Source organism: Malania oleifera, chromosome 11 (genome assembly GCF_029873635.1).
Source record: "Malania oleifera isolate guangnan ecotype guangnan chromosome 11, ASM2987363v1, whole genome shotgun sequence".
Taxonomy (NCBI): domain Eukaryota; kingdom Viridiplantae; phylum Streptophyta; class Magnoliopsida; order Santalales; family Ximeniaceae; genus Malania; species Malania oleifera.
The window spans coordinates 66549523-66693701 of record NC_080427.1 but is presented as its reverse complement, the minus strand read 5'-3'; the positions used below and the strand labels follow the sequence as shown (position 1 = coordinate 66693701).

The 144179-nt window shown below is 35.5% G+C and overlaps 2 protein-coding genes across 2 annotated transcripts; both read right to left on the bottom strand.

Annotated features, from left to right (window-relative positions):
* Positions 1 to 68150: 68150 nt before the first annotated feature.
* Positions 68151 to 68621, bottom strand: LOC131167581 (scarecrow-like protein 14). The gene has a single exon (XM_058126379.1). It carries the CDS (start codon positions 68619 to 68621, stop codon positions 68151 to 68153), a length of 471 nt encoding a protein of 156 aa, XP_057982362.1.
* Positions 68622 to 68663: 42 nt separating this feature from the next.
* Positions 68664 to 70133, bottom strand: LOC131167580 (scarecrow-like protein 14). Its single transcript, XM_058126378.1, has one exon. The coding sequence runs from the start codon at positions 70131 to 70133 to the stop codon at positions 68664 to 68666; it is 1470 nt and encodes a 489-aa protein (XP_057982361.1).
* Between the last annotated feature and the right edge of the window lie 74046 nt (positions 70134 to 144179).

Genomic DNA, 144179 nt, shown 5'->3' with positions numbered 1-144179 from the left:
GATGAATCAATCACTAGTATGTATACTGGGTTCACCCACATAATAAATTCTCTTAATGCTTTAGGGAAAACATACTTTTCCTATGAAATGATCCGCAAGATTCTTAGAGGTCCTCCACCCATATGGAAACCAAAGGCTACGACCATAACTGAAGGAAGAAATCTTAAAAATGCATCTCTAGATGAACTTATAGGATTACTACTCACTTACAAAATGGCTTTAAAAGAAAGAAATCCTAAAAATAAGAATAAGAAATTCATAGCTCTAAAAGCATCAAAAGAAAGCTTAAATAATAAAGATAGTGAATCAAGTGACTTAGATCAAGATGAACTAGCCTTTATTACTAAAAGACTCAGAAAATTCTATAAAAGAAACAAAAAGTTCTCTAGAAAACTTAGAGGAGAAAAAGCTGAAAAAGGAAACAAGTAAGGAGAACAAAAACAAAAATGATCCACCGATGTGTTATTATTGCAAAAAGGTAGGACACATCAAGCTGGATTGTCCTCATCTCAAGAAGGAGGAGGAGGAGGAGGAGGAGAAGGAGAAGAAGAAGAAGAAGAAGAAGAAGAAGAAGAAAATAGCAATGAAAGCCACATGGGATGACACGAGCTTGAGTGAATCTAAAAGCGAAACCAGCGAACAAGAGATAGCAAACCAGTGCTTTATGGCACACAACGAAGAGGTAAATTCCTATTACTCCTCCTCAGAATAGTCAAGTAATGAATCATGCAATGACTTTTGTGATAGTATGCCAATTTACAAGGAACTTCAAAGTCAGTTATTTGCTTTTCACAATAGATTTATAAAAGTTTCTAAAAGGAATATAGCCTTGAAGGAACAAAATGAAGATCTTAAAAAGCCAACTAGAATCATCTAAATCTATTGAAAAAGAAAAAGAAACCCATATTGATAATCTAATGGAGAAAATAAATGATATGTCACAAGAATTAGGTAAGCTACAAGTAAATGATCAAAACAAGAAAGATTTAGAAATAATTGATCTTAAAAAGACAATTGAAGATAAAGAGAAGATTATTTACAACTTCACTAAAGGAAAAGAAAATTTCAAAAAATGGTTGGACAACACAGAATGAATGGTAATAAAGACGGAATCGGTTTTAATAGAATCACAAATAAAAGAAAGAAGAAATTGTTCATGGGGTATTTTGTAAAAGAGGCAAAACACTATGCTAACACATCCTCAACTAATATACATGAACATACCACATGCTACTTGTGTAAAAACAAAGGACACAACATGTTTAATTGTCCTCTTAAAAAGAAGTGTGTTAAAGTTAAAAATGAATGGAAAGAAAACAACGGAACTAGATATGATTTAAAGAAAATTAAGAAAGTTTGGATTCCAAAAAGTAACACCTTGAATCCTTCATTGTAGGTATGCTTTAGACAACACCAACAAAGGAAAAGTGGTACTTGGACAACGGGTGTTCAAGACATATGACCGAAGATAGATCCAAATTCACTACATTAGTACAAAAAGATGGGGGATGTCACCTTTGGCGACGATACTAAAGGTAAAAGTATTGAAATCGGTAAAATAGGCAAAGAACCCTCACTCACTATTGATGATGTGTTATTAGTAGATGACCTAAAACATAATCTTTTAAGTATAAGTCAACTTAGTGATAAAGAATTTGACATAATTTTTAAGAAAGATAAATGTTTAGTTCAAAATCCTAATTATAGGGTAAATAATGTGTATTGCATAAACCTTGATAATCTAGTTTATCAAAGTGTAACATGTTTGGCTGCCATAAATGAAGCCAGTTGGCTTTGGCATAGAAGGCTAGGAGATACAAGCATGGACTTACTATCAAAATTATCTAAAAATAATTTTGTTAAGGGACTAACTAATTCAAAATTTATAAAGGATAAAATTTGTGACGCATGTCAACTAGGTAAACAAATTAAAACAAGCTTTAAAAGAAGAAACATATCTCTTCTAGTAGACCCTTAGAACTCATTCATCTAGACTTGTTTGGTCCTACTAGAACCCAAAGCTTAGGAGGTAAGCAATATGCCTTTGTAATAGTAGATGACTATTCTAGGTTCACTTGGGTATTATTTTTAGCCTCGAAAGATGAAGCTTGTGACTTACTAATAAATTTATGTAAGAAACTCCAAAATGAAAAAGGATATAATGTGTCAAACATAAGGAGTGATCAAGGTAGAGAATTCAACAATAAGGATGTCAAAAACTTTTGTAATGAACATGGTATTAGCCATGATTTTTCAGCACCTAGAACTCCCCAAAAAAAATGGAGTTACAGAAAGAAAGAACTGAACACTAGAAGAAATGGCTAGAACTATGTTAAACGAACATAATCTACCTAAATATTTTTGGGTTGAAGTGGTAAATACCGCATGCAGCCCATAAGGAATTCAAGTTATATCAAAGGGACGTGAAAAGTGCTTTCTTAAATGGGTATATAAATGAAGTATTTGTAACAACCTCCGGGTTTTTAAGATATAAAATATCCCGATCATGTATTTAAATTAACTAAAGCTTTGTGTGGTTTAAAACAAGTTCCTAGAGCTTGGTATGAAAGATTAAGTAAATTCTTACTTAACAATGATTTTGCAAGAGGAAAAGTAGATAGCACTCTATTCATTAAGACTAAAAACAAAGATATGCTAACAGTTCAAATATATGTGGATGATATCATATTTGGTGCTACAAATGAAGATCTATGTAAAGAATTTACAAAATGTATGCAAAAAGAGTTTGAAATGAGTATAATGGGAGAGCTAAATTACTTCCTAGGATTACAAATCAAGTAAGCTAAAAATAGAACATTCATAAATAAAACCAAATACATTAGAGATATGCTGCAAAAATTTGATATGAAAGGAAGTAAACATATAGGAACTCCTATGAGCACCTCCACAAGAATTGATAAGGATGAAAAGGAAAACTAGTTGACACAAAACATTATCGAAGAATGATAGGAAGCTTATTGTATTTAACATCTAGTAGACCTGATATTATGTTCAGTGTGTGCATGTGTGCTAGATTTCAATCAGCAACTAAGGAATCTCATCAAGTTGCTATAAAAATATTTCTAAGATACTTATTAGGCATAATTGAACTAGGACTATGGTATCCAAAAGACACCGGTTTTGAAATAATTAGCTATTCGGATGCAGATTATGCCGGATGCAAAATGGATAGAAAGAGTACAAGTGGCATATGTCACTTCTTAGAAAGATCATTAGTATCTTTGTTTTCAAAGAAACAAAACTTTGTGGCCTTGTCAACTTCTGAGGCTGAATATGTAGCAGCCGAGAGTTTTTGTGCACAAACACTATATATGAAATAGCAAGAGATTTTAACTTAGAATACACAACTATACCAATTAAGTGTGATAACACGAGTGCAATAAATATATCTAAAAATCCTATTTTACACTCAAGAACCAAGCACATTGACATAAGACATCATTTTCTAAGAGATCATGTTCAAAAAGAAGAAATAACTTTTGAATTTATCAATACAAATGATCAATGAGCTGATATCTTCACTAAACCTCTCTTAGAAGATAGATTCATAATTATTAGAAGAGAGTTTGGTCTATTATACAGTAGATAAATTGAGTAAAAAGTAAAAATTTAAGAAAGATCAATAGTTAGCCGACTAACCACAGGCCCAGCCCACTAACTGAACAAATGCATGAGAAAAGTGATACAGTCAGCTGCCTGACCCAAGACCCAGCCGACTGACTGAGCTATTTTTTCTAAAACAAAGACCAATTAGCCAACTGACCCTGAAGTTAGCCGACTGGGTAACACAAAAACTCTAGAATCATTTATAAAAATCCAAGCCATTTGAGTGGTCAGCCAACTAACCTAGGGTTTGATTTCACATGTGCTCTCTTTCACTCCCTTTCCTCAGTTCCTCGTCTTCCAAAAATCACCAAAATCTTATCTTCCATTTCCAAAATCTAACACTGCCTTAGGAAATCCACCTTTGATTTTCCATAGAAAAGTTTCAAAATGCCAAGAATCAAGTCCGTAGGAAGTAAGAAACCCTCCACCTCATCTCAATCCACTGAAGATTCTTCGATCAAGCAATGGCTCGTAGCCCCGCATGCCAAGAGCTTTTATCAAAATCATCTAAGCACGATGGATCCAATCCTAGGTAAAATCCTTGATGCTTCATTTTTCACATCTGATTTCCCAGATATAATTTCCTTATTTGAGGTCCTAGGATGGAAAATTTTCATTCTCTATCAAGCCAAGGGACACTTCCCAAACTTTGTTAAAATTTTCTACGCAAATTTTGTTAAGGAACAAAACGGACTTTCTACCAAGGTGATGGGAAAATCTATCTCTCTCACTTCCGAATCCCTTGCAAAAATTTTTAAAATCACCCAAGGAGATTTTGAATGTCCTCTTTTTGGTACTTCTTAGATTTTAGAATAGGGCTTCACTCCAGAAGAATTCTTTCCCTTGATATCGGACACCAAGCCTTTTTCTTTTGACAATCCTTTGCTATACAAACATTTGAATCTTCAAGCTCAAATTTTACAAAAAATCGTCACATATAATATACTTCCTTAAGCTATATCACACGCGTATATCTCCTATGTAGATTGCTTTGTCCTCTCGTGCTTGCTCAAGGGCAAGAAACTATACTTATCGAGTCTTATGCTTCAATGGATGATATCTCCTGTGGAAGCATGGCGAGTAACCCTTCCCTATGGAGGAATCCTAAACATAATTTTTGCAAAACCCTAAGCATCCTCCTCTTCTGATTTCTTTGTGAAACTCATCCATTATGGAATTTTCAATTCCACAACTCTCAAATTAATGGGTTATCAAAAGTATGAGGATGGATGGATTCTACAGGGAAGTGGAGGTCAAGTACGTCAACCCCCTATTACCATTACTCTTGCATGGTTTAATCCATTTTATTAGCAATTCACGACCTTCAGGCAAACCATGCAAATAGGGCTCCAATCCCTTAAAACCAACTTTTCTTCCCTTCAAGCTAATTTCTCTTCACTTGATGAATGCTTGAGTCACATTGAGAAACACTTATTCAGCTCCTCTCGTACCACTGATCCTATGGATATCAGTTCAGCTCATGTCAGTGATGATGGGAGTGATGATGAGGACCCCAAAGATGGGAGTGATGATGAGGACTCCAAATATGGGAGTGATGATGATGATAAGGAAGACATGGAAGAATAGCGTAAGAAGAAGAATAAGAAAGGAATGCAGCAGAAGAAGAACGTCATTCTAATAATGAAAGCTGATGTTGTTTCTTAAAAATCTGAAACTTGTAACTTTTTGATTGTATTTTGGCACTTTGTATGACAAAACACTTAGCTTGGTTGCTCTGCTTTGTTTATTTCTTATAACCTGATTCTTTCCTTTTATTTTGAATGATGTCCAAAGGGGGAGAAATTGTGAAAAACAAATATGTTATGTTGAATATATGGATTATTTATGATGAACAATGGTTAAGCCTTATGATGAGCTATGATGAGCTATGATTGAGTCCATTATTTGTGTAACGACCCAACCCTTGAAACGGACCCAGATTGCTACCATACCCACAGAAAACCTGTAGATAATAACCATACATAACTGGAATGTAAATGTTGTGGAAAAACATAAACATCCATAGGGATTCTATTAGACATATACCAGAGCTCACTAACTGTATTCTCAAAAACATTCATCCATACTTAAAACATAACGAGTTATTACATCCTCCCAAAAAGGGTATTCCAACTAATTTTAATTCACAAAAGAACATGTACGTAAGCTAAAACCAAAAACAACCTCCCAAGCCCCTCTAGCAACTAGGACCGATGTCCTAATGAACCTGAAAATAAAGGTTGGATAATGGGGCGAGACACTTCTCAGTAAGGTAGAAGATATTACAATCAGTGTGTGACCACATATGCTTATTTCAATTAAAAACTGATATGTACAACTAACATTTTCAATAATGTAATGCATCAGGTATATCGACATAAATACTATAAATTTACTCCATACAAGCTTTTAAATCATGTATATGAATATTAGAACACCGACCAACTTGGTATGACATATTATGCCTATTTATCCCGCGGCACGGGTTGTGCACTGATAACTATAACAATGCCCTATTCGTGCAGGCACTGCCAAGTATCTATTATATAGTCCGACTGCCCCAACCTGGTCCATTATTTCACCAGTCGTTTCATTACTCCTGCAAGCCGACTATCTCTGTACCCACACTGATTCACATGTGTGGTTGCACTGTACTTACTAACTATGGAACCGAGCCCTTTGTAACGGGAGTATCTTTCAACCCCTATACTGAAGTATGTTTCAACTCATTTACTGAAGTATCTTTCAACTCCATTGGTAGCAAGTTGTGGTTCCATTTATCATATATACAATTTACAATAAACATAATAATCTGTGCAATTCCAATATATTCACAAACTCATGCAATCACATCGGGTATAAACCAGCACACATCCTCTCGTTTACCCTTTTAACGTACATAGCACGGTATAAAATCGGCACCTGGTTCACATATTTTATGTATAGCAAAGTGGAACTGCAGTTCCCATAATTCATACAAGTAGTATAAAAGATTCTCATATTCCATTTCAATGCACATGTCACACTAGTTATTCAAAATTCCGCTTATTAAAACATAATACAATAAATATCATTTAAATGAGAAATAAGGGATTCAAGCATCTCCTTTAAAAATATTAATGCAAATAAAGGAGTTTTGTAAGGTTGGAGATCATACGCCAAAATCCTCATTTTTACCAAAAACCGTAAAATAGCAAAATCGACATTTTTATCCTGCAAAAATTAGCAAATAATCAGTCAAATCATACATATAAACATAAACTAACTTTTTAGTGGTTTAGTTTTACATAAAGACTGTTGTAAAAAAATTCCCCTTACCTAAAACGCAAAACTAGAACCAAAAATAGAATGGTCCAAAACAGCAACCCTAGATCCCTGAAACCTAAAAACCATAGAACATTACTTCTTTATAATCTTGACTACTATAAAACTACCTAATCGAAATCAAAATCATATCCTTACCTCAATTTTTGGGAAAACCCAAAAATGTTCAAAACAACGATCCGATCCGCTATATTTGTAGAGTTTCCTCCTCTGATCTACGTAGGAACCTTCGATTTTCGAAATAGACGACGAATGGCGAAAGATCGTAGAGAGAGAGAGAGAGAGAGAGAGAGAGAGAGAGAGAGAGAGAGAGAGAGAGAGAACTCACTGGTTCTAGAGAAAGAGAGAGAACTTTTGGGAGTATCATAGCCCCTAAGAAACCAAATAGGATATTTATAGGCCCTTGACCGAGTCAAACTTGTCGACGAGGTGGCGCCTTCGTCGACAAGCCAACCACGCAGTTTGTCGACGAAGCCATACCTTCGTCGACAAGCCCACCTAGATATTTTCTTTGGCTCGCTCGGTATTCCCTCATTGACGATGCTTTGAATTTCGTCAATGAAGCATTGAAGGGACCTCATCGATGAACACACTACCTTCGTCGATGAACCCTGCTAAAATACCCCTTATTCCCTTTTTCTGATTTATTTTCCTTATTTACGGGTTTGGATCTCTACAATCTCCCCCCCCCCCTTATAAGAATTTCATCCTCGAAATTCATTAAACGTTGCTACGCATAATCTTATCACTCCATTCTACTGAAGAGTCAGCAACCACCTATAAAGCAGCTTTGGCCCAAATTTATTACATACCCTCACATATGGCGGAGGAATACCATGGTTACAATATAATGTTTTGGAAGATTATATACACATACAAAACTCTCCCAAAATTTGAACCACCTATACTACTATATATACTTACGTACTATAAAATAATTGCAGGTACTTCTGGCATATTTCTGACTCTATTCCCATGAAGCTTCCACTACATGGTTACGCCATAATACCTTTACTAACGGTTTCTCCTTAGTCCGTAACTATTGAACTTTCTGATCTAATACCTGTACCAGTACCTCCTCATATGACAAAGCATCACTGATCTCTAGAGGTTTGTAACACAGTGCATGTGATGGATCAGGTACGTACTTCCTCAGCATCGAGACGTGAAACACGTCATGGACTCTAGATAATGCTAGAGGTAAAGCCACTCGATAAGCAACTGAACCTATCCTTTCCAAGATTTTGAAAGGCTCGATATACTGAGGACTTAGCTTCCCCTTCTTTCCGAACCTTATCACCCTTTTCATCAGAGCGATCCTTAGAAATATCATATCTCCTACCTCAAATTCCAACTCTCGTTTATGAGTATCGGCATAACTCTTCTGTTGACTCTGAGCTGTCTTGATTCTTTCCCTGATCAACTTGACCTTTGCAGAGGCCTGATGAACCAGTTCTGGACGTAATATCTGCCGCTCGTTTACCTGATCTCAGAACAACGGAGATCGACATCGACGACCATAAAGTGCTTCGTAAGGTGCCATCTTTATGCTAGCCTGGTAACTCTTGTTATATGCAAACTCAATAAGCGGTAGATATCGTATCTAACTATCCCCAAAGTCTAGTACACAAGCCCATAACATATCCTTTAAGATCTGAATAGTCCTCTTTGATTGTCAATCCGTCTGTGGGTGATCTTGATCTGAAACAATAGAAATAGGGGTACCATGAAGTTGTACCACTTCCTACATATAAAGCTCAGCCAACCTATTCACAGAGTAGTTGACTCTGATTGGAATGAAATGTGCAGTCTTCGTTAGTGGATCCACTATAATTCATATAGCATTCTGCCCATGCACCGCCTCAGGTAATCCCGTCACAAAATCCATAGAGATGTGCTCCCACTTCCACTCGGGGATACCAAGTGGCTGAAGTGGTCCTACTAGCCTCTAGTGCTCTTCTTTGACCTGCTGACATGTATGGCATTGCTTTATAAAACGGGCGATCTCTCTTTTCATGTTGAACCACTAGAAAGATTCCCTCAAATTTCGGCACATCTTAGTACTACTAGGATATACGGTGTAAAGTGAATGGTGTGCCTTTTCCAGAATGACCCATTTAATCTCAGCATCATTCGGTACACAAACCCTACTATGAAATCTCACTATCCCATCGCTAGAGATATTGAAATCCGATTTTAACCCATTTTGAACTCCTTTCCTCACCTCAACTAGCTCTGGATCCTTCTCCTATGCTACACGGATCCTCTCCTGTAAGGTAGGTTGTACCATCAAGCTGGCAAGAACAGCTTGATGATTTCCTTCCACTATTTCCAAGCCCAACCTTTCAAGGTCCATACAGATCAGGTGTTGAAGTCCCACTGCTGAGACTAACGCATCAACGAACTTTCGACTTAGAGCATCAGCTACCACATTAGCCCTTCCTAGGTGATAGCTAATAGTACAAACATAATCTTTTATCAACTCAAGCCACCTGTGCTGTCTCATATTTAGCTATTTCTGGGTGAAACAGTATTTAAGACTTTTATGATCAGTAAAAATCTCACACCTTTCACCATATAGGTAGTGCCTCTAAATTTTCAGTGCAAACACTACCGCTGCCAATTCTATATCATGTGTCGGGTAGTTCTTCTCGTACTCTTTGAGTTGACGCAAAGCATAAGCAACTACTCTACCCTGCCATATTAGAACACATCCAAGACCCTTTTTAGAGGTGTCACTGTAGATAACAAAGCTGCCATCCCCAGATGGAATAGTCAGAACTGGAGCAGTAACTAGTCGTCGTTTCAGCTCCTAGAAACTTAGCTCGCACTCATTAGTCCAATCATACCTCACATTCTTCCTCGTTAGTCGCATTAAAGGACTTGCTAAACTGGAGAACCCTTCTACAAAATGATGGTAGTAATCTGCAAGACCCCGAAAACTTCTAACTTCCTGAACATTCTTCGTTCTTGCCTAGTTCACTACTGCCTCGATCTTACTCGGGTCCACTGATACTCCTTCTTTGGACACCACGTGCCCTAGAAATGCAATCTGTTCTAGCCATAACTCGCACTTCTTTAGTTTAGCATATAACCTTTTATCCCTAAGCATTTTCAATACCAGCCTATAATGAATTTCATGCTCTGCAGCACTCCTGGAATACACTAGGATGTCATCGATAAATACGATGACTAGATATTCATGAAAGACCCTATTCATCAAATCCATAGATGTTGCAGGTGCATTAGTCAAACCAAAAGGCATAACCATAAATTTGTAATGGCCATACAGGTTCGAAATGCTGTTTTCGGAACATCCCCCGCTTCTACCTTTAGTTGGTGATACCCAGATTGTAGGTTAATCTTTGAGAAGACCTGCGTGCCCTGTGTTAGCTTTGGTGCAATCCCAAGAAGGGGGGGGGGTGAATTGGATATTTAAAATTTATCGCCTAGGTTAAACCAGATAAACAGTATTACTTAACTTAGGGTTTGTTTATGCAAATGTAAACCTAATCATTCACAATATAACATACACGTGCAGTAAGTAAATTACGGAAATGTAAGTGAACACGCACAATATGTTATCGAGGTTCGGCCAACAGTGCCTACATCCCCGCCTCTAACTCGCAAGCTAGAGGATTCCACTAATAGCTTACTTAAGGGTGGAGCGACACCGTTTACAACCAGGTCAAATTAACACAGGGCTGACCTTAACCTTAACCAGGTCAATTAGCGAGGCTGACCTCAACCTACACGCCTTAACAGGATGACGTACCTAGCTTTCCTAACCGGGTCTAAGCCAATTCGGGACTATTCCAGGGCTAGTCTCCCTCTTCAGGCCCGTGCCTAGAAATACAACAGTATTTAAAATACAATCAAATGGTACAGTGATTGTGCTTTCGTGTAAAGCAGATATGTACCTAGTTACGCACAATATAATCAATACACTACCAAAAGATAGGATTTGATAAGCTCGATGTAGTCTAAGTGTTTACTCTCAAATATTTATGCAAATATAACAATCAGTGTGTGAGAGTTTAAATGGTATGATCTTTCTGTCAAAATAGTATTTCAGTCACAATGCACAAACAGAGATCACAAGCACACTTCAAATATCTCAACAAATAATATATCTCAATATAAACCACAAGAAATATTCAAAGATGGTTTGCAAAAATATTTATTTGATCTTTGTATTAAGAAGATATTCTCAATCAAAAAGTATAGTAACAAAGATCTTCAGCACACAAGCAAATATCTCAAAATATTTTTCTCAAGATAAATCACAAGAGATATTTGAGAAACGATTTGTAAAATATTTTTCGCAACCAAAACTCAATATGAATTCTTGAGTATCACAATGAAAATGCAAAACTCAGAAGCCCAAGGAAGTTTTCCTATGGAAGGCTTATTTATGAAGCCCCCTAGGAGAACTTGTAGATTACTCTCTATGAAATATAGATCACAAATAAAACAACCAAAAGAGAGTTTAAGCTAGGTGAGATAAGCACAAGAATACTCTTACAAGGAGGTATTTGTAATATTAATGAGTAAGAGTAGGAGTTTAAAGCTCGAATATGAAATATGGGCTTTTTGAGATTGAGAGGATTTTGGCTAATTATATTTTCTAATCTATCCCTAATTATTCCAAATGAGGGGGTATATATAGACTACCCTTAATATATAACCGTTAAGGACACATATGGGATTATTAGGAAAGTTTTATTATATTTTAACCAAGTTAACCCCGTTTAAAAATATTAACCACGGTAAAAATTAAGGGGCAACCCGAGAGGTCCGGTCGACCAGAAATGTCTCGGTTGATCAGGACTCAAGTGGTACGGTCGACCAAGGGTATTTTGAACTGAAGGCTCGGTCGACCGTATATATGTGTTAAGGGCAATTTTCTAGGTTCGGTCGACCAGGAGAAAAATGAACTAAATGGTCGGTCAACCAGGATAGGCGATTTTTCAAATTAGCGCGGTTCGGTCGATCTGGAGATTTTGAACTAAATGGTTTGGTCGACCAGACCGTTGGGGCATCTCCCGAGGTCCCTCGGTCGACCAGGTAGTTGGAGTACAAAAAGGGTCAGTCAACTAAATAGTCAAACTTTTGACCCCAGTGGGTTTCGGTCGACTAGGGCCTTATGAACTACTGGGTTTGGTCGACCGGGTGGTCAAACTTTTACCTGGGAGGGTTTCGGTCGACTGAGGATTTTGAACTATAACGGTTTGGTTGACCGTACTGTGGTCAAACGGTTGACCAAGTCCGGGTTCGGTCGACCGTGAGTATTTGAACTGTGAAGTACGGTCGACCGAAAGTACCCATTTAAAGCATTTGTGTCCCATTTAAGCATGCAAACACTCTATTTAAATGAACATTCATATATATATATATATATATATATATATGCATTAGTGAGTGTCCTAGGGTCATTTCTAAGCCTTTTTCAAGACATCGAAAAAATCCGGTGTCGATCGACCTTCCCTAAAGTCCATCTATGGTCATGAGCTTATCGATCCTTCCATGCAGGTAAGGCATTAATTATTACAGACCATGTTCTCCTAATTACTATTACAGACCGAAATGAATGATTAAATTATAATACAACATAAAAAAGGTCTTCAGGTCTTCACTTTATGTGTCGTGTGCGTGCACCATATTATAAGTTCGATTGGTCCTGCACACAAACTCATCAAACCATTAAATACCGTATTTGTCATAATCAAAATAGGGTATGACCCATAGGGTCAACACCCTGAAGCTGATCAAACAAATCATCAATCATGGGTAGCGGATATTTGTTCTTTACCGTCACCTTGTTAAGCTCTCTGTAGTTGATGCACATCCTCATCGACCCATCCTTCTTCTTCACAAATAATACTGGTGCTCCCTAAGGAGAAACACTTGGTCAAATGTATCCCTTGTCTAATAACTCCTGAAGCTATTCTTTCAACTCTTTTAGTTCAACTAGAGCCATATGATATGGAGCTTTTTATATTGGCGCCATACTTGGAGGTAATTTTATAGCAAATTCCACTTCACGGTCCGGAGGTAATCCTCACAAGTCCTTTGGAAACACGTTAGGGAACTCGTGCACTACAACAATCATCTCCAGGTTACGTTCTTCAATTGGCATGTCTTTCACAAACGCCAGATACCCCTGGCATCCTTTAAAGAGTAGCCTCCTAGCCTGCATAGCAGAAAGGACCCGTGGTGCAGAATGCACACACAACCCTAAAAATTGAAATTCCTGCTCCCCAGGTGGTCTGAACAACACCTCCCTCCTATGGCAATTGATACTGGCATAACTAGATGATAACCAGTCCATCCCTAATATGATATCAAAGCCATACATGTCATACACCACAAGGTCAACTGGTAGCACCCTCCCCTAAATTTCAACCGAGAAGTCACGAACTACCTTGCTACACCCGACCATAGACCTAGACGGTGTAGCCACCACTAGTTCATAATTTAACAGTTAGACCCCCAATCCATAAAATTTAACAAATTCACAGGAAACAAAAGAATGTGTTGCCCTGGAATCAAATAATACAACAGCTTTATGAGAAAGCATGTAAATGATACATGTGACTACATCACCGACGTTCTCTGCATCGTCTGGAGTCAAAGAGTACACCCTAGCTTGGGCAGTACCCCTTTGCAGACCACCACACTGCACCTAAGCATTTCTTCTGTATGGCTGTTGTGGGGCTCCATTGTTTTCATATATGTGACAATGTTTTGCCTTATGTCCCTGTTTACCACACCACATGCAAGTGCCCGTAGTCATCCAACACTGTCCAACATGTTTCTTTCCACACAAAGAGCAACCATAATAAGATGCGGTACCTTGAGATGTACCACCATTGTTCTTCTTCTAATTACCCTGTCTTGCCCCAGATGAAGAACTAGAAGGTGCTGGCCTCTTCTTCGGGACCTAAACCTCTGCGTCCTTAAGCAAACTTTCCTCTACCACATTGGCCTTGTCAAGCAATGTAGCAAAGTCCTGCAACTGCAAGATTGTCGTCTGCCTTCGAACCTCCTTCCTTTGACCCCTCTGAAACTTCCAGGCCTTCCTCGCTTCATCCGGTATCATGAATGGAGCGAATCAGGATAACTCCTAGAATTTGGCAATATATTGCTGCACTGTTAGCGACTCCTGCATCAGATTCATAAATTCCTCCATCTTCGCATTTCTGACCATGGACGGAAAATACTATTCAAAGAATAGCTCTTTGAAACGAGCCCACATCATCGCTACTAGTATCAATCAGTGCTCCTCCATCTTCTTAACTGACACCCACCACCTCTCTGCCTCCCTTGACAACTTGGACGTTGCAAAGGTTACCCTCTGCTTCTCCGTGTAATTCAAAACATCCAGGATCTTCTCAATCTCTTGGATCCAATTCTAAGCACGAATTGTATTTGCATTTCCTATGAAAACCGAAGGCTTCAACCTAGTGAACTGATCAATAGAGCAACCCATCTTAGTCGTAGGACGGTCTTGACCTTTATTTGTTCATACTACCTCAGCCATAAGCTGCTGTGTGAAATCTTGCAATATGCTCGTAGAGTCACTGCTAGTCTCATGGCCGGCACCCTCACTACTACTGCCTCCCACATTTACAGTAATGTCCTTGGATTCCATCTTGAAAAGCAATGGTGAAAATTCATTAGAAGCGTAATAGCCTAAGCATCAGCTAATACTATCATACTATAGAATCAGTCCCCTAAACTCATATCCCCAATATTAAGTACTCCATTAATTTGACATCACCTTTCTAACTTCAATATCTGCCCTTCCACTTGGAAACAAAACTGTCAATGGATTGCCATGATTTTATAAACCTTTCAATTGATCTAGAAAAACACAGAATTCTGTCGATGGATTTCTGTCTCCAGGTATACAAAGCAAAACCCAACGTCTCATCCATGTCCTATGCTCTAGTATATTCTAGACTACAGAAACTAGCAAATCCTAAGTTCTGCTTATATCCCTAACCAGGTAGCATGAATCAAATCATACTTTCGACTGGTTAAGGGCTCTGATACCAACTGTAACTACCTGACCCTTGAAACGGACCCAGATTGCTACCATACCTACAGAAAACCTATAGACAATAACCATACATAATTGGAATGTAAATGTTTCTATTAGACATATACCAGAGCTCACTACCTGTATTCTCAAAAACATTCATCCGTACTTAAAACATAACCAGTTATTACATCCTCCCAAAAAGGATATTCCAACTGAGTTTAATTTACAAAAGAACAAGTACGTAAGCTAAAACCAAAAACAACCTCCTAAGCCCTTTTACCAACTAGGACCGATGTTCTGATGGACCTGAAAACAAAGGTTGGGTAATGGGGTGAGACACTTCTCAATAAGGTAGAAGATATTACAATCAGTTTGTGACCACATATGCTTATTTCAATTAAAAACTGATATGTACAACTAACATTTTCAATATTGTAATGCATCAAGTATATCGACACAAATACTATAAATTTACTCCATATAAGCTTTTAATTCATGTATATAAATATTAGAACACCGACCAGCTTGGTATGACATATTATGCCTATTTACCCCATGGCACGGGTTGTGCACTGATAACTCTAACAATGCCCTGTTCGTGCAGGCACTGCCAAGTATCTACTATATAGTTTGATTGTCCCCACCTGGTCCATTATTTCACCAGTGGTTTCATTACTCCTGCAAGTCGACTATCTCTCTACCCACACTGATTCACTTGTGTGGTTGCACTGTACTTACTAGCTATGGAACCGAGCCCTTCGTAACAGGAGTATCTTTCAACCCCTATACTGAAGTATGTTTCAACTCTTTTACTAAAGTATCTTTCAACTCCTTTGGTAGCAAGTTGTGGTTCCATTTATCATATTTACAATTTACAATAAACATAATAATCTATGCAATTCTAGTATTTTCACAAACTTATACAATCACATCGGGTATAAACCGACACACATCCTCTCGGTTGACCCTTTTTACATATATAGCACAGTATAAAATCGGCACCTGGTTCATATATTTTATGTATAGCAAAGTTGAACTCTAGTTCCTATAATTCATAAAAGTAGTATAAAAGATTCTTATATTCCATTTCAATACACATGTCACTTTAGTTGATCAAAAGTCCACTTATTTGTACATAATACAATAGATATCATTTAAATGAGAAATAAGGGATTCATGCATCTCTTATAACAATATTAATGCAAATAAAGGAGTTTTGTAAAGTTTGGAGATCATACGCCAAAATCTTCATTTTTACCAAAAACTATAAAATCACAAAATCGACATTTTTATCTTGCTACATTTAGCAAATAATCAGTCAAATCATACATATAAACATAAACTAACTTTTTAGCAGTTTAGTTTTACAAAATGACTGTTGTAAACAAATTCCCCTTACCTTAAACCCAAAACTAGAACCACGAACAGAACGGTCCAAAACAATTACCCTGGATCCTCATAACCTAAAAACCACAGAACATTACTTCTCTATAATCTTGACTACTATGCAACTACCTAATCAAAATCGAAATCATATCCTTACCACGATTTTCAGGAAAACTCGAAAATCTTCAAAACGATGATCCGATAAACTATATTTGTAGAGTTTCCTCCTCTGATCCACGTAGGAACCTTCGATTGTTGAAACAGACGACGAATGATGAAGGATCATAGAGAGAGAGAGAGAGAGAGAGAGAGAGAGAGAGAGAGAGAGAGAGAGAGAGAGAGAGAGAGAGAGAGAGAGCTTTTGGGAGTATCTTAGCCCTTAAGCATCCAAATAGGATATTTATAGTGCCCTTGACTGAGTCAAACTCCCCGACTAGGTGGCGCCTTCATCAACGAGCCAGCCACACAGTTTGTCGACAAGGCCATACCTTTGTCGATGAGCTCGCCTGGATATTTTCTTTGGCTTGCTTGGTATTCCCTCATCGAGGATGCTTTGAATTTCATCGACAAAGCACTGAAGGGACCTTCTCGACAAACACACTACCTTTGTCGACGAACCCTGCTGAAATACCCCTTATTCCCCTTTTCTTATTTATTTTCCTTATTTACGTGTTCGAGTCTTTACAATTTCCATATTGAATATCTCTAACTTTGAGCATATTGAACATTTCCATATGCTATATGTATTTGATGTCACATGTTTAAAATATTGAAAGAATGCCTATAGTAAGGGGGAGTTTTTTTTTTTTTTTTTGATAAAGGAACCCTCATCTTTGCTCCTCATTTTTCATCTCAAAAAGGGGGAGATTGTTAGCCTAACCAGGCTTTTCAATCTTGTTTTGATGATAACAAATGAAGCATATTTTAACATGTGCTGTTGAGTGACTTTATTTCAGGATTAAGTAAAACTACACTCATGTTTGTTATGGAAGCAAGCTGGAAATCAAAGCCAATCAAGTGAAAGCTTCTTAAAGTATTAAAGCAATAAAAGACAAAAGAAAATCTTAAAGGCTAAGTGGAACTTGAAGTCAAGCTAAACCTCAAGAGACTTAAAGACTTAGTACTTAAGAGAGTTCATATGTAGAAAGTAGTTTGTAAGTACTTCAAATCAAATATAATTTAGAAATATGAAGCTCATTCGGGTGCAAAGACTTGGAGAACAATTTTTGAAAGAGAACAATTTTTGAAAACCCTGTAAAATGATTTTGTAAAGTTACATTTGAGTCTTTTAAATTACAAGGGTTTACAAATAAAAATTGGAAGTTTGTGGAAAAAAGAATGGATTGGTCAGCCGACTGACTAGAACACACTGGAATGGCTAAGCCGATTGACACAAGCTATATGTTAAAAATCTGCCCAGCCAACCGACCATTTTGAACCACGATTAGTCAGCCGACTGAAAACCTGGTTTTTCCAGCCAACTAACATTTTTAAACGTTGTTTAGTCAGCTGACTGACAATTTACTAAATTTATTTTCTGGAAAACATAAGGGTCTCAACCGCCTGTCTAGTCGACTAACCCTGTGAAATATGCTACCTAGTTGCTTGTCCAGCCGTCTGACTTGACAGGATTTCAAATTTTTAAACTTCAACAGAAAAATTCTAAAAATTAATTTTTCAAATATGAACATTATAAAAACTTGGTGGAAACTCCAAATAACTTGGGAAACAAGGAAACTCGTCCTAAAAAGTCTATATGATGGGCCCGCCACACGCTAGTCCGGACTGCCAGGTGGATGTCTACAACTCTACACTGAAAGCCACATCGACTATCCATCTCCTACCCCCTTGTGGGGTGGTTAGCACAAGTCTGAACATAGATATCTGATTTGTATAGCAATGGTACCGTGCCCCTGTAATTGAACTGAACTATCATCCGGGTTCTGATAACATACAATACATGATAATATACTTGTCCAACATAAATAGATTGATAGCATTTTCTAAAATAACATACATACATTTGGCCTTGGGCCAGTTTCTTTCATATCTGCAGCCTTGCACCGAACATTCATAAATACGGCCTTGCGCCAAAATCATACATATAACACGGCCTTGCGCCGGTTATCAATCATGTCTTTGCGCCGAATAATTCATACATAACATTCTGAATAAATAATTCATTTATCATGTATTTTAAAATCAATATGTACCACATTCTCTAGAACATGCTTCGTTCGTAAAATTGCCATAACTTGGTATTTTTCATGTAAAATAATATTCATGCCACATAATGCTGAATAAACCATACATTCCATTCTAAAATCATGATTTCTAGCATTTCATACTAATATACATACATTTCAACATAATAGTAGTATTTTCCCAAATATACATGTTTACCAATCTCCTCATGTATATTATACATGCTTCTTGAAAATAAATTTACTGATAAATAATAATATAATTTGCATGGGAAATAACTGCTTTAGTTTATTCCCTTACCTAACAATGAGAAGAAACCCCCTAAAAATCCACTTGTTCTGCACCCGTAGGGTTCCCCATTCAACACCCTGAATTCAACAACTCACAGAACTAAATTTCAGTATTTCGCGTGAATATCATTTCCTATGACTATGGTAAGACCAAATTTTGCATAAAAAGCCTTATCTTAAACTAGGATGAATTTCAACTCTGCCCCACCAATGCTCCGCTTCGGAAAACTTGGAGAGAACTTCTCCAGGAGCATTGTGGTGGCCTCAGATCGTTGATTTGGTGAACAATGGAGCCAAAATCGAAGAGAGAAGAGAGAGAAACTGTAGGGAGGAGAGAGAAAATGTTTTCTGCTGATTTTTCTGTGTAAAAACCAAGTTTTGCTCTATTTATACTATGGGCTTCATCGAAGAGCCACGCCATCTCATTGACGAGGTCAAGAGGAAATTCGACAACGAGCTCTCTCCTTCGTCAACAAAATTCAGAGTCACCCAAAACAACCTCTCAGTATTTTCTTGTCGACGAGGCATACCTTCGTCGACGAGCCTATACTGTAGTTGTTGATGTTGCCCCCTCCTGTTACTGTTTCCCATTTACCCTTTTCTTTATTATTTAAATATCATTATTCTTCGGGTCATTACAGTGCATACAAACTCAAGTGCCACGTCCTCTTTTTGCACATGATCACGAAGAAAATGATGTCTCATTTCTATATGTTTAGTTCATGAATGTAATATAGGATTCTTTGAGATGTTTATTGCACTCGTATTATTGCATCTTATAGGTATTGTGTCATAGCTTAATCCAAAATCTGTTAGTTATTGCTTCATGTATAGTGTTTGAGTACAACAACTTCTTGCCGCTACATATTCAGCCTCAGCTGTGGAAAGAGCTACTAAATTCTGCTTCTTGGAAAACCAAGAAACTAACGAATGTCCTAAGAAATGACATGTACCACTCATGCTCTTCTTATCCACTTTGCTACCAGAAAAATCAGCATCTGAATAGCTGACAATCTCAAAAGATGTATACTTAGGATACCATAACCCAAGTTCCACGATTCCTATTAGGTATCTAAGTATTCGTTTAACAGCTAGCAAATGTGACTCTTTTGGTGCAGCTTGAAATCATGCCCACAAACACACGCTAAAAATTATGTCAGGTCGGCTAGCAGTAAGATATAGTAAGCTACCGATCATTCAACGATAAGGCTTGACATCTACCGGTATACCTTGTTCATCTTTGTCTAATTTCAATGAAGAGCTTATAGGTGTTCCTAGTATTTTTCCATCTTCCATATTAAACTTTTTGAATAGATATCTAATGTACTTCGATTGATTTATAAATATTCCATGTTTCGCTTGTTTGATCTGAAGTCCTAAGAAGAAATTTAGTTCACCCATCATGCTCATCTCAAATTCGTTTTGCATAGTTCTAGGAAACTCATTGCACAAGTCTCTTTATCTGTGGCTCCAAATATGATATCATCTACATATACTTGAACTAGGAGCATGTCATCTTTCTTATAACGGTGGAGAAGTTGGGCATATCAAGCCAGACTGCCCCTAGCTGAAGAAAGCGTCTAAGAAGAAGAAGAAAGCACTAAAGGTCGGTTAGGATACTCACAATACTAGTAGTTTAGAATTTGAATACAGTGATGACGAGATTGCAAATCTGTGTCTAATGACTCACAAAGACCACGAGGTACAATCTTTTTGTTCTGCTTCATCTTATTATTCTAGCGATTCAGAAAATGAAAATGGCAAGGTCTCTTATGATGAATTGTAACATGAATATTTTTTAACACTTAAAATGCTTGAGAAAAAGAATAAGAAAAATTATGTTTTGAAGTTAAAATTGAAGGAACTTTCAAAGTTAGTAGAAAGTCAAAATGAATCTCATGCATCCTTAATAAGAGACAAGGATTGGAAAATTTAGGAGTTAGAAAAGAATTTGAAAGATAAATCTAAGATTATTTGAAAATTTATAGAAGGTCAAACTAATTTTTAAAAACTCCTTGGAGCTCAAAGAAATTCCCTAGATAGAGAAGGACTTGGTTTTAATAGAAAAGAAAATTTGAAACAAAACATCTTTACATGGATTATTTTGTAAAAGAATCAAAGACTTATGTTCCATCAAAAGATTCTTATAAATATACCACATGCTTTAAATGTAAAAGGATGGGTCATATAAAATTTGATTGTCCTTTTAAGAACAGAGATGTTAAGATGAAAAAGGTATGGAGAGTTAAAGGAGAGTCAAGCACTAACCCCCATGGACCCAAGAAAATCTGGGTACCAAAAGTAGTTATCTGATTATGTGCTTGAGATTGTCCATTTCAAAAGATAGATGGCATATGGACAGTAGATGTTCACATCGTATGACTGGGGATAAAGTTAAATTCGCATCTATCACACCAAAGGATGGAGGATTTATCACTTTTGGGGAGAATGCAAAAGGAAGGATCACATGTATAGGTAAAGTTGGTAACGATTCATCACTTATTATAGAAGATGTTTTACTAGTTGATGGTTTAAAACATAACTTATTAAGTATAATCCAACTATGCGATAAAGGTTATAAAGTATTTTTTGAACATAACAAGTGCATTGTTGAACATAAAACTGATAACAAAATTCTATTCACTGCTGAGCGTCATGAAAATGTATATACCACTAGCTTTAACAATCTTGCTTCTCAACACGTAACCTATTTTTCTTCTATGAATGAGATTAGTTTGATTTGGCATAGGAGACTAGGATATGCAAACATAGACTTAATATCTAAACTAGTTAAGGAAGACTTAGTTAAGGGATTGCCTAAGACTAAATTCGTGAAAGACAAAATCGGTGATGCATGTCAACTAGGAAAACAAGCAAGATCCAATTTTAAGAAGAAGAAAGTAATCTCTACTACTAAGCCACTTCAATTGCTACACTTAGATTTATTTGGTCCAAGCCCAATTCAGAGTTTAGGAGGAAAATCATACGCATTCGTTATGGTAGATGATTATTCTAGATATACATGGGTGCTATTTTTAGGTCACAAAGATGAAGCGTGTGAACAATTCATTAAACTATGCAAGAACAATCAAAACGCAAAAGGATATACAATAAAAAATATTCGGAGTGTTAGGGGTAGAGAATTTAAAAATCAAGATATGGAAGAATATTGTAATTCATTAGAAAAATCCCATAACTTTTCAGTTCCTAAAACACCTCAATAGAATGGAGTAGTTGAAAGAAAGAATAGGTCTATACAATAAATGGCCAGAACTATCCTTAATGAATATAAGTTACCTAAATACTTCTGGGCGGAGGCAGTGAATACCGCCTGCTATGTTCTAAATAGAGTTTTGATTAGACCATCTGTAAATAAGATGCCATATGAATTATGGAATGGCCATAGACCAAACATCTCATATTTTCATATCTTTGGCTATAAATACTTTGTGCGTAGAGACAATGTACACTTAGGAAATTTTGATGTGAAATCAGATGTAGGTATCTTTCTAGGATATGCCTTAGATAGTAAAGCCTATAGGGTATATAATAAATGAACATTAACAGTTGTAGAATCCATTCACGTTGTATTCGATGAATCCAATCCTTTTCTAAAAATATTGATGAGGATGAAATTCAAATTAATAAGGAATTTGAACAACTATCTATTGAAAATGATTCAGATAATAGAAATGAAATTAAGGAACCATCCGTTGAAAATAATCAATTTGATAGTAAAGTTAATGAACTACCTAAAGAATGGAAATACATAAAGAATCACCCCATTGATCAAATAATAGGTGAACCACCTCGTGGAGTAGCCACACGATCCTCACTAAGAAATATGATCAGTCATTGTGTCTTTCTATCTCAAGAAGAACCTAAAAATGTGAGTGAAGCAATTGAGGGTGAATCTTGGGTGATGTCCATACAAGATGAGTTAAACCAGTTTGAGAGAAATAAAGTATGAACATTAGTTCCTAGACTTGAGGATAAGACAGTTTTCGGCATCTGAATAGCTAGTCATTTCGAATTCGGTGTCCTTAGGATACCAAAGACCTAAGTCCATGGTGCCTATCAAGTATCTTAAAATTCTCTTAACAGCTATTTGGTGTGATTCTTTGGATGCTGATTGGAAACATGCACACATACACACACTAAATATTATGTCGGGCCTACTAGTAGTTCGATATAACAAACTTCCAATCATTCCTCTATAATACTTCATATCTACCATTTTTCCTTTCTGATCTTTTTGAAGGCTAATAGAAGTGCTCATTGGGGTTCCTATGGGTTTACTACTTTCCATATTGAATTTTTTAATCATGTCTTTTATGTATTTTGATTGACTTATAAAAGTCGCATTCTTTGCTTGTTTAATTTGTAGTCCAAGGAAATAGTTTAATTCCCCCATCATGCTCATTTCAAATTCTTCTTGCATACTTTTTGCAAATTCCTTACATAAATTATCATTAGTAGAACTAAATATTATATCATCTACATAAATTTGAATTAGCAGCATATCATCTTTCTAAGTTTTGATGAACAAGGTACTTACAACTTTTCCTCTTGAAAACCCTTTTTTTATTAAAAACCCACTAAGTCTTTCATACCAAGCCCTAAGGGCTTGTTTTAACTCATATAAAGCCTTAGTTAATCTAAACACATAATCAGGATTTTTTATATCTTCGAATCTGGGAGGTTGTTCTACATATACTTTTTCATTAATATAACCATTTAAGAAGACACTTTTTACATCCACTTGGTATAATTTAAAATCTTTATGGGATGCATAAGCTAAAAGCATTGTTATAGCTTCCATTCTAGCTACGGAGGCAAAAGTCTTATTGTAATCTATCCCTTCTTCTTGGTTATATCCTTTAACTACAAGTCGAGCTTTTTTTCTAACTACTATACAATTTTCATCCTTTTTGTTTCTAAATACCCATTTAGTTCCGATGATTGAATGATTTTATGGTTTGGGGACTAATTTCCGTACTTTGCTTCTTTCAAATTGATTTAACTATTCTTGCATAGTAATTATCCAAGAGTCATCATTTAGAGCTTCTTCAACATTTTTGGGTTCATCTAAAGATAAGAAGGCATAATGATTGCATATATTCTTTAATGATGATCTAGTGGTTACACCTCTAGAAGGTTTTCCTATAATTTGATCTTAAGGGTGATTTTTCATATACTTCCATTCTCTTGGTAATTCAAGATTTTCTATAGGATTATCTTTTGAAGTTTCTTCATTGTTTTTTTCTTTTTCTTCTTTGATTTCTAGATCATCCTCTTTTTTTGAAATATTTTCTTTTTATTCATTCTTGATTTTTTTAGCAAAAGGATTTGATTCATCAAAGTTTACATGAATTGATTCATTGATGGTTAGTGTTCTTTTGTTATAGATCCTATAAGTCCTACTATTTGTAGCATATCCTAGGAAAATTCCTTCATCCGACTTGGCATCAAATTTCCCTAAGTCATCTTTGTTATTAAGAACAAAACATTTACATCCAAAAACATGGAAGTAAGTTATGTTAGGCATTCTTCCTTTCCATAATTCATAAGGGGTTTTGTTTAGGCTTGATCTAATGAGAACCCTATTTATTACATAACAAGTTGTGTTTATAGCTTCAGCCCAAAAGAATTTAGGTAGATTATTTTTATTTAGCATAGTTCTAGCCATTTCTTGAAGGGTTCTATTTTTCCTTTCAACAACTCCATTTTGTTGTGGAGTTTTAGGTGCTGAGAAATTATGGCTTATTCCATGGTCATTATAAAAATTTTCAACATCTTTATTTTTAAACTCTCTTCCTTGGTCACTTATTATGTTTGAAACATTGTAACCTTTCTCATTTTGAAGTTTCTTGCGTAGATTTATTAACATATCACAAGCTTCATCTTTGTTTGCTAAAAACAATACCCATGTGTATCTAGAGTAGTCATCAACTATCACGAAGGCATATTGTTTTTCTCCTAAGCTTTGAGTTCTAGTAGGACCAAATAAATCTAAATATATGAGTTCTAGGGTTCTACTAGTTGATTTGTTTTCCAAGTTGGCAAGCATCACAATTTTTATCTTTAATAAACTTTGTATTAGGTAAGCCTTTTACTAAGTTCTTCATAGATAGTTTAGATAGAAGGTCCATGTTTGCATGTCTTGGTCTTCTATGCCAAAGCCAACTATTTTCACTTATGGCAACCAAACAAGTTACATCTTGAGAAATTAGACTATTAAGATTTATGCAATACACATTGTTCATACTGTGAATAAAATTTCATGATTCTTAGGATTTTGTATTATGCATTTGTCCTTCTTAAAGATTATGTCAAACCCTTTGTCACTAAGTTGACTAATACTTAAGAGATTATGTTTTAGACCATCAACTAACAAAACATCATCAATGGTGAGTGAGAATTCTTTACCTATCTTACCAATTCCAACAATTTTTCCTTTTGTGTTGTCACCGAAGGTTAGATATCCTCCATCTTTTTGAGTGAAGTTTGTGAACTTTGATCTATCTCCCATCATGTGTCTTGAACATCCGCTGTCCAAGTACCATTTTTCCTTTGATGGAGTAGACCTAAAGCAAACCTACAAGAAAAGATTTATGTTGTTATGTTTGGAATCCAAACTTTCTTAATTCTTTTTTAATCTTGTCTAGTTTTAGTGTTTATATTCCATTCATTATTTACTTTGATATATTTCTTCTTAAGTGGATAATTAAACATTATATGTCCCTTATTTTTACACAAGTAGCAAGTAGTATATTCATGAATGTTTGAAGATGATGTACTTGCATAGTGTTTAGCTTGTTTTACAAAGTATCCCATGAATAGATTCTTCTTTTTTTTTTTTTTTTTTTGTAATTTCATTGTAGCCTATTCCCTCTTTATTGTTAGTCATTCTTTGTTGTCCAACCATTTTCTCAAAGTTTCCTTTACCTCTAGTAAAGTTATAAATAATCTTTTCTTTATCTTCAATTTGACTTTTGAGGTCCGAATTTTTCTTGTAAATTTATTCTTCCTTCTAAGGATTTTTGCAAGTTTCTTAGACATGAAGGCTATTTCATTTTCATCCATCTCTTCTTCATCTTCATCACTAGAGGTTTTTTTTTATGCTTTAAAAGCAATGGATTCTTAAGCTTTTGTTTTTCCACTTCTTTCATTCATAGCCATCTCATACGTGAGAATGTATCCTATGAGTTCATCTAGTGAGGTGTTGTAGTGACTCGAATAATTAAAATAATTAAATAATAATAGAGAGGGAGGAAATAGAAATGGGAAAGGAAAGAGGCAGCAGGCCTCGTCGACGAACACTACAATTGACAAGGGTACGTTTCGTCGACGAGAAAATACCAAGAAAGGTTTTGGGAGATTCTGAATTTCGTCGATGAGGTGACGTGGCTCGTCGATGAAGGCCAATGTATAAATAGTGTTAAACACAAATTTTCAGCTTAATCTAGCCGTAGAAACTCTCTCTCTCTCTCTCTCACTCCCTTCGATTTCTCTCACTTCTCTCTAACTTTCTGGGTCCGTTCTTCACCGGATCGACGATCTAAAGTCACCACGACACTCTTGGGAGAGTTCTCTTCAAATCTGCTGGAGTGGATCATCAGTGGGGCTGAGTTGGAAATCATCAAATCCATGGTTAGGCTTTCTACTCAGTATTTGGTTTCCTGACAGTTGTAGGAAGTGTAGTACGCATAGAAATATTGAACTTTAGTTATACGAAATATAATTTTCAGGATGTTGAACGGGGAACCCTGCGGGTGTAGGACTGTTTTCTTAGGGGCTTTTTCAAGAATTAGGTAAGGGGATAAACTAAGCTAGATGTTTTATGAAAGTATAAGTATAATTTAAAGCATTTGATTTTAGAGAAATGTATATATGTAAATATGTATTATGTTGGAAAATACTGCTGAAATTGATGAGATATTCTGAATATATAAAAAAAACCCATTTTGTGTGGCATGAGTAGAATTTATGATAAAATACTATTTTTTGGGAATATGATAATGATATGGATATGATTTGCCGGTGTATGGTCCGTACTATGTATACGATTTGCCGGTGTACGGGCCGTGCTATAGATATGATTTGCCAGTGTACGGGTCGTGCTATGTATATGATTTTTCGGCATACGATCAGAGCTATGGATATGATTTTCCGGCCTACGGGCCGAGCTATGGATATGATGTATCGGCATACAGGCCGAGTTATGGTAAAATATGAAATACCGGAGTACGGGCTAATGATTTATATATATATATATATCTGCAAAAGGATGCGATGATATTGATTTGGCAATTATAGTATGAAATATCCATGTATCACAGTTTGATTATATGTTATATGTTATCAGAACCTAGTTAGCTTGGTCTAAGCTAGCATTTGCACGGTACCGCTACTATGTGTTCATGATTCATCATGATATTTGTGTTAACGCTGCTGTACGGAATAACGTGAGGATGGATGGTCGATGTGGTTTTAAGAAGTGTGAGCGCCCCAAGTGTACAAACCAGGTCTGGCAGACCCATCGGACTTACAGACTGTACTTTTGACTTGGCAGTGGTCGACCAACTATTGTCAGGTTCCGCCTTTGGGCCACACAACCCAGTCATGTGGGGTAATACATGACAACAACCAGCTAACCTACCAGGGTGGTTTTTGTATTATATTTATATGAGATGAATTATGTTATGAGAATCTTGTATGTTCTGCTATGCTTTGATAATACATGTTTTCCCAGAAATAATTACATACAATTTAATTGGTTTTGCTTATATATATGATTATATGTATATCACAGAAATACTCATGTTGCCACACACTAGTATTAGTTTATTTCCCTTACCAAGAGGTATCTCACTCCGAATTTCATAAACATTTTAGGAGCCCCTGATAGGAGAGTGGATAAAGCTTCGCTAAGGTAGTACAATTGGTTTGCCCTTCCAGAAGGGTAAGTGTTTTGACAGGGTTAGATGTATTTTGTGGGAAAGACCCTAGGACTCCTTTTGGGTTGTAAATATAATTACAATGGATGTAGTATCTTTGGTATTGTGATGTATGGTATAATGAGGTGTTAATGATTTATGTTTTCTACTGCATAGGCTTCCGTGATGTGTTTCTGATGTATCCCTATTACCCACGGGTGCAGGTTGATTATGATCTACTGAATTTGTTATTATGATTTTTATTATATTATGGAAAATAAAAATATATATGGAAATTAAGCAGGTCGTTATAGGGGTTTTTAAGATTTCTTCCTTTCGTTATAGCTGTGGCTTTTGGTTCCCATATTGGAGGAAGTCTTCTAAGGATTTTTCGAATCATTTCATAAGTTGAGTATGTTTTTCCTAAAGCGTTTAAGGAATTTATGATATGTGTAAACCTTGCATACATATTTGTAATGGTTTCATCCGGGTTCATCTTGGAAGTCTTATACTCGTTTGTGAGCATGTCAATTCTACTATCTCTAACATCTATAGTCCCTTCATAGGTTACTTCTAATTTGTCCCAAATTTCCTTAGCTGTCTTACATGCCATGACTCTATTAAACTCATTAACATCTAAGGCACAATATAGTGCATTCGTGGCACTAGAGTTTACTTACATCATTTTGTAATCAATGTCGGTCAAGTCTTTTTCTTCTTTAGGAACTTCCTTGCCATCTACGATTTTAGTAGGAATGTACTCACCATATGTGACAACCTTCCATGCTTTCCAATTCATGGTTTGAATATATATCCTCATTCTTTGTTTCCAAAAAGTATAGTTTATACCACCAAAGATATGAGGCTTACTTGAGGATTGACCCTCTCCAAAGGGAGCTACTCCTAGGTGTGCCACATAGATCTTTACGTAGCTACTAATTAGGATTTGCTACAACCCCGCTCTGATACCAATTGAAAGTTAAGGTGTAGTCCCAAGAGGGGGGGTGAATTGGGTTATTAAAATTTCCTTTTAATTATTTTTTATGAATTCTTAACCTTTTGTTAATTTATCAAACACACAGCAAAATCTTAGTTGATTATTCAATCCACAAACCAACACACAACACAAGTAAACACAAAACTAAATTAACCAAGAACCAATCAACAACTTTATAGTAAACAACCAAAGATACCAAATCAAGATATAATATGCAGCTTCTTTGGCAATTTCAGCTTTTGCAAGAATTCAAGATATTTGCTTGTTTATAGATCTGCGAATATATGTAAGCCCTGTATTGATTGATTTGATTTCTCAATATGAAATCCAACACTTCTTCCAAGAACTTGGATTTTAAATAAACTTTCACTTGATGAGTCTTGGGTGTTAAGCAATCAACGTACTCCCATACGATTTTTGCAATTTGTATTGATCAACCAACATACTTCCTTTCGGTTTCCACAAATCCCAAAATCAAATTAATCTTTAGTTTATTTAATTTCCAATCACCGCAGTGTATATGATCAAAAATTAAATTCAACCACACAGTTAATATATGTTGAAAAGTAAAGAGAGTAAGGAAGGAGAGTGACACCACGTTTTTTACAAGGTTCAACTTATCCCTAGCCTATGTCCTTGCCCTAGGCCAATACCACCTAAGGATTCCACCATACCATTCCTTTTCGGGTGGAACAAACCATTACAAGCTCAGCCAGTCCTTTAATAGGCTAGAGAAATGCCTCTCCAAGTGATACCCCACACTTGGTCAATGATCCAATAACCTGGAATCATCAATCACTACAAGAAAATAAGATACATTCTCTGCGTACAATAGCACTCTCACATATAGCAGATTAGTACAATTTCAAACACTAGATACTTCAAAATTGAAATATCAAACTAAAATAAAATTGAAGCTCTAGTTAGATTTCTCCAATATCCTTCTCTAGATAATGATTAGCAGTAGAAATTAGAGTAGGATGGATCAACACTTCAGTATTCTCAGCAAATCGGATTTGTCAATGAGTGAGCAAGAGATAACTTTGAAAGAGCAAGTGTGCTTTTAGCTTTGAAACAAAATTTTAAATTCTTGGTATGATTTGATTTGCAAAACCATATATTTATAGGCTTAGAAACATAATTTTGTGTTGCCCAAGATTACTTAGAGTGTCTTCCAAGTTTTTATAAAATTTGGGGCACAAGAAACCATTACTTGAAATTTAAAATATTTAAAATTTCTAACCGTTAACAGTGTTCAGATGAATGAAGTATCGGGTTCGGTCTTTTGAAGTTCCTTAATATATTGAAGAATTTGAACTGGACACAAGATCAGACGACTGAACTGAGGGTTCAATCTTCTAAAGTCCTAAACTAAGGGTTTAGTATTTTAAGGGTGTACTACCTCTTCTGTATTCCTTCAGAAAAATCTTCAGTAGACTGAACTAATTTTTCAGCCTTCTAAAGAAATACTTTAGTAGACTGAAGTAAAACTTTAGTCTTCTGAGGTATATCTTCAATCTTCTAAGGGTGCACCTCAATCATCTGGGCAGACCAAATTCAGATTTTTCATTTTAATTTTCAAAAATTATTTTTTTCTCTCTTGCTTTGATTTCTTATAAAACATTTTCTGGGGCTTTAAATAAGGTCTCTAAGTCCATAATTAACCCTAGAAGAGCTTCAAAATATTTCATAAGATATTCAAACATGAAGTACTTACAATATTGTCCTTAAAGCCTAATATTATAGCCTTCAAGTCTTTCATTGTATTCTACTTTAGGTTCCTTTTTACTTGAGCTTTGAGTCAGCTTTAAGTGTCCACATATTTTGTTTATGTTGTTGTTGCTTTAAGCTATCATTTGGATCACTCTACATATAGATGTGGCTTTTGTGAACACATGCGCTTTCCATTGCTTTTTCTTTTAACTTTGCCTTTCCTGAAACATAATCACTTAACCAACACATATTAAATTATCCTTTTTTTTATCATCAAAACAAGATTTAAAAGTCATGTTTAGGCCAACAAGATTCATTAGTACCAATCGAAAATTAACTTTATAAATACAAAACAAACTAGCCACAACCATAAAAATCGGAGTTCTTCATATCCAGAAGAAGGCAAAGAAAGAATTTTGGAGCTCCGGGAAGTTTAGATTGTATATCTTCAAACATTTTCTCCACTCTAAAAATAGGTGGAGCCCGTCTAGATTGAGGGTTCTCTTTAAATACATCGAATGGAGGTTCAATGACCTACAGAACACACGACAAAGAACTTCCATTAATCTCCACTCTTATATTGCAAAAAACATAATATAATAAAACTTACAATTCTTTTTATTGCTCCACATTTGATTAGATCTCTCAAGACCATGGATATCATATCGAGATCGGAAATTTACAACAGGCCAACGTTCAATTTTTACTTGGTCCACTATTTCTAAAACAAAGCACAAAGAATATTATGAGATCAGTTGAATTAAGATAATATGACAAAACATAAAGAGAAGCTCCTTATTATTGAAATTCCATCTCCCATTTCGAGGGAAGAAATTCTCTCCATTTCCTACTTTCAACTGCAATAAAAAAAAAAAAAAAAGATCAAATAAGATACAAAACCAACCTTAGCATTCCATGAAAGGGAAGGTCAAGTTAAAATTCAATTTGTACGTACAACTAAAACAATTTTACAACCTATTTCAGTATTTCATTTAAATGAAAAGCAGACGCACCCTATGTGTCGACAGAACCCGACCTTCTACTTGAGTAAATTGGGAACTAATTGAGACCCTACAAGAACGTAGCTTGGGCTCAACATCATAATTGTTGATTTTTAAAGCCACAAATCCATGAAGTACTGACCAAAAATCTAAGCAAATCATGCTGAGTATTACATCATTTACAATTTTAGGGGGGTTCGACCCAAGAGATTGGGGAAAAAAGGAAGATTAAGAAAGGAGGGAGGAGGAAAAGGAGGGAAAAATGTGAGGGAAAATGGAGGCAGATTGGGAAATCACACAAAGAAGGTAAATTTAATAAGTTAGAGTATTAGTCACGGTTTACAAAACTATCACTAATACTAGATTATTAGTGACAAATCCTCTAAATCGTCACTAATACCCTATTATTAGTGACGAATCCTCTAAACCGTCTCTAATATTCTTAACTAAATTATTTTTATATTTTTAAAATCAAAACACTATAGTGACGGATTCATAAACCGTCACTAACAATAGACTAATAGCGACGAATCCTAGGAACCATTACTAATATAGTTAAATAAATTATTTTCATATTTTAAAAATAAAAAACTATTAGTGACGGTTTTAAAAATTATCCCTAATAATTGATTGTTAGTGACAAATCCTCTTAACTATCACTAATAGTGTTAAATAAATTATTGTTATATTTTTTTAAATAAAAAACAATTAGTTACATTTTCAAAAATCGTCACTAATAATTGACTATTAGTGACGAATCCTGTGAACCATCACCAAATGTGTTAAATAAATTATTTTTATATTGTTTAAATAAGAAAACAATTAGTGACAATTCCTAAAATCGTCACTAATAATTGCATATTAGTGACGAATCCTCTAAACTGTCACTAATAAAGTTAAATAAATTATTTTTATTTATTAGTACAATAACAGTAGTGATGGTTACTTAATTGTCACTGATAATTGACTTTTAGTGATGGATTCAATTCCTCACTAATATTCTAAGAATCGTCGCTAATATTTTCCCAAGATACTCTCTGCGTGAAAAAATTGAGCGAGAAAACTTGTTTTTAGTGACAAAATTATTAGTGATGGTTTTGAAATCGTCATTATTAGTTTCATATTAGTGACGGTTGCTAAAACCGTCACTAATGCTTACATTGTTAGTGACAGTTCTTAAAAACCATCACTAATACCCACTTTTAGTGACGAAATTGAATCCGTCACTAATACTTTCGTCACTAAAAATCATTTTTTTGTAGTGACAAGTGGTAATGGAAATAACTAGGTTGAGCTACTTAGATATTCACATCAAATTCCTACATTTCAGCAAAGATAAAGGTGGCAGCTTGAGAGACTTTTGGGAGCTTGATCTAGAATCATTGCCAGTTGTTTTCTTTGGTTTAAATTGAAAATTGTAGGATATCAGAGCTTTACCTCCCCTAGTGCTGACCGAGTGTGCATTTGTTTGCCTCGCTAGCCAGCAGCTTTGATCTTAGGGCACTTCTTTGGAAAGTAGAATGATTTTAGGGGATGACACCTAGATAGATTTTTGAACTTGTTTGGATACCAAACCGAATCCTGGTTTGAATTATATATTGCCTATCTTTTAAATTGCTCATTTAAAATGTACATGATTTTGGGTAGCATTGATTTTGTTGTGCATGCATCTTGGCCACTTAGTTGACCTAGAACATTAATGCGGCTACAATGTTTGTCTGGCATGGCGAGGTGATTCCTTGGTGTTGACCTGATAGGTCACATCTAGTTTTGATCATGACAAATACTCTTGGTATTGATGATTGTACTAAGGCTTGCATGCAGGTTCACCTTACGCACGTACTCGAACTGAAAGACATATCATGATGGCGTACGGTGTTTGTGTCAATGAATGAAGAAGTTTGTGTTGCATTTGTAATTCTGTTTCACTTTCTTCATTCTACAATGTAATATTATTATGGACTATACATTTCTATGACTTGTAATAATTTGCATCATGCATGATAGGTAGGTATGCTCAAACAGACCCTATTTCGACCTTAAGTACCTAAACTTAGTGCATATAGTCCCAACATCACTTATTATATCTTAATAATTAAATAAGGCAAAATTTGAATTTAATTGAAAATCTTTAGAGAGCTCGAGCGACCGAACCTATGGCTTTTAAAACCCCTCGGGTGACCGAACCCCGGACAAGTTGATTTGTTGACTTCTTGTTCGGCAGACCGAACTAATTTGAACATATCTTCCTCAGTCACCCGAAACCATGTCAGAGTGCTTTTCACCAACCTGGGCACCCAAACCTTCGCGTTCAAAAAGGCCTCAGGCTACTGAACTTGTTAGTTCAATTAACCAAACTTAGCTTCGGCACCCCCAAACCTCGGACAAAATGCTTTTGACTTTTGTTTAGCCAACTGACCCTGACTTTGGGCACTCGAACCTTTAAAAATTGAATTTTTGACTAAGTCTATTCAGGCACTCGAACCTTTAAAAATTGAATTTTTGACTAAGTCTATTTGGGCATGATTACGCGTCAAAACTGCGTAATTAGGCATCTTAACCCGAGTTTTACGGTTTATATTTTTAATTAAATGTCTAAAATTGTCAAATATTTTAATAAAGTGCCAAAATCATCATTCTTGAACTTTATTGCATTATTTATGAAGTTTTGGTAATTTTTTGTCGCTGGAAAAATCTCAGAAACCAAAACCGATACCTGTTCATATTTTGTGTATAACGTTTCCGTCCGAGCTTCGATCGAGACAATTCAAATTTTTGGAGAAAGAGGAAAGGATTAGCTACAACTTTTGTGTTTTACATTTTGTGATAAAGTAGCTCTAAAAGAGTCAAATTTGCAATGAATAGAGAACGAAAAAAATAAAAAAATATAATAATTCGGGTCCTTTAAATGGGTCAAATCTCTCATCCGGGTCAGCTCTTTCCAAACGAGTCAAATCCATTCTAGGTCAGGTTAGCTCCAACGGGTCATAGGGTTTCTTCCCCCCTATCCTATTTATTCTTTCTTTTTTCCCCTGTTCTTGGTGTGCCCTGCGCACCAACACCTTTCCCTGCATCCTCTCTTCTTTTCTTGTTTTCTCTTCTCTTATCTTCTCTTCTCTTCTTCTTCCCCTTCTCTCTTCTCTTTACCTTGATTTTATTCCCATCCTCTCTCTCTATTTTCTGTTTGTCTTTCTTCTTCCTTGCTCTCTGCTGTCTCTCTGCCCTCTCTTTCAATTTTTTTCAACTCTCACTCTCCCCTTCTCTGTTCCTGACCTCTTCCTTCTCTTCCCTATACTTTCTCTTCTCTTTTGCTCATTCTCTCTCCTCTAATCTCTTCTCTCTGCTCTCCTTGAACTCCCCTTTATTTTCTTCCAACCCAGCCGAGCACTTTGCTCTAGTTGGAACCACCATAGTAGGTGCAGCTTCCCTCTGCTGCTGCCAGCACCAACTTCCCTCGGTCACCAACTCCCAAAACATCACCAGCAGCATTCCAGAACTTCAGCAACAGCAAGACCTCCTTTAGGCTCTCCAATGTCGAGTTCTTCCAGACCAGTAGGCCACTACCAGTAGCCCTCAACCTCGGCTAGTCCAACAAGTCCCACACCAGCACCACAGCAAGCAAGCTGCTTCAACCATCAACACCAAAACCTCCCCACCAGTAGCACAAGCAGCCTCTGCACATCTCTCCCACCTGAAATTCCTCTGTTCACTCTCTCTCTCTCTCTCTCTTTCTCTTTCTCTTTTTGCTTTATCTTCTTTTATTTTTTTCTTTTCCTCTCTTTTCTTTCTCTTTATTTTTAAATTACAATTGGATATTTTATTTTTTATTTTTTTTGTTAAAGGTTATGCTTTCCCTTTCTTCTTTTTCATGTTATTGCCTTAGTCATAAACAATGATTCTTACTATAGGAGAGTATTGAAAAGAATTGAGTTTTGAGGATTGTTAAATTAATTTAGTTTCATTGCATTTTTAATTATCAAAGTTCATATTTTTATTGTGTTCATTACCGCTGATTTTTAGGATTTCATTTGTGTTTGAATTTAATTGAGTTTCTATAGTGTGTTTTTAATTCCGTGTCCAAAGTTACCATCTTTAATTTACGTGTGTTTCGATGTTTCCTTAAGTAGATGTAGGGTTTCTATTCTTGTTTCTTTTATTTAGTGCATGTTAGTTTAGAGTTTTAAATTATGTGTTATTTAATTTGTTAAAAGTAGATTTAACCACCCTTGAAATCCCGAATCTGAACCAAGTTCAATGCAATTTAATTTTGATTGGAAGAACGTTATATTTTGAGATTAAAATGCATTCCCTGAGGAGACGATCTAGCCCTTGGGCTTAATATTACACGACGTAACTCCTATACTTGAGATAGCTTTCGAGCTGCTCATTTTTCAAGTGAGTCAAGTTTTTGGCGCCGTTGCCGAGGAATGTCGTTCTTAGTCTCAAATTTACATTTTTCCTGTCATTTTTATTAGTTTTAAGAAAAAGAAAAAGAAAAGCAGAAAACAAAAACAGAAAAAAAATCGAGTTTTGAAAAATGGCTGCACCTGCACCACGCACGATAATGGACTTTTTGCAGCTTGAATATGCCTCTGCATCCTCTTCCACTGTTCTTCCTTATGACGAGCTTAATTTCATAATGCAGCATGGGAGGACGGCACTGCTACCTGAGTTCTATGAGACGGAATCTGAGTGCCCTTATCAGCACCTAGTAGAGTTTGAGTTAACCTGCATTATGTTTTTCTCTCATGCTAGAGCTGACGAATCTACTAGACTGAATTTATTTCTTACTACTTTGCAGGATAGGGCACTAATTTGGTTTCATTCTATGAGCACTTTATCACTAATTGGTCTGATATGGAGCGTGAATTTCTGCATGCATTTTGTCCCTCATAGAAAACTCAATTTTTGTAGGAACAGATTCTTAATTTTGTGTAGCAGGATGACGAGACATTTCGGGCTTACTGGGAGCGATTCAAGGATCTACAAAGCACTTGTCCATATCACGGGTTCGACTCATGGAGGTTAGCTGATTGTTTTTATAATGCTCTTACCCCTGATTGCAAGTGTTTTTTCCAGACTATGTCTAATGGAGAGCCCGTCAGTGAGGATCCAGATCAGGTATTATCATTCTTTGATTACTTAGCTGACAATGTCCCACAGTGCAATACACGACACGATCAGGCACCTATGACTGCACACCCTATTAGCACAATTAGTGGTAGAGAAGTGTATGAGCCAACATATTATCCAGATGATCCTCCACCTCAATACCAACCACAACAGATCCCTCAGAGCTGTACGCCATCAGACCTTTTCGAGGAAAGCATAACAGAGATGGTGAACATGCTCCAACAGTTCATACAAACTCAAAGCAATCATAATAATGAATTCCGGGACACCATTAATGCGATGAGCATGCAGTTGAACATCTTAGAACAAGAGGAATCACTCGCGAAACCTCAGCCTAGTTCTCAAGAGTACCAGCAACCGCAACAAAAAATACATGATGTTTCTCTTGATACAGCAGAGGCCACCATCACCTTCAGTAGCGAGAAATACGATCCCTAATCTGAAATGCTCATCGCCGGGCAAACAGTTGTCCCAGCACTAAAAGTTACGGCTAAAATAGATGAATTCAAAGAAAAATAAGAGGAAACGAGCCCACAAGCGTAGCAGTTAGTTGATGAGGAGACTGATACTCATACGGAGTACCAACCTATGGTACCTCATACTCCGAGCTCAGAAACCGTGGAATCGTCACCCTCGCCTAAATCAGATGTTAAGGAGCTTAATGTAGAGGCAGACTCTTGCAGTGGTATGATGATATGTACACCCGATAAAGAGGGTGACCAGTCTGGTGAGCATATAATTTTCAAGGAACCAGGTAAAACTTGTAATGTTAATGCTTCTGAAGAACTATAGGTAAGTGTTCCAATAACTTTCTCTCACACGTTAGTTCGTAAAGCAGCACATTTCCTGGACACAATGTTGAATAAAGACCCTTTCTTATCCACACATGAGGGTCGACCTGCACACAAATTGTTTGGTATTTTGACACGCATTAATTCATTTGAGGTTGATTTTCGTGTAGGTATGATGACTGATCGATTGTGGCGGCTCAAATTTGGAGAACCGCCGATGCAATTTATAGACCTGCGGGCCACCAGACGAAATTTCTCCTGAGCCTCTGCCAAACAATTGTGATGTTTTTATTTTCCTTCTTTTCCTTTTATTTTATCTTATTTTATTTTTAGTTAGTTTTCAGGTCTATTTTCTCGTAGTTCGATATTTGTTTTCCATTATTTCGCCACTCAGGTACGCCTTATTTTTCCTGTGCATAGTATTTTCTATTTCCCCTATGCTTTCACGTTGAGGACAATGTTCCACTTTAGTTGGAGGGGATGAGCATTCGCATGTGACACTATGCACGTACTCGTACTGGGTTGTAAAAATAAAAAAAAATTGATTGCCATGCTTAACACTATGTATACCTTTCACATACTTGTGCATAACTTACGAAGGAGGAGCACTAAGGAATTACACTGCACTATGCCATGCTTAACACTGTGTATACCTTTCACATACTTGCGCATAACTTATGAATTACACACTTGAGTCAATCATGCCTAGTTTCTCTTTATATGATCTTGTGATTCCATGAAGAACTGATTGGTAGTACACTCATGTTAATTTGGCTATATAATTTCTTGTATCTACATGCATCTCACGAGGCTAAATAAACACATTCATGTGATTCATTGCACTTAGGGTTTCCTGTGAGCACTGAGAGAACACTCGTGGAGACTATGACACCTTGTGAGATATCCTTGAGCTATTTATCGTCCTTTTGAGCGTTAATATCAAATCAGAATTCACAGAACTCAATTCTCTTTTTTTGGATGATTCCTTGTACACTAGTCTTTATTTTTGATTTACTAGCCTTGAGGTGACACCTAGTGGGAAGATAGAAACCCAGGTCTTGTAGCCTACTCAATATGTGAAGGCTTAGCCACCCCTACAGATAGACTTAATTCATGGACCCTTATTCAAGCTCAATTCCCATTGATGGTATGAAGATTACAAAAGAAGTGTTAATATTGTCCTTATTGCTCCAGAAAAGACAAAATAAAGAATGAGCAGAAAAAAGAATAAGCAATACACATGCGCATGAAATGAAATGTCAATGCCGGCCCAAATACATATCACAAAAAGTCAAGGACGACACATATTTTCCATGTATGAAGATGCTTCAACCAATTAATGCCTCATATGTATTCACGACAAGTTTATGAGTAAGTTGATCTAGGATGGTCTCGGTTGAATATGGCGAGTAGGTGAGAAGATGCTAGGGTGAAGGACCCGACACCTCATAGATAGGCTAGATCCTTTCCAGACTAGTCCACTCCATAAACTTAGTATTGTTCCTTTTAATATGTGAGATGTTTGATTGCGACATTCTTCCTCACATATGATGAGTGAACCCATTCCTTTTGAGTGTTTTTGAGGGTATACCAGTTAGGCCGAGTCAAAACGACCGATCTATAGGTGTCCACTGGCGTCCTAGGTGTACTGAGTCACACACATCACACACACCTCGAGAGTTTACCTGTTTATACTCAAACTTATATGATTGCATTAACTCTGAATGTGCCACTGATTAACTTCATGTGAGTATACTGCTCTCAAATCACATATAAACGATGAAACTTGCATGAGTGACGTGCTTTGGAGTCGTGTGCATTGAATATGAACAAACTTGTGTGAAATTCAGTTATGTTCTTGTATGTTAAGTGGTATAATATTGTCGCATGTGCGTTGATTTCATGATTATTGGAGTTTGTAGTTGTAGATACCACCCTGAGATTCATTCACATCATTTGCTAGAGACTAGCAAAACATTAGTTAGGGGGTGTGATTACGCGTCAAAACTGCGTAATTAGGCATCTTAACCCGGGTTTTACGGTTTATATTTTTAATTAAATGTCCAAAATTGTCCAATATTTTAATAAAGTGCCAAAATCATCATTCTTGAACTTTATTGCATTATTTATGAAGTTTTGGTAATTTTTTGTCGCAGGAAAAATTTCAGAAACCAAAACCGACACCTGTTCGTATTTTGTGCATAACTTTTCCGTCTGAGCTTCGATTGAGACGATTCAAATTTCTAGAGAAAGAGGAAAGGATTATCTACACCTTTCATGTTTTGTTTTTTATGAGAAACTAGCTTTAGAAGAGTCAGATTTGTGATGAACAGAGAACAAAAAAAAATGAAAAAATATAATAATTCGGGTCCTCTAAATGGGTCAAATCTCTCATCCGGGTCAGCTCTTTCCAAACGGGACAGATCCATTCTGGGTTGGGTTAGCTCCAGCGGGTCATAGGGTTTCTTCCCCGCTATCCTATTTATTCTTTCTTTTTTCCCCTGTTCTTGGTGTGCCCTGCGCACCAACACCTTTCCCTGCATCCTCTCTTCTTTTCTTCTTTTCTTTTCTCTTATCTTCTCCTCTTCTTCTTCCCCTTCTCTCTTCTCTTTACCTTGATTTTATTCCCATCCTCTCTCTCTATTTTCTGTTTGTCTTTCTTCTTCCCTGCTCTCTGCTGTCTCTCTGCCCTCTCTTTCAATTTTTTTCAACTCTCAGTCTCCCCTTCTCTGTTCCCGACCTCTTCCTTCTCTTCCCTATACTTTCTCTTCTCTCTTGCTCATTCTCTCTCCTCTAATCTTTTCTCTCTGCTCTCCCTGAACTCCCCTCTATTTTCTTCTAGCCCAGCCGAGCACTTGCTCCAGTTGGAACCACCATAGCAGCTTCAGCTTCCCTCTGCTGCTGCCAGCACCAACTTCCCTCGGTCACCAACTCCCAAAACATCACCAGCAGGATTCCAAAACTTCAGCAACAGTAAGACCTCCTTCAGGCTCTCTAGTGTCGGGTTCTTCCAGACCAGCAGGCCACTACCAGCAGCCCTCATCCTCGGCCAGTCTAGCAAGTCCCACACCAGCACCACAGCAAGCAAGCTGCTTCAACCATCAACACCCGAGCCTCCCCACCAGCAACACAAGCAGCCTCTGCACATCTCTCCCGCCTGAAATTTGTCTGTTCACTCTCTCTCTCTCTCTCTGCTTTATCTTCTTTTATTTCTTTTCTTTTCTTCTCTTTTCTTTCTCTTTATTTTTAAATTACAATTGGATATTTTATTTTTTATTTTTTTTGTTAAAGGTTATGCTTTCCCTTTCTTCTTTTTCATGTTATTGCCTTAGTCATAAACAATGATTCTTACTATAGGAGAGTATTGAAAAGAATTGAGTTTTGAGGATTGTTAAATTAATTTAGTTTCATTGCATTTTTAGTTATCAAAGTTCATATTTTTATTGTGTTCATTACCGCTGATTGTTAGGATTTCGTTTGTGTTTTCGTGTGTGTTTGAATTTAATTGAGTTTCTATAGTGTGTTTTTAATTCCGTGCCCAAAGTTACCATCTTTAATTTACGTGTGTTTTGATGTTTCTTTAAGTAGACGTAGGGTTTCTATTCTTGTTTCTTTTATTTAGTGCATGTTAGTTTAGAGTTTTAAATTACGTGTTATTTAATTTGTTAAAAGTAGAATTAATCACCCTTGAAATCGTGAATCTGAACCAAGTTCAGTGCAATTTAATTTTGATTGGAAGAACGTTAAATTTTGAGATTAAAACGCATTCCCTGAGGAGACGATCTAGCCCTTGGGCTTAATATTACACGACGTAACTCCTTTACTTGGGATAGCTTTCGAGCTGCTCATTTTTCGAGTGAGTCAGGGCACCCGAACCTCAGACTGGACACCCGAATCTCTCAGGTTAAATTAATTTTTACTGAAATTAAAAGGGGTAAACTGGGTTAATTTTTGTAAACTTGTTTTAAACTTTTCTAATTATCCCCATTGAGTCCCCAACGGTCAAAAATTTCCCTTTGCCTATATATAAGTTCATTTGCAATAATTAGCAAGGATTAGCAAATTGATTAGAGCTAGAATTCTCTTAAAATAAAAAATCCTCTTTTAGCCTATACTACTCCCAAACACTCATACATTCCATTATTCTTGATCTTTTAAGTGTTGTGAGTATTTCTAAAGTGATTGTGCTTAATATTCCTAACTAGTACTCTCATTTGCTATATTGTTTGATTGATTTTATTTGAAAGTATAGCATTAAGTTCTTCCACTAATTTTATTTGATAAATCTTGTGTGGGAAGACTTAAAAGGTTGTGGTTTTTTCTTTTTCATTGCAAGACACCTAAGCCTATATTTTTGTGTGCAAAAGTCATTTTTAAAGCTTGCATTCAAACTTCTTCTGCTTAGTATATTGAGAACATCTTGTTGAGTTTGTTTGAATAAACTTGCTAGCATATTTGAAACCTTGATTTGATATTGTGATATTCAAATATTGTGTTTCAAATCTTGCTTAGGTTTACACTATTGATCATTGATTGATTATCTATACTTTACTGAGTGTTTAGTACACATTAGAGCACTGAGTATATTTACATATCATACGTGCTTGCATTATTGCTTGAGCTATACTGGTGTACATATCTGCTTGGGAAGAAGCATACTTCCATGTACAAAAATTTCATATCATTTGTTGTATTCTAGGCATGGGCATGAAGAGGGAGACTAGCCCTGTGGAATAGTCCCAGACTGGCTTAGGCTCGGTTAGGAAAGGTAGGTGCACCACTCTGGTAAGGCGTGTTGTATTAGGTGCCGCTCCACCTGTTTAAGTGAGCCGTAGTGGAATCCTTGTGCTGGTGTAGCCAAGGTAGGGACATAGGCATTTTGGCCGAACCTCGATAACATTTCGAGTGTATCGTTTACTTTTTCTGCACTTTACTTTACTGCACGTGTATGTTTATTTATTGATTGCATAGGCCGACCCTAGGTTGTGTAATACTGTTGTTAAACCAATTGACCTATGCAATAATTTTTAAATACCCAATTCACCCTCCCTCTTAAGATTGCACCAAAGCTAACAATTGGTATCAGAATCTCGTAACTTAGACTTAAACGTTATTTAGTAAAAGATCATGATGTCTCATGTTAGTGCATCCCCTTCATGTGAGCGAAGATTGGTCACACACCCACTAGTATTCTGTGGTGATAACTATGTTGTATGGAAATTCAGAATAACTAAGTATGTGAAAGCTTTAAATTGGAAATTTTGGAATGTTATTGATGAGGGTGATAGTGTGCCTGTTAAATCCATTGGTTGTACTAGTGTTCCTAAATTTGAGTATGAATTGAATGATGATGATAGGAACTTAGTGCAGGTAAATTTTGATGCCATGAACACCTTACTACATGCTTTAGATTCTAATATTTTATATGAGGTTATGGCGTGTAGCAACACTAAGGAGATCTAGGATGAACTTAAGAGGAAATACGGAGCACCTATGCAAAATAAGGTGATCTCTCCATGTGACTCAAGCTCTACTAATCTTGAAGGAGGTAACTAGTGTTTTGTTGCTTTAACTGATAATAAAGTTATCTTTATACCTTTTGTTTTAGAAGATAAATCTGAAAATAATTCATGTGCTGATTTGAATGATGTGTTTGATTGTGAATCATATAATAGTACTAATGATGAAAGCATGCCAACTTATGAAGAATTGCATATTGAATGTGTTAGGACTCATAAGTTACTTGTTAAATGTAACAAAAAATAATCTATTTTGGAAAACAAGTATGAAGCATGCAAGAAAGAATGTGAATCTAAAGTTCTTGCTAAAAGAGAAAATAACCTGAAAATTAAAATACTAGTAAGCAAGAATGAATCATTAGAAATGGAATTGACTGTCTTGAAATGTAAAATTTCTAATGATAATAATAAAGATCATTTGATTACAGAACTTGAACAAAAGGCAATCAATATGACTAAGGAATTCATTAAGCTTCAAGATGTTTGCAAGGGTTTTAAAAATTTGAAAACAAAAGAGGTAGAAAAGAAAATAGAGGACATGTCTAAGATCAATCACACATTCACTAGAGGTAAGGACAACTTTGATAAGTTGTTAGGATCACAAAAAATGACCTTAGATAGGGAAGGTATAGGTTACAATAGAATTGGAAATAGAAAGAAGAAAAACTTATACATGGGGTACTTTGTTAGGGAGTCCAAAGATTATGCCAGTACCTCTTTTGGTCCATTCACCCACACCTATTTTGCACAATGTAAAAGGAAGGGTTATACCAAATGTGATTGTGCATTACAAAGAAAGGAAGTTAAAATGAAACATGTTTGGAGAGTGAAAACCGATCCCATCTCTTCTTGACTTGTAGGTGTTCCATTGTATCCATTAGGTAGGTTGGGATGCTTCTTTAAAGCCATAGATATCATATTTAAATCATAGGGGTCATTGTATGTGAAGATTGGACAAAGGGAAAAGGTTGACCAAGTCGGGCTACTGAACCCTTGAGTGCTTTGGCAATTCGGGCGACCGAACATTGATGTCTGACCATTGCGTCGACAATACCGCGTGAAACCTAAGATGTAGTCCCAAGAGGGGGGTGAATTGGGTTATTTAAAATTCCTAAGAGTCTTTTATAAGTTCTTGATTTTTTACAATCTTTTAAAGACTTCTTATATTCTTTTTGATTAGGCAATCCACACAAACACTTACTTCAACTATTCAATCTGCAACCACAACATACACAACCAATTGAACAATTATTCAAGTCAAACAAACAACATACAAGTAATTAATATTAGCTTTGTAATATTTAGCAACCCTGTTTATGAATGTGCAAGTCCTATAGTTGGCCTTTGAATTGAAAATTAAAATAATATACAAATCCTTTTTCAAAATCAAAATTTAAATAAACCTTCAGCAAATAGGTTTTGGGTTGTTAACTAATCAACGTACTCCCTTACGGTTTCCGCAAAAAATTGATTAACCAACATACTCCCTTTTGGTTTCCGCAAGCCCAAAAATAAATTAGGCCTTGATTTATTTAATTTCCAACATTCGTTGTTTTTATGATTGAAAGAATTACAACATCCACGCAGTTTATATTTTTTTAGAATTTAAAGAGAGTAAGGGAAAAAGAGTGACACTGCTATTTTTATGAGGTTCAACTTACCCCAGCCTACATCCTCGCCTTAGATAAACCACCTAAGGATTTCACTATACCTTGTTCCTTCCGGGTGGAACAAAAACCTTTACAATAACCAATCTCTTTTTCAAGAAGAGAAACCTCTCCAGGCAACAACCTATGCTTGGTCCAACGATCCAACAATACCTTAAACCGTCAAAGATATAGTAGAAAAGAAAGGATATCTGCGTACAAAAGCACTCTCAAATATAGAGCAAGTTCAACAAGTTAAATCTCAAATCATACTTCAAAACCAAAACTAAATAGAAAGTGTGAAGCTCAAGGTTTAGAAGTCACCAAATTTTCTTTCTTATTAATATAAAAATTTTAGATGCAACTCAGAATCAGAACCCCTTTTGAATCCAGCAATTTCGTAGAGTTTTCCTTCAGCAAAGGTGTGATCAAGAATGAGCTTTAGGAGAGTTTGAGTATAGAAATCATGTATTACTTGATTGTATTCTTCATTTAGTAAGGAAGGTACTTATAGACCTTTTTAAGAAAAAGTTTCCTCATTTAACATGAAGCCTTTAGGTAACTTTTCAAAAAATATTAAATTATAGAATTAATTTTAAAAATTTTCCATTTAGGTAAATTTTCAAAAAAATATTAAATTATTGAATTAATTTTGAAAACCTTCCATTTAAGTAACTTTTCAAAAAATATTAAATTATAAAATTAATTTTGAAAATCTTCCTGCAAGTTTGAAATTCAAAAATTCTCCGCGGAGTCAATCGGTTGGCTCATTCGATTGGGTCACTTTTTGCACTAGTCAGTCGACTAGGCAGTCCTCTCTTTTCAAATATTTTCTATTTCTAATTTCTTTAAAATCTAGTTTACTTGAAAAACTTAATTATAACTTTTCAAAAATGTTTTCAAGAGTTTTTTTTTTTAAGTGCTGGTCTCTAAGTTTTTTGTGTCTTAAGGAGCTTCATATATCTAAATAGTAATGACTTGAAGTACTTACAAATATCCTTCTAAACATGATCTCCTTAATCACTAAGTCTTGGAGCCTCTTAAGGTTCACTTTTTACTTCAAGATCTATTTGGCCTTTAAGTTCTTCATTTGTCGTTCATTACTTTAATATACTGAGAAGCTTTCACTTAATTAACTTTGATCTCTAGCTTACTTCCATGATTAACTGTGAGTGTCCTTTTACTTAGACCTGAAATGGAGCCACTCAACAACACATGTTAAAACGTCCTTCATTTTGTTATCATCAACACAAGATTGAAAAGCCCAGTTAGGCTAACAATCTCCCCCTTTTTGATGATGACAAATGAGGAGTAAAAATATGAGTAAGCCTTAAAAAAACTTCCCCTTACAACAAGCATCATTTAACTCCCCCTTACAATAAGCATTATTTTAACAATATTTGTAGTTTCATGACCAATTTCAATATCATACAATATCATGCTCATTACATCATTCAAGTTCAAGACCATTCAATATCAAATACTTCTCCCTCTTCCTTTTGATACATATCTCATGTTCAAAATTTTCAATATCAAGCTCAATTTTTGCTCAATACTACTCCCCCTTTTGACATCAATCAAAAAGAGTAGGATATCAAAAAGATTAAGTTCAACTGAACACACACTTCTCAATATATTGCAATATAGTATATGTATATAGTGTGCTTCGATAGTCAAATAGTCATGCATATTTCATATTCGTCATTCATATTGCATATGTGTTGTGACATATTTAAATTTACAATCAGGCATATATTGTACAACATTCCTATTTGCAAAAAATACTTCAAAATTAATATTTGTCATTCATCATTCTTTCCCTCTTTTGACATTAATTCGTGAAAATTAGGGAAAATCATACTACAAGCAATGAGTCATAATACTCCCCCTGAATTTAGTACATTTAGATTTGATACCAATTATGCTTTTTATCATCTCATGCTTCAATTTATTGATTTATATCAGTTATGTGCTCATGGATACTAATATCAGTCAATATCATGGACTGCTCGTAGATGCCAAATTTTATTTATCCATATGATCCATCAAAAGCATACATGTTCAAGAGTCATTTCAAAATTCATGTTTTTAAATCATGCTTAAAAACTTTATTCCCAGATATTCAAAATATAGTGAGCCTCAATTCATTAATATTTTTGCATCATCTTTAAATATTTCAAGATACCAATTTTAGGACATACACATGTAGCATTTTGCATATCACATAAGCATGAAGTCTATTAAAAAAACAAGGGGAAGGAAAGCAACCAAACTAAGTGTTGTGTCATACAACACATCAAAGTACAGGCCAAAAATATTTAGAGCACACAAAGAGACAAACCCTAGGTCAGTTGATTGACTGTAGATTTTTCTTTAAGCTTTGTCCTTTCAGTTAGTTTCTCTACTGTGTAGTAGACCAAGCTCTCTTCTAATAGTTATGAATCTATCTTCTGAGAGTGGTTTAGTGAAGATATCAGCCCATTGATCATTTGTATTAATGAATTCTAGAATGATGTCTTCTTTTTGAACATGATCACCTTAGGAAGGGATGTCTTATGTCAATGTGCTTGGTTCTTGAGTGTGAGACTGGATTTTTAGATATGTTTATCACACTTATATTATCTCACTTAATTGGTATAGTTGTGTATCTCAAATTGAAATATCTTAATTATTGTTTCACGTATAGTGTTTGCGCACAACAACTCCCGGATGCTACATATTCAACCTCAATAGTTGACAAAGCCACAAATTTTTTTTTCTTAAAGAACCAAGAGACTAAAGATCTTCCTAAGAAGTGGCATGTGCTACTTGTACTTTTTCTATCTGTTTTACATCCTGCAAAGTCCGCACCTAGATAACTAATCATTTCAAAATCGGTGTCCTTAGGATACCATAGTTCTAGCGACCCAGAGAAATTATAGTATTTAAAGAGGGAGAAAAGGAAATAAAAAGGGGGCACAGCAAGTCTTCATCGACGAACGTGATGCGACATATTGGGCTCGTCGACGAGGGTGCTCTTCGTCGATGAGAAAATACCAAGAGGGGGTTTTGGCTGATTCAGAATTTTTTCGACGAGGAAAGAGTTCGTCGATGAGGGCTAGTGTATAAATGGATAAAAACCTCATTTTTGGCCAGAAATTCAGCGCAGATTCTCTCTTCTCTTTCTTCTTCGGTTCCTTACACTTCTCTCTTAATTTCTGGATTCGTATGCTACCGAATTGACGATCTGAAGCCACCATGACACTTCTGGGGAAGTTCTTTACATATCTGCTAGGGTGGATAGTCAGTGGGTCAAGTTCGGAATTCATCCCAGATTCAGGGTAAGGTTTTCTACTCGATATTTGACTTCCTGACAGTTGTAGGGGCTCTTCGGGAATTGAGTAAAGGGATAAACTAAGCTAGATGTTTTATGAAAAATAAGTATAATCTTATATCATTTGATTTCAGAAAATATATATATTTATAAATATATATATATGTGTGTGTGTGTGTGTGTGTGTGTGTGTATTATGTTGGGAAATACTGCTGAAAATGTTTATATGTTCTGAATATACATAATACCTATTTTGTGTGGCATGAGTAGAATTTATGATGAATTACTATTTTCTGGGAATATGATAAAGATATGGATTTTTATAATGAAAAACAGCGTACGGGCCTAGAATTTTATATATATATTTTTCCAATGTATGAGCCGAGCTATGGATATGATTTGCCGGCGTACAGGTCAAGCTATGGATATGATTTGCCAGTGTATGGGCCGAGCTATGGATATGTTTTGCCGGCGTACGGGCTGAGCTATGGATATATTTTGTCGGTGTACGGGGCTGAGCTATAGTAAAATATGAAATGCTGGGGTACGGGCCGATGATTTTCATGATGTATATATATGTGTGTGTGTGAAATGATGTGATGATATTGATTTGGCAATTAATAGTATGAAATATCCATGTATCACAGTTTCATTATATACTATAGGTTATCAGAACCTGGTTGGCTTGGTTTAGGCTAGAACTTGCACGGTACCACTGCTTTGTGTTTGTGATCATCACGATATTGTGTTAATGCTACTGTACGGAGTAGCGTAAGGACAGATAGTCGATGCGGTTTTAAGAAGTGTGAGTGCCCCTAGTGTATGGACCAGGTTTAGGAGACCCATCGAACTTACAGACTGTACTTTTGACTTGGCAGTGGTCGGCCAACCTTTGTCAGGTCCCACCTTCGAGCCACACAACCCAGTCATATGGGAGTAATACATGACAATAGTCAGCTAACGTACCAAGGTTGTTTTCTTATTATTATTATATGAGATGAATTATGCTATGAAAATCCTATATGTTCTGTTATGTTATGATTATACATGTTTTTTCGAGAAATAATACATACAATTTTACTAGTTATGTTTATGTACATGATTATATGAATATCACATAAATGTTCATGTTACCACATACTAATATTAGTTTATTTCCCTTATTGAGAGGTGTCTTACCCTGAATTATATGAACATTTCAGGAGCCCCTGATAGGAGAGCGGATAAAGCTCTGCTAAGATAGTACTGTTGATCTGCCCTCTTTAAAGGGTAAGTTTTGGTGGGGACGAATGGATTTTTGTGGGAAATGTCCCTAGGACTTTCTTTTTGGGATTTATATACCTAAATACAATGGATGTAGTAACTCCGGTGTTGTGATGGATGGTTTTGTGTTTAAGATATTATGATTTTATGTTTCCTGCTGCTCAGGCTTCCGTTTTGTGTGTCTATTATATTCCTGGTACCCATGGGTTCAAGTTAATCATGATCTACTGGATGTGTTATACTGATTTTATTGTATTATAAAAAATATATTTGTGGAAATTAGGCTAGTCGTTACAGTTTGATATCAGAGCCTAGGTTTTTTAAGTTCTATAGACTTTAGAATGTAGCGAAAATGATACTAGAGTATAGGAAAATGATTTAAGATTTTGTTCTACAGTCTAGATGCAGGACTTCTGTGGTGGTTTCTGTGTTTTTCCTGGGGTGATGATTTCAAGAAAACAATAGTAAACTATTGTCGGGTTGTGTTCCTAGAATATAGGACTGGGGTTAGAAATAAGCTAAGAGTGTTGAGATAGAAAGCTAACTTTGGCAGGTAAATTATAAGGATAGGAGTATTGAGTGGTGCTTTTTGTTTTTCAGGATGGATCTAGGAGAAGGTAGTGCCCATGCGAGTAGCAGTGATGGGGCAAGGCCCTCAGGTGTAGGTGGGACAGTCTCTGATGTAGTATTACATAGTGTGGCTCAACAGGTTTTGGCTGAGATCGCTAGGAGCTCTAGGGAGCTGGTGGTCCGTCTGTAGGCCATAGGTGTTCTATAGAGAAGTTTACGAAGATGAATCCTCTGGCCTTTTTGGGAGGAGTCGATCCTACAGCTGCTGAGAATTGGATCCAGGAGATCGAGAAAGTCTTGGCCATACTGCAGTGTACGGAAGAACAGAGGGTCTTCTTCGCCACCTATAAACTAATAGGAGAGGCTGAGAGGTGGTGGACTGTTATGAGGCTTCTAGAGTAGCAGAGGACTACGCCGATAGCCATGACTTGGGATCGGATTAAGGAATTGTTCTTCTATAGATATTTTCCAGCTACTGTCGGGGAGGCTAAAGTGGAGGAGTTTCAGAGTCTGAAACAGGGACAGTTATCAGTTCAGCAGTATATGGTGCGTTTTATAGAGCTCTCTTGCTTTGCTCTATATATTTTCCCTGATGAGGTAAAGAAAGCAAGGCAGTTTGAAATAGGTTTGAAGCGGAGTATATTCAAGTAGGTAGTAGTGCTACAGATCTAGGATTTTGCTGAGTCAGTTGATAAAGCAGCCCTAGCGAAGGTTGGTGAATGTCTAGATGTAGAGGAGTAGCAACAGAGGAAGAGATCTACATCTTCGGGCTACAAGTAGGGTCCTAGATAGAATCGGTGGAGGAGAGGAAACCATAGCAGAGGACGGAGGCAGGAGATTGGAGGTCGTGAGGTTCAGGCAATGTAGAGTCCTCCTATCTATCCGACTTGTGGGAGGAGACACTAGGAAAAGTGTCAAACATGTGGAGTGGTCTGCTATCGCTGTGGTAGATTAGAGCATATGGTGTGAGACTTCCCTACACCACCAGATGCAGCTCCTACTCCTAGACCATATCGTGGAGGATATCAGGCGCCATGTGGGGGCCAGTAGAGGAATAGGGCTCCAGCTAGGGTGTTTACTCTGATGCCGAGTGAGGCTGAGATGGAAGGTGACGTGGTGATAGGTATGGTTAGTATGCTTTCTTTTAAATCTATTGCATTGTTTAATTCAGGAGCTACACACTCATTTGTGTCCTTGGGGTGTACTAGACTATATGGGGCAGAAACACAGTTATTAGATATGGAATTGTTGGTATGTACACTGACTGGGTCGGCAGTGAGGTGTAGTGGGGTGCTCCGCAGTTGCCCATTTAATATTAAGGTGAAAATCTTGTCTGCTGATCTAATAGTGCTGATATGCACGAGTTCGATGTGATCTTCGGCATGGATTGGCTAGCATCTAATTTTGAAAACATAGAGTGCCATTGATGAGAAGTGATATTCAGACCTCCAGGACGAGCAGAATTCAAGTTCGAACAGTTGCGAGTGCAATCCCTGCCTCAGCTAGTTTCAGCTATCCGGGCCAGGAGACTACTGCTGAGTGGTTGTCAGGGATTTATGGAAGTTGTAAAGGAGATGTCAGAGAATGAAATGGAACTAGCTAGCACGCCTGTTGTAAAAGAGTTTATAGATGTTTTTCCAGAGGAGTTATCAGGCTTGCCACCTGATCGCGAAGTAGATTTTCCTATTGATCTTCTTCTAGGTGTAGCGCCGATTTTCAAAGTACCTTATCGAATGGCGCTAGCAGAATTGGTGAAATTGAAGAATCAGCTGCAGGATTTGCTTGATAAAGGCTTTATACAACCTAGTGTATCTTCGTGGGGAGCTCCAGTTCTATTTGTAAAGAAGAAAAACAAGTCTATGAGGATGTGTATAGATTATAGGGAGATTAACAAAGTGACAATCAAGAACAAATATCCTCTACCCCATATAGATGATTTGTTTGACCAGCTCCAGGGTACACGGGTTTATTCAAAGATTGACCTCAGATCCGACTATCATCAAGTGAAAGTGAAAGAAGAAGACGTCTCGAAGACGGCCTTCAGGACTAGGTATGAGCATTATGAGTTCCTTGTTATATCGTTTGGCCTGACGAATGATCCCACAATATTTATGGATCTGATGAATAGGATCTGTTGGCCTAGTTAGGCTTACAAACTCTTGGTTTTGATGATAACAAAGTAAAAGTTATTTAATATATTTTCAAGTGATATGATTACAGGTAAAGATGAATTGCTCAAAATACATATATCCTGATATGAAAGCTTACAAAGAGAAGTTCATGAGAATATCAAAGCTCTATAAATGAAAGCTCCAACAGTAGTCTAAGAGATTGAAGAGCAGCATTGAAAGGACTCAAAGCCAAGAAAATGTCAAACTAGCTTAGGTCAAAGTCTTTGTAAGTACTTCAAGTTAATTTAAATATTGAATTTTTCATTTTGAAGCTCATTAGGCAAAAGGAGACTTAGAGACCATAGCTTAAGCTTTGGAACATATTTTACAAGTTAAACAAGTTAATATTCCAAGATAAACTTAAACAAAAGAGAGAGAAATCAAAAAGGGCTTAAAGAGAAAAAAAAACTACCTGGACAGACGACTGCCAGTGCAAAGTGAGAAGTCTGTGAGTGTTTTACTAGATGATTGTCCACCTTCTATGTTATTGAAAAACTTAAAATTGTTCATGGATAGATGACTGCCACCTCACTGAGTTGTATTATAACTACATTATACAGGTGACAGACGACTGCCAATCAAGGGACAGATGACTGCCACTTCTCTACCTATGTTTTTATAGTTATAACATATGGACAGATGACTGCCAGAACCTCACAGTCGTCTAGCTCGCGGCATTTTTCAAAATTCCAACATATATAATTTTTGAAATTCAAATAATTGGAAGCTTAAATAAATTTAATATTTGGAAACAACTCTAAGTATTCTTCAAGAACAAGCAACGAAGTTTTCTACCTCTATAAATACCCTCAAGGATCATTGTTTTATACACTAAGAAATCAATTCATCTCTCATTCTCTCTCAAAGCCTACTGAAATTCTGAAAGTGTGCTATTGCTCTCATCACTCATGAAATTTTCTGAAAGTTTTGCTGAAGTTTCTCACTGAGTTGTGCATCAAGTTGTTGATTCTTTCATCCATTGAAAAATATCTACGATGATATGTTTCTAAGAGCTTCATTTTGAAAATCATGTTCTGAATTTACTAAAGTACATAGTGTTTCAAATTTGTACTAATCAGCTCTTTGAGGAGCAAGTTCTTGTACGTCTTGTTTTATATCTTTGCAATAGCATTAGTTGACGGTTCGAGTATTGAATCGTTAGACCAAACAAGGGGATATTGTTTGGAGAAGGCGGGATCTAACTTTACCCAAGGAGTGCTTGTAATTGGTCTTGTTCTGCCTGGTAAAGGAGCGGTAATAGTGAATCCTTTGGTGGTTTTGCCATGGGCGAGAACATAGGCTATGTTGAAACTGAACCTCGTAAAAATCCCTCTGTTCTTCTTTCTCTACTCTACTCTTTATTTTTCTTTTTACAAAAGATATAATCTCTGTGGATGCTTTAAATTTCAATTCTGAATGTTTGGTTGTTAAATAGACCAAAAGGTAATTTGTTTTGGATAAATCATCATTGATTACGGACTGAAAGGGACTACGTTGGTTGATTATTCTTGACCTATTAATCTAAAATTTTATTTAAAAACTGAACATTAGGAAGAAGAATAATTGTGATACAGGGCTTATAATGAGTTCAGCAAATTTTCACATATATACAGAGTTATTGTTACATAAATTGAGTGATTGATCTTGTTGTGTTAATTATGATTGTATCTAAGTTTTAATTGTTATTATAATTCAAAAGAACTAAGAATAAAGGGAATCAAATTTTTTTAAAACCCAATTTACCCCCCCCCCCCCCATTCTTGGGAGGCTATTCCAATTTCAGGATCTTTCATCCATATCTAGATCAATTTGTTATTGTTTCTATTGATGATTTACTGGTCTATTTGAGAAGCTATGAGGAGCATGAGATACACTTGAGGCAGGTTTTGCAGATGCTATAAGAAAAGAAGTTGTATGCTAAGTTCAGTAAATGTGACTTCTGGTTTGAGAACGTCATGTTTTTGGGGCACGTTATATCTGGAGATGATATTTTTGTGGATCCCAATAAGATTGAGGCGGTAGTGAATTAGGTTAGACCAAGGAACGTCCAGGAGATTAGGAGTTTCTTGGGGCTAGCAAGGTATTACCGTCATTTTGTTAAAGGATTCTTAGCATTATCGGGACCTCTGACACGACTGACTAGGAAGAATGTCAGATTTAAGTGGGATAACAGCTGTGAGCAGAGTTTCTACGAATTGAAGCAGAGGTTAGTCACAGCACCAGTATTGGTCATTCCATCAAGGGGTAAGGGTTATGTCATTTATAGTGATGCGTCCTTGAAAGGACTTGGCTACATATTGATGCAGCATGGCAGGGCGGTGGCTTATGCTTCCAGACAGTTGAAAAAATATGAGAAAAACTACCCTACCCATGATCTTGAATTGGCTACAGTAGTACACGCATTGAAGATTTGGAGGCATTACTTGAGTTAATTTGCAGCATTTTGTAATCTGATTCGATTAGTTCTTTATCTTCTTTAGGTAAGTTTAGTAGAGATTAGATTTCCATTTGTGACAACATTCCATGTCTTCCAGTCCATTGTTTGAAGGTAGAATCTCATTCAATGCTTCCAAAAGGTGTAATTGAGTCCACAAAAAATGGGTGGTCTAGTTGAGGATTGACTCTCACCAAAGAGAGCTACTCCTATTTGTGTCATCTAGATCTTTATATAGCTACTTATGAGGATTTGCTATCACCGCGCTTTAATACCAATTGAAACCTAAGGTGTAGTCCCAAAAAGGGGGTGAATTGGGTTATTTAAAATTCCTGAAAGTCTTTTTATAAGTTCTCGATTTTTTACAATCTTTCAAAGACTTCTTATATTCTTGTTGATTAGGCAATCCACACAAACACTTACTTCAACTATTCAATCCGCAACGACAACATACAAAACCAATTGAATAACTATTAAAGCCAAACAAACACCATACAAGTAATTAATATTAGCTTTGCAATATTCAGCAACCTTGTTTATGAATGTGCAAGTCCTATGGTTGGCCTTTAAACTGAAAATTAAAATAATATTCAACCCCTTTTTCAAAATCAAACTTTAAATAAACCTTCAGCTAATAGGTTTGGGGCTATTAACCAATTAACGTATGCCCTTACGATTTCCACAAAAAATTGAACAACTAACATACTCCCTTTCGGTTTCCACTAGCTCAAAAATAAATTAGGCTTTGGTTTATTTAATTTCCAACATTCGTTGTTTTTATAATTGAAAGAATTACAACATCCACGCAGTTTATATTTTGCAAGAATTTAAAGCGAGTAAGGGAAAGAGAGTGACACCGTTGTTTTTACAAGGTTCGGCTTACCCCAGCCTACGTCCTCGCCTTAGATCAACCACCTAAGGATTTCACTATACCTTCTTCCTTCTGGGTGGAACAAAAACCTTTACAATAACCAACCTCTTTTTCAAGAAGAGAAACCTCTCCAAGCAACCACCTATGCTTGGTCCAATGATCCAACAATACCTTGAACCGTCAAAGATCTATTAGAAAGGAAAAGATATTTGTGTACAAAAACATTCTAAAATATAGAGTAAGTTGTACAAGTTAAATCTCAAATCGTACTTCAAAAACAAAACTAAATAGAAAATATGAAACTCAAGGTTTAGAAGTCACCAAAGTTTCTTTCTTATTAATATAAGAATTTCATATGCAACTTAGAATCAGAACCCCTTTTTAATCCAGCAATTTCGTAGAGTTTTCCCCCATCAAAGGTGTGATCAAGAATGAGCTTTAGGAGAGTTTGAGCATAGAAATCACGTATTACTTGAATGTATTCTTCATTTAGTAAGGAAGGTATTTATAGACTTTTTTAAAGAAAAGTTTCCTCATTTAACATGAAGCATATAATTAATTTTGAAAATCTTCCATTTAAGTAACTTTTCAAAAAATATTAAATTATAGAATTAATTTTAAAAATCTTCTTGCAAGTTTGAAATTCAAAAATTCTCCGTAGAGTCAATCGGCTGACTCACTCGACTAGGTCACTTTTTGCACTAGTTAGTCAGTTGGGCAGTCTTCTCTTTTCAAATATTTTCTATTTCTGATTTCTTTAAAATCTAATTTACTTGTATAACTTAATTATAACTTTTCAAAAACATTTTCAATAAATTTTTTTTTTTTTTTTTGAAGTGCCATTCTCTAAGTTTTTTGTATCTTAAGGAGCTTCACATATCTAAATAGTAATGACTTGAAGTACTTACAAATATCCTTCTAAGCATGATCTCCTTAATCACTAAGTCTTGCAGTCTTTTGAGGTTCACTTTTTACTTCAAGATCTGCTTAGCCTTTAAGCTCTTCATTTGTCGTTTATTGCTTCAATATACTGAGAATCTTTCACTTGATTAACTTTGATCTCCAGCTTACTTCCATGATTAACCATGAGTGTCCTTTTACTTAGACATGAAACAGAGCCACTCAACAACACATGTTAAAACATCCTTCATTTTGTTATCATCAAAACAAGATTGAAAATCCTAGTTAGGCCAATACCTCGGGCGACTGAAAATGTATAGTTCAAATCCATTCAGGTTGCCGAACCAGGTTCGGGTAACCTAATTTAGTTTCGGGTAACTGAATGTGCATTTCGAGTGACCAAACTCTACAGTTCATTTTGAGTTCAAGCTGCCAAGCCTCGATTTTGTAAATGCCGCTTAAACTTCAACCAACCAAACCATTGTCCGATCAACCGAGCAGACTCAGTGAGCTCTACAATTATTGCAGTTTGGGTGACCAAACCCATGCTTAGGCTCCTGAACTGCGCTGTTATATATAGAAAACCATGGCGAATAGTGTCATTTTTTCATGCATTTTTTAGAACTCACTCGGTTTTTCTTTGATCCAGCAAGTTCTTCCTTCATCCTAGCCTTTGTATTCCTTAAGAAAAATCATTTACCGTGGCCAGGAGAGAGCACTGACAAGCTGAAAATGGTGCTACACTCGATCGCTGGTTCAGCACACCAGAGAGGGGCATAAAATATGAAAACGTGTTCCATCTCAGGGAACCCATCCTCGACAAGATACGGGACATCGAGTTCATGCAGAATCACTTCAACAATGTGTTAGAGATGTTCAGGTACCAAGGATGGTACGAGTTCATTGCGTTCTAGCCTAGGGGAATGTGCCATATTCTTGTCAAGTTATTTTATGCAAATATTGGGCAGGACGGCCAAGGGTACTTTACTCAGTTGTTCGACACCGATGTGCGCTTCAATGAAGCATACCTGGTGGAGACTTTTGATATCCAACGTGGCGACTTTGTGTGTCACAATTCCTCCTCTACCTGGATAAACGAGCAGGACTTCACAGTAAGCACTTTTGTGAATCTCGTTATGCAGCATCTTGTAGTTGACCTCGCACACACTCCCAACTACAGATCTTTGACTTTAAAGGCAAAGGTGGTACACCACCTGATTTCTTATAATATACTACCTAAGTCAGGATCTAGAGACCATGTTTCTTATCTCGACTATTTTGTTATGTGGTGTCTATTACGAGAAAGAAACTACATCTTCCTAGATTAATCCTCTGTTGGATGCTTATTAAAACTGTTGGAAAGAGGATCATTCTACCCTATGGCGGCATTTTGTCTAAGCCGTTTGTTAACGAGAGGGTTACCAAGACTATATTTGCAACTATCCAGAAAGTTAGGCCCTCCAACATCTTTAACTCCACTACCCTAAAACTCATTGGGTATGAGCTTACTGGCAACATGCAGTTGCCCACCATACTTGAGAGAGAGGCAGGAGCTCAGGAGGCCCCACAGGAGCAGCCTCATATGCCATCAAACACCGAGATTATGGTAGCCATCACAGGTCTAACTACTTCATTTAAGGAATTCAAGACTTCCATGATAGAGCAGGCATCCTCCTCCCAGGCTAGACTTAATGCTCTCTATGACGAGTTCTCCAAGTTCTAGTCCGATGTGTGGGCAAACTTTCATATCCGCGGTGAGCGCTTAAGAGAGATGAATGATGAGGAGGATATTGGGGAGGATCAGATGGAGATGAGTGGTGATAAGGAAGACGATCACAATGACGAGGAGACTTAGAGATGCACCATGAGGATCAGTTGTTCCATACTCTATCCATACTTTATCTATTTTATGATTTATCTACATACACATACATTTATATATGTCTGGGGTTGTAATAACTTTAAACAGCTTTTTATTTTTACTTTTTCGGCTGTACACATTCACCACAGACATGCACAGACTGATACTGATACTCTGTTGTGGTGAATTTTGATCATGATTATATATATTTATATACATCTGATGATGATTGGTTTGCATGCTTCGTATATCTACTTGATTATTCTATTGAAATGCATGCTTATGATAAAATGTCTCCTGCATGGCGAATGCAGTGATTGAGAATTGTCTGCTGGTGGAATTAGGTTCTCGCATGCTCAAAACTCTTGATATACTGCTTGTTTGAGAATCCTTTTGTGCAGGTTAATTTGGGAAATGTCCTCCAAATCTTTTGTAGACATTTTCCCAAAAATGTTGAAATATTTTTCAAAATTGAAAATATATGTGCATGTAAAATTTGGTTGTGGATTTTAAAATATCTACACTCAACTCATTTTAAAACTTAAGTCTTCTAGAGCTACTTGTGGATATATATTTGAATGTTTTGAAATTAGCAGGTTTTTATGGGATAAGTCATATTTTAAAACAAAATGCTGCCGAAATTTTTTTCAAAATCATTGCACATATTCTATATTTTTTTCTAAGTGCTGAATATCTTAAAACTTGAGTTGTGCTTCTAAAATAATACTTGCATTGTGCTCAAGATAAATTTAAAGAAAATGCATATTCTTAGGGGGAGCCATTTCACTTTAAAATCATACGACTCTAAGAAAATGAAATGTATTTTGTACTTAAATTCTATATCTTGTGGAAATACATTAACAACTGGTATAAATGTGCATGTTTGTAAAGTTTTAATTGTTATCATAATAAGATAACAAGTGGTATCATTTTTCTTATAACTAATGGTTTCTAACAATTGGTGTCATATTTTTCTTCCATGTAGTTACAACAATTGGTATCAATCCCACATATCTTCTCTTGTTTTATACCTTGTGGGAATACATAGTTTTGCAAGCAAACGAAAATCAAAAATGATTATGATAGATTAAATTTTATAATCTTTTTGAAAGGATGAGTGAAAGCCAAATGAAAAATTAATTTTCATCCTTACTTAATCATTAACTGAGGGAGAATAGGAAATTTAAACTGCTAAGTCCTTTGTGCTACATGATAATATTAGCCTTTGACTTATGTACTATTTGAGTTGATTGGTTGAAACGTGCTATGTATTGTTTGTTGAAACTCAAAACAGGTCACTTAAGTATAAAGTTATTTTGGGAATGGTATATTTTTAAATGGCATGCTGCCAAATTTTTTAAAATCCTCCCAATACACTTTTTGTATCTAAATGATGTCCTTTGCCTTCATGCTACATTACTTAACCCTTTTTGTTGTTGTCAAAATGGGGAGAAGAGGCAAAACTGGGTACATTGCTAAATTCAAATTTAATTACCCATTGATAAATCATTTAAATTGAGCTTTAATTTTCTTCATGGATAAAGTCAAGGGGAGCCTTTCTTGGCCGTACCTACTTTTGTATAAAATATTTGTCATCATAAAAAAGGGAGAGATTATTGACCAGATAGGTCACACCCAGTTTTGATCATGACAAATACTCTTGGTACTGATGGTTGTACTAAGGCTTGCATGTAGGTTCACCTTGCGCGCATACTCGAACTGAAAGACATATCATGATGACGTACAATGTTCATGCTGATGAATGAAGAAGTTTGTGTTGCATTTCTAATTCTTTTTCACTTTCTTCATTATGGGATGTAATATTATTATGGACTGTACATTTCTATGACTTGTAATAATTTACATCATGCATGATAGGTAGGTATGTTCAAACAGACCCTAGTTGGACCTTAGGTACCTACACTTAGTGCATATAGTCCCCCAACATCACTTATTATATCCGGGGAATTAAATAAGGCAAAATTTGACTTTAATTGAAAATATTGAGAAAGCTAGGGCGATCGAACCTATGGCGTTTAAAACGCCTCAGGTGATCGAACCCCGGATAAGTCAATTTGTTGACTTTTCTAGGGCGATCGAACCTATGGCGTTTAAAACGCCTTGGGTGATCGAACCCCGGATAAGTCAATTTGTTGACTTTTTGTTCGGCAGATCGAACCAATTTTAACTTATCTTCCTTGGTCACCCGAACCCATGTCAGAGTGCTTTTCACCAACCTGGGAACTCAAACCATCGCATTCAAAAAGGCTTCAGGCGATCAAACTTGTTAGTTTGGTTAACCAAACTTAGCTTCGGGCACCCAAACCTTGGGAAAAATGCTTCTGACTTTTGTTTAGCCAACCAACCCTGACTTTAGACACTCAAACCTTTAAAAATTGATTTTTTGACTAAGTTTATTCGGGTATCCGGACCTTAGACCGGGCACCCAAATTTCTTAGGTTAAATTAATTTTTACTGAAATTAAAAGGGGTCAACTGAGTTAATTTTTCTAAACTTGTTTTAAAATTTTCTAATTATCTCCATTGAGTCCCCAACAATCAAAAATTTCCCCTTGCCTATATATATATGTGTGTGTGTGTGTGTGTGTGTGTTCATTTGCAATAATTAGTAAGGATTAGCAAATTGATTAAGGCCAGAATTCTTTTAAAATCAAAAATCCTCTTTTAGCCTATACTATTCCCAAACACTCATACAGTCCATTGTCCTTGATATTTTAAGTGTTGTGAGTATTGCTAAAGTGATTGTGCTTAATCTTCCTTGCTAGTACTCTCATTTACTATATTGTTTGGTTGATTTTATTTGAGAGTATAGTATTAAGTTTTTCCACCGATTTTATTTGATAAATCTTGCGTGGGAAGACTTAGAAGGTTGTGGTCTTGCTTTTTCATTGCAAGACACCTAAGCCTATGTTTTTGTGTGCAAAAATCATTTTCAAAGCTTGCATTCAAACTCCTTGTGCTTAGTATATTGAGAACATCTTGTTGAGTTTGTTTGAATCAATTTACTAGCATATTTGAAACATTGATCTAATATTGTGATATTCAAATATTGTATTTCAAATCTTGTTTAGGTTTACACTCTTGATCATTAATTGATTATATATACTTGACTGAGTATTTAGCACACATTAGAGCACTGAGCATATTTACATATCATACTTGCTTGCATTATTCCTTGAACTATACTAGTGTACATATCTACTTGTGAAGAAGAGTATTTCTGTGTACAAAAATTTCATATCATTTGTTGTATTCCAGGCGTGGGCTTAAAGATGGAGACTAGCCCTGTGGAATAGTCTCAGACTAGCTTAGACTCGATTAGGAAAGCTAGGTGCGCGACCCTGGTAAGGCGTGTTGTATTAGGTGCTGCTCCACCCATTTAGGTGAGCCATTGTGGAATCCTTGTGCTGGTGTAGCCAAGGTGGGGAAGTAGGCACTTTGGTCGAACCTCGATAACATTTCGCATGTATCATTTACTTTTTCCGTACTTTACTTTACTGCACGTGTATGTTTATTTATTGATTGCATAGACAGACCCTAGGTTTTGTAATACTATTGTTAAACTGATTGACCTAGGCTATAATTTTTAAATACCCAATTCACCCCCCCCCCCCCCTCTTAGGATTGCACCAAAGCTTACACTTGGCCATCTCTATCTCTATGGGAAGGCCTTACCTTTAGGTTTGGATTACTTGTAAGCTAAACTACTTGTTTTAATTATTAGTGACAACTCCATAAACTGTTACTAATGCAAGACTATTAGGGAAAGGTTAATAAATTCATCGCTAATAATAAGCTATTAGAAACGGTTCTCATAAACCGTCACTAATATAGTTGACTTTTCCCAGTCAACAAATGCATTATTAGTCACGGTTCCATAAATCGTTACTAATACCAGCATATTAGTGACGGTTTCTATAACCCGTCACTAATAATAGACTATTAGTGACGATTTTTCTAAACCATCACTAATATAGTTAAATAAATAATTTTTATATTTTTTAAATAAAAACACTATTAGTGATGGTTTAGCAAATGCATTGCTAATAATAGGCTATTAGTAACGGTTATAATAAATTGTAACTAATGTTGTTGCCTTTTTCCTAGCCAACAAAAGTTTTAGTAGTGACAATTATATAAAATGTTACTAATATAATACTATTAGTGACAATTTAGAAGAACCATTACTAATAATGCATTATTAGTGACGGTTTTTAGGAACCATTACTAGTATTTTTGACTGTTTTATAGTCAACATGCATTATTAGTAACGGCTTATAAAACCGTGACTAATATAATACTATTAGTGATGATTATTTAGCCATCACTAATAAGTGGCTTTTAGTGACACTTTAAATTCGTCACTAATACCCTAAAAAAACGTTGCTAATATTTTTCCAAGATAGTTTCAGCGCAAAAAGTGATTTCCCATGATGGTTTGAGTGGAAAATTTGGGTTTTAGTGATGAACATATTAATGACGATTTTAGTTTCATCAGTATTATTGACGATTTTCCAAACTGTCACTAATACTTACAACTAGTAGTGATGGTTTCAAAAAAGTGTCACTAATACGCTTTCTTAGTGACGAAATTGAAACTACTACTAATACTTTCATTGTTAAAAATCAGTTTTTTTGTAGTGATTTTCCATGAAACAGAAATTTTGCAACTTCCTCTTCATTTTCTCCATCAATGGAAAGCCTTTCAAGTTCGTCCCATCTGGTTGCATTCATAGCTTTGTACTTCTTCTTGTCCCCTTACTGATTATTGTCTTTATTTTTGAATTATGGACAATCAGCCATCCTATGTCCGGTTTTCTTGCAATTTTAGCACCTCATGCTGGATTCTCCCTTTTCCTTTTGCTTACCACCCCTCTTGTTCAATAAGAATTTTCTAAATATTCTTGTAAGGAGAGCTACTTTGTCTTCATTATCACTCTCTTATTCCTCCATTATTTCCTTTTGACTTGCTACCTTTAAGACAATTCCCGGTGTCTTTTTGGGCTTTTCAACTTCAGATGTTGCATTTTTCTTTTTGATACCTTAAGTCATGAGAGATCTGATGAGCTCATCGAGTGTGACCTTTGAGAGATCCTTTGCTTCTTTAATGGTCATTGACTTTGCACGCCATGATTCTAGTAAAGAACGAAGGACCTTCTGCACATTATCCTCCATAAATTAATCCCTACCAAGTGCTTTTAAACCATTTGTTATATGTGCAAAATGAGTAAACATGGAAGTAATCGATTCTCCTTCTTCCATTTTAAACATTTTATATTCTTTAACTAACATATAAATTTTAGATTTCTTAACTTGTGACATACTTTCATACGTTACCTAGAGCTTATCCCAAACTTCCTTCGCAGTGTCGCACCCGCAAACACGGTTGTATTCTTCATCACTTACAGCACAATAAATAAAGTTCTTTGTTTTGAAATTAAGTTGAACTAACCTTGACTCAGTTTCTGACAACTCCTTAAATTGTTTGCGTTCACCTTTGTCATTTTGGAATTCATAATCTCCCTTGGTGATCACTCGCCACATTTTCAAGTGGTGTTATTGGATGAAAATTGTTATACAATTTTTCCAAGCTGGGTAGTTGCTCCAACTGAACTTTGGTGGACGATCAATGGATTGTCCTTGGGTGAGTGGTGCCTCAATCATATCCATCATTTGATCTTTGCGCTCTAGATGTTACCTCCAAAGTCAAGTGACTAGTTCTGATTCCACTTATCAGCCCAAGTGTGGGTCCAGAGAGGGTGAATAGACACTTTTCGTGGATAATGTAATTTTCTATAAAACAATTAAAACTTGGCAAGATACAAGTGATTTTTATCACAATAAATAGCGAGGTAAATAGGACAAACAAATAAAGTAAATGAGTGAGAGAGAGAGAGAGAGAGAGAGAGAGAGAGAGAGAGAGAGAGAGGGAGAGAGAGAAAGAGAGAGAAAGAGAGAAGAGTTTAACATTGAAATATTAAGGTGGTTCGGCACCCAGCCTATGTGCACGCCTTGAGACCAACTCAAGGATTGCCAAATCCACTAAACAATCTCTTTTCAAGATGGAAAAGCCTTTACAAATCAGGTACCAAAGCCAGCTGCTTACCAAGAGCTGAAACCAAGGAGTTCATGACTCACTCAAAAAATAAGCAGCTCGGAAGCTATCCCAAGTATAGGAGTTAAGTCGTGTAATACTTAACCCAAGGGGTAGATCGTCTCCTCAGGGAATGCGTTTAATTTCAAATTTCACGTTATTCCAATCAAAAATAAAAAGTCACTGAACTCAGTTCAAATTCGGGGTTTTCAAGATTAGTTGAGACTTATTTTGACCAATTAAATAAACACGTGAATTAAAGTCCTAAAACTAGCATGCACTGAATTAAATAGCAATGATGGAAACCCTAGTCTACTCAAGGAAATATCGAAACATGTGTTGACTAAAGATGACAACTTAAATTAAGGGAACGATAAATAAAAAAAACTAATTTAAAGTCTTTAAATCTAGTAATAACATTAATCAAGAGCAACATAAATAAATAAAAACTAAACTTCAATAAAACAAATTAAAATTACTTAACAATTGTTCAAAGAAGTTTTTCAAAAAAATCTAATAACTAATTAAATAAATTAAAAGAAATATTCAGTTGCAATAAAAATAAATAAATAAAGAAAAGAGAGAGAGAGAGAGAGAGAGAGAGAGAGAGAGAGAGAGAGAGAAAGAGTGAGTGATGTAGAGGAGCCGGGGTGGTCTCAGCAGCAGCAGGGTCTACTGCTTTATGGTTTGGCTCGCTGGCCTGGTATAGAAAAGAGGAGCTCTCTGTGCTTGTGGCGGCCGAGTAGGAAAGTGCAAAGGGTGGTCGTGCGTGGGTTGGAGAGCGACTACTCTGTTATGCTATGGAGGGAGCCTCGTGTGGTTTTCTGTTGATTCTTGGCTACTGAGTGGTGAGCAGGGTGGCCGTCATGTGCTTAACGGATGGGTGGTGCTGCAAACTGGTGGTTCTCTGGTTCGGGACCGACTGTTGCAGCAGAGAACTGCTGCGGGTTCTGCTGTGGAATCTCTAGCTTCTAGTTCTGGAGTTGCAGAGGTAGAGAGACGGGAAGAGGCTGCAGAGGGAGATTAACTGAGAGGGAGAGAGTGAGAATGAAAGAAGGCAAGAGAGAGGGCAGAAGGGCAAAGGAAAGAAGGGAAAAACGGAGAAACAGAGTGAAGGGAAGAGTGGGAACAGAGAGAGCCGAGGGGAGAAATAGAAGAAAAACAGAGAGAGTTCAAGGAGAGAGCTAGAGAGAAGAGAAAGGGAGCAAGGGGAAAGAGAAAAGAAAAAAGAAAAGAAAAGAAAAGAAAAGAAAAGAAAAGGGTGCGGGTTGCTATGTGCGTAGGGGAAGAAGGGATTTAAAGGAGAGGTATTTGCTGCCCTAGACCCACGAGAATGAGCCGGGTGTGACCCGACTAGCCAACCCGACCCGGCTTGCATGACCGGTCACATCAAGTCTTTATATATATATATATATATATTTTTTCATTTTTCTCTCCGTGAACAAGGCCAATTTTGACCTTTTTGGAGCCCATTTCTCTTAAAACTCAAAACATGGAAGTTGTAGATAATCTTCTCATCTCTTTCCAAAAATTCAAATCGTCTCGATCGGAGCTCGAATGGGAAAGTTATGCGTAATTTACGAACTGATGCTGGTTTTGACTCTCGAGAAATTTCCTACGATCAAAAATTGGCAAAAATTCATAAATTGTTCAATAAAACTCATAAATTATAAATAAAGCACTTTGTTAAAATATTGAGTAATTAGGCATTTAATTAAAAATAAAAGCCCTAATGACAAGATTAAGATGCTAAATTACACAGTTTTAGCGCGTAATCAGTTCACCAAGTGAGTTATAACATGAGTAGGTGCAAGATAGCTTTGAGCAAATATAAGAGCATTGAATGCAACCACCAACTTGATCAACAACCAATATTCAATCAATAACTTTAATAAATGCAAATGGGTGGTATCTATGACCAAGGGGATGAGCTAGCCATTGTCTTGTTGTTGGCCATTTATGATGCAAAGCAGAGCAAAAAATAGTCGTTTGAAGCTCATTTATTATGGGTCTATTCGCTGTTAATCATCAACGAATGTCATGGATTCGTTGATGAGTCGTCCTTTGTCGTCAATGAGTCGCTTTTTTTCATCAACAAGTCACCTGGGTTGAGAAAGCATATTTAGCTACTGTAATTTCTCGTCAACAAGTCAGCCTCACTAGTCTATGAATCGCCCCCATTTATCGATGACTCGCCTGGGCAAAACCTCAACTTATGCTACTAGAATATTTAGTCGACAAATGCAATCTATTAGTCGACTAATCCCTTGTTTTTCACACTAATAAACCTCTAAGTGAAGTATCCCATGCAAGGACAAGTGGCATTGAGATATATTGATTCTAATGATAATTTAAGCTTTTCCTAATGAGGTTTTAATGAGTATAAGATGTCTTGTTTAAGAAACCATGTTTAAAAGCTCATTTTGACATCTTATGCACTAGCATGACTCGATATGCATGTGAAAACTCATTTTTGATGTCCTATACTAATATGAATAATATGCACATGCATCTGCTCAGCTCTTGCAAGGTATTCTTACTAACATCACAAGCACAAGAGTTACAAGAAATGTCGTACCTTAAACACAATCCAACATGTATGTAAACATAAACAAGACTTCACATAAGCTCTGGTTGGATGTGCTTTGAGTATTCCTTGTGTAGACTTTTGCTCATTGCTTCATCATGGTTCGTCTAATCCTTCATTGCTTCGATAAGGTTTGTCTGGTGCTCATGCTTGCTTTGGTATCGACCTGTTTTCTTGAACTGAACTTGAGTAAATAGATTAGTTAACTTAAGGGTCACTAATGAGTTGTTATCATCAAAATTGATTGGATTGGGATACCTTAGCTACTGAGGCTAACAGTAAGTATAGGATAAAAATAAGTGTTTAGAGTTTAGTTGTACAAATGAGGTTCTAGAAGTAAGATTCCTTCGATTAGAATTAAGACAAACCAACAAACAAAAAACACAAAAGCACGTAGGAATGTGCATATATAGATAGAGGTCTCCTATACAATAATCTTGAAAAAAAAAAAAACAATAAAGCAAAGTGAAAATACCTTTATTGGAGCAAAATGAATTAAAGCTAGTATCTCTGTTTGTCCAGCTCTATAAGCAATACCCTTACAATGTTGATTTAAAAGCCTCAATAATTTGAAAGGAGCCCCATTGGCAGCGACATAAAAATAATAACTACCCTTTACAACCTATGGGTAAAATTAGAATTAAAAAAAAAAAAAGCCCAAAGCACGAAGATGACATATATAAAATATGCCAATGCAAACACATCCAAAATGTCAAAATGGATGATAAAACATGGACGATAGTAGAGATATTATGCTAATAACAAAGAGAATAAGACAATATGACCATCAACTATTTGTTATAAATACATTTCATTAGGAGGCTTCAAATGCAATTTGATAATTTAAGTAGAAATTGACACTAGATGAAACAAGTGTCGCAACAAAATTCCAAGTCAATACATTTGTTGATACAAGTTAGTGTAGATGAGTTGACCTATACTGACTTGTTCATCGAAATGTTATGTAAAGTCCTTGTACGCAAAGCTTTATCATTTGCCATTTTAAAGGTGTCTATATATAAAACAAGATCTTCAACTACGTATGTTTGACAATTTGCTCCCTTGTTTCTTTATAGCGTTGGACATTCAATTTGACATCAACTTTATTTAAAGATGCCCAATATCCTTTCGTTAAGCTCAATATCCATTTCTTTTTTCTTCCTAGATAAACCAAACTAGCAAGACTATATCCTATCTTCTCAAAAAAGCAACTAGCGAACCTACTAGTTGTAGAATAGGAAAAGATGTATAAATGCATTTTCATGTGTATAAGAGTTACCAAGTGTTTACGAGGAATATAGAGAGGTTGCAAATTTGAAATCACTGAATAACATTCCTTTTCCCCGCATTCTTACTATTGTCTAGCATGCACCAATGAAACAAAAGGTTGTAGACCAATTCTAGAGGAATCCAATAGTAAATCCATTGAGTTATTTGAAGAAAACCCTTCAACACTCTGGTGTAGGAATCCAGCAGGAGACGGCAGTCAAAATTTGATGTTTCCATCCTTGTAGCATCCAATGACCATCTTCATCAATAAAAAAATTTTGGTGGTAGCTAGATTTCACCTTAGCCTTCATTGTCATCATAAGTTCCCTATCCAATGGAAGTTGCCTAAATCCAGCAGCCATATTTCGAATCTGCCAATCTTTATACGTCTGCGGCCTAAAAACCCTATTTAAACCCTCACATGCTACGATATTCATAATTTGCTGCCCAAAAATATCTTTCTCAAATAGAAGTCTCTCATGACTTTCACGAACAAGGATTGTATCAAACATATCAAACATTGATGAGTAGTAGGAAAGTGCCCGTTGGAACCGTGTGGCAAAGAAGGGCTCCTTGCAAGGTACATTAACTGTTCCATGGATGAAAATGCTTGGATTTATCTTCCTTATAAGATTATAAACTGGATTCATTGGACAGTTGGCCTTAACTATCTCATCAAGTAGTTTCTCAAATCAGAACATGCAATTTACAACAACTAGCTCACTTTTTTCGATCTTGAGTTCTTCAATTTGGATAGTTTCGCATCTTTGTACTATAACATTATACTCAAATGGAACATGAAAACGCTCACAATACTTTGTCAAACCACGCCCTGTGTTTTGAGCCTTTTTTGTTGGCTGAAAATCTGGTTGGGGAAACTCTATCCCTGTAATGCGAAGCCTATGAGGTCCGCCAGCTCTTACCGAAAGATCTTGGATAAGCATTGGCCATTGGAAACCGTGGAAGACACCAAAAACTATAACATGAACTGTGGAGGCCTTCCCAACTAAATTCAAAATGCAGTGATTTGCAAAGTAAAAGTTGGTTTGCTTGATTGGGCAAGCCAAAACAATACATTGGTAAGCTTCCAAGAGCTCGGCAGCTGATAGCCCCTTTGATAACGAATGAGCATAAATTTGAGCTCCAGTTCCCATCAAGCGTGCCTCAAGGGCTTTAGAAAAATAATGGGCAATCCTTTGAGGCCCATCTCCAGACGGAGAAGAGTGCTGCCTAATCTCATATAAAAGTTTGTTCGCACTCGAGCGATCATCAACCGCAATGGCTCGTGCACAGAGATTAAGGAGTTTCCTCAAATGCCCGCCCTCCATTCTACTTTTTTTTTTTTTCCTTGAACTAAATCCAGATGGCTGTCCATTCTTTAGAACTTTCCTAGAAGCACGCACGACAGGCTTCTTCGGGTGCTCAAAGCAGAGGATAACTCTATCAAACATCTCAGATAACTCATCTTCCTCTTCCCCACAAACCGTTGACCGCTTTTTACTCCTCTCCTCTTCTATATCCACATCCCTCCTGTGCGGATCTTTCCTTCCTTCTGTACCAGTGCGCATGCGCTCCACTTCTCCCACCTCTGAAGTATCATCCATCGACACCGCAGGCGGCCTACGGGTCTCAGAATCAACTGCTGAACGATTCTCGAATGGAAGACATATACTAGCTTCCTGTACCCCTTTTCTAAACTGCAACATTGTGGACTCAACAACACTAGAAATATTAGGAAAAAGAAGTGTGCTTACAGAAGAGTTTGTCGACGCACCAGAACTCCCATTGTTGCCGTCGGGAAAGCTGAAGGGAATTTTTGAAGTGGACTGAAAAACAGAGTCTCTAGTATCATTAGTGGCAGTGCTGCCATCATCATCAGGGTTGCACAGAATAGGTCGTTGGTCGGGAGAGGGAGAGGGAGGATATTTAATACCCAGAACTTCGTAGAACGATCTCTCTGCAGCTCTAACAGCCAACAAAGGGTCGAGGAACGCGCCCGATCGTTGCTCCGTGTCCTCTTCCATGAGCATCTGCCGTATGTACTCTAAAGTAGCATCAGTAATGTCGCGATCGTCTTCACAATGTGCCTCCGGTGGTCTCACGGTGGAAGGAAGAACCAAATAACCTGGGTCCTGCTCGGATGGAAGAGAAGGAAAATCCATGAAATTGAGATCAAACTAAAGAGTGGACCTTGTAAGTGAATCCGGCAGAGCGGGAATAAACGATTTCATCGTTCAATGTGATCCCATTTGTGGGATTTGAGGCAGCACTGAAGCGTGAATCAATACCCATCCATGCGTCAAAATCCCCTCAAAGCTAGCTTCCACCCGGAAATCTTATGCAAGTTCTTGATAAGCGAAGACAAAACTTTGAATCAAAGACTGCGATTTAAACAAGAAGAAACTGCGGAGGAATTGAGGTTGAGATGAGAGAGAAATCAGGGGTGAAGTCTACCAGTCATGGCTGAAATCGCTAATGGGTGGAAATGCACCCAGCAGAGGGAGCATAAACGCGAAACTTCTCTGAAATTAATGTTAAAATTCCTTAAATTACGTCATTAGTTTCAAAAACAGTACTATGAAAGTATGTCTCATCTAAGACGCGTGTGATACAGATGCAATTAAATAGTAGTACAAAGAAGACAATGAAAAGATAACGTGAATTAAAATTAAATAAGAGGATGTATTAACTTGCACTAATGTCAAAGAGAGTAAAGCATTAATATAATTCACTACAAAACTTAATATAATTGAAGTAATGAATAGTACAGGATGTCAAGAACTATGATATATTTGTAGAATAAAATCTTGAAAATAATTTATCTTTTTTCTAAAAATCAAATTATCTTTACATTATGTTTGGATAACTTTTGAATTTAGATTTATATTGAACTTCAAAAATATGTAATATAAATTTTTATTGATATCCAAATCTAAAATCCACGCTCCCAAGTGCAACATCATTGTAGATAGATTTCAAAAAATCCAATTATTAGATATATCATAAACATAATTATCAAACCATATACATAATAGTTGGTAGAGACACACAATCTACCAAATAAGCAAAAATATATCAAACAATGTATAATATTATATAATATTATGATATTAAAGATATCAAAATAATTGAGGCAGACATAGGTTCTTATGCGCAGACATAGGTTCTTATGCTCCAAAATCATAATAATAGATCATGCAGCTCCTCGTATCATTATTGTTACCTTTGGTGTAGCCCCAAGAGAGGGGATGAATTGGAATTTCTAAAACTTATTTCTAGGCTAAACCAAATGTTAGCAGAATATCACAACTTAGAGTCATTCTATGCAATCCCAAATGCGCCGATAAATATTATATGCGAAAATTTAAATCATGCGTATCATTCACACTATAACATACACGTGCAATAAATGTAAAGTACGAAAATATAAACAGACACGCGATATGTTATCGGGGTGCGGCCAACTGTGCCTACGTCCTCGCCTCTAGCTTGCAAGTCTGAGAATTCCACTAATGACTCACTTAACGGGTGAAGCAGCACCTAATATAACTAGGTCAATTAGCATAAGGCTGACCTCAACCTTTACATACTCTCATTGCGGGGCGGAGAAGGCCCTAGGTCAAATTCACAGGACTGACCTCAACTTGATCCTTCCGGGCTAGATCAAAACCCCTTAGGCCACGCCTAGAAATACAACAGTATTTTCCCTCAAATGGTACAGTGATTATGCTTTCATGTAAAGCAGATATATACCCCAATACGCGCAGTTTACTTAATCAATCACATACACATCAACAATGTAAGAAATGTAAGTTTAGTGATGTGTATCTTTGTGCAAGCAACACTCAATAAGGTATTATCACTAATATGCTCAAGGGTGTTCTAATCAAGCTATTTCTTTGAAACAATAAATATTAAATCTCAATAATGAATTAGAGTTTCAAAGATGTTAATCAAGTATTCAAACTAGCTGAAAAGATTTTCCTTCAATCTAATGAGCTTAAGCGTAGTTTAAAAAAAAAAATATTATAGCTTGTCGAAAATGTTTTTGTACAACAAAACCAAAGCTAAGGAAATCTTGCAATAACAATGCAAAGATCCCTAAGCTTGTTAGCTTATCCTAACACAAGATTTATAATATTGAAATTCGCAGGAAAAACTTAACTAAACTCCCCTAAAATCAATCAATCAAACAAGACGATGGGAGTATTAGCAATACCTAATATACACTAACACAACCATTATGTTCTCACAATACTAAAATATATCAAGGGAATAGAGTTGTGAGGGTATTTGGGTAAGAATAGGATTTTGAAATTGAGAGGATTTTTGTTAATGATTTTTTGCTAATCTTTTTTTTAATTTTGCAAATGAGCCCCTATATATAGAGAATGACAAAATTATAACCCTTGGGGACTTTATGGATATTATTAAATTTTTTTAAAACAAATTAGAAAAATTAACCCCTTTAACTTAATTTTAACCCCTATAAAAATTAATTTAACCCGAGAAGTTCGGGTGACCGGTATGAGGTTCGGGTGCCCGAATAGATTCAATTAAAAAAACATTTTTAAACAGTTCGGTCACCCGGGTCTAGGTTCGGTTGCCTGAACAAAAGTCAGAAACATTTGCCGCATCGTTTGGGTGCCTGAAACAAAGTTCGATTATCCGAATTAACACGTTCGGTCGCTCGAGCCCTTTTTTATATGAAAAGTTCGGCAGTACGAGTTGGTGAAAAGTAACCTTCTAAGGGTTCAGTTGCCTGAGGGCGATAGGATCATTTTATGCTCAGTCACCCGAAGCATGGTCAAACTGCTGACTTTCCAGCAGTTTGGGCACCCGAAGAGTTTTGAACTCTTGAGGTTCGATCACCTGACCTCTCACATACTTACCATATTTTGTCTAATTTTATTTCAATTCTTTCCCCTGATAATGTAAGTGATTATGGGGACTTTCTTTTGTACAAGTGCTAAGACCTAGGGTCTTTTCTAAGGTCTTACTGAGTACGCCAAAAACCTGGCGTCAGTCGACGTCCCTAAGGTCATTCGGTCTCTATGGTTAGTCTATGACATTTTTTAGTTTACAAAACCTACATGCATGACATGCAGAGATTATTGCAGACCGATATACCTAGTTACTATTACAGACCCAAATTACACAAAATATAAATTCCAATAAGTCTTTAGGGTCTTTAGTCTTCAAGTCTTCATGTGCTATCAATTGGTTTGCTAATATAAACCTGCACACAAACTAGATAGACATTAAATACGAGAGTATTTGTCATAATCAAAACAGGGAATGACCCATAGGGTCAACACTCTCCCCCTTTTTGATGATGACAAATACACTATGCAAAAAGTGGGTATAGCCTTGAAAGGCTTCTCCTGGCAATATGTGTAATGTTAAAGATTTGTCAATGCAAACATTTTTCAATTTTTCAAGTACCCAATTTTTGCCTTCTCTCCCCCTTTTGGCAGCAGCAAAAAGGGCTATAAATATAAAGTATGTAAGCAAGGCATTTGAGTATATCATTTAAAAGCACGATAAGATTGGGAAATTTTTTAGAAAATTCGACAGCATGTCGTTTGAAAATAGAGCATTTTCCCAAAAATACTTGTATAGAAATGACCTGATTGAGTTTTAAATTTACAATATAACCACAACAAACAACTCAAATAGTGCAGTATTCTCAAAACATAAATATGACTATCAACATGCAAAAGATATGATAGTTACGCATTTCATGGTACAAACGAATTCATGGAATATAAAGCATTGACAGGTTTAGCAAATTAGCACACTAACTAAATAACTGATCATTTAAAGATTTAAATGACATGAAAACTAAATTAAACCATAAATAAGCACAAACCATGACAATTGAAGCACATCATAAGACCCATTAATGATTTGAGTTTAAAACACACGACATATCATACCAAATAGAAGGTATGAGCATAAAACAGCCTAACTAGTTCGCATGCATATTTATGTGAGGTTGATGAACCAGTTATGCAGTTTTTGAAAGCATATATATGGATATAATAATGAGGCAAGAGAAGAAGTTTTAGTTTTGAAATTAGTTCCTGCCATGAAGTATTAAAATAAATTTATATGTATATAAATATAAATATATATCCCTCTTTGATATTTACAAAAAGTACTGGGGGTGTGCTTGCAGAAAAAGAAACTTTAACTTTGAAACAAGCAAGCAACATTTTTCTGGTTTTAGCATTTAAGTACAATTCAAAATATAACCAAAAAACCAAACCATAATGATCTTAAAATTCAACAATCACATGCAAGATCATATGGCAAACACAAACAGTTGTGGCAATGTAAACATGCTTTAGATTATGATTTTCAATAAAAATATTTCATTTAATCACATGCCACAATTAGTTCACAATAGATCTAAGCTAAAGATATTTGTGAGCAAAATAATTAGATGGTCCTCCTATCGTTTGGAATTCATGCTTAGATACAATAAGCTGCTTATACTAGATAGAGAATTATTTTATTATGCCTAGTAGTATAAGCCATTAATCCAAGCCTTTAAAATCAACTATACTGAGTATTTGTCAATTACATATTATCACTTGATTAGTATAGTTGTCCCTATAGACCATGGATGCATTAGAAGATATATATTAAGGCATGCAATAGAGTTCATGACCCACGAACATTCCATATCAAAACACAAAGCTTTAAGAGCAGGATATAATGTTTAGGGATTTCAGAAGAGCCTCAATATTTCAATGGATGAAAGTGATGCATATGGATTCTTTAAGTTCTTTCGATAGGGAATGTGCTTAGCTCTCTAAATGTCATATGATTATGTAAGGATGAAGTTTAATTATCTATTTGGTTTCACTCATCCTTTCAAAAATATTTTAATATTAATTTTATTATAATCATCTTTAGCACAATGTTTTATTTTGGGAAAATTTCTGTCGAAATTTCAACAGGATGCCATCTGTAAATCGAAAATTTTCCCATAAAACTTGTACTGATAGGTTCATTTAAGCAATTTATAATTACGTTCAGGGCACACGAGAACCTATACTGCTATTAGCATACAATACACAACATACCGCATCAGCCATGCAATTGGCGTTCCATATAATCTAGTATGATCAAATAGTATATTCAATAATAGTTCACAATACAAGATTTTAATAGCCCGAAAATTTTGACACAGGGCCTCATGGACTAACACAGGAAATTCATCAATAAGGGCAAATGGAGGCCTCGTTGATGAAGCCACGTCCTGTCGATGAGAAGATACCGAGAGAGGGTTTAAGGCTGACTGAAACTCATCGACAAGGGTGCAGGTTCCTCAACGAAATTTCTACAGGACTCATCGACGAGGTGAGATGTCTCGTCGATGAATCCAGACCTATAAATAATGAAAACTCGAATATTTTCAGCATTATTTGGCGCAAAACACTTCCTTTTCTCTCTCTACGCCCCTCTCTCCTTCTTTCTTCGATTTCAACTTTGTTTCTTGTCAGATTGAAGATCTGAGGCCACCACGATGCTCTTGGAAAAGTTCTCTGCAAGTCTGCTAGAGCTGATCATGGGAGAAGTTGGTTTGGAAATCATCCCAAACCCAGGGTAGGGTATTTTATTCAGATTATGACTTCCTTGTAGTTATAAGAAATGTTGTAAGTAAGAAAATACTGATGTTTTGTTATGGGGAATGTTCTTTTCAGGGTGTTAAGTGGAGAACATTGTGGGTGTAGGGCTAGAGTTTAGTGAGAGACTTTTCAGATTTAAGGTAAGGGACATATGCTATGCTAGGAGATTTGATTATATTAGCAGGAATTTTATATTTGCATATATATATATATATATATATATATATATACCGATTATTATATAGTTTTTACAGAATTTCAGATTATAAAGTATGTGTGGCCTAAGTAGATATTATTTAATGTAGAATTTTATATAGATTTCCTAATATATGATGTTATACCGACAGATGCATGTACATATACACTTTTATTCAAATAGTTTCACAGATGAATATATATATATATATATATATATATACATATACAGATGTTTATTCATATCAGTATTTATAGTATTCATAGAATGTTATTTCTTCCCAAATGCCATATCACTCAAAGTATATAGACACACTAAATTAAACCATAAATATGCACAAACCATGACAATTGAAGCATATCATAAGACCCGTGAATGATTTGAGTTTAAAACATACGGCATATGACACCAAGTAGAAGGTTTGAGCATAAAACAGTCTAACTAGTTTGCATGCATTTTTATGTGAGGCTGCTGAACCAGTTATGCAGTTTTTAAAAGCATATATATGGATATAATAATGAGACAAGAGAAGAACTTTTAGTTTTGAAATTTGTTCTTCCCATCAAGCATTAAAATAAATTTACATGTATATGAATATAAATATATATCCCTCTTTGATATTTGCAAAAAGTACTGGGGGTGTGCTTGCAGAAAAAGAAACCTTAATTTTGAAACAAGCAAGCAACATTTTTTTGGTTTTAGCATTTAAGTACAATTCAAAATATAACTAGAAAACCAAAACCATAATGATATTAAAATTCAACAATCACATGCAAGATCATATGACAAACACAAACAGTTGTGGCAATGTAAACATGCTTCTGATTATGATTTTAAATAAAAATATTTCATTCAATCACATGCCACAATTAGTTCACAATAGATCTAAGCTAAAGATATTTTTGAGCAAAATAATTAGATGCTCCCCCTATCGTTTGGAATTCATGCTTAGATACAATAAGCTGCTTATACTATATAGAGAATTATTTTCTTATGTCTAGTAGTATAAGCCATTAATCCAAGTCTTTAAAATCAACCATACTGAGTATTTGTCAATTACATAGTATCACTTGATTAGTATAGTTGTCCCTATAGACCATGGATGCATCAGAAGATATATATTAAGGCATGCAATAGAGTTCATGACCCACGAAAATTCCATATCAAAACACAAAGCTTTAAGAGCAGGATAAAATGTTCAGGGATTTCAGAAGAGCCTTAATATTTCAGTGGATGAAAGTGATGCATATGGATTCTTTAAGTTCTTTCGATAGGGAAGGTGCTTAGCTCTTTAATTGTCTAATGATTATGCAAGGATGAAGTTTAATTATTTATTTGGTTTCCCTCATCCTTTCAAAAATGTTTTAATATTTGTTTTATCATAATCATCTTTAGCACAAGGTTTTATTTTAGGAAAATTCCTGTCGAAATTTCGGCAGGATGCCATCTATAAATCAAATATTTTCCCATAAACTTGTACCTGATAGGTTCATTTAAGCAATTTATAATTACATTCAAGGTAGAAAAAAACTTATATTGCTATCAGCATACAAATCACAACATACCGCATCAGCCATGCAGTTGGTGTTCCATACAATCCAGTATTATCATATTGTATATTCAATAACAATTCACAATACTAGATTGTAATGGCCCGAAAAATTTTACACAAGGCCTCATCGACGAAAATAGAAAGTTTGTCGACAAGGGCAAGAGGAGGCCTCATCGACGAGAAGATACCAAGAGAGGGTTTAAGGTTGACTACAACTCGTCGACAAGGGTGCAGGTTCATCGACGAAATTTCTGCAGGACTCGTCAACAAGGTGACGTGGCTCTTCGATAAATCCGGCCCTACAAATAATGAAAACTCGGATTTTTTAGCATTATTTGGTGGAAAACACTTCCTTTTTTCTCTCTGTACGCCCCTCTCCCCTTCTCTTTTCGATTCCGGCTTTTTTTTTTTTACTGGATTGAAGATCGGAGGCCACCACAATGCTTTTGGCGGACTTCTCTGCAAGTTTGCCAGAGCTGATCATGGGAGAAGTTGGTTTGGAAATCATCCCAAATCTAGGGTAAGGTATTTTATTCAGATTATGTCTTCCTTGTAGTTGTAAGAAATGTTGTAAGTAAGAAAATGTTGATGTTTTGTTTTGGGGGATATTGTTTTCAGGGTGTTAAGTGGAGAACCCTGCAGGTGTAGGGCTAGAGTTCAGTGAGAGATTTTTCAGATTTAAGGTAAGGAAAATATGCTATGTTAGAAGATTTGATTATATTAACAGGAATTTTGTAGTTGCAAATATATACCGATTATTACATAGTTAATATGAAATTATAAAGTATGTGTGGCCAGAGTAGATATTATTTGATGTAGAATTTTATATAGATTTCCTACTATGATGTTATACAGACAGATGCATGTACATATACACTTTTATTCAAATAGTTTCACAGATGAATATATATAAATATATATATACACACACACATACATAGATGTTTATTCGGATTAGTATATATAGTATTTACATAATGTTATTTCTTCCAAAATGCCATAACACTCAGAGTACACACACAGATTAAATTAAGCCATAAATATGCACAAACCATGGCAATTGAAGCATATCATAAGACACGTGAATGATTTGAGTTTAAAACACACAGCATATGATACTAGGTAGAAGGTTTGAGCATAAAACAAGCTAACTAGTTCGCATGCATTTTTATGTGAGGTTGTTGAACCAGTTATGCAATTTTTAAAAGCATATATATATATATATATATATATATATATATATATATAATAATGAGGCAAGAGAAGAAGTTTTAGTTTTGAAATTAATTCTTGCCATGAAGTATTAATATAAATTTATATGTATATAAATATAAATATATATCCCTTTTTGATATTTGCAAAAAGTACTGGGGGTGTGCTTGCAGAAAAAGAAACCTTAATTTTGAAACAAGCAAGCAACATTTTTTCTAGTTTTAGCATTTAAGTACAATTCAAAATATAACCAGAAAACCAAAACCATAATGATATTAAAATTCAACAATCACATGCAAGATCATATGGCAAACACAAACAGCTGGTGGCAATGTTAACATGCTTCAGATTATGATTTTCAATAAAAATATTTCATTCAATCACATGCCACAATTAGTTCACAATAGATCTAAGCTAAAGATATTTGTGAGAAAAATAATTAGATGCTCCCCCTATCGTTTGGAAATCATGCTTAGATACAATAAGTTGCTTATACTAGATAGAGAATTATTTTACTATGCCTAGTAGTATAAGCCATTAATCCAAGCCTTTAATATCAACTATACTGAGTATTTGTCAAATACATATTATCACTTGATTAGTATAGTTGTACCTATAGACCATGGATACATCAGAAGATATATATTAAATCATGCAATAGAGTTCATGACCCACGAAAATTCCATATCAAAACACAAAGCTTTAAGAGCAGGATAAAATGTTCAGGGATTTCAGAAGAGCCTTAATATTTCAGTGGATGAAAGTGATGCATATGGATTCTTTAAGTTCTTTCGATAGGGAAGGTGCTTAGCTCTTTAATTGTCTGATGATTATGTAAGGATGAAGTTTAATTATCTATTTGGTTTCACTTATCCTTTCAAAAATGTTTTAATATTAATTTTATCATAATCATCTTTAGCACAAGGTTTTATTTTGGGAAAATTCCTATCGAAATTTCGGCAGGATGCCGTCTATAAATCAAATATTTTCCTATAAAACCTGTACCTGGTAGGTTCATTTAAGCAATTTATAACTACGTTCAAGGCACACGAGAACCTATACTTCTATCAGCATACAATACACAACATACCGCATCAACGATGCAATTGGCGTTCTATATAATCTAGTATTATCAAATAGTATATTCAATAACTGTTCACAATACAAGATTGTAATAGCTCGAAAAATTTTGCACAGTGTCTCGTCGATGAACACAGGGAGTTCTTCGACGAGGGTAAAAAGAGGTCTCGTCGACGAAACCACGTCTCGTCGACAAGAAGATATCGAGAGAGGGTTTGAGGTTGACTGAAACTCGTCGATAAGGGTGCAAGTTCATCAAAAAAATTTCTACAGGACTCGTCGATGAGGTGACGTGTCTCATCAATGAATCTGGCCCTATAAATAATGAAAGCGCGGATTTTTTAGCATTATTTGGCGTAAAACACTTCCTTTTTCTCCCTTTACGCCCCTCTCCCCTTCTCTCTTCTATTTCGGCTTTGTTTCTTGCCAGATTGAAGATTTGAGGCCACCACGATGCTCTTGGGAAAGTTCTCTGCAAGTCTACTAGAGCTGATTGTGGGAGAAGTTGGTTTCGAAATCATCCCAGATCTAGGGTAAGGTATTTTATTCAGATTATGCCTTCCTTGTAGTTGTAAGAAATATTGTAGGTAAGAAAATACTGATGTTTTGTTTTGGGAGATGTTGTTTTTAGGTTGTTAAGTGGAGAACCCTGCGGGTGTAGGGCTAGAGTTCAATGAGAGACTTTTCAGATTTAAGGTAAGGAAAATATGCTATTCTAGGATATTTGATTATATTAACAGGAATTTTGTAGTTGCATATATATACCAATTATTATATATTTTTTTACAGAATATGAGATTATAAAGTATGTGTGGCTTGAGTAGATATTATTTGATGTATAATTTTATATAGATTTCCTAGAATATGATGTTACATAGATGGATGCATGTACATATACACTTTTATTCAAATAGTTTCACACAGATGAATATATATATATATATATATATATATATATATATATACATACACATATGTTTATTCAGATCAGTATATATAGTATTTACAAAATGTTACTTCTTCCTAAATGCCATAACACTCAGAGTACACACACAAACTAAATTAAATCATAAATATGCACAAACCCTGGCAATTGAAGCATATCATAATACGCGTGAATGATTTGAGTTTAAAACACACGGCATATGATACAAAGTAGAAGGTTTGAGCATAAAATAGCCTAACTAGTTCGCATGCATTTTTATGTAAGGTTGTTGAACCAGTTATGCAGTTTTTAAAAGCATATATATGGATATAATAATGAGACAAGAGAAGTTTTTGTTTTGAAATTAGTTCTTTCTACGAAGTATTAAAATAAATTTATATGTATATAAATATAAATATATATCCCTCTTTGATATTTGCAAACAGTACTAGGGGTGTGCTTGTAGAAAAAGAAACTTTAATTTTGAAACAAGCAAGCAACATTTTTCTAGTTTTAGCATTTAAGTACAATTCAAAATATAACCAGAAAACCAAAACCATAATGATCTTAAAATTCAAAAATCACTTGCAAGATCATATGAAAAACAAAAACAACTGTGGCAATGTAAACATGCTTCAGATTATGATTTTCAATAAAAATATTTCATTCAATCACATGCCACAATTAGTTCACAATAGATCTAAGCTAAAGATATTTGTGAGCAAAATAATTAGATGCTCCCACTATCGTTTCGAATTCATGCTTAGATACAATAAGCTACTTATACTAGATAGAGAATTAATTTCTTATGCCTAGTAGTATAAGCCATTAATCTAAGTCTTTAAAATCAACTATACTGAGTATTTGTCAATTACATATTTTCACTTGATTAGTATAGTTGTCCCTATAGACCATGGATGCATCAAAGGATATATATTAAGGCATGCAATAAAGTTCATGACCCACGAACATTCCATATCAAAACACAAAGCTTTAAGAGTAGGATATAATGTTTAGGGATTTCAGAAGAGCCTCAATATTTCAGTGGATGAAAGTCATGCATATGGATTCATTAAGTTCTTTCGATAGGGAAGGTGCTTAGCTCTCTAAGTGTCTGATGATTATGTAAGGATGAAGTTTAATTATCTATTTGGTTTCACTCATCCTTTCAAAAATGTTTTAATATTAATTTTATCATAATCATCCTTAGCACAAGGTTTTATTTTGGGAAAATTCCTGCCGAAATTTAGGCAAGATGCCGTCTGTAAATTGAATATTTTCCCATAAAACCTGTACCTGATAGGTTCGTTTTAGCAATTTATAATTACATTCAGGGCACACGAGAACCTATACTGCTATCAGCATACAATACACAACATACCGCATCAGCCATGCTGTTGGCGTTCCATACAATCTAGTATTATCAGATAGTACATTCAATAACAGTTCACAATACTAGATTGTAATAGCCCGAAAAATTTTACACAGGGTCTCGTCGATGAACATAGGGAGTTCGTCGACGAGGGCAAAAGGAGGCCTCATTGATGAAGCCAAGTCTTGTCGATGAGAAGATACTGAGAGAGGGCTTAAGGGGGTGACTGAAACTCGTCGACAAGGTTGCAGGTTCGTCAATAAAATTTCTACAGGACTCGTCGATGAGGTGACATGTCTCGTCGACGAATCTGGCCCTATAAATAATGAAAACTTTGTTTTTTTAGCATTATTTGGGGCAAAAAACTTCCTTTTTCTCTCTCTACGCCCCTCTCCCCTTCTCTCTTCGATTCCGGCTTTGTTTCTTGTTGGATTGAAGATCTAAGGCCACCACGACGCTCCTGGAAAATTTCTTTACAAGTATGCCAGAGCTGATCATGGGAGAAGTTGGTTTTGGAAATCATCCCAAATCCAGGGTAAGGTATTTTATTCAGATTATGCTTTCCTTATAAGAAATGTTGTAGGTAAGAAAATACTAATGTTTTTTTCTGGGGGATGTTGTTTTCAGGATGTTAAGTGGAGAACCTTGCTAGTGTAGGGCTAGAGTTTAGTGAGAGGCTTTTCAGATTTAAGGTAAGGGAAATATGCTATGCTAGGAGATTGGATCATATTAATAGGAATTTTATAGTTACATATATATACCAATTATTATATAGTTTTTATAGAATATGAGATTATAAAGTATGTGTGGCCTGAGTAGATACTGTTTGATGTAGAATTTTATATAGATTTCTTGGTATATGATGTTATACAGACAAATGCATGTACATATACACTTTTATTCAAGTAGTTTCACAGATGAATATATATATACATACATAGATGTTTATTCCGATCAGTATATATATAGTATTTACAGAATGTTATGTTTTCCTAAATGCCATAACACTCAGAGTATACAGACAGATTATACAGATAGAAAATACAGACAGATTATACAGTTATAGTATCAAGATGTTACAGATATTACAGTGTTTACAATACAAGATTATTAGTGTTGTGGTTATTTTGGAAACATAATGAAAACAGTAAAAAGAGTATATATATATATATATATATATATATATATATATATAGTATCATATCACTATGGAAATATTACAAATAGATACGGTTTATAAAGCACAGTGTCGTTGCTAATACAGACAGAGTGCAACCACATATCTCAGATAGTGTATAGGTACCATCAAACTGTTTTCGGAGAGGATGCAGCTCCCCAGTTCACTAGGTTGAGGGAGCCAGTTTGTCGAGGTAACAGCCAATCCCAAGATTATGAGTGGATGCAGTTTGGCCGGGCTGAGGTAGTGTAGAGTATGATGACTTACTTAGAGGGCCAACTAGGTTAAGTCCCACCTACGGGCCGCACAACCCTGTCATGAGGGGTCAAATCATGACATACAAAGTCCTAAGGAAAGAGCATAGTTATGTATATGTATACAATTTTATAGCTTTTGTCGTATATAGTATGATATAGCAATATGAATGATAGAAAGTTCAAATGATACAAATGTTTTAAGCTACTATACATGTGTTTTACAGATTTGCTAGATCATGTAGTTTTATATATTAATGTTATAGTTTTATGATTCGGTCGCCACACACTAGTAATAGAATATTTCCACTTACTGAGCATCGTCTCACCCTATTACTTTGCCATTTTTCAGGTGAGCCATTCAGGCAAGCAGAGCATGCTCGCAGATAGAGTGACTACTTTGTTGCCCTAGTTGTAGGGTAAGTGTTGCACAGAGATGTATTTTTTAGGTAGACGATACTGGAGGGAAATGTTTTATGGCTATAGTCTATATGTACATAATTCTGGTATTGTATATTTTATGTGGTTGTATAACTTATGTTTCCACTGCTTAGGTATGGTTATATAGATCTTTAAAAAAAAAAAAAATGAGAAATTTTGAGGATGTTACTTTTTGGTATCAGAGCCAAGTTTGCTAGGTTTTGTAGACTCTAGAATGCAGCTGAAAATAATATCAGAATATAGGAAAAAGAATTTGAGGTTTGTTCAGTGATTTGGTTATAGGATTTCGGGGTGTTTTCTGTGTTTTTCCTGGGGTGACAATCTCAGGAAAGCCATGGTAAACTACTAACGAGTCGTGTATTTAGGTTGTAGGATTGGATTTTGGGGTTAGGATCATGAGGGATGGTTGTTGGCCTAATAAGGCTTACAATTCTTATTCTAGTGATAACAAATCGATGATATGTTTAATATGGTTCAAGTGAAAGTTTTTTAGGAAAGTGACTGAAATTAGGAATAGCTTTCCAAGAGGGGGGGTGAATTGGAATCTTTTTAATTTGATGATATTTAATCCCTTTTTAAGATACTAAAGAAAGCACAACATATAACTTATAAGCACACTTTAGAATACTTGTAATTTAAATAAACAAGACAATCAATAAAGTTAAAATAATTCAATCACTCAATCAAGGATAATTTTGCTTTTGTTGATTTCCCTATGAATGTTTATCACCTTCTTTGAATTAGCTTTTAGTATGTGCTTCTCTTGATTAAGATTTCTGCAAATTAACCAATGTACTCCATTTTGGATTTCCGTAAACGGTTAATCGAAACGTACTTTCTAAATACCAAGAGTCTTGGTTTCTTTCTCTTTGGAACTTGTTACCTGCACTTTGAAATCATACAACACAGCAAGTATAGTATATAAAATAGAGAGAAAGACACAAGATTTTTTACGAGGTTCAGTTTCAATACAACCTACATCCTCGGCCTTGGCAAAATACCAAAGGTTTCCACTATAGCAGTTCCGTTACCGGGTGGAACAACGCATGTTTACAACCACTCCTTTGATCAAGGCTAGAGCCTACCTTCTCCAAACAATATGCCCTTATTTGGTCAACGTTCCAACGGCCCGGAATAGTCCAAAGTCTACAAGAGAAATATCAAAATTTGGTGTACAAGAGAAGCTCACACAAAGAGCAGATTAGTACAAATCAAAACTATGTACTTCAAAAGATAAAATATCAAGAATGAAATAAACTTTTGAAGCTTTTCAAAGAATTCACCAAAATCCTTTTCTCTAGATGAGAAATCAGTAATTCTTTAGGATTTGATGAATAAAAGATCAAAACAACAATTCTTTCAGCTTTGCAATAGATTGAATAAAAGAGATTTTGAGAGCAAGAGAGCTTTGAGAGAATTTCAATGCTTGGGATAAATTTTTGATTCACAAGAACCATGTATTTATAGGCTTCTAAGTAAGTTTCCTTGTTGTAAGAGTTTCCTTAAAAAGTTTCCCAAGATATTAGAAAATTTGAGTTTCAAATGGCTACAATTTAAAAATAAGTGTTTTAAAATTTTTGCCCATTGAACAGAGTTCAGACGTCTAAAGTATCGAGGTCAGTCGTCTGAAGTTCCTTAAACCCTTAAAAAATAGAATTGGATATAGGGTCATATGTCTGAAGTCAGGGTTTAGACCTCTAATGTCGTAGGTTCAGTCGTCTGAAGTCGCAAGTTCTGACGTCTAAACTTGCTGCTGTAACTCTCTGCCTGTTCTGAAAATTTTTCATACGTATGTACTTATTCTTCATACGTCTGAAGTAATTCTTCAGATGTCTGAACTTAAAGTTCAATCATCTAAAGTTGTCATTTCAGTCATCTGAACTCCCAAAAACCTGTTTTAAAAAATATTTTTCTTCAAAACTGTTTTGCTTTCCCATGAACTCAATTCAATATATTTAAATAGGTCTTTAAACCTCGATAATCTCTTAGAAAAAGCTTCAAAATATATTTCAAAAATATTTTGCCTTTTGAAATACTTACAAATATGTTTCCTAAGCCTTCATGCTTGAATTTGAGATTCTTTGAACAATTTGCTTGAGCTTCAAATATGTTAGACCCTCTTTGGATCATTGAGAAGTTATCTTCATACTTGACTTATACTTATTCTTCTCTTAAACCATACTTGAGCTATATTTAAGCTTTGCTTTGAGCCACACTTGATCCATATTTCCTAAAACACCAAAACTCAACCTTTTCCAAGTTAAATCATCTTTTGTTTGTTATCACCAAAACCAATTCAAAGACCTTGTTAGGCCAACAGTGACAAAGCTCAAGTGCATAAGGAAGCCTATGGATTACAAAGAATTCTTGAAGAACATAATAAAGCTTATGGATTACAAAGAGCATAAGGAATAAAGTTATATTGGTAAAAAGCTCAAAGAAAAGATTGAAACCACAAAGATGAGGAAAGAACAAAGATTGAAGATTAAAGAGTTATATTTTTCAAGGATGTTCTAAATGTAAGTACTTCAAAGTAAATTTCAAGTATAAATTTATTTGAAGCTCTTAGGTAATTCAGAAATATATTTTTGAATACTTTAAAGAATATTTTTATAATCAATGAAAAGAAAGTTTTTTTTGAAAAAGGAAAACTTTTCAAATAAATTAGGGCTAGACGACTGCCATAATGTGGCAGACGACTGCCAAATTAAGTAAAAGGTTTTTCAAAAAGTCAGTAGCTAGACAGGCGACTACCTAAACCTGTCAGGCGCTTGCGTGAACAAGCCAGCGACTGCCTTGGTTTTGGCAAGCGACTACCAGCATTCGGTGTTGAGAGCTTGTTCTGTGACAGGCGACTGCCACTCGAATGTTGGCATTAAATATCTCAACGGGAAGATTTTTTAAACCACGTTTTTGGACATAATTATTTTAAAATACTTGTAAACTATTTTAAGGAAACTTTGGGAGTAATGAATGGCTTCTAAACATCTATAAATAGCCCCAATCTTCAAAGGTTTTTAATGTGTAGCAATATTCAAAGGTTTTTGAAATCAGGCAATCTTCAAAGGTTTTTAGATCAAGCAATATTCAAAGGTTTTTAGATCAAGCAACCTTCAAAGATTTTTAGATCAAGCAATCTTCAAAGGTTTTGAGATCAAGCTATTTTCAAGCATTTAAAACTCTCAAAGGATCTCAAATTCTCTTGTGTTCAAATTACTGATTTATACTTTGAGGCAAAGTTTTCAAAAGTCAGAATCTTTTATCTTTTGAAAATTATTTGGTGATTCATACTAAGTATTGAGCTTCAAATTCTTTTATATTTGAATTACTTGGAAGTATTATTGTGCTGATTATTGTACTAATCTACTTTGCTATGAGAGTTTTTCTTTTGTACACCAAAATCTCTTTATCTTGATTCTTAGATGATTCAGAGCTGTTGAATCGTTGGACCAAATGAGGGATTGTCATTTTGGAGAGGCGGGCTCTAGCTTAACAGAAGGAGTGGTTGTAAACAGGTGTTGTTCCACTCGGTAACGAAACTGATATAGTGGAACCCTTTGGTGTTTTGCCAAGGGCGAGGACATAGGCTGTGTTGAAGCTGAACCTCGTAAAAATCTTGTGTCTTTCTCTTTGCTTTAGTTTATATTCTTTACTTACTATTGTTGTATGGTTTAAAAGTGCAGGTTGCAGGTTTTTAAGTGAGAAAGAAACAATGTTACTTGATATTTAGAAAGTACATTTTTGATTAACCATTTACGGAAACCCAAAAGGGAGTACGTTGATTAATCTGCGAAAACCTTAATCAAGAGAAGTGCATACTAAAAGCTTATAGGGAAATCAACAAAAGCTCTAATATTCTTGGTTGAGTGATTGAATTACTTTGATTTCATTAGTTGACTTGTGAATTTAAATTTCATTATTTTTAAGTGTGATTATCATTTATATATTTTGTTTTTCTGGGTATTAAAATCAAAAGCTTAAAAATCATTAAAATCTAAAAGAATCCAATTCACCCCCCCCTTGGGAAGCTATTCCTTATTTCAATGGTTAATAGAGAATTTGAAGTTTTAGTTAAATGGAATAAGTTAGGTCTGTATGAGAAATAGGATTCTAAACGGTGTTCTCTATATTTGTAGGATGGACCCTAGAGGCAGTAGCGCTTACGCTAGTGGGGACGATGGTGCCGAAACTTCTGACGTAGGAGGTGCGGATTCAGATGCTCTGCTACGTTGTGTGGCTCAGTAAGTTATGGCTGAGAGCGTGGAGCTCTAGAGAGCAAGGAGGTCCATCTTCAGTTCAAGGATGTACCATAGAAAAATTTATGAAGATGAATCCGCCAGCCTTTTGTGGAGTGACTGACCCTACAGTTGTTGAGAATTGGTTGCTATAGGTAGAGAAGATTCTGAGAGTACTTCACTGCACAGATAAGCAGAGAGTTCTGTATGCTATGTATAGACTGGCAGTGGAGGCTGAGAGATGGTGGACGGCCACTAGACTATTGAAGGAGCAGAGAGCAATTTTAGTGTCAATGACTTAGGCCCATTTTAGGGATATATTCTTCGATAGATACTATCCTGCCTCAGTCAAAGAGGCCCAAGTACAGGAGTTTCTAAGTCTGTCCCAGGGGTTGATGACAGCCCAGCAGTACACGGTGAGATTTATCGAGCTCTCGCATTTCTGCCTATATATTATCCCTAATGAAGTAAAGAAGGTCAGAATGTTCGAGAGGAATTTGAGGCGAAACATTTACAGGCAGGTGGTAGTACTGAGGATCTAAGATTTTGTAGGGTTGGTTGAGAGGACCATTATAGCAGAGGAGGGTCTGCTGAAAGAGATTGAGACACAGAGTAAGAAGAAGAGGACCGCACCCTCGAGCTTTCAGGCAGGTCCCAACTGAGGCCCTTGAAGAGGAGGTAGATCTGGCGGATGTCAGAGATAGATGGTAGAGCAGCGTGGATTTCAGGGTGGTCAGCCTCCCACCATTTGTACCAGATATGGACAGAGTCACCCGGGTGAATGTCCGCTAGGGGAGAATGTTTGCTACCGCTGCGGGAGACCTGGTCATATGGATCGATCCTGTCAGATGACACTAGGTTATGTACTGGCTCCTAGACCATTTCGGGGAGGATACCAGGCGCCCGCGAAGGTCAATAGAGAAATACTACGCCGGCAAGGGTTTATGCGTTGACGCCGAGAGATGCCAAGACAGCTGGAGATGTGGTTACAGGTATCCTTACTGCTTTACCATATACAATTATTATTTTGTTTGATACAGGTGCCACCCATTCCTTTATATTGTTGGGATATATGAAAATAGCTAGAATAGAGACACACCCATTAGATATAGAACTGTCTGTGGATACGCTGATAGGGTCTGTTGTGAGATGCAGGAGAATACTTCGGAATTTTCCAGTAAGTATTCAGGAGAGGGTATTATCAGTTGATCTAGTGGTTCTAGATATGCAGGGGTTTGATGTAATATTGGGTATGGATTGGCTAGCTACTCATCATGCCAGTATAAATTTCCATCAGAAAGAAGTTATTTTCAGACCCCCGGGCGAGCAGGAATACAAATTCGTGAGTTCATGCGTACGTGCCTCACCACATCTAGTGTCGGATATTCAGGTGAGGAGACTGCTACAGGGTGGTTGCCAGGGGTATGTCACATACATAAAAGAATTTCCAAAACAAGAATTGAGACAAGTTGACATACTAGTAGTGAGGGAATTCCTAGATGTCTTTCCAGAAAAATTGCTTGGTTTTTCGCTTGACCGTGAGATTGAGTTTACCGTAGATCTATTGCCGGGATCTACACCAATATCTAAAGCAACATACCGTATGGCCCCAGTAGAGTTAAAAGAATTGAAAGAACAGTTACAGGAATTGTTGGACAAGGGATTCATCAAGCCTAGTGTGTCGCCTTGGGGAGCGCCAATTTTTTTTGTGAAAAAGAAAGATGGAACCATGAGATTGTGCATCAATTATAGGGAGATAAACAAACTGATAGTCAAGAATAAATATCCTCTCCCTAAGATCGATGATTTATTTGATTAGCTTTAGGGGACCTAGGTTTACTTTAAAATCGACCTGCGATCTGGTTACCATTAGGTGAAAGTTAAAGCAGAGGACATTTTGAGAACCGCATTTTGAACCAGATATGGGCATTATGAAATCTTAGTAATGCCATTTGGGTTGACTAATGCACCAATAGTACTTATGGATTTAATGAATCGGGTGTTCCATCAATATTTAGATAAGTTTGTGGTTGTGTTCATTAATGATATAATGGTCTATTCGAGGAGTTTTGAGGAGCATGAGCATCATTTGAGACTAGTGTTGCAGATAATGAGAGAAAGGAAATTGTATGCAAAATTAAAGAAATGTGAGTTCTGGTTAAAGCAAGTTACTTTTCTCGGCCATGTGGTCTTTAAAGCAAGTGTATCATTTGATCCGAGTAAAATAGAGGCAGTGGTGAGTTGAGAAAAGCCAGGCAATGTTCAGAAGGTCAGGAGTTTTTTGGGATTAGCAGGCTACTTCCGGCGCTTCATAGTTGGATTCTCCAATTTATTAGGTCCGTTGACGCGACTCATGAGGAAAAATGTAAAATTTGAATGGATTGATGACTGCGAGTAGAGTTTTTAGAAGTTAAAGTGGTGGCTAGTTTTAGCTTTAGTATTAGCTATTCCATCAGGGGAGGATGATTTTGTAATATACAGTGATGCCTCTTTAAAGGGTCTTAGATGCGTGTTGATGCAGCACAGCAGGGTTATTTTCGTATGCATCTAGACAACTTGAAGAATATGAGAAGAATTATACTGTCCATGATTTAGAGCTTGCTGCAGTGGTGTATGCTCTTAAGATCTGGAGGCATTACCTATATGGTGAAAAGTGCGATATTTTCACGGATCACAAGAGTCAGGAATATTTCTTCACCCAGAAAGAGCTAAATATGAGACAAAGAAGGTGGCTAAAACTTATTAAAGATTATGTCTGCACCATTAGTTACCACATAGGAAAATCAAATATAGTAGCAGATGCTCTGAGCAAAAAATCAGGGGAACCCGTACTGGCATCTATGGAGATTCAGCACTCAATTCTGATGGATTTGGAGAGGCACAACATAGAATTGATAGAGGAGAGTCCTTAGGCAGTTATTGTCAGTCTAGTGGTTTAGCCTACGCTATACAAAAGGATTAAAGCAACTCAGGGTGATGATGTGGAGTTAGCAGAGGTGATGGCTAGAATACGAGATGGTCAGGGAGAATTGTTCAGCATATCAGATGACGAAGCCCTGCGATTCCGTACTAGGCTATGTGTTCCTACATATATTGAGATCGGGAGAACTATATTGTAGGAGGCTCGTAGATCCCTATACACTGTTCATCCTGACAGTACTAAAATGTACAGGGATCTGCGAGAGTATTTATGGTGGAATAGAATGAAGAGGGAGATAGTCAATTTTGTTCAGCAATGCTCGATGTGTCAATAGGTTAAAGCTGAGCTCCAGAGACTGGTAGGACAGTTGCAGCCATTGTTTATTCCAAAGTGGAAATGGGATCACGTTTCGATGGATTTTGTTACGGGGTTACCACCTGTACGTCAGGTGTTGAATGCAATTTGGGTGGTTATTGATCGTCTGACGAAGACTGCTCATTTTATCCCTATTAAAGTCGGCCACTCCATGGACATACTGGCAGATATATATATGTTCAGGAGATAGTTCATTTTCATGGAGTACGAGTATCCATAGTCTCGGACCGAGATCCTCAGTTTACTTCACGATTCTGGAAAAGTTTTCAGGAGGCTATGGGTACACAGGTAGCATTTAGCACTACTTTCCACTCCAGATAGATGGTCAGACTAAGAGGACAATCCAGACATTGGAAGATATGCTTCATGCATGCGTGTTGGATTTCGAGGGGTAGCTGGACTCATTTTTTACCATAAGTTGAATTTGCCTATAATAACAGCTACCAGGCTAGTGTTGGCATGACTCCATATGAGGCACTGTATGGAAAGAGATTTCGTTCTCCTCTCTTCTGGGGTGAAGTAAGTGAAAGGCGAGTTTTGGGTCCAGAGAGAGTACAGCAGGCTTGTGACAAGGTCCGACTAATTAAAGAAAGAATTAGTACAGCACAGAGTCGGCAGAAAAGTTACGCAGACACTCACCGCTGAGAGTTAGAGTTTGATGTGGGAGATCAAGTATTTTTTAAGATAGCTCCTCTGAAAGGAGTTATGAGGTTTAGAAATAAAGGCAAGTTGAGCCCTAGGTATATTGACCCTTTTGAGATACTAGAAAGAATAAGGTCAGTTGCCTACAGGCTAGCTCTGTCGCCAGTGTTGTCTAGAATACATGACGTGTTTCATGTTGCTATGCTAAGGAAATATGTCTCAGACCCGTCCCATATAATCAGCTATGCGAAGATAGAGCTTAAAAATTCATTAGCTTATGAAGAAGTACCGATTCAAATTCTAAACAGAAAGACACAAACACTGCGCACTAAAGAAATACAATTAGTTAAAGTTCTGTGGAAAAAATCACACTATAGAGGAAGTCTCTTGGGAGCCTAAGGAGCAGATCAGACAGAGATACCCACAGTTTTTTCAAGAAGTTTAGTGGTAAACAAGTAAAGTATAAGTAGATAGGTTATATTTTCTTTTGCAAGTACTTGTATTGATGTAGTTAGTAAGTAGTTTTTAGCTTTATATGTAATCTTCCAGAACATATTTTGCAACCACGGTATTCCTCCGCCACAAGGGTGGGTAAGTCATAAAATAAGTAGACCATTTGCCTTTGGGAGATGATAGATGAAGATATAGATAGTAAATTTTGAGGACGAAATTTTATAAGGAGGGAAGAACATAACAGCCCAGAAACTTTTACACAGGGCCTCGTCGACGAACACAGGGAGTTCGTTGATGAGGGCATAAGGAGGCCCCGTCAACAAAGCCACGTCTCATCGATGAGAAGATATCGAGAGAGGGTTTAAGGCTAACTGAAACTCATCAAAGAGGGTGCAGGTTCTTCGAAGAAATTTCTACAGGACTCGTCGACGAGGTGACGTGTCTCGTTAACGAATTTGGCCCTATAAATAGTGAAAACTCATATTTTTTTAGCATTATTTGGAGCAAAACACTTCCTTTCTCTCTCTCTACACCTCTCTCCCCTTCTATCTTTGATTTTGGCTTTGTTTCTTGCCAAATTGAAGATCTGAGGCCACCACGGTGCTCCTGGCGAAGTTCTCTGCAAGTCTGTCGAAGCTAATCGTGGAAGAAGTTGGTTTGGAAATCATCCCAAATCCAGGGTAAGGTATTTTATTCAGATTATGTCTTCCTTGTAGTTATAAGAAATGTTGTAGGAAAGAAAATACTGATGTTTTGTTCTAGGGGATGCTGTTTTCAAGGTGTTAAGTGGAAAACCTTGCAGGTGTAGATCTAGAGTTCAATGAGAGGCTTTTCAAATTTAAGGTCAGGGAAATATGCTATGCTAGGAGATTTGATTATATTAACAATAATTTTACAATTGCATATATATATATATATATATATATATATACCAATTATTATATAGTTTTTATAGAATATGAGATTATAAAGTGTGTATGGCTTGAGTAAATATTATTTGATGTAGAATTTTATATAGATTTCCTAGTATATGATGTAATATAGATAGATGCATGTGCATATACACTTTTATTCAAATAGTTTCACAGATGAATATATATATACATACACAGATGTTTATTCAGATCAGTATATATAGTATTTACAGAATGTTATTTCTTCTTAAATACCATAACAATCAGAGTATATAGACAGATTATATAGATAGAAAATACAGACAGATTATACAGTTATAGTTTCAAGATGTTACAGATATTACAATGTTTACAGTACAAGATTATTAGTGTTCTGGTTATTTTGGAAACATAATGAAAACAGTAAAAAGAGTATATACATATAGTATCATATCCCTGTGGAAAGATTACAGACAGATACAGTTTATAGAGCACGACACCGTTGCTAATATAGATAGAGTACAACCACATATCTCGGAAAGTGTGTGGATACTGTCAAACTATGCTCAGAGAGGATGCAACTCCGTAGTTCACTGGGTTGAGGGGGCCAGTTTGACGAGGTAGCAACCAGTCCCGAGCTTAGGAGTGGATGCATTTTGGCCGGGCTAAGGTAGTGTAGAGTATGATGACTTACCTGGAGGGCCAACCAAGTTAAGTCCCACCTTCGGGCCGCACAACCCTATCGTGAGGGGTCAAATCATGACATACAGAGTCCCAGGGAAAGAGCACAGTTATGTATATGTATACAATTTTACAACTTTTTTTGTATATAGTATGATATAGCCGTATGAATGATAGAAAGTTCAGATGATACAAATGTTTTAAGCTACTATACATGTGTTTTACTGATTTTCAAGATCATGTAGTTTTATATATTAATGTTATAGTTTTACGACTCGGTCGCCACACACTAGTAATAGCATATTTCCACTTACTGAGCGTCGTCTCACCCTATTACTTTGCCATTTTTCAGGTGAGCCATCTAGGCGAGCAGAGCAGGCTTGTAGATAGAGTGACTACTTTTTTGCCCTAGTTGTAGGGTAAGTTTTGCATAGAGATGTATTTTTGAGGTAGACGATACTGGAGGGAAATGTTTTATAGCTATAGTCTGTATGTACAGAATTCTGGTATTGTATAGTATATGTGGTTGTATGACTTATGTTTCCGTTGCTTAGGTATGGTTATATAGATTTTTTTTTTTTTTAAATGGAGAAATTTTGAGGATGTTACATAGATAATCACAAATCACTATCCATCAAGATATAACATGAACAATGAATAACATTGGATAGTCACAAGTTTAGTGTTATGTTGCTTTTCATAAAGGCATATGAAAATATAATAATGAGAGCATTCAAAAGAGTCATGAAATTTTGAAAAGAAGTGCTCCCCCTGAGTTATGTGCTCAACTCATTTAAGCCTTTTTTATTTTCTAATTTCTTTATCCAAGAGTTATAAGATTTTCAATCGATTTAGACTTCGCATGAATGTTTTAAGCTTATTGGACCAAAAGGTCACAATGTATATTCATTTAAGTGTGATAAGCCTATAACTGCCTCTTTTCTTATTATCTTCAAAATGTGAGACATGAGTTTGAATGACTTTTAAATTTAACTCATCATGCACAGGTTTCTTTCAAATTTCATTTCATAATCTAGATTTGAAACCTAGTGCAAATAATTTTAGCCATTCAACATCATTTTGATAAGGTGAAGCTCTAAATGGTTTGATTTAATGTTTGAGAGCTTATGAAGTAAATTAAAAATAAATACTCTTAAAGCTAAATTATCATTTAGTTTAGAAGAGTATTTAGAACGAGTGGACATTATTAAAAATGTTTTCAAAGAAGTGAATATGTCCTATCAAACTAGCCAAGGAGCACTCAATATATATATTAGTCATTTATGATCAATAGTGCTATAAGCCTAGAATGATGACTGCTACTTGTTCAAGGCTTTTAAGTTCAAGGATGGTTTTAGGATTAAATGATATATTGTGTGATAAGGGTTCCCTAAACCACAATCTTGTGCAATGGACTATGTATGCTTAACTTAAGATGTTTACATTTAAGTATGAATTAAGCATTTTAAATTGTTTACCAAGGAAAAATGCTTTGCCCATTTTGAAAGTGAATTTTATTAAATTTTTTGTATTGGCTTGGTTATCTTATGATTCTTATTATGGCAATAGTGTATAGTGATTACATATACTAAGATTTGGAATTTTAAGCATGCACCACTTCCCGAGCCGATATTCATCACTACCCCTTAAACCTAGGAACTAAGGATGATTGAACATATTTATGTAAAGTTAGTTTAGATCCATTTAACTTTAGGTCCTACGGGGTTTTCTTTCATGACAAGCCATATCATTTTCTTATCCAAGCCATGAGCATCTCCAAATGAACAATTATGTTAAGTGTGCCCCTTTCTTTTGCAGTGTAAGCAAGTTATGTATGTGCGTGATAGAGTATGCTTTCTGATTTTATGTTTGCATGAAGAAGCATGATTGTGGGATTTATAATATGAACCCTTTTTGAAAATTTTATTCCTTTTGAATCTTAAGGGTTTATTATAATTATTCTTTCCATATTTTACTTTGGAAGCAACTTTAGAATAATCATCTATTTCTTCATCTAAGCAGGCAATTTTCAATATTTTCTCAATCTTTTTCTTTTCAAAAATAGCATGATAATTTTCTAACCCCTTTAATTGTTTTTCTATTCTTTTGTTCTCATTCTTCAAAAATATTTTATGCTTAGATGCTCTAACTAGAAACTTGTGCATTTTCAATAAAGTCTTTTCTAGTTTTTCATACGACAACATGCTTTTAATATTCAATTTAGCATATGATTCAACAAAGAATTAACACAATAATTTTCACATGAATCATTGCATGCTATGTAAATAGTAATATCACAATATTCAATAGATGATTCATCAAGTAATGTGTTGCAAGAATCAACAGATGAATCATCATATGCGATATTAATTAAACTAGAAGGAGAAACATAAACCTCCTCGTTGGTTATTGCAGTATACTCATGTTCTGCCACTACCTGATCATTAAGACTTGGAGCATTTGGATTGGCAATCTCCTTTTCCTGGGTCTCTCCATATTTCCTTTCTAGCTCAACCCAGATCTCCTGTGCACTCTGACATGCCACAAACTCAACACAAATATTAGAATCCAATGCAAGATATAACATGTCCATGGCATATGAATTTCCATGCATCAAGGTAATATCATTTTCATTTACAGGCATACACATTCCTTTGAAAATCACCTACCAGGCCCTCCAACTCATAGATTTTATAAATACACTCATTCTAATTTTCCAAGTGGTGTAATCGACACCACAAAACAATGGAGGACTGGAAGGTGACTGTCCCTCACCGAATGGGGATACACCAATGTGAGCCATGTCGATCGTTTAGTAAAAACGTTTAAGTCAATGCAATGAGGCTCTCATACCACTTGTTAGCTTTGGTGTATTCCCAAGAGGGGGGGGGTGAATTGGAATTTCTAAAACTTATTCCTAGGTTAAACCATATTTTAGCAGAATATCACAACCTAGGGTCTTTCTATGCAATCCTAAATGCGGCGATAAATGTGTTATGTGCAAATTTAAATCATGTGCATCATTCACACTATAACATACACGTGTAATAAATGTAAAGTATGGAAATATAAACAGACACATGATATGTTATCGGGGTTCGTCCAACAGTGCTTACGTCCCTGCCTCCAGCTTGCAAGCCCGAGGATTCCACTAATGGCTCACTTAACGGGTGGAGCGACACCTAATACAACTAGGTCAATTAGAACAGGGTTGACCTCAACCTTTACATACTCTCCTTGTGGGGCGAAGAAGGCCCTAGGTCAAATTCACAAGGTTGACCCCAACCTGATCCTTCTAGGCTAGATCAAACCCCCTCAGGCCACGCCTAGAAATACAACACTATTTTCACTCAAATGGTACTGTGATTATGCTTTCATGTAAAGTAGATATGTACCCCAATATGCGTAGTGTACTTAAGCAATCACATACACATCAACAATGTAGGAAATGTAAGCTCAGTGATGTGTATCTTTGTGCAAGCAAGACTCAACAAGGTATTATCACTAATATGCTCAAGAGTGTTCTAATCAAGCTATTTATTTGAAACAGTAAATATTAAATCTCAATAATGAATCAAAGTTTCAAAGATGTTAATCAAGTATTCAAACTAGCTCAAAAAGGTTTTCCGTCAATGTAATGAGCTCAAGCATAGTTTAAAAAAAAATATTATAACTTGTAGAAAATATTTTTGCACAACAAAATCAAAGCAAAGGGAATCTTGCAATAACAATGCAAAGATCCCTAAACTTGTTAGTTTATCCCAACACAAGATTTATGATATTGAAATCCGTGGGACAAACTTAACTTAACTCCCCTAAAATCAATCAATTAAACAAGAACAATGGGAGTATTAGCAATTTTTAATATACACTAGCACAACTAGTATGCTCTCACAATACTAAAATATATCAAGGGAGTAGAGTTATGAGAATATTTGGGCACGAATAGGATTTTGAAATTGAGAGGATTTTTGTTAATGATTTTCTGCTAATCTTTTTTTAATTTTACAAATGAGCCCCTATATATAGAGAATGACAAAATTATAATCGTTGGGGACTTTATGGGTATTATTAAATATGTTTTAAAACCAATTAGAAAAATTAACCTAGTTTACTTAATTTTAACCCCTGTAAAAATTAATTTAACCTGAGAAGTTCGGGTGCCCGGTATGAGGTTCGGGTGCTTGAATAGACTTAGTTAAAAAAGCATTTTTAAACAGTTTGGTCACTCGGGTCTAGGTTCGGTTGCCTGAACAAAAGTTAGAAACATTTGTCGTGCAGTTTGGGTGCCCGAAACAAAGTTCGGTTACCCAAACTAACAAGTTCGATCGCCCGAGCCCTTTTTGAACTAAAAAGTTTGACAGCTCAAGTTGGTGAAAAGTAACCTTTTAAGGGCTCGGTCGCTTGAGGGTGATAGGGTCATTTTTTGTTCGGTCGCCCGAAGCATGGTCAAACTACTGAATTTCCAGCAGTTCAGGCGCCTGAGGAGTTTTGAACTCCTGAGGTTCGGTCGCCCGACCTCTCACATACTTACCCTATTTTGTCCAATTTTATTTCAATTCTTTCCCCTGACAATGTAAGTGATTATGGGGACTTTTTTTTTGTGCAAGTGTTGGGACCAAGGGTCATTTCTAAGGTCTACTGAGTATGCCAAAAACCTGGCGTTGGTCGACTGAAGGTCGACCGAAAGGTGCCCTAAGGTCATTTGGTCTCTATGGTCAGTCTATGGCATTTCTGAACTTACAAAACCTACATGCAAACTAAATAGACATTAAATACTAGAGTATTTATCATAATCAAAACAGGGAATGACCCATAGGGTCAACAATTATTTAATTACAAAAAATAATAGTTTTTCAAACAATGTATCCCTTGTCAAGTTAAAAACTAAAACTTAAAGGATAAACCATGATATCATATGAAAGTTAAGATGTAGTCCCAAAAGGGGGGGGAGTGAATTAGGTAATCAAAATTTTCTTTTAATTCTTTTTACAAATCCATAACCTTTTATTAAATTTGTGATCACATGGGATTTATCTAACTTCTAATACTTAGTTAACTCAATCACAACTTAGACATCAACAGAATCCAATTATTCACAGCAATAGTAATCAAACAAACATTAAACTAATCTACCACAATATTCTCAATCAGATATGAGATGTAGTACTTTTGCAATTTTTAGCTTTAGTACGAACTCAAGGTAAAGTTTGTTTGTAACCTTGTGAATTTGATTCAAGCCCTATTAAGAATGAAATTTGTATACTTTCTTTTAACTAAGATTTCTGCAAACGATCAACGTACTCCCTTTAAGGTTTCTGCAAAGATCAACGTACTTTCTTAAGTCAAAAGTCTTCTCAATCTCAGTATTGGCTTCTTGCACTTTGAATAAACTCCACACAATTTATATATGTAGAAAATAAAGAGAAAGGTTAAGAGTGAGACCGAGATTTTTACGAAGTTCAACTTATCCCTAGCCTACGTCCTCGCCTTAGGCCAATACCACCTAAGGTTTCCACTATATCGTTCCTTTTCAGGCAGAACAAACCGTTACAAGTCTCTTTAAGGGTAAAGACCCCTCTCCAAGCAATACCCCATGTTTGGTCCAACGATCCAAATAACTTTGAACCGTCAAAATCTACAAGAAGAAGAACAAATATGTGTGTACAAAGATTGCTCTTAGCTAGAGCTAGTTAGTACAATTTCAAACACTAATATACTTCAATCAAAATATCAAAAAATGAAATATGAAACTCAAGAATTATATCATCGGCATTCTTCTCTTGATGGGATTCAAGGACACAGAACTTTTGTTTAGAGAAAAAGTCAGAATCTTAAAATATCTTAGCAAATTTGCAGCAATTCAGTAAGTAAGTTAGCTTTGAGAGGAAGATAGCTTTAAGAGATGATTTTTTATTCTTAGTATTATTTGATTTCATAAACCATGTATTTATAGACTTAGTAAGGGTCAAATTCGTGCTGCCTAAGATTACTTGGAGTGTCCCCCAAGTTTTTAGAAAGATTGGGGCGCAAGTAATTTGAATTTGAAATCAAAATATTTAAAAAAAAATATGGTCATTGCCGAAATTCGGCCGCCTGAGGCTTCATCCCACTATTTTATTTTTTCTGTTAAAAATAGGGTCAGGTGCCTAAGGTCAACTTCAGTCGCCTAAGGCTACACTGCCTCTTCAGAATTCTTTTAGAAATATCTTCAACCGCCTATACTTAATCTTCAGTTGCCTAAGGAAATTCTCCAAGCTCCTGAACTTATACTTCAGTCACCTGGACTATTATGATTTCTAATTTTTAGTTTAGTTTTAAAAAACACTTTGCTCTCTTACATTGATTACTTATAAAAACATTTTTCAGGGTTTTAAAACAAAGTCTCTAAGACCTTGATAACCCCTAAAGAGCTTCATCTCATTCAAAATGATATTTAGAGTTGAAGTACTTATATGAAGCTTCCTAAAACTTTAAAAAAACTCTTGATTTTTGAAGTCTTCATGAATCTCCTTTCTTTTTCCCTGAATTTGATCATTCTTTAAGTTGTATTTGCTTTGACTATCTTAAGTCTCCTTGAGCTTTATCTTGATCACTTTGTAAATATAATATGTGTAGTGACCCAGAGAAATTATAATATTTAAATAATAAAAGAAGGGGAAAAGGGAAAAGGAAAACTAGGGCCTCGTCGACGAATTCAGGGCGTTCGTCAATGAGAGCGCATGAGGGGTTCATCGATGAGGGAGTGTTTCGTCAACGAGAAAGTATCGAGGGGATGTTTTGGGCATTTCTGAATTTCATTAATGAGGGAAGAGTTCGTTGACGAATTGTCTTCTTGACCTCATCGACGAGATGACGTGGCTCGTCGACGAAGGCCAGTGTATAAATAGGCCAAATCTTCCTTTTTTGGACAAAACCCTACAGGAATCTCTCTTTCACTCCTCATTTCATCTCCCCTTACTTCTCTCTAAGATTTTGGGCCGATCTTTTACCGGTCCGACGATTTGAAGCTACCACGACACTCCGGGGGAAGTTCTCTTCAACTCTGTTAGAGTGGATCGTTGGTGGTGTTAAGTTGGAATTCATCCCAAATTCAAGGTAAGGGTTTTATTCAGTATTTGACTTACCTACAATTGTAGAAAATGTAGTAGTCAAATAAATACTAAATCTCTATTCTGGGAAAAGTTGATTTTAGGGTGTTGAACGGGGAACCCTACGGGTGCAGGATTGATATACTCTAGGGGGCTCTTTAAGAATCTGTCGAGGGGATAAACTAAGCTAAATGTTTTTATGGAAATTATAAATATAATTTTATAGCATTATATATATATATATATATATATATATATATTACATTAGGAAATACTTCTGAAAATGATGATATGTTCTAAATATACATAATACCCATTTTGTGTGGCATGAGTAGATTTTATGATGAATTATTATTTTCTGGGAACATGATTATATCATGGATTTTTATAATGAAAAACTAGCGTATGGGCCCAGAATTTTATATGATTGCCAGCGTACGAGCCGAGCTATGGATACGTTTTGCCAATGTACGAGTCGAGTTATGGATATGTTTTGTCAGCGTATAGGCTGAGCTATGGATATGTTTTTCTGGCGTACAGGTCGAGCTATGGATATGTTTTTTTGGTGTATGAGCCGAGCTATGGTAAAAATATGAAACGCCGGCGTACGGGCCGATGATTTTCATGATGTATGTATATATATATATATATATATATATATGCAAAATGATGTGATGATATTAACTTGGCAATTATTAGTATGAAATATCCATGTATCACAGTTTGATTATATGCTATATGTTATTCGAACCTAGTTGGCTTGGTCTAGGTTAGCACTTACACGGTACCGCTGTTATGTGTACATGGTCATTATGATATTGTGTTAATGTTGCCGTACGGGATTAACGTGAGGACCGATAATCGATGTGGTTTTAAGAAGTGTGGACACCCCTAGTGTACGTATCAGGTCTGGCAGACCCATCAGACTTACAGACTGTACTATTTACTTGGCAGTGGTCGGCCAACCATTGTCAGGTCCCGCCTTTGAGCCACACAACCCAGTCATGTGGGGGTAATACATGACAACAACCAACTAACCTAGTCGGGTTGCTTTCGTATTATTATTATATGAGATGATTTATTCTATGAGATTTCAATTTGTTCTGTCATGTTATGAGTATACATGTTTTTCCTAGAAATGATACTGACATATTTACTAAATATGCTTATATATATATATGCTTTTATGTATAACACGGATAAACTTATGTTGCCACATACTGGTATAAGTTTATTTTCTTTACTGAGAGGCGTCTCACCCCAAAATTATACAAACATTTTAGGAGCCCCAAGTAGGAGAGCAAATAAAGGTCCGCAGCATTAGAGTTCAGTTGCTTTACCCTATCTAAAAGGTAAGCCTTTTTCTAGGGTTTGGTGGATTTGAGGGCGGCGACCGTATGCTACTTTTGGACATTTTTGGGTTATGTGTATTTTATGATATTTGTAGTAAACTCTGGTATTGTATTGATTTGGTTTTTGGGTAAATATTTGATGCTATGTTTCTTGCTGCTTAGGCTTTCGTATTGTGTTTCTGTTATATCCTTGGTACCCACGGGTTCAGGTTGATAATGATCTGCTTGATTGGTTATAATGGATTTTTGTTGTTATAAAAAAATATTTATGGAAAATAAGCAGGTCATTACAGTTTGGTATCAGAGCCTAGGTTGTTAGATTCTGTAGACTTTAGAGTGTAGTGGAAACAATACCAGAGTGAAGGAAAATGATTTAAGGTTTTGTTTTATAGTCTAAAGGTAGGACTTCCATGGTGCTTTCTGTGTTTTTCCTAGGGTGACGATTTCGGGAAAACCCCAATGTAGGATTGGGGTTAGAAATAAGCTGAGAGTGTTGAGATAGGAGTCTAAGTTAGGTGGGTAAATTATAAGGATAGGATTACTGAGTTGCATTTGTTGTTTTTCAAGATGGATCCAACAGGAGGTAGTGCCCATGTGAGCGGCAGTGATGGGGCAGGGCCCTCAGGTGCAGGTGGGACTGACTCTGATGTAGTTTTACGTAACTTGGCTCAGCAGGTTATGGCTGAGATTGCTAGGAACTCTAGGGAGCAGGGAGGTCCATCTGTAGGCCATGGGTGCACTATAAAAAATTTTACTAACATGAATCCTTTGGCATTTTCAGAAGGGGTTGATCCTGCAGCTGTTAAGGATTGGATACAAGAGATTGAGAAAGTTTTGGCAATGCTATGGTGTATAGAAGAACAGAGGGTCCTCTTCGCTACCTATAAACTAATAAGAAAGGCTGAGAGGTGGTGGACTGCTGTGAGACTTTTGAAGCAGCAGAGGATGACACCGATAGCGATGACATGGGATCGATTCAAAGAATTATTCTTTGACGGGTATTTTCCAGCTATTGTTAGAGAGGCTAAAATAGAAGAGTTCCTAAGTCTGAAGCAGGGATAGTTGTCGGTCTAGCAGTATGCAACATATGTTAGCTTTACCAAGATCCCAAAAAGGGGGGTGAATTGGTATTTTTAAAATTTAATCCCTATGTATTCCTCCTAACAACAGTAAGTTCACAACCCTATGGTCAATCTAGTGTAAGTGATATAAATATATCAGAAATTAAATAAAGCAGTTTAATCAATTCACACAAGCACCAGAAAGTAGTAAAGAGAGGGTGACACGCAGATATGTTATTGAGGTTCAGCCAACTGCCTACATCCCTGCCTTGGCTAACTAGCACAAGGATTATCACAATAACTTGCTCACTTAAACGGGTGGAGCGGTACCTATACAAACCAGGTCAATTAGCATAGGGCTGACCTCAACCTTTACAAAAATCCTTACCAGGCTGGATTACTGCCCCTTCAGGCCACGCCTAGAATCACTCAGATATTACAATCAAATGGTACAATATAAAAGTGCTTTCACGTAAAGCAGATTTGTACCCAAATGCGCGCAATCACAAACACCACAGATGATTTACAATGTAAGTTCAGTGTGGTCTAGATAGTTCAACTCTTAAAGGTATTTTCTATCGGTGTAATGCGTACGTGAGAGTGTCAATAACAATCTGTGTATTTTAAAATATTCAATCAAACGTGTTCACACAAAATATCAAGCAAGCCTCAAGAATATCAACCAGTAGAATATCTCAATCACATGAATATGTATATGCTTGGATTGAAAAATAGATAATCTTTGCATTCAGCAAATAATATATACTTGAATAAATATTGCCACAAAGATTAATGTAACAAACACAAATATCTTTTCACAAATAGTTCAATAAAGATTCCACAAGATATTTGAGTAGGTTTGAAACTATTTTTGCAAACCAAAAACAAATACAAAGCTTCCTAAGATATTGCAATGAAAATGCAATACTCAAAAGCTTAGCAAAGTCTTCTTAGGATAGGCTTATGAGAAAAACCCCCTAAGAATACCTAGGTAATGCTCTAGGGAAAAATCGATTCAAACAATCAAAGAATGAGAGAAAACCTATCAACACAATCACTTAATCAACTTACAAAGGCTTTTGGCAATAGAAGAGAGTAAGTATGAGTGGTTTTGGAAAGAGTATAAGCAGTAGGATGCATTTTGCTTGAAAGAAAATTTTTGAATATATTTGCTAATCAACTTGCTTATTTTCTCAAATGAGGGGATATATATAGACACCACATGAATTATGACCGTTGGGGACCTATTAGGAATTATTAGGAAAGTTTAATGACCTTTTAAATATTTTAACCCTATTTAAAAAATATTTAACTGCGCTAAAAATCAGGGCAACCCGAGAGGTCCGGTCGATTAGAAGAGTTTCGGTTGACCAGATCTCATTTGGTTCGGTCGACTAGGAGGTTTTTGAACTGAGGGCTCGGTCGACCGAAAGTGGGCGATTTCCCATTTCTCCAAGTATCGGTCGATTGAGCCATTTTGAACTAGCTGGTTCGATCAACCAGACCATTGGGATTTTTCCTGAGGACCCTCAGTCGATTAGGTAGTTGGAGAAAAAAAATGGCTCGGTCGACGAGATGGTCAAATTGTTGACCTCTGGGGGTTTTAGTCAACCGAGGGGTTTTGAATTGCATTGGTTCAGTCGACCAGGGCCTTGGTCAATTGTTGACCCAGGTCTGTTTCGGTCGACTAAGGCAAAACAAACTGCCTTGGCCGATTGATCGAAAGTGCATAAAGTGTGCATTTCGGTCCAATCTTGAAACATAAAAACCCTATTCAAGTGCCTAAAACATGCAAGTGCAAAGGTGAGTCTCCTAAGGTCACTTGGGTTCCAATTTTGAAGACACCGAAAAAGTTCGGTGTCTCTCTACGGTCACTTTTAGTTCATGTTTGGTTTGAGCTTACATAATAAACCATACATGTGATGTGTGTGAGCTTATTACAAACCAAAGACCTATTTACTATTACAGACCAATTTCACCACTGAATATATGTTATAACTGAAAAACATGAACTGGTCTTCAAGCCTTAAGCTTTCACGTACCATCAATGTATCTGCTAATATAGACACGCACATGAACTAGATATTCATTAAATACATGAATATTTTTTATTATCAAAACCGGGCGTAACCTATAAGGTCAACATTATAATTTATAAAGCTTTCTCGCTTCGCTCCGTATGTTGTCCCTAATGAGATGAAGAAAGCGAGACAGTTTGAAAGAGGTTTGAGATGGAGTATATTCAAGCAGGTGGTAGTGCTACAGATCTAGGATTTTGCTGAGTTAGTCGATAAAGTGGCCTTGGCAGAGGTTGGTGAGTGTTTGGATGCAGAGGAGTAGGGACAGAGGAAGAAATTTTTGCATCTTCGGGCTACCAGCAAGGTCGTAGACAAAATCAGTGGAGGAGAGGAAATCATGGCAGAGGACAGAGGCAAGAGACTGGAGAACGCGTGGTGTAGGCAGTGCAAGGTCCTCCTGTCTGTCAGACTTGTGGGAGGAGACACTTGGGAGAGTGTCAAGTAGGTGGAGTTGTCTGTTATCACTGTGGTAGATAGGGGCATATGGTGCAAGATTGCCCTACACCACTAGATGTAGCTCCTGCTCCTAGACTGTATTGGGGAGGCTATCAGGCACCACGTGGGGGTCAGGAGAGGAATATGGCTCCAACCAGAGTGTTTGCTCTGACTCTGAGTGATGTTGAGACAGCCGGTGACATGGTGAAAGGTATGGTTAGTATGCTTTCTTTTAAAGTTATTGCGTTGTTTGATTTAGGAGCCACACACTCGTTTGTGTCCTTTCAGTGCACTAGACTATGTGGGATAGAAACACAATTGTTAGACACTAAACTGTTGGTATCTACACCAACTAAGTCAATAGTGAGGTGTAGTAGGGTACTCCAGGATTATCCAATTAATAATATTCAAGGGGAAATTCTATCTACCGATCTAATAATGCTATATATGCATAGATTCGATGTAATATTTGGTATGGATTGGCTAGCAGCTAATTTTTCCAGCATAGATTGCTATGCATGGGAAGTGATATTCAGATCTCCAAGAAGAGCAGAATTCAGGTTTTTAGGGTCGCGAGTGCAATCCCCACCTCAGCTAGTTTCAGCTATTTATGCAAGGAGACTACTACAAAGCGGTTGTCAGGAGTTTGTGGCTTTTGTGAAGGAGATGTCAAAGAATGAATTGAAACTTGCTAGCACGCCTGTAGTAATGAAGTTTACAAATGTTTTTTCAGATAAGTTACCAGGCTTGCCACCTGATCGTGAGGTAGATTTTTCTATTGATCTACTTCCAGGTACAACGCTGATTTCTAAAGTACCTTAATGAATGACGCCAGCAGAGTTGGCAGAATTGAAGAATCAGCTGCAAGATTTTCTTGATAAGTGTTTTATACGTCCTACTGTATCTCCATGGGGAGCTCCAGTTCTATTTGTGAAAAAGAAAGATGGGTCTATGAGGATGTGTATAGATTATAGGGAGATTAATAAAGTGACAATCAAGAATAAATATCCTCTACCTCGTATAGATGATTTGTTTGACCAGCTCTAGGGTACATGGGTTTATTTGAAGATTGAGCTTAGATCTAGCTATTATTAAGTAAAAGTGAAAGTAGAAGACATCTCGAAGATGACTTTCAGAACCAGGTATGGGGATTACGAATTTCTTGTTATGCCGTTTGGTTTAACGAATGCTCCTGCGATATTTATGGACTTGATGAACATAGTCTTCCACCAATACCTAGACCAGTTCATTGTTATTTTAATTGATGATGTATTGGTCTATTCGAGAAATGATGAGGATCATGAAACGCATTTGAGGCAGGTTCTGCAGACACTTTGAGAAAAGAAATTGTATGCCAATTTCAATAAATGTGAATTCTAGCTTAAGAAGGTTGTGTTTTTGGGGCATGTTATTTCTGGAGATGGTATTTATGTGGATCCTAGTAAGGTTGAGGTGGTAGTGAATTGGGCTAAACCGAGGAACGTCCAGGAGATTAGGAGTTTCCTTGGGCTAGCTGGATATTACTGTCATTTCATTGAAGGATTCTCAGCATTATCGTGGTCTCTAACATGACTAACTAGGAAAAATGTCAGATTTAAGTGGGACAACAGCTGTGAACATAGTTTTCAGGAATTGAAGCAGAAGCTAGTTACAGCACCAGTATTGATCATCCCGTTAGGGGGTGAGGGGCATGTCATTTACAGTGATGTGTCCTTGAAAAGACTTGGTTGTGTATTGATGCAGTATGACAGGGTGGTGGCATATGCTTCTAGATAGTTGAAATAATATGAAAAGAACTACCCTACCCATGATCTTGAATTGGCTACAGTAGTACACGCGTTGACGATTTGGAGGCATTACCTGTATGGCGAGCGGTGTGAGATCTTTTCCAACCACAAGAGTTTAAAGTACTTTTTCACTCAAAGCGAGCTGAATATGAGGCAGAGAAGGTGGTTGGAGCTTATTAAGGATTTTGACCACACTATCAGTTACCACCTAGGGAAGGCTAATGTGGTAGCTGATGCGTTGAGCTGGAAATCTAGGGAATCAACATTAGTAGCTATGGAGATCCAGTATCCGACCATGATGAATCTAGAGCGACTCGACATTGAATTAGTTGAAAGTGATCCTCAGGTCTGTATCGTCAGTTTAGTAGTGCAACCTACTCTGTAGGAAAGAATTAAAGCTGCTAAGAAGGAAGACCCAGAATTAGTAGAGATGATGGACAAAGTGTATAATGGTCAGGGGGAGGAATTCAGTATTGCAGATGATGAATCTTTGTGGTTCCATTCCAAATTATGCTTTCCTGCCGATATTGAGATCAGTAATATTATTTTAGAGGAGGCCCACAGATCTTTGTATACAGTTCATCCCGACAGTACGAAGATGTGTAGGGATTTGCGAAAGTTGTACTGGTGGAGTGGTATGAAGAAAGAGATTACTAAGTATGTAACCTAGTGTTTGACGTGCCATTAGGTAAAAACTGAGCACTAGAGGCCGGCAGGGCGGTTGCAGGCTTTATTTATCCCAAAGTGGAAGTGGGATCATATATCTATGGATTTTGTATCAAGACTGCCGATGACGTTACACGGTCAGAATGCCATTTGGGTAATTGTCGTTTGACTAAGACTGCCCACTTTTTACCTACCAAGATCAGCTACTCCCTTAATAGGTTGGTGAAGATTTACATTCAAGAGATAGTTCATTCACATGGGGTGCCAGTATCTATTGTGTCAGATCGAGACCCACACTTTATATCACATTTTTTGAGGAGCTTGCAAGAAGCTCTAAGGTCTTAGTTGTCTTTTAACATGACATTCCATCCTCAGTCAGATGAGCAGACTAAGAGGATGATGCCGGTATTAGAGGATATGCTCCGAGCGTGCGTATTAGATTTTGGGGGTAGTTAGACTCAGTTCATGCTTTGCGTATAATAACAGTTATCAGACGTACATTGGCATGGCACCATTTGGAGCATTGTATGGCAAGGGATGTCATTCTCCTTTATTTTGGGATGAAGTAGGTGTGCGGCGAGTTGTGGGACCAAAGCTTGTTTAGCAAGCACGTGATAAGGTTCGACTTGTCAGAGACAGAATTAGTGCAACTCAGAGTCGACAGAAAAATTATGCTAATACCCTCCACAGGAAATTGGAGTTTGATGTTGGTAATCATGTATTTCTGAAAATAGCTCCGTTAAAAGGGGTTATGCAATTTGGAAAGAAGGGTAAACTTAGCCCTAGGTTTATCGGTCCATTTGAGATTCTAGAGAAAGTGGGTCTAGTTGCCTACAAGCTAGCTTTGCTACCTATGTTGTCCATAATCCACGACGTATTTCACGTTTCTATATTGAGGAAGTATGTCCCAAACCCTTCTCATATTATCAACTATAGTGAATAAAAACTTAGTGATTCACTAGTGTATGAGGAGGTGCCAATATAGATTATAGATAGGAAAGTGTAGGAGTTGCGTAACAAGAACATTCCTCTGGTAAAAGTTTTGTGGAGGAATCATACAGTGGGAGAGGCTTCCTGGGAGTTCAAGGAGCAGATGAAGCAGAAGTACCCACAATTATTTCAAGAAGTTTAACCGGGTAAAATGTAAGTAGTTAGGTAGTATTTCTTTTGCAGGTACATGTAATAGTTTAATTAGTAAGTAGAATTTTTGTTTCGGGGGAAATTTTCTATTGTATATGTAATCTCCCAAGACTTGGAATGTAACCACGGTATTCCTCTGCCATAAGTGTAAAGACTCGAAAATTTAAAAGGATTAAAATAATTAGAAAAAAAAATTAATAAAATAACAGATAAATAAATAAAAGGAATGGCGTGGGAAAAAGAAAAGAAAAGAAAATTAAAGAAATTAAATTAAATTAAGATAAATCAAATAATTAAATAATTAGTTATTAAATTAAATATTTTTACATTGGATTTAAAAAAAAACTAATTGAAATAAGAGAAATATATATATATATATATATATATATATACTTATATAGTAGGTTAATATAATATATAAATATATGTGTATATATGTATATATGTGTATATATATATATAAGTAACTGACAGAGAGATAAGAAGAAAGAAGAAAGAAGAAGAAGAAGAAAGAAGAAGATGCCCCCCCCCCCCCTACAAAAGTCCTGCGCCAGCTGCAGTCATGCTCTCCTCCATCTCTCTCCTCTCTTTCTTCAATTTCTTGGTGGATTTGTAGTGGATCATGAAACGGAAGGTGTCGTTGGAATCCTGGTTCCGCTGCTGACATTTCTACTGGAGCAGATTTTTCATAGGAACGGCTTAGGCACTGCTCCTGGGAAAAGGTAATTTTTCCCCATTTTCTTAATTTTTATGTTAATATGTGGTTAAATCGACGAACGGACACCACTACAGGGTCCTAGTCGTCGATATCGTCATTTTGGCGTAGGTAATTTTTCAATTGGGATTTTCTAGGCCCTACTCCAAAGAAAGAGTGAGATTTGGGAAATTTGGTAATTTGACTAAATTTAAGGGTATTATTATTTATTTAGGAATTATGGTCCTAGGAAATATTTAAATAATATTTTATTTAGGAATAATTTATTGGAACTAGGAATTTAATTTTAGGGTCCGGGTGAGCACCGCAGGTATTTTTCGGGATTCCTGTTGGCATAGTTCAAGAAACCAGGTAAGGGGAAAAATATATATTAAATCAGAATTTTTATGAATTTAATGGAAAGATAAATTGTGTTATATGTACGTGTATATGTTTCGGTATGGGTAAAATGCCAACTATTTAAATTATATTTCCTTCGAGTTTAGGGTTGTTTATTAGATATGTATATGCGAAAATAAACTAATGAAAGTGGGAAATACTTTCAGGATAATTAAGTAAGAAATGAAAGGTATTTTCAATATATAAACATTAAATGTTGGTTGGCTTATTTTACAGGCAGTGTATGAATTTTATTGCTAAATTGTGTGGCATGAGATTCTGTGCAAATATATGTTAAATGTATGAGATGCAGGCTAAGTAAGTAAAGCAATGAAAATAAAATATGATATGGACAATGTTGCCTGTGTATGTTAAATGCAATCATGTAAATGTAAGACAGCTGAAAGACAGCCATGTTAGCAGATCTAACACACTTCTGTGTAGACTAACTGATGTCAGCTAAAAGGAGTTGTGTTAGCAGATCTAGCACGTTTCTACGTAGACTAACTAATGATGGCTAAAGACCAGCTATAGTACGAAGTAATGAAATGAAATGTTATGCAATGAAATGACGATAAACTGACAATGAAATGAAATGACAAAGGTAAATGATGTAAATGGGAAAGGGTCACTTAAAGTGAAACGAAATGCAAAGTTAAGTTATGAACAGGAATGAATGTGCATGAATGTATAATGACAGAAAAGAATGATGTATTATGATATTAGAAGTATGTATGTATGTAGAATATGTTACGATTGGGCGAGACGTACCTTTCACCTGAGGGCTTGCTGAGTAAGGCGAGTGCACTAGTAGTTACAGATGTGGCAGTAGCCGCATAACGTACTAGGGCAGAGAGAACCTACTTGTATGGGCGGGTAGATTTCCCTATCCTTAGGACCTTTGCTGGCAAGCTATTGTTGAATGTGTGAGTACGAGATCAATTTATCACTTGAGGGCTTACTGAGTAAGGTGAGTGCCCTGGTATGCTTTAGCTGCAACCTTTGGGTCGCCTAAATATCAGAGCAAAGGGGTGCTACTTGTATGGCGGGTAATCACCCCTATCCCTGGGTAATCTCGTGGGTTAAACATTTGTATGTGTTTGATTAAGATTAGAAAATGGTTCCAGGAAATTATGTTAATGATTTTCAGATATTATAAAATGATATGTATAATCTCATGATGGACACACGCTGAGTTTAATATATTGTTTCTTCCCTTACTGAGATGTGTCTCACCCGAATATGAATTTAACTTTTTTTTAGGATTTCTTCGAGATCGAGCTTAGAGAGCTCGAGGTTTTTATAGCATTATTGGGAGATATAAGAAAAAGGGTATAAGAATTTTAATGATGTTTTTGTAAAAAGTAAATATTTAAATTTTATGTCTTTATGTTTTAAGGCTATTGAGTAAGGAATGATTGTGAAAATACTGACTTATTTTGGAAGTTTTGTAGATTTATGGAAATGCAGGTGTTGGATGATTTAATATGGATTATAGTTAGAATTAGTAAACTCTAGTGTTATGTTATATGGAGATTTTGTTTATATTTTCTGCTACGTATGTTATGGATCATGATTTATCTGGGATATGATTAGGTATAACGCACCGGGCCCGGGTTTAAGGGTTCGGGGCATTTCAATAAGTGAGAGTAAGCAATAAAATAAGTAGACCCTTTTTCCTTTAAGGGATGATGGGTTACATAAACAGTGAATTTCAGGGATGGAATTTTAGGAGGGGAGAATGTAGTGACCTAGAAAAATTATAATATTTAAATAATAAAAGAAAGGGAAAGGGTAAAAGGAAAAAAAGGGCCTCGGCGACAAATTCTGGGGGTTCGTCGATGAGAGAGCATGAGGGGTTCGTTAATGAGGGAGCATTTCGTGAACGAGAAAGTACCGAGGGGATGTTTTGGGCATTTCTGAATTTCATTGACGAGGGAAAAGTTCATCGACGAATTGTCTTCTTGACCTCGTCGACGAGATGACGTGGCTCGTCAACGAAGGCCAGTATATAAATAGGTCAAACTTTCATTTTATGGCCAAAACCCTGTGGGAATCTCTCTCTCACTCCTCATTTCGTCTCCCCTTACTTCTCTCTAAGATTTTGGGCCGATCTTTTTCCGGTTCGATGATCTGAAGCCACAACGACACTCCGGGGAAAGTTCTCTTCAACTCTGCTGGAGTGGATCGTTGGTGGGGCTAAGTTGGAATTCATCCCAAATTCAAGGTAATGGTTTTATTTAGTATTTAACTTACCTACAGCTGTAGAAAATGTAGTAGCTAAAGAAATATGGAATCTCTGTTCTGGGAAATGTTGATTTTAGGGTGTTGAACGGGGAACCCTACGGGTGCAGGACTGATATACTCTAAGGGGTTCTTTAGGAATCAGGCAAGGGGATACACTAAGTTAGATGTTTTTATGGAAATTGTAAATATTATTTTATAGCATTTGATTTCAGGAATATATATATATATATATATATATATATATATATATTATGTTCGAAAATACTGCTGAAAATGATGATATATTCTAAATATACATAATACCCATTTTGTGTGGCATGAGTAGATTTTATGATCAATCATTGTTTTCTAGGAACATGATTATATCGTGGATTTTTATAATGAAAAATCGGAGTATAGGTTGAGAATTTTATATGATTTGCGGACGTACGAGCCGAGTTATGGATACGTTTTGCCGGCGTACGAGCCGAGCTATGGATATGTTTTGCCAGTGTATAGGCCGAGCTATGGATATATTTTGCTGGCATACGGGATGAGTTATGGATTTGTTTTTTTGGTGTACAAGTTGAGCTATGGTAAAAATATGAAATGCCGGCCTACAGGCCAATGATTTTCATTGTGTATATATATATATATGCAAAATGATGTGATGATATTAACTTGGCAATTATTAGTATGAAATATTCATGTATCATAGTTTGATTATATGCTATATGTTATCAGAATCTGGTTGGCTTGGTCTAGGATAGCACTTGCACGGTATTGTGTTAACACTTTCGTACGGGGTTAGCGTGAGGACGGATAGTCGATGTGGTTTTAAGAAGTGTGGACGCCCCTAGTGTACGGACCAGGTCTGGTAGACCCATCGGACTTACAAATTGTACTATTGACTTGGCAGTGGTCGGCCAACCATTGTCAGGTCCCACCTTCAGGTCACACAACCTAGTCATATGAGGATAATACATGACAACAGTCAGCTAACCTACCCGGGTTGTTTTCGTATTATTGTTATATGAGATGATTTATTCTATGAGAATTCAGTATGTTCTGCCATGTTATGATTATACATGTTTTTCTCAGAAATGATACTGACCTATTTACTAAATATGCTTATATATATATATATATATATATATATGCTTTTATGTATAACACGGATAAACTCATGTTGCCACACACTAGCATTAGTTTATTTCCCTTACTAAGAGGTGTCTCGCCCCAAAATTATACAAACATTTCAGGAGCCCCAGGTAGGAGAGTGGATAAAGCTTCGCAGCATTAGAGTTTAGCCGCTTTACCCTGTCTGAAGGGTAAGCCTTTTCTAGGGTTTGACGGATTTGAGGGTGGCGACCCTATGCTACTTTTGGACATTTTTTGTTTATGTGTATTTTATGATATTTGTAGTAAACTCTGGTATTGTACTGATTTGGTGTTGGGGTAAATATTTGATGCTATGTTTCTTGTTATTTAGGCTTCCGTATTGTGTTTCTATTATATCCCTGGTACCCACGGGTTCAAGTTAACAATCATCTTCTGGATTGGTTATAATGGATTTGTATTGTTATAAAAAAATATTTATAGAAAATAAGCAGGTCATTACAGTATGTCTTTAAGCACTTGGTGATTGATATTCCTTTTTTATCTTTTTGAACTTTGTCACTTTAGAGTTCTGTTGACCCTACGGGTCATATCCCTATTTTGATCATGACAAATACTTAGGTATTTATTGTCTGCCGAGTTGATGTGCAAATTTATCTTGACGGTATCTTATGATGGCACTCAGAGACCTAGAGGAAAATGAAGACCCCGAAGATAATTTATGTTGTAATTCGTTAGTATTCATTTGGGTCTGTAATATTTAAGTAGGAAAGGCCTATAATATTTAATACATTTCATGCATGTAGGAACTACAAAGCTCAAAGACCATAGAACGACTATAGGTCCCTACATATCTCTTGAAAATCAAAATGACCATAGAAAGACCTTAGGAAACACCCTTCGGTCGATCGACATCGGATTTTTTCGATGCACTCAAAAAGGCTTAAAATGACCCTAGGACACTCACTCTTGTACATATATGAATGGTCATTCGAAATGGGTGATTGAATGCTTAAAACATAACCGAAATGCACAAAATATGCATGTTTGGTCGACTGAATCGTTCAGTTCAATATCACCCGGTCGACTGAACCAAGATCGGGTCAATAGTTTGACCATAGACTAGTCGACCATTCCTGGCCAGTTCATTCTCACTTGGTTGACCAAACGTCATCAAAGTCAACTTTATTGACTTCCTGGTCAATCGAGAGTAAAATATGCATCACCAACTTGGTCGACCGACCAGCTCAGTTCAAAATGGTCTCGGTTGATTGAACCTTGTTAAAATGGGAAAATCGCCTTGGACATATAAGTCTAGTCGACTAAACTCGCAGTTCATTTCACGCCCGGTCGACTGAGCCTCAAGAACTTCAGTCAACCGAACTTGTCTTGGTCAACCGGTGCTTTCGGGTTGCCTAATATTTTTTACTACGGTTAACTTTTTTTAAACATGGTTAATTATTCTTAAATGGTTTAAAACAATCCTAATAATACCCTTCATGTCCCTAACGGTCATAATTCCTCCCATGTCTATATATATGAGATCATTTGCTAAAATTAACAAAAGATTAGGGAGTTAGATTAAGAAAATTCTCTCTGAATTTTTGAGTGCCCTTTCTTCATACACATCTCGTATACTCATTCTTTTATCATTCCCTTGCCAATCTTTATGAGTGAATATATCTTGAGTGATCCTACAAAGCCCTATACTCTCATTGATATTTGTATTATTTGATTGTTATTGAGAGTTTGGCTTAAGTTCTTCCCATAGATATAACTTAATAAATCTTTTGCTTGGAAAACTCTTTAGTTTGAGGATCTTTGCATTGTCATTGCAAGATTCCTTGAGTAATTAGTTTTGTGTGCAAAATATTTTTCAAAGCTTGTTTTCAAACAACTCTTGTGCTTAATACAATTTGAGAAAATATTTTTGAGTTCGTTTGAATAATATTGCTAGCATGTTTGAAACACTAAGTTGATATTGAGATTTTATATACTTTGATTTCAAAGATTAGCTTACTTGAACACTCTTGTGCTTGATTAGATAAAGTCATTATATTGAGTGTAGATTGCACATATACACCACCGAGCTTATGCTTCTTACATGTTTGGTGTGAATTGATTATTACTTGTGCGTATTGGGTACATATCTACTTTACATGAAAGCACAATCACTATACTAACTTGATTGAGAAAAATACTGTTGTATTTCCAGGCACGTGCCTAAAGAGGGGAACTAACCTTATGAAATAGTCCCAAATTGGCTTAGACTAGGTTAGGAAAGCTAGGTGCACCATCCTTGTAAGGTTTATGTTGAGGTCAGCTTCTCTAATTGACTTCGTTGTAAAGGTTGAGGTCAGCCTTGTGCTAATTGACCAAGTTGTAATTAGTGTTGCTCCCCCTGTTAAGTAAGCTTTTAGTGGAATCCTCGGGCTTGCGAGTTAAAGGCGGGGACGTAGGCACAGTTGGCCGAATATCGTGTATCTGTTTATATTTTTGAACTTTATATTTATTGCACGTGTATGTTATTGTGTGAATGATGCGCATGATTTAAATTCCACATATTTTACTTATCTGCGCATTTGGGTAAACTGACCCTAGGTTGTGAATATACTGTTGCTGAATTAGTTGAACCTAGGGAAGAAATTTTTAAATACGCAATTCACCCCCCCCCCCTTTTGGGATTACACCAATTCCAACAAGTTCCTGAAATATCATAACTTAAAAACAAACTTATTAAACCATCCTTTATTTGTTACCATCGAAATAAGATGTGAAAGCCTTGTGAGACCAACAGTCTTCCCCTTTTTGATGATGACAAATAAGGAGCAAAAAAGAAAAAAAAAAATTGAGAAAACCTTGAAAAAAGGATCCCCCTTACAATAAGCATACTTGTTAACAATATCAAAGTGATGATTTCACATATTATTTCAAAACTCAAAAATTCATATGTATATCAGTACCATAGAATATTCATCATATCATATCAACTTATATCTCTTTCATACTATAACTTTCTCTTCCTCTCCTTCTTGCTTTATGTTTTAGTCATATGCATTATATTTTCTTATTCTCATATTTGCTCTCCAAAATATCTCTCCCCCTTTATCATCAATCAAAAAAAGAGGAGAATTAAGAATACAAAGAACATAAGAAGTATAAGCATATATAGATATAGGTACCAAAGTTCAACAAGTCATAAGCATTAATGGTTACATACCAAATTGAACACAAAAAGCAAGTTGAGTAGTACAAATGAAAACATAGAGTTGTTTTGGAATACAAAAAAAAAAAAAAAAAAAATATTGCTAAGCTAATCATTAGTTCCTTCATAAGCATCATCAACATCATCATCATCATCAGCATCATCCTCAACCTCGTCACTACCTTCTTCAGATGCAACATCTAAGGAATCATCACTAAAAGGAATAAAGCTAGTGTCCATAAGGTCACTATGAGAGGAACTAGCCCTAGCCTGCTCAATACGCATACGACGCTGGTCTAGTGAAGAATAATTATCCCAAAGGGACTGAAGACCGACACACATGTCACGGCTGAATGATGTGAACTTAGTGTAGAAAGGTACGAACCATGCAAGGGTTTCAGCTGCAAAGCCTTGGCGCTCATCCTAAGGAGAAGGAGGAGGAGGTGGAGGTACAATGGCTGGCCTTCGTGGTCTCCCTCCTTTCAAGAGTCAACCCTCATCGTGTTTTTCATAATTCATTTGTTTGAGGGTTGTGGAGGTAAAAAGGTCATACCGAGTCCTTTTGATGAACAGGTCTAAAGGAGTGGCAACACTAAGATTTGCAAAAATAACATTGAGAGCACCACTATATGAAAGGGTGACCCGATTTGCTTCTAACTTAACCCACATCCATTTTAGAATAAGGCTAGCTAAGTCAAGTTTCTTCTCTTTCAGCAAGCACCACAATACAAAACAATCGATGTACAAAATATGATCATATGAACCGGTGTGTGGTAAGATGTTATTGGTGATGATCTTGTGAAGTATCTAAGCTTTGAAATTTAGTTGCTTGTACATAGGGGGATGCCCAAAGTAGACAGGTTCATTTTCCATAATGAGTGGCAAAAATTCTTCCAGAGTGAAGCCTTGTTCAAGAATCCAAGTGTAACGACCCAGAAAATTTTAACTATTTAAAATAATAAGAAAGATAATAAAAAGGAAAAAGGAAAAATAAAATAAAAGGGGAAAATAAAATTTAAGGGGTAATTGGCAGGTGCTCATCGACGGGCTATATTTTCTCGTCGATGAGCAACCTTTTCAGCCTCATCGCTGAGTATGCTTGTCTCGTCGATGAGGGTTTACCGAGGGAGATTTTCACAATTCTGAATTTCATTGACGAGCTCTAGGTCTTGTCCATGAGTGGTGTTCTTGGGCTTGTCGATGAGTACAGACGTCTCGTCGACGAGAGGCCATGTGGCAAATTGCTTATAAATAGGTAGAAATCATATTTCAATGGAAGAATTTTATTTTTCTTCACTTTCTCTCTCTACCCATGACTCCTCTGCCTTCTCTCTTCGATTTTGAGCCAGAGTTAGCTCGGTTCGATGATGGGAAGTTACCACGAGACTCTTGGGAAGATTTTCTGCAATATAAGCGGAGCAAATTTTCGATTTAAGAAGTTTAGGAAACATCCCAAAACCAAAGTAAGTGAAATAATTTAAGGTCTTACTATTATTTTGTGGTATTTGAAACCTAAGAAGTATTAAATGGGTATTTTTTTTTTAGATTGGATAAAGTTGGGATTTTCAAAATACAGGGTCTCGTTTTGTTCGATTTAGGCAGGAATCCCGAGGAGCGGGTAAGGGGAAGTACTTTATAGTAGTATTATTATTAATTTTAAACTGACTAATTTTGGTTCTAATTTCTACATATTTAGGCATAATTTTTTGAACCACGCTGGTATTGAAAATATTGTTTTTATATATATAATATATGTTGGGAAAAATTTGCGTGACATGAAAATAGCTTTGAAAATTGAATGGTTGCAAGTACTGTGGAGTGAAATTTTATGGGGATTGTGAATATTGCTGGTTGTGATTTCTGCTAGGTTGAATATACAGGTTGATTGCAGATACTGATGTTGTGTATATGGTGGTAGAGGTGTGGATGTGTTGAATGATTAGTTTTGCTATTGATTTGTGTTGTGATTCATGTAAATTGCAATATAGCGTTGGCAGTTGTATGAGGAGATCGTTATATCGTACCTGATATATTTGTCATATAACGTTCGCAGTGGTATGAGGAGGTCGTTATATGGGCGTTTATACTAGGAGGTAAACATTGGAAGTGGTATGAGGAGGTTGTTTACTTATTTACCATAAACGGGGCATTTATTTTGTAACCTGTGTGGTTTAATTAGTCCTGTGTGGGCATGTATGTCGTATGTTCATTAGTCCTATGTGGACTAGTCCTATGTGGACTTGTATGTTGTGTTAGCTTTGGTGCAATCCCAAGAGGGGGGGGGGTGAATTGGGTATTTAAAATTTATTGCCTAGGTTAACTAGTTTTACCAACAGTGTAATACGACCTAGGGTCAGTCTATGCAATCAAAAAATAAACATACATGTGAAGTAAATGTAAAGTGCGGAAAGTTAACAGTACATGCAATATGTTATCGAGGTTCGGCCAAATTGCCTACGTCCCCACCAGCATAAGGATTACCACTGTAATGTTCACTTAAACAGGTGGAGCGGCATCTAAAAAAACTAGCTCAATTCAAGGGGCTGACCTCAACCAACACGCCTTAACAGGATGGTACACCTAACTTTCCTAACCGGGTCTAAGCCAATCCAGGACTATTTCACAGGGCTAGTCTCCCTCTTTAGGCTCGTGCCTGGAAATGCAACAGTATGTTCACTATCAATGAAATTGGTACAATGATTATGCTTTCATGTAAAGCAGATATGTATCCAGTTACGTGCAATCACATACACCACCAACAAGATATAATGAGTAAACTCAATGTGGTTTAATATATCAACTCTCAATTATATTTGCAATCAATGTAATCAGTGCGTGAGAGTGTAATCAATATAATCTTTGTATCACAAGATGTATTCAATCTAAGTGCTCAATCAAAGATATTAGTCAAACAATACATACATACATATATATATATATATATAGCAGATTTTCTCAATCGTATGATGCTCAAGTAATGTATATGTTTGGTTTGCAAAAAAAGTTTGATCTTTGTATTCGACAAATGATATAAATTAATGAATATTGTAATAAATATTTTTTATCACGTAAATAAATATCTTTTCAAAGGTTCGTCAAGCTAAAACACACAAGATATTTGAAAATGTTTTGAAAATATTTTGCAATCAAAATGAAATACAAACTTCACAAGATGTTGCAATGAATATGCAATCTCAGAAGATCAAATGAAGTCTTCTTAGGAGAGACTTATTAACAAAGTCCCCTAAGAATACTTAAGGTTTAGCTCTCAAGAAAAATCGTATCAATCAAGCACAACACATTAGAGAGCAAACATATATAGCAATCAACACTCAAATCAAACTTACAAAGGATTTTTGGCAATAAGAGAAAGGTAAGTATGAGTGTATGGAGCTTAGAAATGAGGAGTATGAATTTTGGAATTTCAAAGAATTTCTCCTAATTAAGATTGCTAATCCTCTTGCTAATTATTCCAAATGAAGGGGTTTTTATAGACTTCCCCACAAATATGACCGTTAGGGACACAAATGGAAAAAATAGAAAAGTTTTAATAATATTTAATTAATTTAACCCGTTTAAAAAAGTTAACCGTAGTAAAAAATTCGGAGCAACCGAAAAGCACCGGTCGACCAAGACAAGTTTGATTGACCAAAGTTCTTGGGGTTCAGTTGATCGGGCAAGAAATGAACTGTGAGTTTGGTCGATTGGACTTATATGTCCAAAGGCGATTTTTCCATTCTTGCGAAGTTCGGTCGACCAAGGTCAATTTGAACTGAGCTGGTTAGTCTACTAGACCATTAAGCTCCCCACACATGGGAACTCGGTCGACCAGGTTGGCTATATACAAAATGTTTTTGGTCAACTAGGAAGTCAATAAAGTTGACTCTTGGGGTGTTCGGTCGACCGGTGTCAAATGAACTGCAAAAGTTCGGTTGACCAAGTTGTGGTCAACCAATTAACCCAGTCCTTGGTCGATCGACCGAGGGCAAATTGTACATGAAATCCTGGTCGACCGAGTATGCACATTTAGTGCATTTCGGTCCTATTTCAGCCAACAAACACCCTATTCAAATGACTAACACATACAAGTGAGTAAGTGAGTGTCTTAGGGTCATTTCTGGATCCTTTTTAGTTTATGTTTGGTTTGAGTTTTCTTATTAGATAATGCATGTGGTATGTGTATGATTATTACAAACAAATCCCTATTTATTATTACAGACCCTTTGCATAAAAATGATATACAATACAACAGAAATTGGGTCTTCAACTTCAATCTCTCTATGTATTATGATCTGCCAATTAGAGTTCTTGCACATAACCTCAAACACCCATCAAATATAATAGGTATTTGTCATTATCAAAATCGGGTGTGACCTATACGATCAACAGTCTCCCCCTTTCTGATGATGACAAATAAATCAAGCAAAAATATGGGTATAGTCTAAGAAGGCTCCCCCTATCAATATGCATTAAATAAAAACCAACTTTAACCCAAATATTTTTGCCTCTTCATCTCCCTCTTTTGGCAACAGCAAAAAGGGCCATAAGAATTAAGAACTCTAGGCAATGAGTAAGTATAATATTTATACATTATAAGTTTTGGAAAGTTTTTGAAAAATTTCGGTAGAGTGCCATTTGAAAATAAGACTTTCCAAAATAGATCATGTATAAATAATAACCTTTTTAAGTTTATAAATCCTAGAAGTTTATCCACAACTACTCAAACAGTTCTAGTATGATCAATGAAATAAAATATAAAGTCCAATATCATCATGCTGTAGATATAAGAATTATACACACAAGCAATAATCAATTTTTTCTAAGTCTAATCCAATGAGAAATATCAACAATTATAGTGTAGTTAGACTTGTAAATTTTACTTGAACTCTTCCCCTAGCAAATTTAATTCAAGCTAGGATAAAAAGAAAACTGTTTATACTAGGTAGATAAATATTTCATTAAGAATCCTAAGAAGTGTAAACAATCATTTTTTGAGTCTTTTAAAAATCAATATACTGGATTGGAGATTTATCCATTTTACCAGTCAATCAATATAATCATCCCTAAAGATCACGCACGCATCAAAAGACATAAATTAAGGAATTAAATAAAGCACATAACTGAAAACCGTCCATATCAAAGCCTACAGAATATAAAGACGATCAGGGTTCTTAGAAAAGCCTTAATATTCAACAAGTCAAACCATGATGCATATGAGTTCTTTTATGGTCTATCCCTAGGGATTGAGCTACGCTCCTTAAATATCTGATGATTATGTGAAGGTAAGGTTTAATTTTTATTGAGTTTTCACTAATACTTTAAAAAAGATTTTAACCTTTAATTTCATTATAATCATCATTTGACAAGGTTTTATTTTGGAAAAGTCCACCGAAATTTTGGCAGCATGTCATTTGTATATAAGACATTTCCCATAAAACCTATATATGATAGTGAGTTGTTTTTAATAGATAAATCATATAAAGCAAGCAACAACCTAATATCCACAACTAGCATGCAAATTATATCACTGCATTCGCCATGCAGGAGGCTTTCAACCCATGCATACTTTCCAATAGTTCAATCAACAACTCATAAAAGAAATGAACTATCCAAAAGATGATATGAGCAATAGCTAACAATGGATAGTTATGAGATTAATGCAGAGTTGTTCTCACAAAGGCATACAGACATATAAGCATAAATAAAAATTGAGAGCATTTTAGTGTATATAATCATGAAAGTATATGCTCCCCCTGAGTTATGCGCTAATTCATTTTATGCCTTTTCCTATTTTTTAGCTTCTTTAGCCAAGTGTATTAATATTTTCAATGATATATACCTTGGCTTTAGATGCTTTTAGCTTAGAGGACCAAAAGGTCACAATATATATTTCTTTGAGAGATCTAAGCCTATATTTGCCTCTTTTCTTATGATTTACAATACGTGAGAGGCATAAGTTCAAATGGCTGTGAATGTTAAGGTTCGTGCATAGGTTTCTTTGAATTTTTTTCTACCATCTAGATTGAAACCTATATTAATCATTTTAGCCATTCAACTTAATTCACAAGGCTGAAGCTCTAAAGGATTTAATTTAATGTTTAAGAGCTTATAAAATAAATTTTGGATTAATACTCTTGAAAAATTAAAATTTAAGTTATGTTCAAAGAATATTCATTATGAATGGACATGATTCAAGATATTTGCATGGAAGAGGAAATGTCCAAACAATTTAGATAAAGAGCAACAAGGAGAGTATGAATTTTGGAACACTGCTCTTTGGTGATTGGAAAGTATCCTTTAGATATGATCACAATTTGGAGCAAGGACATGAACCAATGAGAGGGTGGATCTTCACCTGATGTGATCATGGTAAGGTAAAGATTTCCTATGGAGGATATAAGCCAAAATTAGAAGATTTCTAATTTAAGCTCAAAGGGAATTTTTGATTTAACTGTAAAACTTGAATCCCCTAGTGGATGCCTCTAGTTTTGGTCAAGAAAGAAATGTCTTTTAATAAGCACCAGAAATATTAGAAATTTATGATCAATAGTGCTTCAAGCCTAGAATGATGACTAAACCTTTTATTAGGCATATTAGGCTTTCAAGATGAGTTTAGGACAAGATTTTTTAACTTCATTTCCTAAAACTCAAACTTGTGCAATGGACAAAGTATGCTTAACGTTAGATATTCATATTTAAGCGTGAGTTAAGCAATTTGAATTTTAAATACAAGGCAAACATGTCATGTCCATTTGGAAGTGGATTTTTATTCAAACAGCCAATAATTTCATATTTTCACCAATGAATATATGCATTAAGTTTAGATTAATTATATACTTGGATTTGCATATTAGCTATATTTTTCAAAATACTTAGTATGTAAGACTTTAAATAGTGGACATATACTAAAATTTTACATTTTCAGCCCTGAACCACTTCCTAAGCATTTAGAAGACACTACCCCCTATATCTAATCCTAACTGCTAAGGAAGAATTATGTGATCATGTAATTCTTATTTGAGCAAATTCTTCCTTGAATTTCAAGAGGTCTTCTTTTTTAACAACCCATATCATTTTTCTACCTCTTATTCTCGATGGGTTAGGAGTCGGTGATTCTTTAATTTTCCATACTCGTTTCGGTTTCACCCCTTTTCTTTTATATGGACAATCAAATTTTGTGTGCCCTTTTTTTTTATATAAGACACATGTGGTGTGAGTGTATGGACTGGAGGAGGTACTAGCATAGTTTTTCGATTCTTACAAAGTACCCCATGTATAGGTTCTTTCTTTTCTTATTTTCAATCCCATTATAACCTATACCTTCCTTATCTGAGGTCATCTTTTGTGAACCTAACAATTTATCAAAGTTTTCCTTGCCTCTAGTGAACGTGTAGATGATCTTAGATTAGTCTTCTATTTTCTTCTTTAGATCTTGAATTTTTGAGTTTTTCAATTCTTTGCAAACATTCTGAAGTTTCATAAATTCTTTAGACCTATTGTTCGCTTTATTTTCAAGATCATGGATATGAAGTTCCTTTTCATTTTCAATTGTAAGTTGGGATCTTACTACATTCAATTATTTTTCTAATTTTTCATTCTTGCTTATTAACTCTTTGATTTTAAAATCATTTTCCCTTTCAACAAGAACTTTTGATTCACATTCTTTAATGCATGCATCATACTTGTTTTTCAACTTAGAATATTTCTTAATGAATTTAACAAGTAACTTATGAGTCCTAACATATTCACGTGGCATGCTTTCACTATCACTACTATCATATGATTCACAATCAGACACATTTTTCAAATCAGCACATGAATCATTTTCATATTTATCTACTAAAGTAGAAGGAACCGAGATAACCTCATCATCAGTTAAAGCAACAAAGCATTGGTTACCTCCCTCAAGATCAGTGGAGCTTGAGTCGCATGGAGAGATGACTTCCCCTTGCGTGGACACACCATATCTCTTCTCAAGTTTATCCCAGATCTTCTTAGCATTGCTACAAGTCATAACCTCACATAAAACATTACAATCTAAAGCATGCAATAAGGTATTCATGGCATCAAAACTTACCTGTACTAAGTTCCTATCATGATCATTCAGTTCACACTCAGATTTAGGAACATTAGTACACCCAATAGATTTCATAGGCACACAATCACCATGATCAATGACTTTCCAAAATTTCCAATTTAAGGATTTCACATACATAGTCTTTCTGAATTTTCATATAGCATAGTTATCACAATAGAATACAGGGGGGGGGGTGTGACCAATCTTCCCTCACAAGAAGGGGATGCACTAACACGAGCCATCATGATCTTTTACTAAATGATGTCTATGTCTAAGTTATGAGGCTCTGATACCAATTGTTAGCTTTGGTGCAATCCCAAGAGGGGGGTGAATTGGGTATTTAAGATTTATTGGCCACACCAGCACAAGGATTACAACTATAATGCTCACTTAGATGGGTGGAACGACACCTAAATAAACTAGGTCAATTCAAGGGGCTGACCTCAACCAACATGCCTTAATAGGATGACGCACCTAACTTTCCTAACCGAGTCTAAACCAATCTGGGACTATTTCATAGGGCTAGTCTCTCTCTTCAGGCTCGTGCCTGAAAATATAATAGTATGTTCACTATCAATGAAATTGGTATAGTGATTATGCTTTCATGTAAAGTAAATATGTACCCAGTAACGTGCAATCACATACACCACCAATAAGATATAATGAATAAGCTCAAGATAGTTCACTATATCAACTCTTAGATATATTTGCAATCGAAGTAATTAGTGCATAAGAGTGCAATCAATATAATCTTTGTATCACAAGATGTATTTAATCTAAGTGCTCAAACAAAGATATTAGCGAAACAATATATATATATATATATATATATGTCAATTAGCAGATCAGATTTTTTCAATCGTATGATGCTTAAGTAATGTATATGTTTGGTTTGCAAAAAAAGTTTGATCTTTGTATTCAACAAATGATATAAATCAACGAATATTGCAACAAAATTTTTTATCACATAAACAAATATCTTTTCAAAGGTTTGTCAAGATAAAACACACAAGTGTTGACCTAACAAGGTCTTTCAATTTGTTTTGATAATAACAAACAAAGGACTATTTAACTTGTAAAGGTTGAGTTTTGTGTTTCAGGAAAATATGGATCAAGTGTGGTTCAAGAAAAGTTCAAGTATAGCTCAAATATGGATCAAAAGAAGATCAAGAATAAATCAAGTATGGGACAACTATTCAAAGATCCAAAGAGAATCTAATATATTTGAAGCTCAAGCAAATTTTTCAAAGAACGTCAAGAGCAAAGCATGAGAAAGAATTCAAGCATTTCTTATGACGGCTTAGGAAACATATTTGTAAGTATTTTAAAAGCTAAAATATCATTTCAAATATTTTTTGAAACTCTTTCAAAAGATTATGAAGTCTTAAAAAACCTATTTAAGATTTCTGAAATAAGTCTTGTAAAAATCAAAAAGAGAGCAAATCAGTTTTTAAAGCAAAATATTTCATAAAACATAATCTTGGTAGTTCAGATGACTAAACTTTTCAGTTCAGTGACAACTTTAGATGACCGAAGTGACAGCTTCAGATGACTGAACTTCATGTTCAGACATCTGAAGAATTACTTCAGATGACTGAAGATTAAGTGCAGACGTCTGAAGATTTTATGGAACAAAATAGAAAGAGGCACTAGCAGTTCAGACATCTGAACTCGCGACTTCAAACATCTGAACTTGGAACCTTAGACGTTTGAACCCTGACTTCAAACATCTGGCCATGTATCTAGTTCTATTTTTAAAGGGTTTCAGGAACTTCAGACGTCTGACCTCGAATCCTCAGACATCTAAACACTATTCAACGGGAAAAATTTTAAAAATCTTATTTTTTAAATTATAGCCGTTTGAACCCCAAATTTTCTAATATCTTGGGAAACTCTTTAAGGAAACTTTTGCAACAAGGAAACTTGCTTGGAAGTCTATAAATACATATGTTTTGTGACTAAAAAAAATTATCCCAAGCATTGAAAATCTCTCAAAGCTCTCTTGCTCTCAAAATCTCTTTTGATCAATCTCTTGCAAGCTGAAAGTACTGTTTCTCTAATATTCTTGTTCATCGAATCTTGAAGAATTACTAATTTCTCATCAGGAGAAAAGGAATTTGGTGAAATCTTTGAAAAGCTTCAAAAGTTTATTTCAATTCTTGAAATTTATGTTTTGAAGTACATAGTTTTGATTTGTACTAATCTGCTCTTTGTGTGAGCCTCTCTTGTACACTAGCTTTTGATATTTCTCTTGTAGATTTTGGACGATTCCAGGTCGTTGGATTGTTGACCAAACAAGGGTATATTGTTTGGAGAAGGCGGGCTCTAGCCTTGACCAAGGAGTGGTTGTAAACAGGTGTTATTCCACCCGATAACGGAACTGCTATAGTGGAACCATTCGGTGTTTTGCCAAGGGTGAGAATGTAGGTTGTGTTGAAGCCAAACCTCGTAAAAATCTTGAGTCTTTCTGCTTTACTTTATATTCTGTACTTGCTGTTGTTGAATGATTTAAAAGTGCAGGTTGCAGGTTTTTTTTAAGTGGGAAAGAAACAAAGACTCTTGATATTTAGAAAGTACGTTTTGATTAACCGTTTACAGAAACCCAAAAAGGAGTACGTTGGTTAATCTTTGAAAATCTTGATCAAGAGAAGTGCGTACTAAAAGCTTACAGGGAAATCAACAAAAGCTCTAATATTCTTGGTTGAGTAATTGAATTACTTTGATTTCATTAATTGATTTGTGAATTTAAATTTCAGTAATTTGGAGGGTCATTTTCATTTATTGATTGTTCTTTTCTGAGTATTATAAACAAAAGCTTAAAAAATCATTAAAATAAAAAAGAATCCAATTCACCCCCCCTTTTGGGAAGCTATTCCTAATTTCAATTGGTATCAAAACCTAGTTATAGAAATTCCTAACAAGAAATATAAAAAGATCTAATAGCAAACATTGGAGTAGCACCCTTTGGTGAAGGTCAATCCTCAACCCGTCCACCAATATTTTGCGGACACAATTATACCTTTTGGAAAAAAAAGAATGGAAATATATCTCCAACACATGGATTGGAAAGCTTGGGAAGTCGTTATGGATGGAAATCTTATCCCCACAAAGATCGTTGATGGAAAACATATTCCAAAAGCAAAGAAAGACATGACCGACTTAGATTATAAAATGCTTCAAATAAATGCAAGTGCTATAAATGCGTTATATTGTGCATTAGATGCTAATGAGTTTAATCGAGTCATGGCCTGCAAAATAGCTAAGGAGATTTGGGACAAACTAGAAGTAACTTATGAAGGAACCGTTGATGTTAGAGATAATAGGATAGACATGTTAACAAGCGAATACGAAACATTCAAAATGAATTCTAATGAATCGATATCAAACATGTACACCAGATTTACCAACATAACAAACTCTTTAAGTGCCTTTGGAAAAACCTATACTACATATGAAATGATCCGAAAAATTCTAAGAGGCCTACCCTCTATTTCGGAACCAAAGGCTACAGCTATCACGGAAGGTAGAAACCTTAAGACTACTTCTTTGGATGAACTTATAGGTTCATTTCTTACATATGAAATGGCCTTAAAAGAAAGGAATCTTGAACCAAAACATAAAAGATCCATAGCTCTAAAAGCATCTAGGTATAGCACTAGTGAAGAAGAAAGCGAAACAAGTGACTTAGATCAAGATGAGTTGGCATTCATTACTAAGAGACTAGGAAAATTCTATAGAAGAAATAAAAGGTTTCCCAGAAAGTTTAATAAAAAGAAAACCGAAAAATGAGAGACAAGTAGGAAAGAAAATAAAGGTAAGAATGAACCACCAATTTGTTATCATTGCAAAAAGTCAGGGCATATCAAACCGGATTGTCCATTATTTAAGAAAGACAAGAAGAAAAAGAAGGAAGCAATGAATGCTACTTGGGATGACTCAAGCTCCAACGAAACTGAAATTGAATCAAGTGAAAAAGAGATGGCAAATATATGCTTCATGGCGAACGACAAAGAGGTAAATTCTTACTATTCTTCAACCGAATCTCAAAATGAGTCTTGTGAGGAGTCATGTGATAGCTTGCCCTCTTATAACGAATTACAAACTGAATTATTCTCATTACATAAAAGATTTATAAAAGTTTCTAAAAGAAATATAACTTTGAAAGATCAAAATCAAAAACTAGTAAAGCAACTTGAAAAATTCAAAGCTATTGAAGAAGAAAGAAATACTTATATTAAGAAGTTGGAAGAAGAAATAAACATAGCGAAACAAGATTTAGATAAAACTCATAAAGATGGCTTGAATAAGAAAGATTTAGAAATAAATGAACTCAAAAAGGTAGTTGAGGATAAAGAAAATATTGTCTATAATTTTACTAAAGGTAAAGAAAACTTTGAAAAGATGATTGGACAACAAAGGCTTCATGGAAACAAAGAAGGCATAGTCTACAATGGTAAAACAAATAAAAGGAATAAAAAGCTATACATGGGATATTTTGTTAAGGAAGCTAAGTTTTATGCTAGTACTTCATCAAATAACAAACATGAACACACTACTTGCTATATGTGCAAGACTAAAGGTCATGTGATGTTTAATTGCCCATTAAAGAGAAAATATGTTAAAGTTCAAGGAGAATAGAAAACAAATAGTGGAACCAACAACAAAACAAAGAAAGTCAAAAGAATTTGGGTTCCAAAAACTAACACATAGTACCCCTCATTGTAGGTTTGCCTTAGGACAATGACGACAACAGACAAATGGTACTTGGACAACAGATGCTCAAGGCATATGACCGGTGACAAGACCAAGTTCACTACTTTAAAACAAAAGGATGGGGGATACGTCACCTTCGGCGACAATGCCAAAGGTAAAATTGTTGGTATCAAAAAAATTGGTAAAGAACCTTCACTCACTATAGATAATGTGCTATTAGTGGAAGGACTAAAACATAATCTTTTAAGTATTAGTCAACTAAGTGACAAAGGGTTCGAAGTAATTTTCATGAAAGAAAAATGTGTTATCCAAAATCCTAAAAACAAAGAAACTTTGTTTATGACTCATAGAATAAATAATGTTTATTGCATAAATCTTGAGAAAATAGCAAATCAAAACATAACTTGTTTAACAGTTATTAATGAAGTAAGTTGGTTATGGTATAGGAAACTAGGTCATACTAGCATGGACCTACTATCCAAATTATCTAAGAAAAATCTTGTAAAAGGATTACCAAATACTAAGTACAAGATGTGTGATGCATGTCAAAAGGGAAAACAAGTAAAAACAAGTTTTAAAAAGAAAAAATTCATATCCACCAAAAGACCCCTAGAACTCTTGCACCTAGACTTATTTAACCCAACTAGAACCTTAAGCTTAGGTGGAAAACAATATGCTTTTGTAATAGTAGATGATTATTCAAGATTTACTTGGGTAATCTTTTTAGCAAACAAAGATGAAGCTTGTAACCAATTAATAACCCTATGCAAGAAATTACAAAATGAGAAAGGTTATAATGTAACAACTTTTAGAAGTGACCAAGGAAGAGAGTTTAAACATAAGGAAGTTGATAAATTTTGCAATGAACATGGAATAACTTATAATTTTCAGCACCTAGAACTCTACAACAAAATATAGTTGTTGAGAGGAAAAATGAACTTTACAAAAAATGGTAAGAACAATGCTAAATGAAAATAACTTACCTAAATATTTTTGGGCAAAAGCTATAAATACAACATGTTATATTGTAAATAAGGTTTCAATAAGATCAAAAATAGATAAAACACCATATGAACTTTGGAAAGATAGAAAACCTAATATTTCCTACTTTCATGTATTCGGTTGCAAATGCTTTATATTAAATACTAAAGATGATCTAGGAAAGTTTTATGCAAAGTCGGATGAAGGTATCTTCTTAGGTTATTCTACAAATAGTAAAGCTTAAAGGATTTATAATAAAAGAATTTCTACAATTATGGAATCAATTCATATAACTTTTAATGAATCAAATAATTATGACATTAAAGATATGAATGATGAAAAAGAAGTCACTTCACAAAAGGAAGAAGATTTTGAAATAAAAGAAGAAAAGAATAATGATGTTCTAAATGAAAATTTTTCATAAAATTTGAAACTTCCTAAAGAATGGAAATATAACAAAAATCACCCAAAAAAACAAATTCTTGGTGAAACATCAAAAGGAATAACCACTAGAGCCTCACTAAAAGATATTTGCAATCATTATGCCTTTTTTATCCCAAGATGAACCCAAAAATATTGAAGATGCTTTAAAAGATGATTCATGAATTATAGCTATGCAAGAGGAATTAAATCAATTTGAAAGAAGTCAAGTATGGGAACTTATACCAAAACCTAAAGATAAATCAATCATAGGAACTAAATGGGTGTTTAGAAATAAGAAGGATGAAAATGGAGTTATTGTAAGAAATAAAGCTAGGCTAGTAGCACAAGGGTATAATCAAGAAGAAGGAATTGATTATGATGAAACCTTTGCACCTGTGGTGAGGATGGATGCAATTAGGATGCTTTTAGACTATGCAGCCCATAAGGAATTCAAATTATATCAAATGGATGTAAAGAGTGCACTCTTAAATGGATATATAAATGAAGAAGTATATGTCAAACAACCTCCAGGTTTTGAAAATTCTAAAAATCCAAACCATGTATTCAAATCGACAAAAGCCCTTTATGGTTTGAAACAAGCTCCAAGAGCTTGGTATGAGAGGTTAAGTAAATTTTTACTTAAAAATGAATTTACAAGAGGAATGGTTGACAGTACTTTATTCATTAAATCCAAAAACAAAGATATGCTAATAGTTCAAATATATGTGGATGATATTATATTTGGAGTTACAAATGAAGATCCATGCAAAGAATTTGCCACATATATGCAAAAAGAATTTGAAATGAGTATGATGGGGGAGCTAAATTATTTTCTAAAATTACAAATAAAACAAGCTAAAAATGGAACTTTCATAAATCAAACTAAGTATATCAAGGATATGCTCAAAAAGTTTGATATGGAACAAAGTAAACCTATAGGAACTCTTATGAGTACAACTACAAGTCTTGATAGAGATGAAAAAAGAAAACAAGTAGACATCACACACTATAGAGGAATTATTTGTAACTTGCTATATTTAACTGCTAGTAGACCGGATATTATGTTTAGTGTGTGTATGTGTGCAAGATTTCAATCAGCCCCCAAGGAATCTCACTTAATAGCCGTCAAGAGAATTCTTAGGTACTTGGTAGGATCACTTGATCTAGGTTTATAGTATCCAAAGGACACTGATTTTAATATGATAAGTTAGTCCGATGCTGATTATGCCGGATGTAAGATTGATAGAAAGAGTACAAGTGGCACATGTCATTTTCTAGGACAATCCTTAGTATCGTGGTTCTTAAAGAAACAAAATTCTATAGCCTTATCAACCGCCGAAGCTGAATATGTTGCAGCGGGAAGTTGTTGTGCACAAATCTTATATATAAAACAAAAATTAAAATATTTCAATCTAGAGTATAAAACTATACCAATAAAGTGTGATGATACAAGTGCTATAAACATATCTAAAAATCCAATTTCACACTCAATAACTAAACATAGAGACATAAGACATCATTTTTTAAGAGACCATGTTCAAAAAGAGGATATAATTCTTGAATTTATAAATACAAGTGATCAATGGGCTGACATATTTACAAAACCCCTAAGTGAAGAAAGATTTATACATATAAGAATAGAACTTGGGTTAATCCATAGCAAAGAAGTGTATTAGAAGTGAACTTTCAAAAAAAAAATTTGCACTTCAGATGTCTAAACTTCACACCTCAGATGTCTGAGCACTGTAGAAAACAGGTTCAGATGATTGAACCTAGCACTTTAGACATCTGAACTCCTACTGACTTTTAAAATTCCAGTTTTTAAAAAATTCAAACATCTAAAATCGCGGGGTATATATATTATCTGTACACTAAACCCTAACTTCAGACTTCTGAAGTTATTTGCTTCATTCATCCGAACACCATCCTCTCCTTTTTCTCTCATTCTCACTTCAATCCGAAGCCTATATCTTACACAGATTTACCTTACGAAACCTAGGGCATTCAAAATTTTGTGTCTTCATGTCTCAAATCAAGCAGACTGCAAACAAGGGTTCTTCATCAGGGAGGGAGACTCAAAATATTGACAAATGGTTGGTTGCTTCTCGACCTCGAATTCGTTATCGAAACTCACTGAGTTCTGTAGAACCAATTTTAGGTAAAATCTTGGATGTATCCTTCTTCGCTACTGAATTTCCAGATATTCTTACATTATTTGTTGAAATTGATTGGCTTGATTTCATTACTCAACAACCCAAAGGTTGTTTTCCTCATTTTGTCAAAATTTTCTATGCAAACATGACATATGAAAATGGAATTTTTTCTTCAGAAGTGAAAGGAAATAAAATACTGCTGAATTCTGAAATATTGTCTCCCATTTTCAAAATTACTCCAGGAGATTTTAATAGTCATATTTTGCTCAATCTTGGATCCTAGAACAAGGATTCACTCCTGAAGCTTTTCTTCCCATGATTATGGAAAATGAGCCTGTCTATTTTGCACATCCTCCTCTAAACAAGCAACTGAACTTAAAAGGCCAGATTCTCCATAAACTTGTTTCAAATAATATTATACCAAAACAAGGCTCTTTTGATCATCTTTCTTATATCGAATGCTTTGTTCTTTGGTGTCTGCTCAAAGGAAAGAAATTAGATTTGGCTAGTTTAATCGTTAGGTGGATGTGAACCAAACTGGAGTCTAATCGAGTCATTCTTCCTTACGGAGGAATTCTTACTCTCCTCTTTACTCATCTTAATATTACCAACATCTTTGAGTTTTTTATAAAAAGAACTCGATATGATCTTTTTAGTGAAACTTCCCTCAAGCAAATGGGGTATGACAAGGGAAGATCAGGATGGTATTTGAAAACAGGAAGGACTACGCATGCACCACTTGCCTCTGCAACTACCTCAGCTTTAGCATCAGCCTCAGCCTCTACTCTAGTATCCACAGCAGCACACTCCTCTTCTACACAGGACCTTGGCTCATCTCAAGAGACACCTTCATGGTTCTTATCTTTTCAAAAGGATTTCACAAATTTTTCATCTGAAGTACGCACTGGACTTCAGAATATCAAAGAAAAAGTCACTTCACTTGACAAACGGGTCACTCATATAGAACAATATCATGCCAAATCCTCTAAGGGATGGGATCCCATGGACATTAGCTCTGCTCCTCAGAGTGGAGATGATGATGATGATGATTCTGCAGAAAAAGAAGGAAATTTTGAAGAAGGTGATACTGAAGAAGAAGGAACTCAAGAAGAAGGAGAAGAAGAAGAAGAGAAAGGAGATGGCTCTGAAGAAGAAGACTAGGAAAGCTAGAAGTTATCTAGTTTTGGTTACTATGTAACATTTTGTTTGTCATAAAGAATCGAAACTTATGTACCTCATATTGTTTGTAATCATGCTAGAATGTAGCTTTTTGTTGTATGGAACATATATGTATTACCTCTTTGTCCTTGTTATAGAATGAATTTTGATGGTTCTTTATAATTGTATTACTCTTTTTGACTAATGACAAAGGGGGAGAGAGCGTGCTTGTGCTTAGTAAAGATAAAATCAAAGTGGGTGGCTAATGGATATTGGCTAATGAAAATTTTTTTTGGATGAATTTTTTTAATGAACTTTTTGGCTAAAGGATAATTGACACATGTGAATTTGATCTTATATCTTGATAAATGAACTTCAACATATCTTGATGAATGAACTACAACATAACTTGATGAATCACATGTGAACTTGATATAAATGGTTTTAAACTAACACATATGGACACATGTGAACTTAACTTAAATTGACATGGATATATGATATGAAATTTTCTATGGCTTATAGTAAGGGGGAGTAGTTCATTTCATATAAAATCTTTATCTTTACTCCTTTTCTGTCATCATCAAAAAGGGGGAAACTGTTGACCTAACAAGATCTTTCAATTTGTTTTGGTGATAACAAACAAATGACTATTTAACTTGGAAAGGTTGAGTTTTGTGTTTCAAGAAAATATGGATCAAGTGTGGTTCAAGCAAAGTTCAAGTATAGCTCAAATATGGATCAAGAGAAGATCAAGTATAAATCAAGTATGGGACAACTATTCAAAGATCCAAACAGAATCTAATACATTTGAAGCTCAAGCAAATTTTTCAAAGAACCTCAAAAGCAAAGCATGAGAAAGAATTCAAGCATGTCTTATGAAGACTTAGGAAACATATTGGTAAGTATTTCAAAAGCTAAAATATCATTTGAAATATGTTTTGAAGCTCTTTCAAAAGATTATGAAGTCTTAAAAAACCTATTTAAGATTTCTGAAATAAGTCTTGTAAAAATCAAAAGAGAGCAAATAAGTTTTTAAAGAAAAATATTTTATAAAACAGAATCTTCGTAGTTTAGATGACTAAGCTTTTCAGTTCAGATGACTGAAGTGACAACTTCAGATGACTAAACTTCATGTTCAGATATCTAAAGAATTACTTTAGACATCTGAAGATTAAGTGCAGACGTCTGAAGATTTTATGGAACAAAACAAAAAGAGGTAGTAGCAGTTCAGACGTCTGAACTCGCGACTTTGGACATCTAAACTTGGAACCTCAGATGTCTGAACCCTGACTTCAGACATCTGACCCTGTATCTAGTTCTATTTTTAAAGGGTTTCAGGAACTTCATACGTCTGACCTCGAATCCTCAGACGTCTAAACACTGTTCAACGGGAAAAAGTGCAGGTTGTTGAATGATTTAAAAGTGCAGGTTGCAGGTTTTTTTTTAAGTGGGAAAGAAACAAAGTCTCTTGATATTTAGAAAGTACGTTTTCATTAACCGTTTACAGAAACCCAAAAGGGAGTACGTTGGTTAATCTTTGAAAATCTTGATCAAGAGAAGTGCGTACTAAAAGCTTGCAGGGAAATCAACAAAAGCTCTAATATTCTTGGTTGAGTGATTGAATTACTTTGATTTCATTAATTGATTTGTGAATTTAAATTTCAGTAATTTTTAAGTGTGATTATCATTTATTGATTGTGTTTTCTGAGTATTATAAACAAAAGCTTAAAAAATCATTAAAATAAAAAAGAATCCAATTCACACCCCCCCCCTCTTGGGAAGCTATTCCTAATTTCAATTGGTATCAGAGCCTAGTTATAGAAATTCCTAACAAGAAATATAAAAGGATCTAATAGCAAACATTGGAGTAGTACCCTTTGGTGAAGGTCAATCCTCAACCCGTCCACCAATATTTTGTGGACACAATTATACCTTTTGGAAAAAGAGAATGGTAATATATCTCCAACACATGGATTGGAAAGCATGGGAAGTCGTTATGGATTGAAATCTTATCCCCACAAAGATAGTTGATGGAAAACATATTCCAAAAGAAAAGAAAGACATGACCAACTTAGATTATAAAATGCTTTTAATAAATGCAAGTGCTATAAATGCGTTATGTTATGCATTAGATGCTAATGAGTTCAATCGAGTCATAGCCTGCAAAACAGCTAAGGAGATTTGGGACAAACTAGAAGTAACTTATGAAGGAACCGTTGATGTTAGAGATAATAGGATAGACATGTTAACAAGCGAATACATAGGATCAATCAAGCACAACACATAGGAGAGCAAACCTATACAACAATCAACACTCAAATCAAACTTACAAAGGATTTTTGGCAATAAGAGAAGTTAAGTATGAGTGTATGGAGCTTAGAAATGAGGAGTATGAATTTTAAAATTTCAAAGAATTTCTGCTAATTAAGATTGCTAATCCTCTTGCTAATTATTCCAAATGAAGGGGTATTTATAGACTTCCCTACCAATGTGACCGTTAGGGACACAAGTAGAATAATTAGAAAAGTTTTAATAATATTTAATTAATTTGACCCCGTTTAAAAAATTTAACCGCGGTAAAAAATCTGGAGCAACCCGAGAGCACTGGTCGATCAGGATAAGTTCAGTTGACCAAAGTTCTTAGGGTTCGGTCGACCGGGCAAGAAATGAACTGTGAGTTCGGTCGACTAGACTTATATGTCTAAAGGCGATTTTTCCATTCTTGCGAGGTTCGGTCGACCAAGGTCAATTTGAACTAAGCCGATCAATTGATTAGACCATTGAGTTCCCACAGATGGGAACTCGGTCAACTAGGTTGGTGATATACAAAATGTTCTTGGTCGACCAGGAAGTCAATAAAGTTGATTCTTGGGTGTTCGGTCCACCAGCATTAAATAAACTGCAAGAGTTTGGTCGACCGCGCTGTGGTCAACCAGTTGACCCAGTCCTTGGTCGGTCGACCAAGGGCAAATTGTACATGAAATTTCAGTCGACCGAGTGTGCACATTTAGTACATTTTAGTCATGTTTCAGCCAATAAACACCCTATTCAAATGACTAACAAATACAAGTGACTGAGTGAGTGTCGTAGGGTCATTTATAGGTCCTTTTTTGTTTATGTTTGGTTTGAGCTTACTTATTAGATCATGCATGTGGTGTGAGTGTGATTATTACAAACCAATCCCAATTTACTATTACAGACCCTTTACATAAAAATGAAATACAACACAACAGAAATTGGGTCTTCAACTTCAATCTCTCTTTGTGCATTATGATCTGCCAATTAGAGTTCTTGCACATAACCACAAACACCCATCAAATATAACAGGTATTTATCATTATCAAAACCAGGCATGACCTATAAGGTCAACATGTTGTGTGATTGATTAGTCCTGTGTGAACATGTAGTCCTGTGTGGGCATATATGCAATATGTTTGAAAGTCCTGTGTGGACATTGTAATCTATGTGTTTATAGACCCTGAGTGGGTATGGTTGAAGACTGTGTGGATTGTCCTGTGTGGAACTCTGTTGTATGATTAGCAACAATTGTGAGTAACTTTAATTAAGTATTTATAGTAAAGTAGATTACTCCACCTAAGGGCTTGCTGAGGAAGGCGAGTACTCTGGTGATTATTTGTGGATACCAAAGTACACTACAAAAAATAAGGATATTAGTGAAGGATCAAATCCATCACTAATACTTATAAATTCGTCACTAATAGTATTAGTGATGAATTTAAAAGTATTAGTGATGATTTTAAATTAGTTCCTTTATCTACCTTTACTACTAACTATTAGTGACAAATTTTAAATTTGTCGCTAATAATGGAGTATTAGTGATGGATTATAGTCGTTACTAAAATCCTAATACCATCACTATAAATTCTGCATCGACTCAGCTCAAATTCGTCACATATAGAAAGGAGAGAAAAGAAAATTTTAAAAAGGGGTTTCAGCAAGGTCTCGACGATGAGGGTAGAAGTACTCGTCGACGAGCAGGGATTTTGGGATCATCGATGAGGATGCGTGTCTCATCGATGAGAAGTTTTGAGAGGGCCGTTTTCAGGGTCTAAATCTCGTCGATGAGGAGTAGGCATTCGTCAACAAGACTATTGCTTGGACTCGTCGACAAGAAGACGTGGCTCATCGATTTCAAAGGAGGAAAAATTCATTTTATCAATTCCTCTCTCTCTCTCTCTCTTTACATGGTTTCTCTCCCTTCCCTCTAAGTTTGCGACTTTGATTTTCCTCGGTTCGATGATCAGAAGCTACTGAAAAGCAAAGTGTAGTCCCAAGAGAGGGGGTGAATTGGATTTTAAAATTTTCTTTTAATTCCCTTCAATAATCCTTAAACTTCTTTTAAGTCCTTTTTAATGAATTCTTGTTTTCTTGTTTCTTTACCAAATACACAAGAACTTACTTTCTTTTATGCAATCAACAACACAACTATGTAAACATCCAAGTAACCAAATTAATCATCCAAGTAATCATTCAACCAAACCCATCAACCATAATTTGAAAGTAAACAACCAAACCAAGATTTAAAATATACATCACTTTGGTAATATAAGAACTTAAGATGGTTGTTTGTTTATAAAAGCCTTATGAATACAAATTTGAACCAAGTCCGGTAGTGAATGATAATTTATGCTTGCTGATATGAATTTGCTTCTTCAATATGATTTTCAACAAAACATTCACAATCACACTCCTTCCCAATGTTCAGCTTTTAAATAAACTTTCAATTTAATAAGTTCAGGATGATCAACCAACGTAGTCCCTTTCAGTTTCAGCAATCAATGTTAATCAAATAAAAAAAATTATGTTTCGGTCTATTTAACAAACAAACACTTAGAATTCATAGATTTATAAAGCATCCACGCAATTTATGTACTTTGCTGAAAAGTAAAAAGTAAGGGAAAAAGAGAGTGATACTGGAATTTTCACGAGGTTCGACTTATACCCAGCCTACGTTCTTGCCTTTGGCAAACCACCAAAGGATTCACTAAACCTATTCATTAACTAGGCGGAACAAACCTTTACACACTCCTTCAATAGGCTAGAGCCCGCCTCTCCAAATGATGTACCCTCATCCGGCCACTCCTTCAAATAGATTAGAGCCCACCTCTCTAAGCAATATCCCCTTGCTTAGCCAATAATCCAAACAATCCTTGAAATCGTCAATCTACAAGATATAAATCAAAAAGATGTACAAATAATGCTCTCACAAAGAGCTGATTAGTGCAACAATTCAGCACTATAATATACTTCAAAGTAAATAACAATATGGAATTTAACTTGAAGCACAAGGAAGTATATCACCGATTAATTCTTTCAATGATTGAAAGATTTAGACTTTGTAGCACAAGATTGGTGATTGAGTTAGCAAGACCTTAGAAAATTTCGTAGACAAGATGAGAGTGAAAGAGTCTTTGAGTGTTGAGAGCAATTGAGAGAATTTGATGGCTAAATTTGATTCTTGGTTTTTGGTTTTTTTTAATTCAATGATCTTTGAGACTTATTTATAGACTTGAAAAAGTATGTAACTTGATCCCCAAGTGACTTGGAGTATTCCCCAAGTTTTTACAAAGTTTGAGCACCAAGTAACCTTATTTTAAAAAATTTATCCGTTATAAAAATTTTAAAACAACCGCGTGACAGTAGACTGGCTGTTTTGTCAGTCGCCTGCCTAGTTATTTTTAAAGGGGCAGTAGGGTGGTAGTTGTCTACCAAGACCCAAGTAGTCGCCTGGCTTAACCACCCAAGCACCTGTCATGGTTCAAGTAGTCTACTGTTGCAACACAAGGCTGCTGTCAACTTCAAGCACCCTTCGGTCTATTGATCATAACATTTGTTGTGTAACTCCAAATTTTATGTGCTTGGTGTCAAAATAATTCTAAAAGAAAATACGACAACTTTCATGTTGAATACGTTTTAAAATAAGGAGCATTTGATAGAGAAAAATGCACCTCAATACGGATGTATAAAAATTAACAGCATTTGGAAAATCCTCTTTTTGGTGCTTTTCATTCCAAAAATGATTCTAACCTTTTTGAAATAATTTTTGACCTTATAAAAATATTTTCCAAGTATGATAAAAGGTATCTAGGTCCAATAAATTAAACTAAGAGTTTCATGCATCCATATTGAATTTATTTGAAGTACTTACATGAAATTTCCTATAGACTCTTTCAAATTTTCAATTCTTGAATTCCTTGAGGCCTTTATACTTGTTCATCTTTCTTTGAGCTTTCTTCAAGTTCTCTTTAATCCTTATGCTCTCATGATCTTCAAGCTTTAAAACCATTTTTGAATCCATGCTTTAAGCTTGATATTGATCATCCTTATTTGAAGTACAAGCTTTCATGAATTCTTTAACCTTGCATTCATCATTGAGTCCTGAAAATACATCACTTAAACAAAACATGTTAAATTCTACTTGTTTGTTAGCATAAAAATAGGATATTAAGGAATATTAAGTCTTGTATGGCCAACAATCTCCCCCGTTTTTATGATGACAAATAAGAAGCAAAAATTGGATTGAGCCTTAAAAAGACTCCTCATTTCAATAAGTATCATCTTAACAATATTTGTAAGATCAATATTAATTTCAAAAACTCTTTTACAATCATGCTCATCACTTCATTCAAGTTTAAGTTTATGAAACAATATCAAATACTACTCCTCCTTATGATATATATTATGTTCATGCTCAATATCATGTTCATTTTTGCTTAAAACTTCTCCCCTTTTTGACATCAATCAAAAAGAGAAAAAAAATGATTAAGTTCAATAAAATCATGTTTTGAGCATATCATCAAACATGCATATCAAACATATGAATGCGCTCAATTTATTATAGCATTTGTAGTGTGTTTTAATGTATATGAGTTGTAACATCTTTACTAATAGTTTTTCCCCCTTTGACATTATTCAAGATACCCATTGTTGATTTTATGATATCAATTTAAAATTTAATTCATAATATCAATATAAAAAGCAGTAAGTTTATCCATGTGATTCATCAATAGCATGCATGGTCAAGAATTAATCTCATATCAAAAATCAAACTTAGGCTTAATAATCTTATGCTCAAATTTTCAACATAGTGAGTCATAAATTATCAATATAAGTCAAGTCAAGTCAAGTCATACATATGTAGAATATAGCATCTTATATAGGAATGTAAGCATGTAGCATTTAGGCTTTCATTCTCAAATATCTTTTTCTTAAACAAGACACTTATGTAATAAGCTCAATTTGATATTTCTTCATATTTTTCTTAAGTTAAGCCTTGTAAAAATCATCTTATAATGTTTGCCGACAATGCCATTTTGAATTTGTTATAATAAGCTCTTAAACTCAACTTTAAGTTTTTCTATTTCAACTATTTTATTTGTTGATCATGAATTAAGTTACTTTCTCAATTTTTAAAGGGTAATGATTTAATCCATAGAGTTTTTCGTTTATGAACTAGTTTTTTATCTTGGTACCCATACTTTTTTGGGTCTAGTTGGTTTAATAAAGGATGTTTCTTTTACTCTCCATATTTGTTTAGTTTTCAAACCCTTTATCTTAAATGGATATTCAAACTTTATATGCCCATTTTTCTTATATTGATTGTATATAGTGTTAGTGTAGGCATTAAAGGATGTGCTAGCATAATTTTTGAATTCTTTTGAAAAATAAACCATGTAAAGATTCTTTTTCTTTTTATTTTTAGTACCGTTAAATCCAATACCTTCTTTGTTTAAGGTCATCCTTTGTGAGCCTATTATTTTGTCAAAGTTTGTTTTTCCTTTTGTAAATTCATAGATGATCTTTTATTTATCTTCAATATGATTTTTGAGATCTTTTATCTCTATCTCTTTCTTGTTGTCAACCTTCTTTAGTGATTTTTCTATCTCCAATTCTTGAGATAATTTTCTTACTTTATCCTCTAATTTAGAAATATATATATCTTTCTCATATACCGTAGAGAATAGGGATCGAAGGTCTTCTATAATTTTTTCATTCTTACTTTTTAATTCTTTGATTTTCAAGTCTTTTTCTTTTTTAGTAAGATTTTTAGATTCTGATTCTTTTTTTGTAACATCATACTTATTTTCTATTTTCATGAGTTTTGAATCCTTTTCTTTTTCAGCAGTTCTAAGAGATTCTAACTCTTTCATTATATCTTCATTCTTATTTTTCAATGATGTGTTTTGTTTAGTTACTTTAATTCTTATCTTATGAACTTTGAATAAATTATTTTGTAATTCATCATAAGATGACGTACACTTATCATTGGATTCATCACTATAAAAATTATTTAAAGATTTAGATAAGGAGTTTTCCTCATCGTCCCAAGCCATAAAGCACATATAGGCAACCTCTTGGTCACTTGATTCATTTTCCGAACGACTTGTACTCATGTTGTCCCAAGTAGTGGCTTTCATGGCCTTTTTGTTTTTCTTCTTAAAAGCTTTATATTCACTTGTAAGCATATCGATCCTATTATCACAAACATCTATAGTGCATTCGTAAGTAACTTCTAATTTGTCCCATATTTCCTTACCTAATTTGAAAGCCATTACCTTATTAAATTCATTAGCATCTAAAGAACAATATAAAGCATTCATGGCACTAGAGTTAACTTGCAACGTATTATGATCTAAGTCTGTCATATCAATTTTATCCTTGGGAACTTGTTTTTCATTGACTAGTTTAAAGGGAATTTGGTCACCTTCCATGACAACCTCCCATGCTTTCCAATTCATAGTTTGAAGATATATTTGCATTCTTTTTTTCCAAAAAGTGCAGTTCAAACCACAAAAGATGGGTGGTCTAGTTGAAAATTGTCCCTCTCCAAAGGGAGCTACGCCTAAGTGAGCCATTAGGATCTTTTTATAGCTACTAATTAAGATTTGTTATAACCCCGCTCTGATACCAATTGAAAAGCATAGTGTAGTCCCAAGAGGGGGGGCTGAATTGGATTTTAAAATTTTCTTTTAATTCCCTTCAATAATCCTTAAACTTCTTTTAAGTCTTTTTTAATGAATTATTGTTTTCTTGTTGCTTTACCAAATACACAAGAACTTAATTTCTTTTATACAATCAACAACACAACTATGTAAACATCCAAGTAAACAAATTAATCATCCAAGTAATCATTCAACCAAACCCATCAACCACAATTTGAAAGTAAATAACCAAACTAAGATTTAAAATATACAACACTTTGGTAATATAAGAACCTAAGATGGTTGTTTGTTTATATAAGCCCTATGAATAAAATTTGAACCAAGCCCTGTAGTGAATGATAATGGATTTGCTTCTTCAATATGATTTTCAACAAAACATTCACAATCACACTTCTTCCCAATGTTCAGCTTTTAAATAAACTTTTAGTTTAATAAG

Bases quoted from the DNA above. Each gene is read 5' to 3' on its own strand.
- LOC131167581 (XM_058126379.1), bottom strand. From the start codon at position 68,621: ATGAATCCAGTTTATAATCTTATAAGGAAGATAAATCCAAGCATTTTC.
- LOC131167580 (XM_058126378.1), bottom strand. From the start codon at position 70,133: ATGGATTTTCCTTCTCTTCCATCCGAGCAGGACCCAGGTTATTTGGTT.